This window comes from Callospermophilus lateralis, chromosome 11 (assembly GCF_048772815.1).
Source record: "Callospermophilus lateralis isolate mCalLat2 chromosome 11, mCalLat2.hap1, whole genome shotgun sequence".
In the NCBI taxonomy this organism is placed as follows: Eukaryota; Metazoa; Chordata; class Mammalia; order Rodentia; family Sciuridae; genus Callospermophilus; species Callospermophilus lateralis.
The window spans coordinates 48,789,617-48,911,512 of record NC_135315.1 but is presented as its reverse complement, the minus strand read 5'-3'; the positions used below and the strand labels follow the sequence as shown (position 1 = coordinate 48,911,512).

The 121,896-nt window shown below is 51.0% G+C and overlaps 4 protein-coding genes across 6 annotated transcripts; 2 read left to right on the top strand and 2 right to left on the bottom strand.

The window, feature by feature from the left end:
- Positions 1–344: 344 nt before the first annotated feature.
- Spns3 (SPNS lysolipid transporter 3, sphingosine-1-phosphate (putative)) lies at positions 345–43,005 on the top strand. The gene is made up of 10 exons (XM_076871391.1): positions 345–365; positions 7,127–7,278; positions 7,957–8,023; positions 9,383–9,531; positions 10,309–10,461; positions 14,476–14,665; positions 34,270–34,335; positions 41,650–41,748; positions 41,833–42,022; positions 42,932–43,005. Exons 1-10 carry the CDS (start codon positions 345–347, stop codon positions 43,003–43,005), a joined length of 1,161 nt encoding a protein of 386 aa, XP_076727506.1.
- A 7,675-nt stretch (positions 43,006–50,680) lies between these two features.
- Positions 50,681–87,406, top strand: Spns2 (SPNS lysolipid transporter 2, sphingosine-1-phosphate). 3 transcript variants are annotated; one of them, XM_076871738.1, is made up of 13 exons: positions 50,681–51,227; positions 65,406–65,471; positions 75,375–75,511; positions 79,293–79,444; positions 79,679–79,745; positions 81,051–81,193; positions 81,535–81,687; positions 81,817–82,006; positions 82,335–82,400; positions 84,525–84,623; positions 84,718–84,881; positions 85,358–85,404; positions 85,833–85,919. In XM_076871738.1, the coding sequence occupies exons 1-12, from the start codon at positions 50,858–50,860 to the stop codon at positions 85,398–85,400; spliced, it is 1,650 nt and encodes a 549-aa protein (XP_076727853.1). In that variant the 5' UTR covers positions 50,681–50,857; the 3' UTR covers positions 85,401–85,404; positions 85,833–85,919. The 3 variants fall into 3 exon arrangements, 2 of the variants coding, with proteins under 2 accessions (XP_076727853.1, XP_076727852.1); XR_013092736.1 differs by having other exon boundaries at positions 50,816–51,227; positions 85,244–85,404; positions 85,833–85,881; XM_076871737.1 differs by lacking the exon at positions 84,718–84,881 and having other exon boundaries at positions 85,833–87,406.
- Positions 87,407–87,598: 192 nt separating this feature from the next.
- On the bottom strand, positions 87,599–100,578 carry Mybbp1a (MYB binding protein 1a). The gene is made up of 26 exons (XM_076871736.1): positions 100,353–100,578; positions 100,089–100,184; positions 99,260–99,343; positions 99,076–99,150; positions 98,873–98,980; positions 98,070–98,245; positions 97,807–97,974; positions 97,588–97,705; positions 96,657–96,952; positions 96,284–96,394; positions 95,529–95,654; positions 95,169–95,336; positions 94,984–95,083; positions 93,335–93,434; positions 93,052–93,203; positions 92,674–92,760; positions 92,435–92,587; positions 92,170–92,343; positions 91,918–92,078; positions 90,587–90,839; positions 90,275–90,400; positions 90,124–90,192; positions 89,455–89,568; positions 89,170–89,265; positions 88,333–88,481; positions 87,599–88,146 (listed from the first exon to the last, which is right to left on the bottom strand). The coding sequence occupies exons 1-26, from the start codon at positions 100,542–100,544 to the stop codon at positions 87,642–87,644; spliced, it is 3,957 nt and encodes a 1,318-aa protein (XP_076727851.1). The 5' UTR covers positions 100,545–100,578; the 3' UTR covers positions 87,599–87,641.
- Positions 100,579–103,240: 2,662 nt separating this feature from the next.
- Ggt6 (gamma-glutamyltransferase 6) lies at positions 103,241–106,991 on the bottom strand. The gene is made up of 4 exons (XM_076870005.1): positions 106,659–106,991; positions 105,837–106,042; positions 105,648–105,761; positions 103,241–104,759 (listed from the first exon to the last, which is right to left on the bottom strand). Exons 1-4 carry the CDS (start codon positions 106,802–106,804, stop codon positions 103,720–103,722), a joined length of 1,506 nt encoding a protein of 501 aa, XP_076726120.1. The 5' UTR covers positions 106,805–106,991; the 3' UTR covers positions 103,241–103,719.
- Positions 106,992–121,896: the final 14,905 nt, after the last annotated feature.

Here is a 121,896-nt window from a genome sequence, read left to right as displayed (position 1 = left end):
GGTGTGTTTCTCTGGGAATGCTTGTTTTAGGTATATACGTGCATCTACATGTCTGCAAGGACATGCTTGTGTCCAAATGTGTACGTACATATGTCTGCGGGGCTTGTTTCTGTGTGTGTTTGAAGTGCATGGGTTTCTCTGGGTGTCTGCTGAATATGTGGGAAAGAGGGGAACAGAACAGTGACCATGCCCTGTGCTGTGCTGGTCAGAAGTGGTCCTGTCCCAAATGCAGAGGAAGCTGAGCTTTACAGATCTGGAGGGCGATTTCTATTTCCTGAACACCGTTCCCCTGTCCACAGGAGTGCTGTTGGATGTGCAGAAGTTCTTTCAGATCAGCGACAGCAATGCTGGTTTGCTTCAGACAGGTAAGGACCCAGTGGCCGGTCCTGGAACTGGGAACCTGGGCTCGCCCTGGGGTGGGGTCTTTTGGTGGGGGTGGGTCCTGTGCTCAGCTTTGGCCCTACAGAGTCCCCTGCACAGAGAAGGGGTAGGACCTGAGTTTGAGGGACTGTTGTGGTAGAGGAGGAGAGGATAGGGATGAAGGCCTGGGGCTAGCACAGCCCCTGTAGGTTGGAGTGTTAGTGCTGAAGGATGAGCAGAGGAGGGTGGAGCAGGGGAAGCCTGCTGAGCAGCACATCCCTACTGTGGAGTTGTCACTCATTCCCTCCCTGCTTGTTAGTTCATCTGTGTACCAGAGACTCACGGAGGTCTGAGAAATTCTGATGTGTGCTTTATCTTGCAGAGCTGAAAAATCTTTTCTTTCTTTCTTTCTTTTTTTTTTGGGGGGGTGTGGGGTGGGGTGGTGGTTACCAGGGATTGAACTCAGGGGCACTTGGGCACTGAGCCACATCCCCAGCCCTATTTTGTATTTTATTTAGAGACAGAGTCTCACTGAGTTGCTTAGCACTTCGCCATTGCTGAGGCTGGCTTTGAACTCGTGATCCTCTTGTCCCAACCTCCTGAGCTGCTGGGATTACAGGTGTGCACATGGCACCTGGCCAGAGCTGAAAAATCTGACTACCAGGACACAGACAGATAGACAGATAACAATGCATACTCCCATGAGAGCTCAGAAGGGCACTGGGCCACAGAGCCAGAAATCTAGCAGGTGAAAGCACCCACATGTCCCATTCCAAGGTGGGGGCATTTGGGGTCATGAGGCTTGAACTAACCTTTGCCCTGTGAGTACCTGGATGGTGACACCCACTCCCATTTATGCATGCATGCACAGCTGATTACAACACATGACACCTAGATGTTCACACTCCACCCAGCAACTAGCACACATTGTGGCTTCTCTCTGTAGTCTCCTCCCTCTCCTAACAGTCCACTATCTCAGTGCTTTAGAACATAGCAGGTACTCCTAGGGATACAGGTACAGGTACCCTAGGGATTCAGAAGTACTTCCCAGGAGCTACATGAACATACAGAGTTTTGAGAGATCTGCTTCTAGTTCAACATGGATCTGCCTGATAGCAAGCCTGTGCCCTACCTCTGGGTCTCCTTTCTCATCTCCCCCTTTAAGATCCCCTGTCTTCCATCTGAAGCAGAAAGAGATGCCCCCAGCCTAGATGCACTGCTTTGGGCATCAAAACTCCAAGGCGCCAAGCAGAGGAACCACTGTGGCTTCTGCAGAGAGGCCCAGAGCACTAAACAGAGTGAGCATCAATAGAAACACATTGGGGATCTTTCCACCAGGCCACACGCCCATGGCAGCGAGCCAAGCCTCTTACCTAGCCAGCCCGCTGTGCGTGACTGTCTGCTATTTATCTACAAATTAGAATTCCGAAGTGAGAAAGTGGTTTCAGGGATGGGTGTCAACACATTTATTTCGATTGAAAGAATGAAGCCAGCATTTTTTCTCACAATCAGTGAGATTTGTGGGATTGCTTTGGCAGGGAGGGCTGGCTTTACCACTTGGGCTTTATGGGGAACAAATGCTGTCAACTGAATGAACTCTATCCGCAGCTGTGAGGGTTTGAATGAAAATAAAGTTTAAAAAACACAGTTGTTCTTCGGTATCTGCAAGGAATTGGTTCCAGGACCCCCCCGTGGATATCCAAATCCATAACTGCTCAAGTCCCTTATATAAAATGGTGTAGTATTTGCAGAGAACCTAGGTGCATCCTCCCGTATGCTTTAAATCATCTCTAGATTACTTATAATACCGAACACAATGTAAATGCCAAGTAAATAATTGTTATATTTCATTATTTAGGGAATACCGAGGAGAAAAAGTCTGTATGTGTTTAGTGCAGATGCAATTACTTTTTTAAAAAATTTTTGACTCCTGGTTTTTTTTTTTTTTTTGAATCTAAGAATATGGGACTTGTGGATACAAAGGGTCAACTATACACAGGAATTCTAGAAATCACATCCTCTGCAACTAATGATAAAACTTACGATGAAAATTTTGAAATGGGGGCTGGTGTTGTAGCTTAGTGGTAGAGTGCTTACCTAGCATGTGTGAGGTACTGGGTTCAATTCTCAGCACTGCATATAAGTAAATAAATAAAATAAAGGTACATCGACAACTAAAGAAATATTTTAAAAAATGTTCGAAATGACAACTGAAAATGTGTGAGAATACATTGTTCTATAAACTTCTTTCAGAGTCATGCGAGGCCTTACTGTAGGCCAGAGATGTCTTCCAATTGCCCCTAACTCTCGGGGCTGAGAGGTTGACAGTAGGTGCTGACCCTCCAGTCATATCTTAGCAAAGTGAGACCTTCTTGGCTTGACACCCACAAACTTTTTTTTTTTTTTTTTTTCTGGTGGTGCTGGGAATTAAATGCAGGGCCTTGTGCATGTGAGGCAAGCACTCTACCAACTGAGCTATATCCCCAGCCCCAACCCACAACCTTTTTGATTCAACAGATAATGGCTGTTGAATCAATATTTCCCTTCTCTGATTCTTTTTTTTTTAACCTTTATTTTATTTATTTATTTTTATGTGGTGCTGAGGATCGAACCCAGGGCCTTGCAAGTGAGAGGTGAGCGCTCTACCGCTGAGCCACAATCCCAGCCCCCTTCTCTGATTCTTACTGTGGGGATCAGGATTATTACTACAAGGTCTCTGGTAGGGGAGGTGCCGTGGAGGGAGGTGTGTGTATGTGTGTGAATCGTTGGAGGAAAAGACCCTCTTTGCAGAAGCAGCCCAAATAGGTGTGTGGAAAGGGCAGTGGGCTTGGAGTTCTGACGTTCAGGCTGGTTTTTGGTGGTCTCAGGTAAGTCTCTTTACCTCTCTAGGTCACCAGCAATGTCTCTAAAACCTGCCTTGCTGTCTGTCTCCAACTGCAGAGAAGTACAGACAGATGGCTAAGAGAGAGCTTGATGGAGCTATGAGTGAGTGGGGAGGGAGGTGGGGGAGGCAGTGGTCAGGTCCCCTCCACCTCCCACGGGTCACAGAAGCTCCTGGATATAGTTCATTCATAATATTTAAAACTAACCCTGAGCTGGGTGCCGTGGCACACGACTACAATCCCAGCAACTCAGGAGGCTGAGGCAGGAGGATTGCAGGTTTGAGGTCAGCCTCAGCAATTTAGCAAGGCCCTAAGCAACTTAGTGAGATCTTGTCTCAAAAAACAAAAAGGACTGGGGAGGTAGCTCAGTGGTAAAGTACCCCTGGGTTCAATCCAGACAAATAAAACAAAACAAACAAATAAACAACCCAACTAACAGGAATTTGGCCCCTTACCACAGGCCAGGCACTGTTACAAATGTTTGTATTCTTTTAGTGCTAGGTATTAATCCCAGAGCCTTGTGCGTGCTAAATAAGCTTTCTCTACTGAGTTATAGCCCAGCTCCACCAAGTCTTTTAAATACAAACTCATTTAACCTTCACAACAATACCACGGGACGGTATTGTTTTTATTATGCCTGTTAAACAGATGATGAAACTGAGGCTTAGAGAGGCTATGGGTCTTGCCAAAGCTGGGATTCAATCCAGGGAATATGATTCTAGACTCCATCATTAATTCCTCCCACCTTAGAACAGGAATGATTTGAATTTGGAGATGCCAGGAATGAGGACCAGTCTTGTCCTTGGGAAGAGTACTTGCAGACATTCAGAGTTCCTGCAGATTGAAGACATTTACATCCTGCAAATGATCCCTGCCCCAAACCCCACGAAAGCACTAAAAGATTTGGTGAGATGTTTCGATCAACTTCTGGTAAAGAAGAGATGCATAAACGAGACAAGGAACAACCTTCCCCCACCAGAGGAAGTCTGATAGATTTGTCTCCATCCTAGCTAATGACTTCCATGTGACAGCAAATGAAACTATGCAATTAGCAATAATTATAGGTAACACTTATTGGGCATTTACATAAAGCCATTCAGGTATTTTTTTATGTGCTCTATTTATTTAATCCTTTCAATAACCTTATAGAGGAAGTACTACTACTGTAGAGCGGTTGATGAAAGGGGAACAGGGAAAGATAAGGGATCTGACCAAGATTTGAATAGCTAGACAGTGGTGGGCCAGTATTTGGACCCAACTGATCTAGTTCTAGAATTTGTTTTTATTTACTTATCATTTATTTGTTTATTCTGGTACAGTTGATTGAATCCAGGGTGCTGAACCACTAAACCACATCCCTAGTTTTGAGATAGGGCCTGCCTGGCTAAGTTTCAGAAGGCCTTGCTTACTTGTAGAGGCTAGCCTCAAACTTGAGATCCTTCTGCCTCAGCCTCCTGATTAGCTGGGATTATAGACATGTGCTACCATGCCTGGCTAATTTTTTTTTTTGAGATGAGGTCTTGGGGTAACATTATTTTGCCTAGGCTGGTATCGAACTGGTGGGCTCAAGTGATTCTCCCACCTCAGCCTCTTGAGTAGCTGGGACTACAGGTAATGGTCACCATCCCAGCCTAGAGCTTGTATTTTCAATCCTTAAAACCTAATATAAACGACTGGGGAAAATTATTTCCAAATTATGTTAAATACAAACAACAGCTCAATAGGAAAATGGCAGAGGATGTAAACATAGGAACCATTCATTGCTTGACCTCACCAGGAGGTAAGGACAATGCAGATTAGAAAATCAGGGAGATACCATTTGTTTTACATTAGATGTACAAATATAAAATGATCCCTCATATCAAGTGTCAGCAAGGATGCTGGCTATACTTCTTTGTTAGTGTAAATTGATATAGACTTTTCAGAGCCCTAGTTTGGCAGTAGTATTAAAATATTAAATGCCTTTGACACCAAAGATCACTCTCTGCGGAGTATTAGGTTGAACCATATTAAATTGCCAGTTTTGTAGGTCAAAACTGGCCTAAATTCCACAATTGCATGCGGCTTAACCCATTACTAGAGCGGGTCAGGGGAGAGTGGGAGGGGCTGAAACATGAGCTGGGAAGAATCTGAATATTCATTGGGCAAAGGAAAGGTCAATCATCTGTGTTCAGGGAATAGAGACCTAAGTGCTGGGCACTGCCCTCCAAAGCCTAAGGCTTTTGAATGTTGAGACTGAGTGAAGGAGAGTGTCCAAACCTCCTTTTGTCTACCTGCCAGCTCTTCCAGCTTGGAGGCAGGGATTCACCATCTTCCAAAGGTGGAGGCGATTTTATTTAAGATACAGAAGCATGTATTCACTTAGCCATGTGGTACACAGCCAAGCAAAATCAGGGCAGTTTCCTTGTTCTCCTAGAAGAGCAAACACATTAATTAATGATACAGGTGGCACACACCTGTAATTCAGAGGACTGAGGAAGGAGGATCACAAGTTCAAAGTCAACTTCCGTGACTTAGTGACACTCTGTCTCAAAATAAAACAATTTAAAAAAGCCTGGGTTCAATCTCAGAACGGTGGGGGTAGGGTGGTCTCTCTCTCTCTCTCTCTCTCTCTCTCACACACACACACACACACACACACAAAGACACAATTGTCAGTGTCTGGGGAATATTGTACCTACTTAGGAAAGCACACTCTTTCTTTCTCAGCCCCTGGGAATCGTCACTGGTTTATAGTCAGTGTGCTCATTCAAAGCCGTCCTTATCTGCTGATTGAAACAGGGCCCAGGCTGACCTCACTTTCCTCCTGCTAGCAGCAGGTGTACAAGTGACAAATCAGATCAGTCCCAATACTGATAGAGGTTACATGTTCTTGTAAATACGGGAAACTAGCATCCATTCCACGTTGGGCGGAGGGGGGGCGTTCCACATTCACTTCTCCTCTCCCCTTACAGAGCCTGGGAGGGCTGTGTCTGCTTCTGCAAGGTTGTGGTAATGCCCAGAGAGGCCTCAAGGCCAGCAAGTGGCAGAACTGAGATTTGGCTCAAGCCTGGTGCCACACGCTCTGGATGATGGGTTGCCTGTTAGGGATTGTAAGATTCATCTCATCTTTTTCTTTTCATGCCCCGGGCCCCCTGCCAAGATGCCAGCTTGTGGGCTGACTGCCCACCCGCTGTCGTGGGGCAGGGATCCAAGCTGTCCCTTGTATGTCTCCTCCAGTCTTCATTGGCTGCCTGCTGCTTTCTGCACCCGTGTTTGGCTACCTGGGTGACCGCCACAGCCGCAAGGCCACGCTGAGCTTCGGGATTCTGCTGTGGTCAGGGGCTGGCCTCTCCAGCTCCTTCATCTCTCCTAAGGTAGGTGCCCACACCCCTGCCCAGGCTCTTGAGGACCTTCCTTCCCCCTCTGCTTCCTGATACAGCCCCATCAGAGGAAGGGGGAGGGTGGGACAAGTCATTCTGTCCCTGGCCCCGTCTGACTCAGGGACTGTAGTGGCAGGGCTGGGAGAGGAGGTGGGGCACAGCTGGGTAGACTTTCCTAACAGGAGGCTTCCTGGTTTGCACCTTCCTCTGTCACCCTCTGCTTCACTTCCGCCCAGCTCTGCTGGAGGTGGGGGTGGGGATAACAGCTACTGCCTTGGGGAAATGACCTGGTTAGCAAAGAGACCCAGGAGAAGGGCTCCCCTGGGTGTGGGGCAGGTGGTGGCTGTAGGTACCAGCAGGGGCACATGTGTCATTTTGGGAACTTGAGGGTGCAGGGCAGGGCTGTGGAAAGTGAGGTTTCTGTCGCCCTGGTACCCTTCCCCTTGGGACCTATGTCATGAGGTCCCTTACCCCGTGGACGGTTTCTGGAACTCACCTTGGTCCTGTGCCTGACTCGCCCAGTATTCCTGGCTCTTCTTCCTGTCCCGAGGAGTCGTGGGCACAGGCACAGCCAGCTACTCCACCATCGCACCCACAGTCTTGGGTGACCTCTTCGTGAAGGACCAGAGGACCCGCGTGCTGGCCATCTTCTACATCTTCATCCCTGTGGGGAGGTTGGTATCACCCCTGTATCCCCAGGAGGTAACCTGAGGCCCGAGGGAGTCAGAACAGGGGCTGGGCTGGAGATAGGAGAGGCCAAACCAGGGGGACTGGGATTGGAATCCCAGGGCTGCCCATTCCTCACTATGTCACTTCACTTCTCTGAGTCTCAGTTTTCTCATCTCTAAGGGGGCAGTAACACCAATTGATGGGGCTGTGGGAAGGATTGGAGATGATAAGGACATACCCTGTGGGTTAGCAGGATTAGGAAAAGCCCTATGGCTGCTCAGAGAGGGGCTGGCCTTGGACAGAGAGGTGAGGAAGTGTGTTTGGGCCACACCCTGTCCCCATCGTCGGGTGGGGGGGAAGAGTGGAATTTGCTGTCAGGCCCCTGAGCTGTGACCCAGGTTTCCTGAACTTGCCTGACTCAAGCAGAGCTGAGCCTTGGACATGAGGGTTGGGGGTGGGAGATGTGTGTCCTCATATGGGGAGAGAGTGGCACTGGGGGGTGGGCCTGGAGCCAGAGGTCACTGGTGACCTGAGCAAGGGCAGTGGACATCTGGGCCTCACGTGGCTCACGTTTTTCGGGGAAAGGGCTTAGAACCTGCCAGTGGGGGTCACCCTGGTTCAGGCTGGCCTTGGAGCCTGCCCCCCTACCTCACTTCCCATCTCCCCTGCCCCCTCCGTTGCAGTGGTCTGGGCTACGTGCTGGGGTCGGCTGTGGCGGAGCTAACAGGCAACTGGCGCTGGGCCCTTCGAGTGAGTCCGGTTTCCTTTCCTTCCCTCTACTTTCCCCCTGGGTGGGCAGGGACTTTCCAGCCTTCCATGACCTTAGCCACTTGGCACAGTACCCGGCGCCATGGGGGGGTGTCAGACGTCGGCAGCTTTGGATGCTTGGGGCCTCATGTGGAACGTGGACTGTGGAAGTCATAACCTTGGGTTCAAGTCCCAGCTGCTTAGTTTACTTGCTGTGTGACCTCAGGCAAGTTGCCACTCTCTTTGGAGCCCCCGTTTGCCTATCTGAAAAGTAGCAGGGGAGGGAATACTACCTGGAGAATCTTGAGGATTATTTTGGGACAAGGATTGGAAAGTTCCTTGGCGAGTCCAGGGCCAGGCACATAGTAGGCCCTCAATGACTGGCAGCTGGGGTTGCTCAGGTCGTGGAGGCACAGTATTTGAGAACATGCTTGATAGGCCCTGTTGGGTTGCAGCCAAGCTCCGTTTTGGACAAGGATGTGGACCTGTCCGAAGGGGCAGGAACTCAGTGGTGGGAGGAGGTGGGGGCTTGGTCCTGCATGAAGGGCTCTGCTGAGTTGGCATGTGACGCCATGGAAGGCAGTCGGGATGGGTGGGCTTCAAGGAAGCTGGTCTGATTTGGCTTGAATAAGAATCTCCTCATGGTCTGAGGCAGGTAGTGAGATACCTGTGTGGGCAGGAAGGTATTCAGGAGAGGAAGCTAGGGTAGGACCGGCATGGCACATGGAGGCCTGGGCCAGGAAAGAGGCCAGTCCTTGGGGAAGCAAGTACTCAGTGGTCAGGGCTCCCATTTCTTTCCTTCCTCCCTCCTTTCTCCCTTCCTTCTTCCCTCCTTCCCTTTCTTCTTTCTTTCCTCCCTTTCTTCTTTTTTTTTGCAGTGCTAGGGTTTAAACCCAGGACCTTGCACATGCTAGACAAGTTTCCTACCACTGAGCTGCATCCCCAGCCCTTTTAAAAACTTTTTTTGAGACAGTCTCACTAAATTACTGAGGCTGACCTCCAACTTGCGATCCTCCTGCCTCGGCCTCCTAAGGAGCTGGGATTACAGGCGTGTGCCACTGTGCCCAGCCTCAGAGCTCCCATTGTCAACCATCTCAGACCCACTGACCCCAAGTAAAGTAGCATCTGCCCTGAACAGATAGATATTAATCAGGTCCTAAGGATACCTTATTCCCCAGAGAAGCTACATCCTTGGAGGTAAGGGGTAAGGAGCAGTGTGGTATGTCCAGCTTTGTGTATAACCAGGACCTAGGACCCAGGATCTGGTCCCCAGAGTTCAGGCACTGTAGCTGACCCTCCCCAGGCCTCCTGGGCCATGGTAGTATGTAGCTCTGAGCTTCCTGGACCTGCCTCTGTCCCCAGATCATGCCCTGCCTGGAGGCTGTCGCCTTGATCCTGCTTATCCTGCTGGTTCCAGACCCTCCTCGAGGAGCAGCTGAGAAGCAGGGGGAGAAGGCTGTGGGGACCCTGAGAAGCAGCTGGTGTGAGGACGTCAGATACCTGGGAAGAAAGCAAGTGTCCATGTTGCCTGCTGCAAGCCACAAAAACCCTGTCTGTCTGCCCCAGCCTCCCTCCCTCCCTTTGGCCCTCCTGGTTGTCTCGATGTCCAAAGCCTCCTCCTCCTCTGAGCTCTGCTTACTTTACTGAGATACCCCCTTTATCACTTGGGACTCAGCCCTCACGGCCTCCCCACGCTAAAATGGGGCTGGACGGTGGACAGGTGGCACCAGGTCCAGCCTGGCCTCTGTTGCTACTCCTAGTGGACCTGAGCCTTGGAGCCTCACTTTCCTAGTTGATTCAATGGATCTCTTTCTCCAGGCCTGCCCGCTCCTCGGGGCTGCTGGGAGCTCATTGCTCATCTCTCCCAGCTGCACGGGGACGCATCTTCCTCTCTCCCAGGCACCTTGGGGGAGGCAAAGGAGAGCCCACTGCAGTGGCAGGCCTCACGATCCACTGTCACGTCAACTCTCTTCATTCTAGAGCCATGAGTCCCATTGAGGGGACTCCAAGGAGAAAGGGGGCAGGCGGGGGCAGCTGTCCTAGAGAATGCGATGTTGGGCTGGGGCCTCTGTGATCTGCAGAGGAGGGGAAGAAACGGCATGAGCCAAGGGTGTGGGGGGGCTGAGCAGGGAGGCTCAGGAATGTTGGGGAGGCGAGAGCACAGAGTGCTTCTGGGAAGAATCTGGAAGCCAGGGCCTGCATACCTGGGCTCGGGAGGGGGGTGGAGTGGAGAGGCAGCTTTTGGCCCCAGCCCTCTCCCCACTTCAGTCAGGTTACTTCTCTTGCAGCTGGAGTTTTGTGTGGTCGACCCTCGGAGTGACATCCATGGCTTTTGTGACTGGAGCCCTGGGCTTCTGGGCCCCCAAGTTTCTGTTTGAGGCCCGTGTGATCCACGGGTGGCAGGTTCCTGACTTTCAGGAACCAGGAAGCAGCCAGGACAGGTGAGGGGCCTCTTGGGGGGGCTGGGACACACACGGCCCAACTCAGGACAATCTTGCTGGGGAGGTTCTCAGGAGGGTGTGAGCCCCCAGACTCGGTCTTTCTGGGCACCAGGTGAAGAGGGGAGGGCTTGGGGACTCACTCTGTGGGATCAGCTCTGCCACCCTGTGTGTCCTAGGCAGCTCCCTTGTCCTTTCTGGGCTGAAATCTCTGTCTTCCTCCTCTAGGGGCTGCTGTGGGACTCCTGAAGGCACCTGCAGGGAGGGGAATGAGGCTTTTGTGGGGAGTCTTGGGCAACCACCCTCCCGAGGGGCCTCAAGGATTTTCTCTGAGGTCACCCCATGATATGGATTGCAAATTGAGGCAGTAGAAGGCCCCATTACAACTCTGACTTAGGGATTTCACCTGTGCCTTTGTTCATTCTCTGGATCATTTGTGACACCCAAACCCCTGGGAAAGCTGATGGGAGAGTGGGAGGGGCCATACTCTGTCCTCAGGGGGTACCCTCTCACCTTCCTGCCTGGCCATCCCTCCTACTCTGCTGGGCTCCTCTCCTGTCCCCACCACCTCTGAGCCCATTCTCCAAGGATTCCTCCTCCTTGACACCCTCAGTCTTACCTCCTCCTCCTCTCCTCTGGCTGATGCTTTTCTGTCTCCTTGTGGTCCTGTTTTCTCCTGGATCCCGCCCCGCTCCTTGCTTAGAATTCCTCATGGCTCTGTGCCCTTCCTTGGAGCTCCAGCCTCTGCCAAATGTACTTTTCCATAGAATGTTCTGGAAATTAGAACGTTTTGGGAGGCCATCATTCAGACTACTAGAGCGGGCAGAAGGTCCTTGTGCTGGGGGCTATACAGACCTCAGATGTTAATGCACCTTCTTTGGTGCAGGAAGCTTCAGGATGCAAGATTCTGGCTTGCCACAGGGAGAACTTCCAACATTCAGAGCAGAAGTGGTCCAATGGCAGGGGCTGCAGGGGGAGGCAGTGAGTTTCCAATCCCTGGGGGCGGTGTGTAAGTGGAACTTGGACAGCTGCTTGCCAGGGCTGCGTAGAACTTGGCTCTGAGAATCTATGATCCTGGGAAGGTCTTGTGTGTGTGGCAGGGCTTGGTGGCTGGGGCATGTGCTTTGGTTGCTTCTCTTGCTCAAGGGCTAATGGAGGGCCCTGGCCACACTGCCTGTTTGAATAATCAGTCCCAAGTTTCTCAGAGGTATTGGGAACCCACAGAGGCTGGCTCAGAGCAGGACTCAAGACGTGGGTGACATTCATCCGGGATTTGGGGGTCACTTGACTTGGCTGAGCCAGAGCTCTGCTAAGCTTCCGAGCCTGGGAAGTTTTGGCGAGGATCTTTAAGCTGTTCCAGGAACACACATGCTTCTATCCGGCAGGCAGAAGGTTGGGGGACACTGGCTCTGCCTTGAGAGGCTGTGTGACCTCAGGCAAGTTCCTGCCCTCTATGAGCGCCATACTGTCTCCCATACCCAGAGGGGATGGGGATAATCCTCAGCCTGTGGAAGGGAGATTTCACAGAATATGTGTAGGGGGGAGGTACTTTCGTGGTCCTCATACACAGATCACATTCTTGCATCCTGGTGGCAGATCTGGAGTAATAACAGGGCCCTTGGCCATCCCACACAATTCTGGAATTGTTTGGATGTGGGAAGGAGATGTGGCCAGGCAGAGAAAGGGAGGTAGGGACAACGGAGCTCTAGGCCAAGGGAACAGTGTGGGCCAGGCAGGGAAGCCAGGAAGAATAGAGTGAGTTTAGAGAATTCTCAGTCATTTGTGCAATGTGAGGGAGCGAGATGAGAAGGGAAGCTACACAGGTCAGCAGGGGCCAGTCCCCTAGGGCCATTGGTGCTGGCCAGAGACTTGCATAAGAGGACAGCAGAGAACCCCAAGGGGCTAGAAAGATCCTGGCTAGATTTGGGTTTCCAAGAGTTCATGCTGCTCACAGTCTCAGCTGTGCCTTTTTTGGGTGTTGGAGGCATACTGGGGATTGAACCTAGGGGTGCTCTACCACTGAGCTACACCCCCGATCTTTTTTATTTTGGAGCGGGATCTTGCACATTTGCTGAGACTGGTCTTGAACTTGCAATCCTCCTGCCTCAGTCGCCCAAGTAGCAGGGAATGATAGGTGTGTAACCCCATGTCTTGCTTAGCTATGACTTTGAGCTCCTTTAAAAAGTGTCTTGACGGGCATGGTGGTGGTATGCCTATAATCCCAGCAGCTCAGGAGACTGAGGCAGGAGAATCGCAAGTTCAAAGCCAGCCACAGCAACTTAGCGAGGACCTAAGCAACTCAGTGAGACCCTGTCTCTAAGTAAAATACAAAAAAGGGCTGGAGGGACAGGGGATATAGCTCAGTTGGTAGAGTGCTTGCCTTGCATGCACAAGGCCCTGGGTTTGATCCCCAGCACCAAAAACAAAACAAAATTAAAAGGACTGAAGATGTGGCTCTCTAGCATCCCTGGGTTTAATTTTCTTTCTTTTCTTCTTTATTTTTTTTTTTTAGAGAGAAAGAGAGAGAGAGAGAGAGAGAGAGAGAGAGAGAGAGAGAGAATTTTAATATTTATTTTTTAGTTTTTGGCAGACACAACATCTTTGTCTGTATGTGGTGCTGAGGATCGAACCCGGGCCGCATGCATGCCAGGCGAGCGCTCTACCACTTGAGCCACATCCCCAGCCCCGGGTTTAATTTTCTGGTACAAAAAAAAAAAAAAAAAAAAGAAAAGAAAAGAAAAAGGTGATTGGAAGCAGGAGGGTGAAGATGGATACTCAACTCCCAGCTCTGCTGTTTATTAGCTGGGTAATCTTGGCCTTGACCTTTCTCAGCCCTGCCTTCTTCATTGTTCTCCTTAGAATTCTGGCAGGAAATCAGTGAGTTCCTTTGCTCAATGGATGTTTCTTGTCTTCTAGTCTTTGTGCTTCCAGCATGGAGTCAAGGAAGTAAACTAAACCTTGTCACTCTTCTCCGGGAATTCACAGGCGAGGAATTCCTGGAAAAGATCTTGGTAACAGAGATACAGAAAGTGAAACTTTGGCGGGAACTGATGGTGAAGAAATCAGCACGGGAACGGGGAAAGGCATCCCCAAAGAGGGGGCATTTGTGATGGGTCTTGAAGGCTGAATAGGAGTTCACTCTAGTGAAGGGTGTTCTAGATGAAGGAATGAAAGTACCAGGTGCAGAGTGGGGTGCAGATGGCAACCAGTTTGGAGGAAGAGGAAAACAGAATTGCACCTTTGGTCCAAGTGGGCTGGAGTCAGACCTTGAAGGAGAGCATATGCCACATGGAATTGGGACCGAATCTTGTAGGTGGGGAATTTCTAGCCGGAGGTAGGCAGAGTACAGTCAATCTGTGTTTTAGGAAGCACCCTCTGGGGGGTCTGTATGGGCATTACTGTGAAGGGGCAGGTCTCCGTAGTTGGGATGTACGGGGGTGGGGGTGGGGCAACTGGAGTGGACGTGGGTCCAGGAGTAGGAGGGAAAGACAATGTGGTCAGAAGGGGCTGCTTGATGGGTGTTCAGATGGTGAGTGGGAGGGTGGCGTCAAGGAGGGAATGTGTGTATGTCCACAAGAGCTGGGTGTGCCATAGGAGCTCGGTATAGAACATACATTTATCGCCATTCCTCTAACACTGGGGCCAGAGAAAGGTTTGGGCTACAGAATTAAGATTTCTGAGTGGGGCCTTTTTTGGGTGGTAAGAGGGTAGAGAAGCTCGCTGGACATGAAGCACCCTGGGATCTAAGGTGCTGGAGTGTTGGGCAGATCATCCAAATGGCCAGTGGCATCCCCACGGGGAGACAGGACAGCAGGTAGGGGAGCACCTGGATCTTTGATCAGGGTCCTGAGGCCCTAGGAGCATCATTTAGGAAAGAGGGTAAGGGGGATGTCTGGTCAAGGACCCATAGCCCCCATTCCCTGTTGGTGCCGGGTCATGCATCTGGGCCAGGCAGCTAGGCTGGGGCTTAAGGCAGGATGAAGTGCTAACTAAGCCCTTTCTGCTCTTTCCTGTCAGCCTGATCTTTGGAACACTGACCGTTGTGACTGGTATTGTTGGTGTCATCCTGGGGGCAGAGGCTGCAAGAAGGTACAAGAAAGTCAATCCAAGGGCCGAACCCCTCATCTGTGCCTCCAGCCTGCTTGCCACAGCCCCTTGCCTCTACCTGGCTCTTGTCCTGGCCCCAACCACCCTCCTGGCCTCCTATGTAAGTGAGGGTCCCTGGGAGGTGGGTGGGGAGCTCCTATGGGCGTGGGGGCACGCTGCCAAATCTTTCTCTTTCCAGGTAGGTCTTCTTATCCCCATTTTACAGATGAGTAAATGGAGGCTTACCATGAGTTGCCCAGCTAGGAAGGGGCAGAACTGGCATTTGAACTGAAGGCTAGTGGGCTCTGGGGTTGTGAGTTTCTGTTGGATGATTTGATTTGAGATAGTGGGACACATCTGTTCCCGGGGCATGTTGTGAGCCCAAGGAGATAGAGGGTGATTCTCTTCAGGTTACAGATGAGGAAGGGGAGGTGGGGGTTGGTCACCACCATTGTGGACCTACTTGAAGGGTGAGGATCACGATGACTGCAGGTTTTCCAAGTCCCTAATCATCTTGGGTCTATTCCTTTCACTAAAGACACTATTCCCTCTTCAGCGTATCCCCAAATCCTTTTTTCTGCAGGAGCCAACTTAAAGGTCACTTTCTCCAAAAGCCTCCTCCGTCTGTCCTACCCTCACATGGGAATTCATGGTTCTTGCTTGGGCTTAGCCTGGGTTTGCATTCCATCTGGACTCAGTTGTGTGGGGCTGTATCCACAGACAGGGAGCCCAAAGGGCAGGGACCAGATCCCTGGGATCTCTGTGTGTATCAGAGTCCCTGGCTCCCTGCAGCCCTAGCCTTGCCTGTTCCCCCAAATGGGAAGGGACCACTGATTGTGGGAAGATGGCACCAGTTCAGCTGCAACCAGGTTTTCTTCCTCTCCCCCAGTTCCAAGCCCTGGGCTCTGTCTATGGACCCAGGGGTCCCCAGCCCAGACAGGGAGCTCATTATGTGTATCACAGGAGCTCACTATGGAAATGTTCATTTATTTCTGTTCCTTTTAGTACAGGGGGTCCAGAGTGGGATCCTAAAATTAAGATCTCTGAGTGGGGCTGTTCTGGTGGTGAGAGGGTGGAAAAGATCACAGGAGATGAGGCAGGCTGGCCCCCCGAGGTGCTGGGCAGTGACATCCCTAAGGTGAGGCAGGACAGCAGGTTGGGGAGGGCAGGGGAGCACAGGGATCTTTGATCAGAGTTCTGAGGCCCTAGGAGCATCACTTAAGAGGGAGGGGCCGGGGGAAGTCTGGTCAAGGACCCATAGTCACATTCCCTGTAGATGTCGGATCACGCACCTGGGGCAGGCAGCTAGACACTGAGCCCTTGCACTGCACCAAGTTCATTGAATACGCTGGACTCGGATAGTGAGTTAACAATGAATGGCGTTAGCGATTTCTCACCAGCTTGAGTGAATCTCTCATCTGCGACAAGGTCTCCTCGTGTTTCTAGTCAGTCATGGACTGGTTCCATTTAAATCACAACTTGGGCTCTACTTCCAAATACAATGCTGTCCAGCCCCCGAAAATTACACCGGGTAGAGGGGGAGCTGCAGTCTTCTGTCTTGTTCCTTGTTCCATCTTCTGTCCCTCATCCCCATGATTCAGCCCCTCCAGGGCTGAGTAGGCAAGGAAAGAGGAGCAGAAATGGCCAAGGATTACTGATCATTTGCTGTCAGTGCCCTCTGTGTGGCATATGCTCAGACAATGGGCTTGGGGACACATTTTTATTTCTTGTTTGTGTGTGGAGGGCCTTTGGCATTGACTTTGGCATCGCCCAATTCCTTGGTGCAAGTGTGGCCTTTCCAGCTATACCCTGTGGCCAGGAGCAGCCGTGGAGAGTCAGGGAAAGAAACTGAGCCCTGTACAGTGGGCACTAATAAATGCCTTCATGCTTATTGACTGGGGTGGGGAGGGAAAGAGCCCCTGGCACCATCAGTTTTGACTGGTGGGAGCTGAAGGGGTCTGACCTCACAGACTGAGGCCCAGGCAGATGGAGGGCCCGTCAAAGGCCTGTCCCTGATCAGCCAGCTGGAGCTACGGACCCCCTGCCAGCTCTGCTTCTGCCACTGTCTTGGTTGGCTCTGAGAATTTGCTCCTTGGCTGTGTATTGGGGACACAGCTGTCCCCCACCCTGTAGCCTGGCACATCTCCAGAGCTGGATGTCTCATCTAGAAATGACATTGAGTCTTGGCCGATGGAGCCAGCAGGACAGACTCTTCTCCAGCCCTGCCCAGGGGTGAGGGGCTGAGGGGCAGAAAGGTGGTAGGGCCAGAAGGTGCCCATCCTCTAGCACCAGGAAGCTGCTCGATCTGCAGGATACCCAGTGCCACTGAGGCCCTGTGGCCAGGACTCCAGCCTCCACAGCCCTGTGGCTCTGTCTGTGTCTTTGCTGTCCAGCTAGATCTTCTGATTTGAGATTCAGGCTTTGGCTCCTCCCCGGACCAGCCATCATTCATAAAGCCCTTAACATCTGCCAGTTCCACTGTCTCCTGCCTACCCCCTGCACCCTTCCTGGGTTCATGCCTTGTGATCTTTCTCCAGGTCTGCCCCAGAGCTACCTTGTTGGTTTCTTTCCCTTCCTGCTCACCCACCACAATCTGTTCTTCCCACATGGCCAGGATGAGCTTTCTAACAACCATGGACCTTCCCTGCCCCCAAGCCTTGTATGGCTCCCTAGTGCCTCTGAAATTAGGCCCAGCTCCTTCAAAGTCCCTCATGAACTATCTTGACAACCTTACTGGCCTTCTCCCTCTGTGGGAGTCCTGTCTCCTGATTCCCAGGACATCCCCATGCTTCCTCCTTCCATTGTTCCCCAGTCCAGTCCCCTCTTCATAAGCCCAGATGACTCTGGGCCTTTGAGGGTTTAGCACCATCTCTCATGGAGCCTTCTCTGAGCCCTGCCTGACCCTTCCCCTATCCTTAGCACCATCTTCCTTGCGTCACGGTTCCTTGGCTCTGACCCTCTCCCAACCCCAACCTGGGAGCTTTAGGAGGGTCCAGGTCTGGTTCTGCTCTTTCTTAGCACTCCAGCCCAGAGCATAATGTCAGGCACGTGGAGGTGGGGGCAAATCATGGCTGATTGAATGATATGCTATTTACATGCATTTATTTATCCAATAGACATTTATTGAGGGTTGATTCAGTGGTTTCCTAATTGAAAGGCAGCAGATACAGCAGTGAATACAATAGATCAAAACATCTCTTGTCCTTACAGAACGTACATTCTAGTTGGGAGAAGTAGATGAACAAGATGTATAAGTAAGATTCATGATATTTCAGGTGATAAATGCATAGGAAACAAGTAGAGTGGAGGGATTGGGGCTGTAACTCAGTGTAGAGTGCTTGCCTCACAGGTGTGAGGCCCTGGGTTCGATCCTCAGCACCACGTAAAAATAAATAAATAAATAACATAAAAAAAAAGTAGAGTGGAGAAGCGAATAGGGAGTCCGTGTGAATGTTACGAGGAGAGGGCCAAATTTTTATATAGTGTGGCCAGAGAGGGCTCACTGAGAAGGTGATTTATTTATTTAAAAAAAAATTTTTTTTTTTGGTACCAGGGATTGAACCCAGGGCCTCACACTGTAACCACTGAGTTACATCCCCAGACCCTTTTTAAATTTTATTTAAAGATAGGGTCTTGCTGAGTTGCTTAGGAACTTGCTAAGTTGCTGGGGCTGGCTTTGAACTCACAATCCTCCTGCCTCAGCCTCCCGAGCCACTGGGATTACAGACATGCACCAACATGCTTGGCAGAGAAGGTGATTATTATTGTTATTTTTGCCGTGCTAGAGATCAGACCCAGGTCATTACACATGCTAGGCAAGCACTCTACCACTGTGCTCTGCAAGAAGGAAACTGTGGTTAGTGTGGAAAGAGAGGGAAGAGAGGGAGGTGAGGACTGATGGAGGCCATATCACGTTGGGCCTGTGGACATTGATTGATATATGTTTAACCAACCTTGCATTCCATGTGAGGTATATTCTTCCCTTGGTTAGGGTGTGTACTTTTTTTTTAAATATTTTTTTTAGTTATACATGGACAAAATATCTTTATTTTGCTTATTTATTTTTAATGTTGTGCTGAGGATCGAACCCAGGGTCTCACACGTGAGAGGTGAGTGCTCTACCGCTGAGCCACAATCCCAGAAACAAAAACATAATTGTTTTTATGTGATGCTGTACCTGGATTATTAGTCTTTTATTGAAGATTTTTGCATCTATATTAAACAAGGGCTATGGGGCTATTGGGAGATATATTTACATCTATATTCCTGCCTCTTTGTCTGATTTTTGTATCAGGGTAATGGCCTCAGAATGAGTTGGCAAGTGTCCCTTCCTTCTCTGTTTTTTGGAAGAGTTTATGAAGGATTTGTGTTAATTCATCTTTAAACATTTGGTAGAATTCACCAGTGAAGCCATCTGGTTCTGGGCTTTTGTTTGGGGGAAGTTTTTTGATTATGAACTCAATATTTACTTGTTATAGGTCAATTCAGATTTTCTATTTCTTCTTGAGTCTGTCTCAGTAATTTGCATCTTTCTAAGAATTTGCATATTTAATCTAGATTAATCTGATTTCTTGGCACACAATTGTTCATAATATTTCCTTATAATTCTTTTGATTTCTATAAGGTCGGCAGTTATGTCCCTTCTTTCATTTAAAAAAAATTTTTTTTTTGGTTGTAAATGGACTCAATACCTTTATTTTATTTATTTATTTATTTTTATGCGGTGCTTGAGAATAGAACTCACTGCTTCACACGTGCCAGGCAAGCACTCTTCCACTGAGCTACAACCCCAGCCCCCTCTCTCATTCTTGATTTTTTGTAATATGACTTTTCTCTCTCTCTCACTCTCTCTTTTTTTAATGTGTCAGCTTAACAATAGTTTGTCAACATTTGGTTTCAGGAATTTTCAATTGTTCTTTTTTTTTCTATTATTGGCTTCTGTTTTGTTTGGGATTGAACCCAGGGCCTTGTGCATGCAAGGCAAGCACTCTACCAACTGAGCTCTATCCCCAGCTCCTTGGCTTCTGTTTAATAGAATTACCCTGGCTACTGTGTTGAGAGTAGACTGGGGTCAGGGCTGAAGGCAGAAGCAGAGGGGAGGTCAGGAGGCTATTGATATGCTGCAGGTGAGAGTCAATGGGACTTGGGCCAGAGTGGCAGCCATGGAGAGGGTGAGAGGGGTTGGGTTATGGTGGCATGTTTTGAAGTAGAGCTATCAGAATTTCCTGATAGTTTTTTATTGTTGTTATTAGCCTTGCATATACAAAGCAATTCTTTTTAAAAAATATTTATTTCTTTAGTTTTTAGGTGGACACAGTATCTTTATTTCACATTTATATGGTGCTGAGAACCAAACCCACTGCCTCATGCACGCTAGGCGAGCGCGCTACTACTTGAGCCACATCCCCGGCCCACAAGGCAAGCAATTCTTGATGATTTTTAAAAAATATTGTTTTTTAGTTGTAGATGGACACAATACCTTTATTTTATTTATTTATTTTTTTATGTGGTACTGAGTATCAAACCCAGGGCCTCGCCCAGGCTAGGGGAGCACTCTACCGATGAGCCCCAGCCCCAGCCCCTAATTCTTGATGATTTTGATGTGGGGAACGAGAGAAAGAAGAGTCACAGGTGAGTTCTGGAATATTGCTCTGAGCTGCTGGAAGGAGGGAGAGGCTGTTACCTGAGATAGGAAAGTGAGTTGGAGCAGCAGGTTTTGGGGGAAGATCAACAACTTGGTTTGTATATTCTGAGTTTATGTTGGAGGTTGACTTCCCAGTGGAGGTGTTGGTACAGAGCTACATGTAGCCAGGCACGATGGTGCATGCCTATAATCCCAGTGACTTGGAACAGTGAGAGAGGAGGATCACAAATCTGAGGCCAGCAGGTTAGTGAGACCCTTTCTCACATGGAGACATAGAGTGCCCTTGGGTTTAATCCCCAGTACCTGCCCCAACACATGAGTTAGATGCAGGAGTCTGAGGTCTATAGAACATGGCATCATCCCTAAAATTTCAATGGGGAGAAATTGGTTTCAGGCCATTTTGATGAATGTCATCAGATTTTGGAGGGTTACCGGAGTCAGAATTATAGAGGGTGTACAAAAGGGACTGACGATTTGGCTTTTGTCAGCCTTCAAAATAGGAAGAGTCATACTAGCCTCTTCTATTCATCCATTTATCCACTCATCCATCCATCCATCTATTCTTCCATCCTGTCCATCTCCCTCCCTCCATCCTTCTTTCCTTCTGTCCATCCTTCCAATCCATGCATCCTCTCAGATTGTAGGAACCAAGGTTGTGCACTGTCTCTGCTGCAGAAGCCAATCTGGGGAAATAGTCTCCAAGACCTTCTTGGGAAGGGTGCATGGGAGGGTGGACATGTTTGCCAGTGTGTGCATGCATCTAAGTGTGAATGTATTCAAGTTCGTGGATAGAACTGGGTATCCATGTGCTCTTGTGTATATATATTGCCAAGTATATGTATATTTATATATAGTGTGTGCATGTATTTACTTGATTTGTGCACATGTATGTTCCCAGTGTGTGTGAGTGTGTCTCCATGTGCTGTTTTGTATACATGTCTGGGCATGCGTGTGCCCATATATGTGTATCAGGTTATGCAGATAATGACATGGGATGAATGTTCACTTGTTTGTCTACAACTGAATACAACTTTTCTCTCGCTACTTTTGTGGCTATAACTGCCTTGCATGGGAAGGAGTGGTTTTTGCTGGCACAGTGTCTGCTCCCAAATTTCCTGAAGTAGGGGCTACATTGTGGGGCATGTTTCATGGAAATGAAGTTTTCTGAGCATTATGAAGTCTGGTCTGGGGCCTTCCCTGGGGGAGCCCAGGCCCTGTGGCTCACCTGCAGGTGTGGAGGGTTCCGTCTCTTCTATCCTTCCAGTCCTCTTGGCAAGGGAAATGGACTTCCCGGCTGTTAATTAGGATCCAGACACATGCGCAGCAGGTCTTGGCTCACACCCTTTCTCCCTGGCCTTCTTCCCAGAGCTGTTGCCCTTCAGAGGAGAAGGGGTTTGCACTTAAGCTCAAGGCAGGGGCTCCACACTGTTGCTGGCCTAGTGGCTGGAGGATGTGGCTGAATGTTGGTTGGTAGTCCCCTTTTTGGTGGGCTGTGTGTTTAAGATGGAGTGACCAGAGTTGAAGCACAGGGAGGGAACATTCGTAAGGAGACGAAAGACGCAGATGTCATTTCTGCTTCTTCACTTGCTAACCATGTGACCTAGAGCAAGATCTTGACCTTGCTGAACCTCAATTTTTTTTCTCAGCAATAAAATGAGAGCTACTTGGTTTCATTGAAGAGATAAATGAACTTTCAGACCTGTTCTAATTACTATAGTTACGTAAGAAAACTTGATGGCTCAAATCAACAAAGCATTTGTTTTGATCATAGAATTTTAGTTTAGGCAAGGCTCAACTGGGGGCAGGAGAGGATGTGATCTTTTTTCCACTTGATCTTACTGAGGCACGATGGGGGTCTAGGTTGGATCATCAAAGGCTGGGGATGTCTGGCAGTTGATGCTGGCTACTTGCTGGGAACTTTGCTGGAGCTGTTGGCTGGAACACCTAACCTGGGCCTCTCCATGTGGCCTGGGCTTCCTCACAACATGGTGGCCAGATTCCAAGGATTAGCATCCTGAGATAGAGAGCCAGGTGGATCCATATTGCCTTATATGACCTACCAGGAAAGTCACTCTTTTTTTTTTTTTTTTTTTTTTAGAAAGAGTGAGAGAGAGAGTGAGAAAGAGGGAGAGAGAGAGAGAGAACTCCAATATTCATTTTCTAGTATTCGGCGGGCACAACATCTCTGTCTGTATGTGGTGCTGAGGATCGAACCCGGGCCGCACGCATGCCAGGCGAGCGCGCTACCGCTTGAGCCACATCTCCAGCCCAGGAAAGTCACTCTTGAAAGTGACATTTTTACTGTATTCTATTCTTTGCTTGAATCACAACTTTCTGCTGAGGTTAACAGAGTAAGGAAACGGAAATGGACTCCATCTTTTTTTTTTTTTTTTTTTTTTTTAGTACTGGGGATTGAACCCAGGGGTGCTTTACCACTGAGCTACCTCCCCATCCATCCCCCCCCTTTTTTTTTTGAGACAGGGTCTCATTAAGTTGCTGAGGGTAGCCTTGAACATGTGATCCTTCTGTCTCAGCCTCCAAGTTGCTGGGATTACAAGTGTGCACCATCAAACCTGGCTTGAACTCCATATTTTTATGGGAAGATTGATGATCTGAAAAAGCATGTAGAACTCGAAATATTGTAGTGGCTATCTATGGATAATAAAGTCTGACAAGTGCCACAGGGGCACCTTGTCCCCCTGTGCTCTGGGTCCTGTTGAGGTCTGACTTCACATGGAAGGGTATCCATCATGTGATCAGGAAGCCCACCAGGTATGGGTCTCTAGTTTCATGCCACTCCCCAGGTCAACTGGAGGCTAAGTGCTCACCTTCAAACCCTGGCTCAGCCTCCTGGGCAGAGGAAATAGTCATGTCAGAGACCTCGAGGGGCAGAGCAAGGTAGTAGGAAAGCAGTTCTTTACTAGGAGGAGCAGCAACATTCACTCTTTTTTTTTTTTTTTTTTTTTTGGTGGTGGTAGGGGTACCAGGAGTTGGACTCAGGGGCACTCAACCACTGAGCCACATCCCCAGCCCTAGTTTGTATTTTATTTAGAGTCAGGGTCTCAGTGAGTTTCTTAGTACCTCGCCATTGCGAAGGCTGGCTTTGAACTTGTGATCCTCCTGCCTCAGTCTCTTGAGCCACTGGGATTACAGGTGTGTGCCACCACACCTGGCAACATTCACTCTTCTGTCAAATATGTCTAAACACCTGTTAGGCATGCTTCTAGGCACTGGGGGGACAGCACTGAACATACATGCAAAAATGTGCACAAAATAAAATAAATATGTAAATAGTATGTGGGATGAGGATGGGTTCTGTGGAGAATAACAGAGCAGGGAAAGGGGGCAAGGCGTCAGGGAGCGCTCGCTATGACATTGACATTTCAATGGCAATCAGAAGCATGTTAAGGAAGGAGTCATTAGGATATGGGATTGGTGGAGGGAAGAACCCACTATGGAAAGGGATCAGCAGGTGCAAAGGCCCTGAGGAAAAAAGCCTGACTGGTGGGGCTGAGGAAGTGTGGCCGATGGGCTGAGCCAGGAGGAGGAGACGCAGTGAGGGCAGGGGAGATGGTAGTGGGAGAGAGAGGGCACAGATTGTGAAGGGCCTTGTATGCATAATGACATTGAATGGCTCCAAATGTGAGTGAAGCCAGGTGTGCCAGCACATGCCTGTAATCCCAGAGCTCAGGAGGTTGAAGCAGGAGGATCACAAGTTCAAAGCCAGCCTCAGCAACTTAGTGAGGCCCTAAGCAACTTAGCAAGACCCTGTCTCAAAATAAAAAATAAAAAGGGCTGTGGATGTGGCTCAGTGCTTAATTGCTTCTGGGTTTAATCTCTGGTACCAAAGGAAAAAAAAAAAAAAAAAAACGAGTGACATGGGAGATCATTAGTGGTGCAGAGCACAGAAGTGAAATGATTTGATTTATAACTGTATCAGGGATCTATTGCTATATAACAAATCGCCCCAAGATATGGTGATTTAAAACAAGTATTTATTATTTCCTTTGATTCTGTGGTTGGCAGGACAGTTCCTCTGCTGGTTCTGCTCTCATGTGGCCACCTTGGCCTGGGTCGTTTGGGCTGAAGTGTCCAGGCTGATGGCCTCAGGTCACGCTGTTGGCTGAGGCTCCTTGGTTCTTCTCCATGGGGTGTCTCCTCCTCCGCAAGGCTGGACTGGCTGCCTCACATGGCCGTCTCAGAGCAGCATGATAAGAAGGCAAAGTGGGAGCTGCAGTCTCTCAGGCCCAAACCAGGAGTGGAACAGCATCACTTCCACCTTTTATATATGGGCCAAGGCAAGGTGTAGGCAAGCCAGCCCAGGTTCACCGTGGGAGGGGACAAGCCAAGGTGTGACTGTGAAGTGGTCTGATTAACTGGGACCATTTTGTAACTAGAGGCCGAGTGGTTGAACGGGATCTCTCTGGCTGCTGTGTTGAGAATAGAAGGAAAAGTGATAAATGTAGAAGCAGGAAAACCCGTTAGGAGGTTTGCTAATAATATAGGCCAGAAACGGCTGTGGTTTGGACCAGGGTCCTTGTGGAGAAAGTATAGAGAAGTGGTCAGAATCTTGATATATTTTGGAAGTGAAATGGACAAGATTTCCTGACAGATCAGGTGTGCAGTCAGGGGAGGGTGGAGGGTGACTCCATGGTTTTTGATCTGAGCAAGTAGAAACATGGAGTTGCCATTTACTGAAATGGGGAGACTACGGGAGGGGCGGAGTGGTTATTTAAAAGCTTTTTTTTTTTTTTTTTTTGGAAGGGGTGGATTTAGAGTTCCATTTTTAGACACATTAAATTTGGGATGCTTCCTAGGACATCCGACTAGAGACGTTAAGAAAAAACTGTATGTGTAGGAGAGAGGTCTACATGGACTATTTAAAACCAGGAGACTGAATGAAGCCACCCAGAAAGTAAGAAAAGAGAAGGAGGCCTGAGGATTAAACTCTGGGCATTCACAAGTGGAGGATGTGAATGTAGAGTGTCATCATAGTCAAGTCGAGGGTTGGAACAACAACTCAGGCTATCACACTGTATCAAATGATCTTTCTCTCTCTAAATATATATATATATCTCATATTTTTATTTGGGGGAAATTAAAAAATTAAAAAAGGAAAAGAAAAAAAATTATCCATATTTCTGTCTCCTAGACCTAACTATGTTTAATATCTTGGCCTATTTGCTTCTATTTTCTTCATTAGGAGACCATCATTCTGTATGTGTCTTTCTATATAAAACACAGGTTTGTGGTTCGTTAGAAATACCTTTACTAAAATTGGATCATATGGTAGTGTCATTTTAAAGAACAGATTTTTTGAGGCCAAGCATCTAATCCCAGCAAGTCAGGAGGCTGAAGTAGGAGGATCACAAGTATGAGGCCAGCCTGGGCAATTTAGTGAGACCCTGTTTCAAAATTTAAAAAAGGGCTGTGGGTGTGGCTCAGTGGTAGAGCACTTGCTTAGCATGTATCAGGCCCTGGATTCAATCCTTCAATATTGAAAACAAAAAATAAACAGATTTACCAAGATAAAATTCATATACCACACAATTCATCCTTTTAAAGTATACAGTTCAATGGCTGTTAGTATATTCACAGAGTTGTGTAACCATTACCACATCAATTTTATTTCATTTTGAGACAGGGTTTTCTTTTCTTTTTAAGTTGTAGATGGACACAATACCTTTATTTTACTTGTTTTTATTTTTATGTGGTGCCAAACCCAGTGCCTCATGCATGCTAGGCAAGTGCTATACCACTGAGCCACAACCCAGGCCCCTATTTTTTTTGGGGGGGGGTATTGAGGATTGAACTCAGGGGCCCTCGACCACTGAGCCACATCTCTAGCCTTATTTTGTATTTCATTTACAGACAGGGTCTCACTGAGTTGCTTAGCACCCTGCTTTTACTGAGGCAGGCTTTGAACTCGTGATCCTCCTGCCTCAGCCTCCCGAGTCATTGGGATTACAGGTGTGCACCACCGTACCCGACTGTGACATGGCTGAGTAGCTGGGACTACAGGTGTGTGCATGCCACTGCACCAACTACATCAGTTTTTTCATCGCCCCAGAGAGAAACTTGATCCCCATTAGTAGTCACTTCCCATCTCTACCCAATCTATCCTCCCCACCCCAGCCCTAGGCAACCACTAATCTACTTCTGTCTTTATAGATTTGCCTATTAGAGACAGTTCTTATAAATAGGATCATATAATATGTTTAATTAATTTTCATGAGTCTACTGAAAGAAATTGCAGTGAGATCAAAAGAAATGCAAATGAATTGTATAGCTTTGGACTTAGGAATCCCAGATATGAAAGAGAATGCCATACCTCCGTCCTTCCTTCTTCTCCCCACAACCTCCTGATTTTTGTTCGTTATGTTTTATTTTTGAATTTTCTACAGTTTTAACATTCACAATCTGTTCTCTCTATATAATCCTTGGAGTTGTTTGACAGTGGTCCCATATTTAGATTCAATGCTCATTACCAGTCTGTTACACAGATTCTCCATTCCTGAGTTTATTTTGCTTCAACCCTTAACTGGGTAGACTTTGTAGCTAAATGGTTTAAGACAGTTTTTGGCTCCTTACTTGAATGTCTAACTGGGTGTAATATTCTCATATCACCCTTTTCTTTCCCTCTTTAATTTGTAAATATTTGCTTTGCTGTTTTCTGGTATGGACAATAAAGTTAGCCTGATTTTTAAAAATCCTTTACGTTGATTCGGTTTTTCCATCTGCAGTACTGGAAGATTTCATTATTTATTCTTGAAGCTCAATAGCTTAGCTAGTGTATTAGTCATCTATTGCTGTATAACAAATAACCCTAAACCCCAGCAGTATAAAACACCACTCATCGGATGGGATTGTGGCTCAGCGGCAAAGCCCTTGCCTCACAAGTATGAGGCACCGGGTTCCATCTTCAGCACCACATCAAAATAAATTAATTAATTAAGTAAAGATCTTGTGTCCCTCTACAACAACAACAACAACAAAAAAGGAAACAAACAAACAAAACCCAACACCATTCATTCATTATCTTACAATTTCTGTGGGTCAACAATCCAGGGTGGAGGATACAGCTTATTTGAGTCTTCTGCTTCATGATCTTCCTCAAGGCCACAATTGAGGTGTTGGTTCAGAGTCTGTGGTTTCATCTGAAAGTTCATCTGGGGAAGGATTTTCTTCTACCCTCACTCTGCTTTTATTGGCAGCATTTGGACCTTTGGGTGGAGCCTCAGTTCCCTGTTGTTTTTTTGGCTGGATTCTGCTCTCAGTTCTTTGTCACATGAGTCTCTTTATTTGGGGGTGGGGGAGGACTGTTGGGGATTGAACCCAGGGCCTCTGCATGCTAGGCAATACTCTACCACTGAGCTACACCCCCTCCTGGGCCTTTTTCACATGGCATGCAGGCTGAGAAGACTATAAAGGGGTCTATTAAGAAGGAAGTCATAGTCTTTTTTATAACTTAACCACTGAAGTGATTTCCCCTCACCTTTGCTAGATTCTACTTATTCAAAGCAAGTCACTAGATTCTGCTGACTCTCAAGGGAATTGAGGTCCGAAGCTACTCACCACTGCCAGGAGATGTCTCCAAGTTAAATATTCCATATCATGTCAAAATTTCCTCATTACGGGGTTCTTCCTATCTGTGAATCAAAATCGAGAACCCCTGCTCCCATTTTATCTCTTTGAATATTTCATAGGTTTATGGGTCATGTTTTTTACTTATGTTGGATTGTGACCAGGGTGGGACTAGGGTGAGACATCTAGGGAGCAAAATTTAAGGAGGCACTGACTCCCAGATGCCGATCTGGTCCTGCATGCCCCTGTGAGTGGGTGCCTCCTCAATTTTGTGCCCGAATGCCTGGCGTGTCTGACCTGAATCCCAGTCCTGGTCATCTTTGTCTGTCTTCTATATGACTTCTTTCTTTGTCTTTTTAAAAACTGCCAGTCAATGAGATTATTTCCAGCCTTTTATCTCTGTCAGTTGTTCTACTTTCATTAGTATCTATTCCATTTCTAGCTATTTTAATTGATTCATTTTGTAATGATGTTGTTCACTGTTTTGCTCCTCCATTTATTTCCTTAGGCCTGCAGTCTCCCTTTATGACTCATCCTATCGAATGATTGTTTTATCTTGGAGTGCTTTCTTCATTGGGTTAATATTCCTATTATAGTGTTCTATAGTTTGAAGCAATTATAGGGAATGTCCTCTGCTCCTTCTCCCGTCCTCTCTCTTCTAGGCTGAATTCTGTCCGCTTCCCTCCCTCTTCCTCTCTCTTTCCCTCCCCTCCCTCCCCTCCTTCTCTACTCTTTCTACCTCACATGCCCGGTGCTTTCCCCTGACCTGGGTGTGGGCAACTGTGCTCAGACCCTGCTTTGGCTTTGCTGTAGTGTGAGCCATTCATTGTCCCTGACTGTCATCCAGCTTCTCCAGGACCATTCTCTTCTGCGAAGGGCTATATTTTAAGAGTTGAACATTAGGATCTGTGGACTTTTCTGTCGCCTGGGGGAATTGTAGGGCTTGGGGCAGGCAGCAATGAGTCTTTGTTAGAACACCTGGGCTCTGCTCTCTCTTCTGGGATTTAGGTAAATGCTGTGTATAACAGGGTTCTTGCTGCTTAATTGCTGGGTGCATCCCCTTCTGGGATGGTGGCTGCCCTCAGGCCTGGAATGGAGGCAGTGTCATTGTTCCCGTTCTCCATTTTCCATTTTGCCCTTTTCTCCCCAGCAGCTTTTCCTGCTGGTTTTCTATTAAGGGCACCTACTCAGTTTGTTTCCCTCCAGGTAGGAGAGTTGTTGAGAGGCTTTGGGAGGGGAATCTAAGAAGGGCTAAGCTGCAGAGTCATCTCTCTTTTTGCTTGCATGCCAATATTTAATGTTTATTTCATTAGATTTAGTTCTTTCCTTTGGTTAAAAAAAAAACCAAAACTTCTTTTTCCCCTAACTTACTTTTTTTTTTTTTTGCTTCTGGAGAGAAGGAAAATTCCTGATGCGATTTCCATCTTTTGTCTTTATCCTCGAGTTGCCCCAGATGACCTTTGAGACCCCTTCAAGCCCAAACTTGATCATGACTCTGAGTTCCCTCCTTGCCCAAGGTGGTGTGGCCCCCCACCACTCAGCAGAGCTGGTGTGGCTGTCAGTGGGGTCTCTACATTTGGGAGGGGTGCTGTTCTTCTCAGCCCTGAAGACCCCTGAGCAAGGACTTGGAGCTTGTGAGATGGTTGTCAGGGATCAGCTGGGATATGTGTCTGTCGTAGCTATGGTTGATGGTCAGCAAAGGATTCAGGGGATTTTGCTATGGGTTCTGCTCCTTGGCCCCTGAGGTGAGACTCACAGCAGGATTGTGTGAGAGTCCCAGCTCTGGGGAGCTCTCTTATCCCTTCCCAGATGTGGGCCTCACAGAGGGACTTTCTAGATAAGCTCTTTTTCTCTTGCTTTCTGAACTGAAGTAAGCAGCCCTTACCAGGGACTGCCTCAGAGGGTCTGAGAGAGGCCCACCTGCCCTTCTGGGGAAGGCGCCATCTCCCTACCAGAATCTAGTAAGTATGTCTTACATGGGCAACGCAATCCACCAGGAGAGCCCATGATCCTAGCAGAAATCCCCAAAGCTATTTTCCCTTCACGGTGTCACTCCCCACCTGTCTGTCTACCAGATTATTGAGCTGATGCCCCTGGAAACCAGGCAATGCCCTTGTGCCCTGATGCCGGTCCCTGCAATTACAGGTTGGCAGGCCTCAGGCTGAGTGTGCCAGCCCGCGCAACAGCTTGCTGGCGGCCAGTCTATGCCCTGGGGCCTGTGTTCTGACTGGTCCTTAAGAGGGGAGGATCCAGTCTCAGGTCTGTCTCACACACCATGAGTTCATGGGGGACACTGTCCAACTCCCTTTCCATCAGGGCCTAGAATCCATTCTTTGCAGTTCAGAGATCAGTTACTGCCCAGTTGGAAGCCTGAGATGGACCAAGGTTGAAGACACTGGCTCTCCACCTCCCAGGGCTGACTCTTCTCCGGGACAAGTGCTCTATTTTCCCTCCATGCTCTCTCCCCATGCTTGCCTTTGTGTGCAGACATGCATGCTGTGAACTGTGTACGGGTGAAGGTATTGATGTGTGTATGATTGCGTGCGTGAGTGTGCAAGAGTGTGAGGTCATGAGCATGGTTTTACATGCCTTGCTATCTATGCCTCTCATGAAACCACAAGTATTCATGGGAACATGTGAAGGGCTGTTATTCTGCAAAGGCACCCAGCAAGCCCGTAGTGTACTTTAATTTTAGTAATTAATAACGTCACTGCCTGATTTATGCCCTTGTTGTGTACATGGGTATGTGTGTATGTTTGAAACCAGGTCTCCCTATGTTGCCCAGACTGGTAATGAACTCCTGGGCTCAAGTGATGCTTGTGCCTCAGCTTCCTGAAAAGCTGAGAGTATAGCATAGGCCACCATGCCTGACACCATACATTCTGATATTTTATTTTGTGGTACTGGGGGTTGAACCCACGGATGCTCTACCACTGTATTATATCCCCAGTCCTCTTTTATATTTTATTTTAAGGCAGAGTCTCACTAAGTTGCTTAGGGTCTTGCTGAGTTGCTGCGGCTGGCCTTGAACTTGTGATTCTCCTACCTCAGCCCCTCCCAAGTAACTGGGATTACAGGCATGTACCACTGCACCTGGCCTCAGTCCTTTTTTAATTTTTTATTTTGAGACAGAGTCTCACTAAGTTGCCTAGGCTGGCCTTGAACTTGTGATCCTCTTGCCTCAGACTCTTGAGTAGCTGAGGATTACTGGTGTGTGCCACCACACCCAGCCTCTGTTTTGATATTTTAACTGTCATCCCTGCTACCTGCGTACATGCGTACCCGTTGTGGGTGAGTTTTGTGCCTATCTCCCAGGTTATGGGTGTTGGTGTGTGTGCAGATGTAAGTGGGCATGTGTGCTGAAACTTGTGTGCGTATGTCCGAGGCCTTGCATATGCTTGCAAGTGTCAGTGAATGCTTGTGTCCATGCGTATGTGTGAGTCTGTGCACAGCCTCTCTGGTGGGGAATGACTAAGGCCAGAGATATTCGTCATCGCTGACCCAGCTGGAGGGGGAAATCCTCTGAATCTGGACGGGCAAAGGGCAGGGGCTCAGGCTCAGCCTGTTTCTCAGGCCCCAGGCTGTGTTCCCAGGCCCTATTGCCCAGGGGGGACTAAGTCAGGGTACAGGGAAGCCACACAGGCTCTGAGGAGATGAAAGCAGAGTCAGATTTCCCTTTTGGAAGTCCCCTCCAGGGCTGGTGTCTGGAGGGATGGTGGGTCTGGGAAACCACGCCTAGGCCAGGCCAGCAGCAGTGGCTGGAGGAGGGGGCAGGTTCAAGGCACATCTAGGATGCAGAATAGCCAGGAGTCGGTGACTGCAAGGGTGGGAGGGGGAGTGAGGCACATAGGATGGCCCTGGCATCTGGCCTGAGCTCTCCCTGCCCACCCTGCCCCCTGTCCTGCTCCCTTGAGCCAGAGAAGAAGTGCTTTAGAAGTTTGCTGGCATCCAGTCTGTGCGTGTGTCCTGGCTGGCTCAGCCATGCTGGGCAGGGACTGTGATGTGGTGGGTTGCGGGGAGTGGCAGTACAGGGAGAAAAACTTTGGGGTCAGTGTAAAGTGCCCAAGTGTGGGATTGCCCAGGCCCTTTTTGATTGTTTGTTTTGTTTGTTAATTGAGGACCTCAAGCCTGAATCGGTCATGGAAGTCAGTGAACCAGGACCTGATTTGCACCCTGCCTGCAGAGACCACAGTCATGTGCAGCGAGCCCACAGTGTCAGGAACACAGTCTGTTAGTGCCATAGGAGCCCGGCTAGGCCTCTGGGACCCCTGTCATCATTCAGTCAGGGAAACCAGGCCTGAGGGTCTTGTGTCAGTCAGGGTGGGGCTGGGGCACCAGACACAGCAGAGATCACACCCATTGGTTGCAGATCCCCTCCTCCAGCCAAGGTGGCCTGCCTCAGGAGCCTCTGTAATTATGGGATTAGAGAAGGCTGCCTCTCCCTGGCCGGCCCTTTGCCCCTCAAAGCCGCAGAGTGGAGCCGAGGATTTGGTGGCTTCGTGCCGGTTTCCAGGTGTGTCTGAAGAAACCTGGCATCCTTGTGCGGCTTGTTCAGCCTGAAAGGCCCCATTGTGGCTGCAGCCTCCCTCTGATCGGCTCTATTTTGGGGTCAGGATCCACCCTGCTCCAGCTGGAGGAAGGAAAAGGTGTATTTCAGTATGTCCTGTGGGTGTGGAGGGGACAGGGGAGGGACAGCCACCCAGCATGGGGAGGCTGGTGTCTGGCCTGTGTGGAGGGAGAGGTCACAGAGGTTGCCTGAGGCATGAGGAGAGGAGAGCTTTGGTGGCCCAGGTGGAGGTGGCCCCGATGACATTGCAGGGAGGGTGGGTGTGAGGTGGGCCAGGCTTTCATGTGGCCCCAGGAGGCAGGGTTGGCAGACCCCGTCAAGCTGGAATGCTGGCTGGAGGCCTGCCTGGGCCTCACCTGAGACCCACCCTCCAGCCACTTCCTGATTCCCACCACTGTGGGTGCCCAGCCCATGTCCTAGGCCCAGAGGGAGACCCATTCTGCCCTCAAGGGCCTCCTGTTTTGAGTGCCAAGGGCCAGAGGCTGCAACCACAGACTCAGGTTAGACAGAAAGAACAGACAGACGGCTTGGCCTCCTCAGCCTGTCTTCCCTCCCTGTGTCAGAACTCCGGCCCCACCCAGAGTGGTGGGCCCATTCCAGCCTCTTGCCTCTGCTCAGGCGGTTTCCCTGCCTGGCAGGGTCTTGTAGCTCTTCTCAGCCCATCCTGATCCTGTCTGCCTCCTGGGACTCTGTTCAGGATCAATCTCCATCCAAGGGCTCCCTTCCTGCCTGATTTCCCGGTGCCAGGTTTGCCAAACACTGTGGCTACTGGAAGCCCCTCTGAGCAATTTTGTGCCACGTGCCTCCTCATCCTACCTTACATGGACCCGACACAGGGGTGAGGGGGTCTTGAGGAAATGGCTTGACTCATGCTCTCAGGCTTGGGGTTTGGGTTCCTTGGTCTGTGACGTGGGTGTGATCACTTTGGCCTTATTAGGTTACCTGACCTGAGAGGTTAGATGGGTATCAAGGGTGGTGCATAGTAGGTGTGCAGGCAGCGGTCTTTTATCCCTCTGCCCTTGTGCTCAGAGGCCTCAGAACGTCAGGTATTTTGAGTGTCTGAGCCTGGGCTGCCTGGGGCTCAGACCCGTGACTCCAGGAATGACTAATACCTCCCCAGCAATGAGCTCTTGGGAACTATTAGAAATGAGATGGTTTCCCCCTCCCTTTTTCTTCTTGCTGCTTCATTAAACTCTTCTTGAGTGAGGGGAATGAGGATTGTCCTAATCTCTTGGCACAAGGTGGGGGCAGGGTTCAGGGAGCTGCAGTGGCCTGTAGTCACCAGAAAACACTGGGAGCTGGACAGGGGGTGGATGCTGGACAGAGACTAGAAGCCTCATGCTGAAGGCTGCCTTTGCCCTGGGCCAGCCAGTGACCTCACCTAGGCCTTGACCTTGACTGGATTCAGTTCCACTGTCTGCACAATGGGTATGCTAGAACTTCCCTGAGCTGGGAAATGGATATCCTGGGAGCCACTGATGGGGTGCTGGGGGCCAGGCCAGCTGGCCAGTTCACAGCTGGTGCCTTATCAGTGTATGCAGGCCTTAGGAGGACACAGAAGGTCTGAGCAGACCTTTGACTTTCCTCTTCTTGGAGTCTTGTTTCCTCACTTTTGAAAGTGGCCTGGGAGTCCTGGATGCTTCCTCCTGGGGTCCCATGGGTGGCCCCAAGGGTTGGGTCCCAGAGGCCATCCATTAGGGAGGGTTTGATTCTCAGACCTAGGGCCTGACACTCACCTGTGGGTCATGGTCCACCTGGGTTGGTCTTCTCACCCTTGAGGGTACCAGAACTGGAAAGATGGTTCCAGGCCTCACCCACCCCAGTCAGTGGAGCCTCAGTTTCTTTTCTTCACAGATGGGAAGAGACACTGTAGGGATGCATCGGTGACTGAGGCTGGGGGAACTTCAACCAGGCCACCCTCTGTCCACAGGTGTTCCTGGCCCTGGGGGAGCTGCTTCTGTCTTGCAACTGGGCTGTGGTAGCTGACATCCTGCTGGTAGGTGACATTCCCTCTTGAGCTGGGGGAGCTGGTTCTATCTGGCTCAGGGTTGGCCCTTTGTTGTTGAGCAGCCTAGGAGATGGTAGGGGTTTCGAGACCATGAGAGCTGGGGTGTGGGGGACCAAAATCACTATTCGGTTACCTCAGACCCCAGGTCCCTGAACACTCTCACACATTTTGAAGGTGAAGTGAAATTGTCCTCTGATTGTTACCCTCACTTTGCAGATGAGCAAATGGAAGCAGGTATAATTACATCGAGGGCTGCCAGGACTGGAGCCCAGGAGATAGATATATATATATATATATTTTTTTTTGGTAACAGGGATTAAACCCCCAGTGGTACTTAACCACTGAGCCATGTCCCCAGCCCCTCCCCACATTTTTTTTTAGTTGTAGATGGACAGAATGCCTTCATTTGTTTATTTTTATGTGGTGCTGAGGATGAAACCCAGTGCCTCACACATGCGAGGCAAGCGCTCTACCACTGAGCTACAGCCCCAGCGCCCCCAGCCCTTTAAAAATATTTTATTTAGAGACAGGGTCTCACTGAGTTCCTTTAGGACCTTGCTAAGTTGCTGAGGCTGGCTTTGAACTCGCGATCCTCAGCCTCAGCCTCCAGAGCCTCTGGGATTACAGGCGAGCCCAGGTTTTTCAACCAGCTTCCACCTACCCTTTCTTTACAAGCCACTCTCAGCAAGCTGCACTCAGGGATATGCAGATGGAGAGCCTAGACCCCAGGGCAGTAGTCACTGAGCCCAGTCATGTTCAGCCCACCCCCACTGGTGTATTATGGGCTGTCACTCATGGAGACAGCTCAAGCTATAATGAGGTCTAACACGGTCCTGATCACATGACTCTGTAATGTCCAGAGTCCAGCTCAGCCCCTCCCCAGGCCTCACACTGTCTATCCAGGCTCTCTGCTTCTGGGACACAGACAGGGAAGGACTTTGAACACCTCAAAGGGCTGCACCCTTGTTGATAACAGTGTCCCAGGCCTTGGGGGCACCCTGAGAACCTTCTTGCTGCCTCCTGGCAGGCTGGGCACAAGGAGCCAGGGCAGCCTGGCAACTGGCAGAGGGCTATCCCTAGGCCTGCCTAGTGCAGGGCATGGGCCTGGACTCAGGAAACAGACGTGGGTTCTAACCCTGCTTCTGCCACTGGCTATGTGACTAGGCACGTCACTTTGTGTCTCTGAGCCTCAGTTTCTCTACATGTAAAATGAGAATGATAGTAGTACCTGCCTCATGGGTTGTTTTGAAGGTGAAGTGAAATTGTTCATGGGAACCCTTTTGCTGGTGCCTGGTACAGAGAACGCAAGCCAAAATTCTCACAGTGATTCTGAGGTTTCCACTGGCTCATCTTTTATTCTTCAAAGGAATCCTGGCATCCTAGATTCTGAGTTTGAAAGGGTTATGGGAATATGTAGTCCTTTACTTAGCCAGCAAAGCCTGCTTGAATACTAGTGTTGACAGGGTTCTCACTCCCTGCTGAGATGTTTTGCCCACTCCTCAGCAGCTCCTGTCAACAGTCCTGTGGACAGGGCTGCCCTGTCTTTGGCTCCCAGGAAGTGTAGCAGCTGTCCGGCTGGTGGCTCTTCTCTGTCCCTCCCTCCAGATAGGAAACTTGGGCTCCAGCCACAGACCTGCTGAATGGCCCTGGGTCTCGGTTTCCAGGTCTATGAACTGAGGCAGTCATAACCCACAGCCTGCTGCAGGGAAGTGCTCAGGACACTGGGGAGGTGAACACCCCGCCCCCAGCCTTGCTTGTAATCTCTTGGGTGGTTCAAAGGGAGCTAAACAAGCCCCCCTGCGGCTTCCTCTGCTTGCCCCCCACTGCGTGGCTCCCTTTTCCACATGACAGCCCCACAGTTATGTGAAGACTGCACCTTGTCACCCGCCCGCCTGGTGTCTGTGTTTGCAGGAATGATTAACCTGGCACAGCCAGGCTCTGTAGAGAGCTAAGGGGCAGCGAGTGAGCATGAGTGGGAGTCCAGAGCCAGCTGTAGTTTGGCTGAACGTGGTCTAACTCCCAGGATCCCTGACCCCTACCACCCCAGGGCATGGATCTTGCTCTCTTTCCCTCTCCTTGGGACCCCTTGGCCAAGGACCACCTTCCTGCACTTTGATGCTGGGAGCTAGACCAATTCTTGCAGCCCCCAGAGTTGACTCCCCCACATTGCTGATCCCCCCGGTAGAGAAATAGGAGGCTCAGGAGGGTCTGTGCAGGCAGCGGGCAGCTCTGGGAACCTCATGTGTGCAGTGGAAGGGCACAGGTTGACCAGGAAGGAGAGGGAGGACAATGCCTGGACATGGCAGAAGGTCCCAGGAAGTTAGTCTTTCACAGGCAGCCAGAGCAGCCTCCAGGAGACAGGGGGAGAATACCTGGAGAGGGGAAACCTTGTGTGTGGGGGTGGAGGGTGAGAAAGGTGTGAGGTCCAGGACAGGGGCAGGAGGTGTGTGGGGAAAGGTGCATGGCAGGAGGTAAAGGAAGGCCTTGTCAGTACTCCTCCCTAAGATGGAAAGTGAGTTTCTCTTTGGACAGAGCCCCAGGGAGCCTGGAGGCCCCAGGGTGTGTGTGTATGTGCATGGGATGCAGAAGGAGAAGGCAGGGTGCTAAGGAGAGGGAGTGATTCAGATGGATAGCTCTGGGTTGGAGAGGGAGCCCCAAGGGCTAAGGGGGAAACAGGGGTACAGAGACTGTGGGTTTCTGGAGGGTGGGTGCCTATGGGAAGGTCAGAGGAGAGAGTACAGCAGAGCCCTGGCTTGGGGACTCTGAAGCATTTCATTTGCTTCTACTTCCAGCCTTGCCACCAGCCGGGTGACCTTGGCCAAGTGGCTTAACTTTTCTGGGCCTTGTTTTGCTCAATTGTACAATAGGCAGAGTGGTGCTCCTTGCTAATTACACTCAGGCTATAAGGAGGAAATGAGCTGAGGCCTGCATCACACATACCTACTTCTGAGGGCTGGTATGGGCCCCCCGCTGCTCTTTTTGATCCCTAATCCACAAGGGGGAGAATCTTATTTCTACTTGGACAAGGGGCCTCTGGAACTTTCTGGTCTAGTGGCTCTCAAACTTCATTAAGCCTAATAATCAGGTTTGGGGGAGTCTGTTACTAACTCCAGGCCCTCTATTCTAGGAGTCTGATTCAGTGACTCTATAGCGGGTCCAGGGACCAGCATTTCTAATGAACTTCCTGAGTGACCCCCATCCTGTGTTCCTCAGAGTACACCTGCAGGGTGCTGATCTAGCGCACACACAGTTCTCCAGTCAAATTTTGCAAAATTTGCAAAATTCCCACCAGCCCCCTGTTCACAGGCCCCTCAAAGGGGAGCTTACTTTCTGCACCCTGAGCAGCCCCTCCCCACCCCTGCCTCCTCTGGGCCTTTGCATTTATGAAAACTGATGCAGTTCAGTCGTGGCCAAAGTCCACCTCTGGCAACTCCCGCTGGCCCAGCTGGATCTCCGAGGGTCTTGCTCCCAAGAAGGCTGAGCTAGTGTCAAGTGTCTTTTGAGCCTGTGTCTCCCCAGGCTGAGCTCTCTGTCTCCCCAAGCCTGCTCATGGAGTCTCCAGCCCCCTCCAGTCTTGCATTTTATCTGGGGCCCCCCCCCGTCAGGATGGCTTACAGCCAGCTCACTCTGCCTCCCAGGGTGGGGAGCAGGGCAGAGGGGAGCTCACTGCCTCCTTCCCGGGTGGGATTCTGGAATCCAAGAGCCAGGCTCCCCTTTGACCTCCTGAGCAGATTTCCTCTCAGAGGTGACCGCCCTCCCTCCTGCCCTTCTGCCCCCCATTTCAAGGCTTCCCTGCTTGCCTCTGTCCTTTAGGTAGCTCTCTGCTCACAGATCTGTCTCACTCTCCCAGGGATGTCTGGGCCTGAGGGCCTAGCCAGGAGCACAGGAGGCAGGCTGCACCTGGTGGTTGTGCATCCAACTTTCCTTGAGCCCCTGGCTGGAGCTGATTTTGCCCTGGGCTATAAAGGGAACAGCTTTTCTGAGAAGGGCCAGACGACAACAGAGGTGTTTTTGTCTCAGAATAGAGTGAGCCTAGATTTTTGGGAACTGAAAAGCCTCTCATTTAAAAAATTACCTCTTGGGCTCTCCAGATGCTGCTGGGCCCAGCCCTGGGCCAAGGCTGTATGGGAACAATAGGGACCCAAAATAGGTGGGGTGGAGACCTGCCTCTCCCACTGCAGGCAAAGGTAGCTGGTCTGGGCCCTGCAGGTTGGGGTTCCTGGGAGGGAAGAAAGGGGCCAGGCTGCCTGAGCCTTATTCTGAGGGTCCAAGCAGCCTCAGCTCCAACATGGATCTTTCTGGACACTCAAGGCCCTTCCTCTAGGAAGCCCTGCCTCCCTCCTTAGAACCACTGGGTGAGTAATCACATAATTATGGGGTGAGAGGGAAGTTCTGTGGAAGGTACAAAGCTGTGGTCAGTTCCTTCTCAAGCCTGCTGGCAGGTCCCAGAGATGGCAAGGGGCCCAGCTTGTCTCACCACCTGAATGGAGTGGCTCAGTGCCAGTGACCCCAGGACTGGCTCATCACCCACAGGGACACCTGTCACTCCACCCTGCCCACCCACTAGGCCTCTGTCCACTAGACCCCCTGGGTCTGTCCTCTGGGGTTCTGGAATCCAGAGACTGGGCCTCTGGGCTCCGAGCTCCATGCTTTACCTGCCACTGTCCCTGCCTGCGGGGGGGCTTTGCCTATCTCTCTTCCAGGTATTGATTCCCTTCCTGCTGATTTGCAGGGCTACTGATGGACTTGTCCTCTTTATCTTTCTTTTTACTTTCTAAACATTCCACACATAAATATTGCTCAACATGCAGATTCCTCCTTGCCCCTAATGGCAGAGTTGTCAAAAGACCAGGCCCTGGAGGGAGAAGGCCTGGGATCTAATCTCAGCCTTCTTATACCTGGTTGGGTGACCCTGGGCACCTGGGGAGGTTTTCTCATCTATAAAATGCAGGTAATAATCATATCACCCTCAGGGGTTATTCAGGTTGCTATATAAAATACATACAGGAAGTATTCAATAAATGTTAGCAATTATTATCATTATTATATATTTTTGTGGTATGGGTGTGTGTATATGTTTAACCCAGGGGCGCTCTATCACTGAGCTGCACCCCTCGCCCTTTTTATTTTTGAATTTTTATTGAGGGTACCAGTAATTCCAGGGGCACTCAACAACTGAGCCACATCCCCAGTTCTATTTTGTATTTTATTTAGAGACGGGGTCTCACTGAGTTGCTTAGCGCCTCGCCATTGCTGAGGCTGACTTTGAATTTGTGATCCTCCTGCCTCAGCCTCCCAAGCTTCTGCGATTAAAGGCATGCACCACCACGCCTGGCTCTTATTTTTTATTTTTTTGAGACAGAGTCTCACAAAGTTGCTGAAGCTGGCCTCAAACTTGCCATCCTTCTGCCTCAGCCAATTCACTGGGGTTCCAGGCATGAGTCACCGCATGAGGCTATCCTTGTTGCTATTCTCTGAAGGGCTCAGATTAGGGACACTAAAGTCCTGGGGACAAGGCTCCAGGGTAGGAACTTTCCCTGTGGCTGCCCTAGTGGGCTGATGCCTTAGGTCTGATAGGGTTTCTTCTGGGACCAGTCTTCCAGAAGGTTCTAAACTTATTTGTTTGACAAACTTTCACTGGTCTACTCTGTGCCTCATGTCTTACTGTATTGACCCCAGGAGAAATTAGAGGCTTTGCTGCCTACAGTGTAAGGGATAAGGGGAGGTGAATAAAGAAAGGACCCCTCCCAGCCCTGGGTGGCATGCATTCACTTAGGGGTGTGATGGTGGCGGTGGTTGATCTGAGAAGGCACCTGAACTCTGAGAAGGCTTCACAGAGGTGATGCAAAGGTAAGTCCTCAATGATGAAGAGAGATGCTCCAACTGGACCAGAGACGGGGAGGCACGCCAGGGAGAAGGCACAGCATTTACCAAAGCATTCTGCTTACAGGGCAGGTGTCCACATGACAACTCTGGGTGCCAGCTGAGTAATGATAATGAATGCAACCCTTGAGGTAGCTTCTAATATTATTCCATCTGGGGAGCAAGGCACAGAAAGATGAAGTGACTTGCGCCAAGTCACACAGCTAGTGGATGAGAGATACAGGACTGAAACCCAGACAGGTTGATTCCAGAACTGATATTCTTAACTTCCTTGCCCTCTTCCCCCAGAGTTGTGTGGGCCTCCCCAACATGGCTTCTGTTGGTTTCTGCACAGTGGGGCTTGAGTACCACCCTTGCCCTAACTGCCTGCACATGCAGACCCCTGGCTGTGCACCCTGCCAGCCTGCACTAGTGCCTCATGGTCCCTGACCTGTCACACCCCAGTGTCCTTACTGTTGTCACAACCAGGCCTTGTCCCTGTGTACTTCTGCTCAGCTTGAATCAGGACCCCCAAAAGACCACCAGAGACCAAGATCCATGTAAGCAGCAAAGAGGTATTCATTGCGAGCTAGCTCGGCCCTCCACGCACACACAGCAACTGGTGATGCTGAGAGGTCCCAAGCCCAGGGTTTGCAGCAGTTTAATACATTCTTTGGGGAAGGCAGGGACTTCACATACATCATAGCATCTCTTAGCAAATCATCACACACTGTGGGAAAATCATAAAACAACTCTAAAACATGATTAGCACATTCACTGGCGGGAACAAGTTGGGTAGGGGTCTATTGGTTAGTACCAGAGAAGGATTCGTTTGAACTGATTGGCTTAAGCCACGAGGGGAGTAGTGCTGAACTACATGGTTTCCCAACAGGTTATCAACCACCATAAACTACTGGGGGGGTCATCTGGCATCCCACGTATTTTCCCTGTCTCATGCTGATTGGTGACTGCTAGGGGGTTGCTATGGGTCCCCACCTAACCTGACCGAGTCAGGGACACCTGGCTCCACAGATCTCTCCTGTTATTTGTAGACAAACAACTCAGCAGGGTGGGTATGTGCCTAGGAGTGCTCTGTGGGTCTTTCCAAGGACAAGGGTCACGCCCCCTTCCTTGGACAGGCTTTGCTCTGAGGTAGGGGCTGGTTTTTCACTTCAAGAGTAAACACTCTCAAGAGGGGTGACCCTAATCAGGGGCCTCAGTACCCATATCCCTGGGCACTGGGGAAGCCTCCAGAGCCTCAGAAGGGTCTGCTGGGCCAGGGAGGTGATGTAGCCTTGGGATCATTGATTCCCTCCCATCCCACTCACCTGGCTAACTCCCCAGGCCCTTGGCAGGGGGGAACAGGAAGTGGGTGTGAGGGGACCCCCCTATTCTGAGTCTTTGCTGGGGGAGCTCCCCTGATATTCCCATGTCTTGCAGTCTGTGGTGGTGCCCAGGTGCCGGGGGACAGCAGAGGCGCTTCAGATCACAGTGGGCCACATCCTGGGAGACGCAGGCAGCCCCTATCTCACTGGACTTGTAAGGCGTGTCTGGGTTGGGGGGGTGGGGAGGGTCTGGGGGAGGCTCCACACTTCCCTGGCAACAGCACTCTGTCCTCGGCAGATCTCTAGTGCCCTGCGGGCCAGGCGCCTGGACTCCTATCTGCAGCGCTTCCTCAGCCTGCAGCAGAGCTTCCTATGCTGTGCCTTTGTCATCGTCCTGGGTGGTGGCTGCTTCCTGCTAACGGCGCTGCACCTGGAGAGAGACCAGGCCCAGGCCCAGGCCCAGGCCCAGTCCCAGCAGCCTGACACAGGTACTCCTGCCCTTGTACCCATGCTGGGCTCAGGGCTGAACACCTAGAGGCAGGGAGCAATGGCCCATCCTCAGCCCCTGGCTGGCTTGTTTGCTTGTTTGTTTGTTTTCATTCAATTACACTCCTGCTATATGCCAGGCAAGCTTGCAGATGCTGCGGAGTGACCAAATTAGGCCAAATCTAAGTAAGCCCTCAGGGAGCTGACACTCTATAAGGTATGGAGACAGATCAGAAACAAACAAACAAAAAAGTGAGCGATGTAATATATTTGAGGTGATGAGTGCTATAACTAGACATAAAGTGGAGGTAGAGAGGGATGGATGGGGGCAGGGAGCTCCTCTCTGCACAGGTGACATTGGAGCAAAGATTTAGAGGAAGTGATGGAGTAAGCAGCTCTCTGGTGGAAGGGGCTCCAGGCAGTGAGAACCTGAGGTAGAAATGTACCCAATGTGTTGAGGGTCAACAAGGAGGTCAATGTGGCTGGAGCAGGAATAAGAGGCACAGTGATAAGTATGAGGACAGCAGTTACAAGACCAGGGCAGGCAGAGCCGGGGGAATCCTTGCCAGGATTGTGCCCTTAATTCTGAATATGATGGAGTCACTGTGGGGTTTCCACAGAAGGAGCCATAGGGGATCTGATTTCCATTGTGAAAGCATCACGTTGCTGTTACTTGAGAACAGACTGTAGGGCTCAGAGTTGGGACAGAGGGACCCCAGGAAGTTCTGAAAGCAGCCAGTGGAGAAGTGGTACTAAGACCACAGTGGCACTGATGGCAATGCCATGGGGTTGGATCTGCAATTTACTTTGCAAATTAGAGCTAGAGGATTTCCTGACATGTTGTTTCCAGACCTGGTCCCAGAATCCCTTCTGCTTCCTTTTGGGTTGGCTGAGCTTCTCTCCTCCTGCAGGGACCCTGGACAGCAAGGACATGGAGAGCAAAGGCCTGCTTTCTGGCATCAGCGCCTCCACAGAGGACCCCTGAGGCTCCTGCCCTGCAGCAAGGAGCCCCCCTGCCATGTCCACGCTCCTCCCACTGGTCCCACAGTGGCAGTGCCTCTGCCCACTTTTGGCTGTGACTCAGGGACTCTGGCTGAGCTGCACCTGCTGCTTGTTCGCTCCCAGTAAGAGAGTTGGCAGGGCCTGTGGCTGGGCTGGAAATTGAGCTGTCAACACCCTCTGAGGGAGGACTGTACCTGCACCCAGCACAAGGCCCTTCCAGCTGAGGGTCCTCAGCCTGGTTGTGGATGGACCCAATTAAAGTGTGACCGGTTCAAAGCCATGGATATCAGGTCTTTAAACAATCCTGTTATTTATAGCCTTATGTTGCATGCCTCTGAAGGAAGGAGGAGGGAGAGAGGAAGGGGTGGGCAGTCCCTAGGCAAAGGGTACAGGGTGGTCCCTGAAGTGAGAACCACCTGGAGGGGTGCCCAAGCCTGCACAGAAACAGAAGCAGCTGCCCCAGAGCCACTTAGAGGGGCTTGCATGGCGGTGCACCAGTATTCTTGGCCGTGCCCTGTTTCCTGTGCCACCCTCAGCCCACGCTCTGACCCCAGCACCACCTGGTGGGAGGGTCAGCTCTGTGGGACCCACACTTGCCACTGGGTTCAGAGCAGCTGGGCTCAGCGGGCCCTGCAAGAGATCAACAGCTTCCAGGCGGGCAGCAGTAGGGAGGCATGTTCTTTCTGCCCAGGAACCTGAGGTTCTGTCCCCTCCTCTGGTGCCCAGCCAGGCGATCACTTATTCACTTGCTGATTGACACCTCCACTGTGCCTATCTCCCAGCAGCTGTGGGCAGAACAGTGGCCCAACTCCCTCACAGCTCCTGCCCCTTGTCTGCTCCATCCCTGCCTCCTGGGAACCCTCCCCACCCTCATTGGCTGTGACAGGTCCCAGGAACTGGACTCTCCAGTTAGCCTGCACCTGACCCCCAGGGTCAGTCCTCCTTCCAGAGTGGGCATCACCAGACTGCCCAGCTCCTGGTTCTATGCCTTCACATGGGTGCTCAGGAAATAGGCTTCCCTGGAATTCCAAGGAAATGCACTTGTGAGGAAAACTGGTTTCTCCTGAGAAGGAGGCAGCCAGTCTGGGCTGGAGCTGGGACACCATGGGTCATCTCAGCTTTTACTGGCTGTGTGACTGGGCTACCTCCTGTTTTTCTTGGAGCTATGGATTTCCCAGTGTATGCAAGAGGTGAATGAAATGTGGTTTTGCTAGAGCAGGCCTCATGTGATTCTCAGGCTGGGTCTAGACCATGGAAGCCCTGCTCCTGGTCTGAATCTTCCACCTGCCGGACCCCAGCTTCACTCAGCTCCCACCTCCTGCCTCCTTGGGACCAGTCATAGTGGGCTGAAGTCTCAGGTCTGGGTCTGTGAGAGGCTGGGAGAGCCTGGCTAGAGTAGAAGAGTCTGGTAAACAGGAACATCTTCTAGGCCTAAAGAGTACTTGTTGGGTAATCCCAGTTGCTGATACTCTGGACTTGTTTACTGGGAATGTCAACAGGAGGGAAAATGCTACTCAGCAGGACAAGTCCTTAAGCCTGACCCTGCTTACTTCATGTGTTAATGACTGCCAGGTGAGATCCTGGCTGCCCCTCTGCCTGTTTGCCTGCTAATCTCTATACTGGGCTGCAAGCACAAGGGATGTTTATAAAGTACTGATAAAAGTTCTTCTTCCACTCTGACCTAAGGCTTGGGGATTGAGCATGTGGGTCTAGATTCCTGCACCCTAACTCTGGCTTGTTCCCCTGCAACACCAGCCCTCAGTCGGTCTGGCTCATTCTCTGAAGTGTGTGACATTTGCCTATGCCTGGGTGGACTTGAGAGGTTATTGAGCTATAGAAGTCTCTGTAGAAGAGCAGGCAGGAACCCAGTGCTGTGGCACATGCCTGTAATCTCAGCAGCTCTGGAGGCAGGAGGATTGCAAGTTCAAAGCCAGCTTCAGCAATTTAGCAAGGCCCTAAGCAACTTAGCAAAACCCTGTCTCCAAATAAAATATATCTATATGAAAGGGCTGAGAATGTGGCTCAGTATTGAATGCCCCTGGGATCAATCCCTAGTAACCCCCCAAAAAAGCAGGCAGGAGGCAGCAGAGATGGCTGGAGCCATCCTTTCTCCCAACACAGGGAGGTACATGGTACCTGGGTGATCACATCAGTTTGGGATGTGGGGTTATATGCAACAGAAACAGGCTGACTTAAGTAGGGAAGGCATTCATTGGAAGCATATCAGGAGTTTACGGAATTGATGGGACATGTTAGTGTTTCAGGAGTGGGGGTTCCTGGGCCGTTTTATTCTTTAAAAAAATACTTGTTATTTTCCCTCCTTTTTATTGGTGCATTATAATTATACATAACAGTGGGATCTACTGCTGGGCCATCTTATTTGGGGGTCTTCTCCGGAGCTCCAGACATTTTTTCTTTTCTTTTTTTCTTTTTTCTTTTTTTTTTTTTTTTTTTTGCCATCTATTCAAGATTTAAAGCCCTGGGCCTAAGAGTCTAGTTGGACTAGCTAGGATGCTATGCCCACACCTTGATTTATCACTCCATTAAGACCAGGAGACCAGAGTGCTGTTAAGAAGAGGAATGAATGAATTCTAATCATCAAAACAAGACAGCAAGATTGGGGCTGGAGCTCTGTGGTAGCATGTGTGAGGTCCCGGTTTCCATACGAAGCCCCAGGAAAACAAAAAACAATGTAAGAAAAAAGTGTCAAAAGTCCAAAACAAAGATAGTGTCCACTGCAATGATCTTGGCCAGGCCTCGGACCCTCCCTAGGATGTAGCTTCTCATGGGATGGTGAAGAGACTGGGCTCAATGTCCCTCAAGGGGGTTCTTCATTTCTGATTGTCTGGGTCCATGATCAAAGGGGATTGAAATTTCTATAATTTAGAAAGTGTTAAAAATATTCAGATGACAGAACAGGAACTTCTGTGTTAGTGGGGACTCAGCACCATCTGTTCTGAGCAGCCGAGAGAGAGGCAGCGATGAGGCATTCTGAACAAGACTTATGAGGCAAGCTCGGGCTGGGGGATGGGGTGCTTCAGTGAGTCCTCTGCTTGGTAACAGCAGGACCAGAGAAGAGGTGCCTTCTCCCCACCCGTGGGTGGTGACCTGTAGGGAAGGCTAATCTAAGGGTGGAGGTAAATGTCATGTGGCGACTAATGGAGGGTGGAGTCAAACAGGGAGAAAATGCCTTTTCTAGAGGGGTCAGGAAAGGAATCTGGCTGGTTTCTGAGTCACTCAGAGCAACAGATACATGATATAAATCAACACACATTTCCTGCACCTGCTAAATGTCATTTACTCCTTCAATCAACAAACATTCTCCAAGCACCTCCTCTGTGCTTGGATCTTGAAGATGAATCAGACAAGGTATGGGCCCTCAAGGCTTATGGTTTGTCAGGGGGTGGTGATACCGGTGGCCTCTTATACAAACATAATCAGATGCACAAAACATAATCAGATGCACAGGTTACTCAAGAGCCCAGAGGAAATGACTGGTTGTTCAGGTGGGTCAGGAAAGGCTTCCTGGAGGAAGCCATGTCTGTGTTGGGTTTCTGAAGGACCAGCGGGAGGAGGGAGCTAGGTAGACAGCTAGCCAGAGTCCTACTAAAGGGTCGGGGAGGGGGGTTGCATGTGTGACGCTCTCCATGGTCCTGAACCATCATTAGGTTAACAGGACCAGGGCTTTTCTTTTAAGGGGAGGGCAAGGACTGTGACCCAATTCTTGCCACTCACCCAGACTTCAGAAAGTATAATGGCTGTAATTGAGTTCAGGGGGCTCCATGTTCAGTGTGGTGGAGAATAATTTTGAGAGGTGGGGAAGTGAAAGCTGGGCTAGGGGGTCGTGGGTTGTAAAGAGTCATGCAGATGGCATTAAGGAACTCAGATACTTATAATTCTATATGCAGTTGGGATCCATGGAAAGGTTTTGTACCAGGTAGTGATGGGGTCACATATGTGATTGAGAAAGTCACCAGCAGGCACTATGGAGAAAAGCCTAGAGGGAGATACTGGAAATGGTGATGTTGAACTTTACAAGGGTCCAGGGAGATGCAGAGAGGTCTGAGATGTTAGTGGGCTGTGGGGGCATTGAGAAAAAAAAATTGTGTCTCTAGATGAGTCCCAAAAGATGATGTGACAGTGAGAGACCCAAATGGCCCCCAAATCTCCTTCTTGTTGACACTATGGGTGATGTGCCACTTTTCAAGAGATAAATGATACCAAGGTGGGAGCAGGTTTGGGGGAAGGATGAGGCATTTAGTTTTGGATGTACTGAGCTTAAGGTGTCTGCAGAGTCCCTAGGGAGGGGGTGTGTGCAGGAGACTGCATATGGATCTAGGGCTTGGAGATGAGGCACATAGAGAGGCATGGAGGATGGGGTGTCACGAGCACATGGATGATTAATGAGAGCCTGGGCGGCGTGGGTGAGAGGCTTCCAAAAGAGCATGTGCCATGTGAGAAGGGAAGAAACTGAGGCCTGAACCTTGGAGACACTCCCAGGTGGGGGAATGGGCAGAAGGAAGGTGGACTGAACTTCCAGTTATCAGCCTTGGGGGAGCTGGTACATTATAGGCCAGCGTTTCTGAATGTTTTTGGGGAATTGTAGTCATGTGAACACATGGCAATTTCTACCTCCCTCTGAGAGACCCAGAATATATACTCTCATAGTAAAGGCTCTGAAAAGTCCCTTGGGAAACTTGCTCCTCTGTTTCACCCTACAACTTCCCAAGTACACTTGTGCTTGAAATAATGGCCATGAATGTCCTGTGCCCCATTTGTTTTGTACCCAATCAGAAGCCCCTTTAGCCCATTTCCTGTTGTACCCATAGGAAAACTCATTGCTGCAGCAGCTCAGCGCAGCACTGTGGGCATTTGGGTACGTGCTGGGTTAAGAGGCAGACACACATGGATTTAGTCCATCACTTGCTCTGTATGAGACCTTGGGCAAATTACTTCTTTTCCTGGGCGTCAGTCTCCATCAGTGAGACAGAGATAAGAACCCTTCTGTGACCAATGGTCCTATGATACTGCCAGAGGTTCTAAGAAAACCACTGTGATTTGCCCAGGGCCACATGGCCAGAAAAGGCTTACTGTCCTCTGTATCACCCTGCCTTTGGTGGTCCTTTATCCCACACAGGACCAACTCTAAAACTGCCTTTGGGTTAAAATTCCAGAGAAATTCACACAGAAGGAATGACTGACTTGCTTGATAGCAGTTCAGAATTCCCCCAAATTCAAAAGACTCAAAACTTATTTTTTTTTTTTCTATCCAGTAGTGGAAAGGGAAAAAGAATGCTCTTCTTTTGGGTCCAGAGGAAAGTCCTGTTCCCCTGGACAGGGCTGTGGGGAAAGGATGGGCAGTTAGAGGGAATGGGAATGGGAGTGTGAGGTGCGGCTCAGTGCCAGGGCTGTGGCTTCTTCACCGCTCTTCAGCTGGGTAGGTCCCACAGCCAGACACTCCTGAAGCTGGCACCATCACAGCATTCTGAGGATCACTGGCTGGGCCCAGTTCTCTCCCCATGGAGCTCCTAGGTCTGTCCTTGCCTGTTAATCACTTGTCATCACAGGCCACCCAGTGGAACTTCCCTCATCTGACTTTTGCAGGCCTGAGTTCAGCAAGCTGGCAAGAGGCAGCGGACAACATTCAGAATGAAATCTGTTTTCCTAACCCTCCTGTCACAGTCATTCATACCCAACACACTGAAGCATATTTTTAGTCACTTCGCAGAATTTAAAATACACCTCGAAGGTGCCAAGAAACACCAGCTTGGGGATTAACTCTGCTCACCAGAGACAGTGTATGTGTGGGGTGCCTCATGCTGCATTACCCTTTGGCTATGCCATGACTCACTGTGGCTGACACTTCAATAAACTGCACCTGCTTGTGGCCATGGGGTCCAGAGAAGCCTGCAGTAGGATATAAGCTCTCAATTCTACAGGATAGCAGAGCCCTGGGTTAGCTCCAACCCTGCGACTGACTAGCTGCATGTTCATGCAGAGGTCATTTCCATGCCCTGGGACCTGCCTGTAAAATGGGGAAAAAAATCTGGTTTCTGAGGGTCTGTCCAGTTCTAACATTGTGTCTTCGGTACTTTGTACAGGATTCTAATTTCAATCAAAATCCCAAAGAGATAATGGGGGAGAAAAAGGAAATCACAGAACCTCTAAAATGTGTCAGGGCAGTGATGGTGGCTCTGAACACAGGGGTTACTTGGCCACTATCCAGAGGAGACAGGACCATCCCTCCCTGGGAGAGAGCAGTGACCCCTCACTTTCAGACCCTCTGACTCCCCTCCTCTTACCTACCCCCCGACAGAGAAATTGAGACCCAGAGAGAGGTAGGGGCCCTGTCCAGGATCATGCCACACATCTCTGGGCTAGGACCCAGTTTCCTGATTTCCCTTAATTGTTTTGTACCATCCCGGTGCAAAGTTGGAAGTCTGAAGCCTGGGGAGGTGATACCTTCAGGAGAACAGGCCCCTATTCTGTGTGTGTGTATGTGTGTGTGTGTGTGTGTGTGTGTGTGTGTGTGTGTGTGCAGTACTGGGCATTGAACCCAGGGGTGCCTTATCACTGAACTACATTCCCATTTTTTTTTTTAAAGGGTCTCACTAGGCCAGGCAGGGTGGTACACACCAGTAATCTGAGCAGATTGGGAGGCTGAGGCCGGAGGATTGTGAGTTCAAAGCCAGCCTCAGCAAAAGTGAGGTGCTAAGCAACTCAGTGAAACCTTGTCTCTAAGTAAAATATAAAATAGGGCTGGGGATGTGGCTCAGTGGTCGTGTGCCCCTGAGTTCCATCCTGCGTAGCCCCCCCCCCCAAAAAAAAGAGAGAAAGAAAGAAAGAAAGAAAGAAAGAAAGAAAGAAAGAAAGGGTCTCGCTAAATTGCCCTAACTGGCCTTGAACTTGCAATCTTCCTGCCTCATCAGTATCTGAGATTATAAGCTTGTCTCACATTGTCTGGAAAGGAGGCTCTTCCTCAGTGTCCTGGTTTCTGTTGGACCCTAATGGGAACCCTGGGTCCCCCTACCTGGGAATGCCACTCTGTGAGACATGGGTAGGATCTGGGTGCACACACACGAGTGGGCTCCGGGTAGTTTTGGGGCTGGAGATGTATTTCCCTGGGGAGGCAGGCAGCACAGCTTTTCTGATGGAGGTCTGGGTCCTGAGCTGTGCCCCGACCAATCACTTAGCCCTCCCTGAGCTGGCTGAATCATGGAGCTTGAGCAGCCATTAGAGCCACAGGCTTTCCAACAGGTGTCTCTGTTTTGACCATCTGAGATCCTTCTCTCCAGGTTGTCCAGATATCCTAGGCTTACGCCCTCGGTCCTCTCCCAGTCTCTGCCAGGAATTCACTCTCATGGTAGAGATTGGGTGGAGATTACTGAGTAGGTGCTAGGGATTCCTGCTTCCAGCACCCCAATCCCAGCTGGGTAGCTCCCCGCAAAACCCGTCCAGCTCTTAGCCGGCTTCCGCGGCCGCACGGTTCCAGCGTGACAGCGCCCCCGTCAGGTGGGTGGGGCTCTGCGGCCAGGCCCCCCCGCTGCCCCTCGGGGCAGCACGTGCGGGGCGGGGTTGTGGACCGAGCAATGAGCTGATTGGGCGCGGAACTGGTGGGCGGGTCCGGACTGCAGCTGTCAGAGCCGCCGCGGCGACGGCGGCGCGTCGGGCTGAACACTGGCAGCGCCGCAGCCGGGGCCCGAGCCCGAGCTCAGAAGCCGACGGGGCCCAGCCGGGATGGTGCAGCGGCGGCTCCGCAGCGCACGCACGCACTGAGAGGGCCCAAGCTGGGCCCCGCGGCCCCCGCGCCCCCCGCCGCCCCGATCCCGGCCGGCATGATGTGCCTGGAATGCGCCTCGGCGGCGGCGGGCGGCGCGGAGGAGGAGGAGGCGGACGCGGAGCGGCGGCGCCGGCGCCGGGGGGCGCAGCGAGGGGCCGGCGGTAGCGGTTGTTGCGGGGCGCGGGGCGCCGGGAGCGCTGGAGTCGTGGCCCCCGACGATGAGGTGCAGACGCTGTCCGGCAGTGTAAGGCGGGCCCCGTCCGGACCCCCCAGCATCGCCGGCACCCCCGGCTGCGCAGCCGCTGCCAAGGGCCCCGGCGCACAGCAGCCCAAACCAGCCACCTTGGGCCGCGGGCGGGGGGCAGCTGCCGCCATCCTCAGCTTGGGCAACGTGCTTAACTACCTGGACAGGTACACCGTGGCAGGTGAGCAAGTGCCCCACCCAACCCGAGGACCAGGAATCCCCCCCCACCCCCCGCCCCAACGGAGTACCCTAGGGAGCTTTTTGGTCCCAGGCTCCCTATATCCAAGCCCTACGTGGAGTAAGGACTGTATGCTCAGGCACAACTGAGCAAGTGATGCCCCGGTGCTCCACGGGTTTAATCTGAAACCCCCCCACACAACCAGGGGACAGGGATTGGACGAGTCTCCATCCCTAAATCAGCCGGCGCGTCCTCGCCAGCCCTTGACGGCCCTTCCGTTTTCCTCTTCTGCGAGTCTCCTCTGCGTCTCTGCGTTCTTTCCTCTGAGTCCCCTCCCGCCACAGCCGCAGGTTCCCGGGCCTCTCTCCGTCTTCCCCTAGCCCAGACCGTCTGTGTATCCAGGGCCCGTCAGTTCTTTCCTTCCTCGGCCGCTTCCACCACCCAGAGTGCGTGCGGCGAGTGTGTGCGCCCCTTGCGGGTGTGCGCCAGGGAGACTAAGTGTGTGCGCTCGTGGCGGCGCGGATGTGTGTGTGAGCTTGTGAGCGCGTGGCTGACAAAGGCTCCGGCCTGCGGGGAGCCGAGGGAGGGGCGGGGCGGGTCCGCGGCGCCCGGGGACCCTGGATGCGGTTTGCAGCTGGCCCTGGCTACAGGCCTGAAGACGCCTCCCCCTGCTCTATGGCGCTTGGGGCCTGGGGCACAGCACCGGCCTCTGGGGCGAAAGAGGGGAGGCCTCATCCTCTGTGAACACCCCTGGGAATCAGCGATAAAGATGGGATTGAGATGGATAGAACAACAGGATTCTAATCCCAGATTTGTCCCAAATGTGCTTTGTGTGTGACCTTGGGCCAGTCTCAGCTTATGTTTAGGTCTGTCTCCCTATTTGTGAGTTGATTGACCCCTCTTGGGATGGAGACGGTTCTGGGATTCCCTTCTGCTGGCTCTTCTCCCTGACTTCTCAGGGGTCAAGAAGTCGGGACTTGCCCTAGATGGATCAGCCTCCAACTGGGAATGATATAGTGCTGAGAGGAAAGGAATCTGGCCAGGGTGGCATAGGTGGAGGCTCCCTGCAGTAGGAGAACAGTTCTGGATATTTGGCATGCTAGCCCAGAACCTGCCACCATAGAACAAAAGGGAGGTTTAGGATAGACTCTAAAGAAATTTTAGGGATGATTGGCAAGTGGATTATTAAACACATGCCACCTGGGTGTCCCTCTCTGGGCCTTAGTTTCCCGTCTGTTGAATGGAGTTGTATCAGGTGGAAGAGAAAAACTCTAATGGGAGAGCAGAAGCTTCCTCTTCTCCCAATTCATGCTTGCAAAACCCTTTGGGCTCTCTGTTCCTCCACTGGGGAGAGTTGAAAGTAGGTACTAGTGGTGTCAGTACTCCAATGGGTTGAACCAACTCCAAGAGACTCTTACCTTGATCTGGTGAACAGGAGCAGTATTGAGCACTCCCCAAATTCTGGGTGTGGTGACGCATGCCTGTAATTCATTCCAGGGACTCGGGAGGCTGAGGCAGGAGAGGAGGATTGCAAGTTTAAGGCCAACCTCAGCAACCTAGTGAGAACCTCAGTAACTTAGCAAGACCCTGCCTCAAAATAAAAAATTAAAAAGTGCTCCTGGGTTCAATCCCTAGTACCAAAACAAACAAAAACACCCCAGTGTACAGACCCTGTCGTACTTGTGCCATTCTGCCTAGGAGCTTAGGTGCCACCCTGTGGGGAGAAGTCAGAGAATATCAGGGACTTGTAATTGGTGCAAAATAGGCTTTTGTATACCTTCTGTACACCTTGATGGGGGAATCAAGGCCCCTGGACAGGCCCTCATCCAAGATGGCCCCGAAGGTGGACAAAAAAGGTGGTGTTAGCTCTAATAGTAAGTCTGTCTGGAGGTCTCCCCACTCTCTCCCAGCTGAGGAACGAGTGGTGCTGATCTGGACTGTAACACTTTCCGACTCATTTTTTTTTCTGGCTCTAGACCACCCCCTCTGACATTCTTGAGGGAACTGACTCTGCCAGGGGGAGAGGGTGGGATCAGGAGGTCTGGTGCTTATCTGCTCCTACCTCTACATGGGTTAGACTGTCAGAATGGGGGAACAAGATAGCTAATTTCTGGTGAATTGGTCAGGGGGATGGGAATAGGTGACTAAGAGGGGTGTGGGGCAGGGGGGAGGAAGGCCCGGAAAGCCCTGGGCAAACACCCAGCTTGGGCTGTGCATCCTGCTCTGTGGAGGCCCAGGGCTGGGGCTCATGCACCACCCCGCCCCCAGCACATAACATGTGCTGATTTCCTCTCCGGATAAGCCTGGCTACCTCTCTCTTTATGGGACACTTCCCTCCCACTGCCCCCAAGTTCAGTTTTTTAAGAACATTAACCGTCTCTATGGTAATTACTATGGCTTTATGTTCCTTGTGCCAGGGCCTGTGTCTACCTGTTGGCTCCTGGGACAGAGGCAGGATGCAGGTACTCTGCTGTTCAGTCACCTTTGATATTTGCCCTCTTGGACTCTGAGAGCCTCACAACTGGGCCCCATCAAAGAAGGAAGGAATTCCCACTCTCCTTTATATTTATCCTGTGCATTTCTTTATTTTATGGTATAGACCAGCTCTGTCCAAGAGGAATATAATGCAAGCCACATTAGTTTCAAATTTTCTGGTAGCCAAATTAAAAAAGAAATAAGATACAATTAAACAATAATATATTTTACTTAATGTATCCAACATATTTCAATGTGTAATTAATATCAAATTTATTACTGGGATATTTTGCATTTTTTCATACTGTCTTTGAAACCCAGTGCATAATTTACCTTCTCAGCACATGTCAGTGTTACAGTGGACAGTCACCAGCTGGCTGGGGGTCATCAGTGTGGACAGTACCGGTCTAGAGTCCACGCTCTTCAGCTTGGCCAGCTGCGTGACCTTGCAGCCATCACCTGAGCCTTCTGTGGGATCATCTCAACCTCCTGGGCTATGTGGAATGAATGAGAATGTATCCAAAGCACCTGGGACTAGGCCAGAAAGCTCTGAAGGCTTTACAAATGTCAGCTGCCTTCTCTTTCATGCAGAGGCTCAAGCTGTGTCCCCAGCTAGAACGTCCTTCCCATTTCTCTGTCTGTGATAGTCCCTTCCAGACACCTTTGCTAGCTCCTCCCTTTGCACCAGGGCTGGGCTCTATCCTGGGAACCGAGTGGCTTCTGCCTCTGCCCTAGCATTCCCAGCGCCACCCAGCGATCCTGTTAATTATGGTCTTTCCACCTCCCCATGAGAACCCCCTGAGGGCAGCCGCCCTCAGACCCAGGTGGGGAGGCCCAGGCACCCATTCCCTTTTCTTCTTGAGCATTGCTTTGGTTGGATGAAATTGAGGTAGTCTAGAAATTTCATCTAAATCCTTCCCTCTACCTCCTTGTGCAGATGGGGATGATGCCTAGAACAAAGGAACTTGCCCAGGGTCACATGGCACGCCCCAATGCAGCAGGCCCTCTAGCTCCAGGAACCTTGGATGGCGGTAGGGCATGTCCCCTGCTTCTGATCTGGAAGCTCATAGATTCTGCTGGCCAGGGCAAGAGCCCTCCTGGACAGGTGAATTTGGGTTCTATTTAGTTCAGGCAGTTTGAGTTCCCTTAGGGCACATGGCTCCCTCGGCTCAGCCAACCCAGCAGCCACCCACTGTGTATTCTGAGTCCCCTATGGCTGCCAGGTCAGAGGAAGGAGGAAGCCCCTCAGGAGAGGGTCTTAAGCACCCGCTCCCTTCCCAGCTCTGCTTCCTGATGCCAGAGCGGCCTCTGCCCCCGGGATCCCATTCTGCCATCTGTAAAATGGAAGCAGAACTGAGGGTGTAGGTGGTAGCATTTTGCTCCTGGAACCAGGCCCAGCAAGAGGGAGCTGGTCCAGGCCCTAATTATGGTTGGTGAATGACTATTGGAGAATTGAGATTCTTTCCCAACTTTTCTGAGGCACCTGTTCCCTTCCCAAGACCTATTTTCTTTCCCTTTGATCCAGCCCACCACACACTGGGCATTGGAGTTGGGCGGAGTGGGGGCTGGTGATAAGAGGCAGAGCCCTGCCCTGGGGGAGTCCTTTTCTGCCAAAGAAGCTGAGACCAGTCTCCATGGCAACCACTCACTAACACAAACCCAGAAGGAGAGATGAGCCCAGGGGCCCAGCCAGGAGCTGGGACTCAGGGGGCTTCCCCTGAGTGGCCTCGCTGAATACAGACGGGGAGGAGCTGTCAGGTTGGGGCTCATTCTCCCCGCGGCTTTCTTCCCTATGTCCAGTAGAGTCTAACAGGAGCTGATGAACGGGGAAACTGAGGCCTAGGGGGTACCAAGCCAGTCCTAGAGCCTAGTGACTCTGTGGTTATCCACGAGATAGGTAGTCACCTTAAGGATAAACACAGTCCCTGCCCTGCCCCTTTGAGTGGCCCTGTCCTGGTCATTGCCATGTCTGTACAGTGGGGAAGTCCCAGCTGAGGGCTAAGGGGCGGAGCATCTTGATCACCTTTCTGGCAGAGGATGTGCTCAGGTGAGGCCACAGTGACTGATCACCAGCTGCCCTTTCCCTCAAGCCTGCTTCTCTCTCCAGGCACTTCCTGCTGCTTCTGCCAGCACCTCTACTGTGCTGCTGACTTGTCGGAGGAAGTGCCATGAGACTCACCTAGCCTGGGACCCCGCGCCAGACACATCCCTGGCGTAAGCCTCAGTTTCCCATTTTGTGACTGGGGCAGGAAGGCTACCGACTGCATGCAGTTCATAGCCTGTCCTGGGAGTGAGGCTGCCCTAGACAGAGCTGCCCAGGGACAGAGCTCCTCATCCCTTCCCTAGACCCTTCCATAAAAAGAAGTGGCTTTTGTTTCTGCTTGGGTGTGGGGGACTGAAATCTTGAGGAGAGACAGAGATAAGAATGAGGGAGGCAAACCGCGTGGTGGCTTGCGCCTATGATCCCAGCAACTCAGGAGGCTGAGGCAGGAGGATTACAAGTTTAAGGCCAGCTCTAGGCAACTTGGCAAGACTCTGTCTCAAAATAAAAATTATAAAGGACTGGGGTGGGTGCAGTTCAGTGGTAGAGCGTTCCTGGGTTCAATTCCCAGTAACACACACACAAAAAAAAAAGAAAAGAAAAAAGAGAGGCAAATAACACTGCCTTAGCCCCAGGATTTTGGGGTTGGGCTCCCTCTTGGACCCTGAGTGTCTCTGGGGCTGAGCTTCTTGCTGCTGGTTTTGCTGTGTGACTCAAGGGAGATCCTGACCCTCCCTCTGATCCCTGAATAGAGATTTTTTTTATATATTTGTTTTTCAGCTTTAGGTGGACACAATATCTTTATTTTATCTTTATGTGGTGCTGAGGATTGAACCCAGTGCCTCACGCATGCCAGGCGAGTGCGCTACCACTTGAGCCATATCCCCAGCCCCTGAATAGAGATTTTGTCCCTCTCTTGCTGTGGTCAGGTCCTCATAGGGTATTTGGTCTCCAGAACTCTTGTCTGCTTTGCTGGCTGTGCTTGCATCTCTCTCCCCCAGGATAATCAGGTCTGTTCTCCAGGAGCTGCCAGCCTCCATTTGCCCTGGTGGGTCCTGGTAGTGTTCTGTGCTCCTTCCAGGAGGGCTTCTCCAATTCTCTGGACTGAACCAGGCACTTAACACTGTTTTTTTTTTTTTTTTTTTTTTTTTTTTTTTTTTTTTTGTGTGTGTGTGTGTGGTGCTGGGAATGGAACCCAGGGTCTCTCACATGCTAGGCAAGTGCTCTACCTCTGAGCCACACCCCCAGCCTCTAACTCTTGGTTTTTGGCTGCTCCCTGTTCTGCTTCCATCACAGCACCTGTCCCCATGTAAGGTCATCATCTCCCTCCAGCCTTGAGGGGCCATCTATCTATGACCCCAGCATCCATGTGAGGCTGGCCCAGGCTTGGGTGGTAGACTTGGGTTGACCCAGTCCTGTCTGACCCTAGAGTGGGTAGAAAGGGCGTTTGTTGGCTTGGATAGGTTAAGGGCCAGGCCACTGCTGCTGAGGCCAGGGCTTCTCTGCCAGTAACTGGTGCTGCCCTTTTGTCCAGCCCAGGGCACACAATGAGCCTCGGGCCTCATGTCTCCAGGAAGGAAACGAGAGGAAGTAGTCCAAGGCAGTCCTTGTCTGCCCTGTCCTCAGTCTTGACAATGGGTCAACCCCACCCCCATGTTGGGCAGAGTGACTTCCAGACATCCAGGAGGGCACAGTGGCGTCTTTGCCCTGTCTCCTCTGCAGATAAGGCATTGAGGGCACAGGGCTGGGCCTGGGTCACCCAGCGAGGCCTTGTGAAGGACAGCACTGGTCTGCTCTGGGCCTGGTCCTCTCCAGGTGTCTGAGAGGTGGGTGAATGGAATCCTGGAGAACAGGTGTCTGAGGGCAGAAGAATGGAAATTAGATCAAGAAATATGTAGAGTTAATCCATGAGCCAGAGTTTGGAGCTGGAGGACAGGGCCCTGACCTGCTTCCTCCTCAGTCTTCTCCCTACCTGGAGACCTTGCTAGGGTCTCCCTGCACCTAGTTCTGTCAGGTCTCTGTGGCCATTCGCTGTTGAGCATGGCGTGCTGGCTGGGGTCCCTGGGGCCAGGAGCGTGCTTAGGCTTTGAAAACTGTGGAGGGCTGTGCCTGGACAGTGGTGGTTACTTGGGCACAAAACCATTACTAGCCCTCATATGAGGGCAACTGGCATGGGTGTTGAGTGCGGGGGCCAGGTGCTGCCTTTTTTCTAGAAGTTTCTAGCTGAGGGTGGCAACACAGCCAGGTCTAGGAGCTTGGAGGACAGCTCGTGCCTGATCCTTCAGGCTCTGTCCATTCACCTGAATCTCAGTTTTCTACCCAAGAAGTGGGAGCTGGGGGTCTCTGCTCTCCTCGGCCACTGAAGCCACACACCAGAACAGGCTAAGGGTGTGAGGGCCTGACATGCGCCACTCTGAGGGGCCTTTATCTTCCCCCTACCCTTTCTGTCCCTGTGTCCTGGCTTTATCCTGTGTCAGCGAATGCACCAGTTACATCCCCTGAGGGTCATAATAAGGCTATGACCACCTCGTTCCTGACTCCTGGTGGTCTGGGGAGTCCCTGGGCCAGGACAGGGCTGGGAGGCTGAGCTGGGAAGGAGTGGCTATGCAGAGCCCCCAAATTGCTAAGGCAGAGTCTGGTTCCAGGAAAGCTGGCCCCAAATGATAGGCTAGAACCACAGACCAGAGGCCGGGCTGTGGGCCCCGCCCACTCTGGGCATAGAGAAGTGGCTGGGAGGAGGGGGGCTCTTGGGTTCCGGGGATGGTGCCTCTCTGGGGCTGGTGGGGTCTGCAGGCAGGGCTCTTGGGTGGGGATGGGGTGTTCTTCCAAGGGGCCAAAGCTCTGGGGGGCCTCATCTTCATGGTGCCTACAGAGATACCCTCTAGGCTGTCCTGACATGAATGACAGGTTTGTAGAGTGGCTTGGGGGAGGGAGGGTTGGCCCATTTAAAGCAAACTCAGTTGAGTGCAGGAATGGACACAGCAGGGCAACCAGAAGCTCAGAGAAGGGGTCACTCGGCTTGTCGCTGGAGACGGGAGGCAGATCACAGGGCAGGTGGGAGTGTGTGTGCTTGGGAGCTGGGGTCCCTGGCTCAGGGACTGCCTGGCGGGCCCCTGGCTGTGAGGGTGCCAGAGGGGCCAGGCTGTGGTTTCCCAGCCTTCGCCATCCCTAGCAAGGTCAGCAGAGCCCGGCTCTTAGGCCCCTGTAATTACCAGGGGTGGGAGCTGTGGCTGAGCGCTGGAGTAGGGGCAAAACTGAGCCAGCGCTGAGGCCTCCACAGGAGGACAGGGTCCCTCTGAGAGGGATTGACCAATGGCAGCAGTCCATCCCTTCAGGTCCCTAGGGTTCATCTTTCTAAGTGCCTGCTCCCATTTTGGAGAAAAGAAAACCGAGGGGAGGGTTCCACATCATTCTTGACTGGGGCTGTTCCTGTGCCATTGGTTAATGATCACTGTTAACGTTTGTGACGTTTATCGAGTACCTACTATGTGCCGGCCACTGTTGTAAACACTTTAGGTGGATTAAATGACGGAGACCTCAAAACAACCATGTGAAAAACTGTCTTGAAACCAAGTCATATTACAGAGGAGCAAACTGGGTCAGGGAGGTTAAGTAGTTTAACTGACTAAGGTCACACAGCAGGGAAAGTGGAAAAATTGGGGTGTAAAACCCAGATGGTCTTGTTCTGAAGCCTATGCTCTTGACAGTTTGGCTAAGCTGCCTGCTGCTCTGAGAGATGTTCAGGAAGAGGGACTGTGTGGTGATAAAGACAGTGCTTGGGGAATGTGGGGGAACAAGGTTGAGCACCCAGGGACCTGTTCCTGCTGAGTGGACAGGAAGAGACCTCAGGATCTTGCTTTCTGCACCTTATATCCAAGGTTGTCTAAGCTAGTGCTCCCAAGGTCAGTGCTCTCTTACCCCTTGGCCTTTCAAGGACTCCATCATGTCAGCAGGTTGGACCTGGCTGGAGGAAGCCAGGAGTCCCGAGACCTGGACTCGACTCTTTTGGGGGCCACCCAGCTGTGATGGGTGCTCACCATGAGCATCTGGGACTAGCCCTCTGGGTGAATCAGGGCCAGAGGCCATCTAGCTCTGGGGGCCCCTTTAGGGCCCACTTTACCAGGAGCCTCAGAGGAGGGAGGGGGCACCCTGGTAGGCATGACCTTGGATCTGGGCCCTGGAGGATGTGGCAGAGGTGGATGAGGCAGGAAGAGGACACAGGTCATTGGAGCTGCAGACTGTGATGGGCAAGGCACAGGGGCCTCCCTTCTGGGCGATTCTGCAGACCTAGGTGGGGCCCAGGAGGCTATATTCTAGCAAGCACTCTCTCTAAGGGGGATTGGGATTTTTGGGCAGGCCTGGGCACTGCTGAAGTTCCTAACCTCTTTATTTACCCGGGAAGAAATGGAGGCCCAACTAGTGGCAGCTCTGGCTGGGTTAGGGCCAGATCCTGGGGGCCTCCAGGGCTCTATTGCCCTGGACTTTATTCAGACAGCGATGGGGAGCCACTGTGCATTACTGGGCAGTCACACTTAATGAGCTAACGCTCTTCAGACTGTGTCTGCCACACAGGAAGCACTCAGTTCACATAAATATGTGCCCTGTTAGCATTACTGAACCAGGGGCCTGGCAGTAGATCTTGAGAAAGTCCTGGGTGACTTGAGGCGTGGCAAGAGATGACACCCACAAGGCCACAGCATTAGCTCCTTGAGTTCAGAGATGGACTTGAGGGCTCCAGAGCCCCAGCTCAGGACCTAGAACTTAGTGATTGCTTGGTGCTGGTGAGATCTAGCTGCAAGAGGGATGTAGCTGGGTCAGCAGAGGCTGGAGGCGAGGAGACGGGGGAGGAGGCTGGCTGGTGAAGAAGAGACGGCTTGCTGGGGCCTATTCCTGGGGCTCAGGGAGGCAGGGAGAAGGTAACAGCTGACTGCCAGGTTCTCGGCTTGGGTGCTGCACTGGTGCCGCTCAGAGAAGGGGACCAGCTGGAGAGTCGGGGAATGAGAGTCCAGGAAGCTGAGAAATGGAGGCAAGAGAGTCTGTGGAGATGAGCACAGAGACGGCTGACCTTAGGGCAGTAATGCAGGTGAGGACACGGAATTGGGGGAGAGAACTTTTTCAAGAGCTTCCATCGAGCCGGACATGGTGGCACACGTGGTGTGGGAGGCTGAGGCAGGAGGATCACAAGTTCAAAGCCAGCCTCAGCAACTTAGCGAGGCCCTAAGCAACGCACTGAGACCTTGTCTCTAAATATAAATATTTTAAAAAGGGCTGGGGATGTGGGCTCAGTGGGTAAGCACCCCTGGGTTCACTCCCTGGTTCAACGACAACAACTTCCACTCTGCAGGAAGAGGGAGGAGGAGTATTGGCCCAAGGAGACAGATCAAGGATGTCCTCATAGGTGGGGTGAGCGACATGTGAGCAGGTGTCTGGGCTGCTGTGTGGGAGACAAAAACCAAGGGGAGGCTGAAAACCCAGGCCCAAGTCAGGGGCTGATGGGGTGGGATCTCTGCAGGGCTGGAGAGAGTGGGCCTCAGATAGCAGAGACCCCCGCCCGGGGGTGGGGAGAGAGCTGGGATGGGCCAGCTGGTGTGAATGGAGGAGAAAACTCAGGGGCTCCTGTGGTTCCAGAATGTGTCCTGGAGGGATGGGGACCCTGGGGCCAGAGAGCCTTTCAGGATGTGGATTTGGGGTGGCTGCCTGGAGAGGCTGGCCTTGTGGGCCGGGCTGGCTGGGGGCTGTCTCTGGGGTGGGAGCCCCACCTTGCATGTCCTGAAGATGGTGGGGCTGGGGTCTTGGCTTGGCCTGAGCTGTGGGAAGCTGTTCCTGGGCGTGAGGCCCGTCCTGTGACCCACCAAACCTCAGCCTCCAGGAAAGAGGCTAAAAATAAGGCTGTGGTCAAGAAGGGCGGGGGTGTGCGGGCCCAGCCAGGCTGGGGCCCTGGAGGAAAATGTGAGACGACGGCCGAGCTGCTGTGACACACGCTTCCCGTGCCAGCAGCAGCCAGCAGGATCCTGCCCTCCTATGGCCATGGCCTCATCCAGACAGAGCCTGGCCATGGGCCTCACAGCCTGTAAAGGTCCTGTTCTCTGGCCCTCTTCTTGGAGTTCAAGTGGAGTTCAAGGCTGTGCTCCCTCCTGATGGTGAAATGGGTGGTGGTAGGGATCCAGGGTTTCCTATGTCCAGGGTTCTAGACTGCCCAGGAGCTCCCTGGGATGCCTACCTGGATGTGGAGAAATATTTCTTCCCCTTACTAAGAACTCTGTGTGGGAGAAGAAGTCAGGGAAGGCTTCCTGGAGGCAGAGGTAAATGTTGGGCCTTGAAATCAATGGATGGGGAAGGGTCCAGTTGCTGTGCTGCAGGGAGGAAGCAAGAATGCTTTGGCTGTGGACCTGTGAGCTCTGGTTGCCGCCAACCCACGTCCTTCCTTTGAGCTGTGGATAGAGACCCACAGTCCTGGGCCTTGGGGATGTTTTTGCTCTCCTGCCATCTCCCAACTCCACCCATCCTTTCATCTACCAAAACTGTGACAGTCCCTGTTCTGTGTTCTGGAGCTGACTCACCATGTCCCGTGCCCAGTTCATGGCCACCCGTCCATCTGTGCATCTGCCCCACAGAGAGTCCCTGAGGTCCAGCTATGTGCTGGGCTGTGGGCTGGGGACAAGAGCAAAACATGAAGAGGTAGTGTGGCAGAAGAACAAACTTTGGTTTTCAGGAGCAGACCCCGGGTGGATATTGAGAAAAATGTGTTTGGTCTTCTTCCTGCCTCCGGGCATAGGGCTCTTTCTAGATCCTGGAAATCTTCAAAATGATCAGTCTCTTTATGCTAATGAATGACTGATGCCCTCTGGTCCCTGGATAGCTTTAGGATAGGGGCAGGTCCCAGGGAAGGCCAAGATGGGATTAAGGGTTGGGTCTTTCAGTATTGCCTTCAACCTCCAGGGAGGTGAGAGGTGCTGAAGGTTGAGCTGATCACACCTAGCCAAGATATAATCAGCTGTGTCTATGTGACTATACAATGAAACCTTCATAAAACCCCAAAGCCCCAGATTTGGAGAGCGTGGGGAGAGTGGAAGTGCTGAGGTTACTGCAGGCAGGTGAGCCTGGAGAGGACGTGGAAGCTCCATGTCCTCCAGCATCCCTTCATCCGTGTGCTTTGTGATGTCCTTTATAATAAATCAGGTGAGGGGCTGGGGTTGTGGCTCAGAGGTAGAGTGCTTGCCTAGCACAGGTGAGGCACTGGGTTTGATCCTCAGCACCATATAAAAATAAATATGTCCCATCTCTACTAAAAATATTTAAAAAATAATAATAAACCAAGCAAATGTAAGGGTTCCTTTGAGTTCTGTTAGTTGCTATAGCAAATTGATCAAACCCAAGGAGAGGATCGTGGGAACCCCAATTTATACAGGTAAATCAGCCTGGGGCTGTGATGGGCATCTAAAGTGGGCGGGGGGGGGATAGTCTTGGGACTGAGTCCTCCGCTTTGGGGATCTGATGCTCTCTTGGGTAGATAGTGTCAGAAACGAGTGGAATTAAAAAACACCCAGCTGGTGTCTGCTGCAGAGTTAATTGCCTATTTGATGTGTGGGGACCCCCCACCCCCCACAGTTTGGTCAGAGAAGCAGTTTGTTATGAGTGTGTAGTGGGAGAAATGGAGTTTGTTTGTTTGTTTTTTTTTCTCTATATTTTCAGACCTCCAAAAACTAATGTGCTGCATGACAAAGAGTTTTGGGTCTTTGAGCCTTGATTTCTTCATATGCAGAATGGAAATGATAATTATAAATACCAGCGTGCCTGGCAAGGATAGAAATGCCATCCTTAGAGCCTCACCGTGCCCAGAAGTTAGCAAAAAGCAATAAATATTGTCTCTTAGCTTTTGGCCACACTGGGTCCCAGTAGTTCATATCCCCGTCCCTGTGAGTCTTCTCTATAGAATCCTAACTTGTCCTAAAGAGCAGTACCAAAGCTAGGATGGACATAGATGGGGCTGGGGACATAGATGGGGCACTGTAACTCATTTAGGATGAGGGAAGGGGAGAAATCAGGGAAGACTACTTAGAAGAGGAGGCAACTGAAATAACCTTAAAGGAATGGCAGTGGGCCTATGGATGGCAGGGCCACCAGCTGGGATGCTGAAGTGCCCTGACCCAGGCCCAGAGGCCCATTGGGACCTACCGGACCAGGACTGGCCCCTGGCCTCCGCCTCCACCTTGGAGGCAAGGCCGTCGCCCCATTAGGCTTTGGTTATTAAGTCATTAACTGAGCCTCACACAGACTCTTCATTAGGGTAATTGTGGTGAATTCACTCAGGGCATTAACAAGGAGGAGGCCAGTTTCTCTGGGCTGTCAGACTGCCAGGACACCAGCTGGGTCTGACCCTGCAGCCGGAAAATTGCTCAGCTTCCCAGCCTGGGTCTTGAGAGGAACCTAGTATTCAAGCCTCTTGGTGTCTTTTGCATCCCAAGCCCTAGCTTCCAGACTGGACCCTGATCAGTGCTCGGGGGTTCTGCTTTACCTGGCTTCCCTGATGTGTGACTTTGAACCCATAAGTGGACTTCCTCTCCTCAGTTTCCTCATCTGGCAAGTGAGATAATAGCACCTGCCTGATTAGGCTAAACAAATGAATAACTTAATGCTCAGCAATGTAAACTACCATCACGTATAAGGCCGTCATTGTTATCCTCACCAAGAGCTCTGGGAGTCCCCCAGAGGCCTCTGTCCACTGCAGGGCCCTGTCTCTTCCTCTTTTCTCCCCCACCCCTTCTCAGGAAGGGGGCTGAGACCTGTGGCCCCCCCCAGATCCTGCTGTCCTCAGAGATAAGCTGAGGTGGGGCCCCTGGGGCTGGTGGGGCCAGGGGCTGATTCAGGAGCCCTGGCTAAGAGCTAGCGGGGCGGGGCGGGGCGGGGCGGGGCCCAGGATTCTGCTGGGCCTCCGGTAGCCTGGGTCTGTCTGTCTGCCTGTCTGTGGGCAACTGTGGGTGGCTTCAAGGCTTCCAGGTTCCCCTTTGACGGGCAGAGCTCTAAGAGGACAGGGGAAGTAGCTGGGACTTGGGAGCAGGCATGGTCTCAAGAACTCCCTTTCCCCAAAAAAGCAGGCCTAGAGCCCCACGTGCTTCAGACTGCATCCTACCTCCTACGGTTGAACAAACAGGGAGTCCTGGTTTTAATCTGGAGGGCAGCTGGAGTGAGCGTGTGTGCGCCCGCGTCTGTCCATACTCTGGAGTCACCCCTGCCCTCTGGGCTCTGGGCTTTGTGGTTTCCCTGAGGGCAGGGCCCATACCTGTTGCTTAGGTCCCTATGTCTGAGCCAGGGTTTGGCCACAGGTGGGCAAAAGGCTTAGGCTGGCAGATAAGAGGTGTGGCTGCTCCCAGGGTGGAGTGACCATAGGGCAGCCTCACCCATCTCTGCACTGTGGGCCCCTTCACTGGTGGAGGGGTGGGGACCCGTCTCCAGGCTGCACATGGGAGGCCCAGTGGGGCTAAGAGGGCGGTCTGGGCAGTGGGGAGGTCATAGTAGGGTGGTTCTGGGGTGGGATCTAGCTGGGCTCTGAAGGTGGGAAAGAGGGCTGAGCTGGGCTGGGCTGAGGGGTCTCCTAGGTGGGGTGGGGTGATGGGGTACCCAGGTATTACACGTTGCTGATAAACATCCTCTTTCTCCCTCTCTAGGTGTCCTTCTGGACATCCAGCAGCACTTTGGGGTCAAGGACCGGGGCGCTGGCTTGCTGCAGTCAGGTGAGGCCACCTCCCGCTTTTGCGGCCTGCCCAGGTACTGGCATCTCCTCCTGTTGGCCAGGGGTTCTTCTTCCCCGAGTCCTGACTCCTAGAGGCAGCACGGGCTTTTCATCAGATCTCACCCTTGCCACCCACAAATGGCACTTGTCCAAGCCTCTGCTGCATTTCTTGTAACTCATACCACTTGCCCCAGGGGCTTGGGAGATGGACACACCGAGGCCAAGGGCCCAAACCCTGTGTGACCTTTTTGTGTCCTAGGATCTCACTGAGACCTAGTGATCGGGGTCCCTTCCCAAGGCTGATGAAGGGAACTCCTTAGATGAGTGGGTTGGGCAATACCAGTGAACCATTGTGACCATTTCCATCTCCTGCCCCCAATTCCCAGTTCCTTCCATTCCAATTAACCCTGGGAACCACCTCTTAGATGGCAAAGTGAAAGAGTCCACCTGGTCAACCCCTGAAGGTTCCCAAACCCAGGCAAGAGACGGAGAACCTGGGGCCTGGGTGAGACTCAGGCCTGAGAGTCCCTGCCTCATTTTCCCCTGGGGTCTCAACCTTCTGATGGATTGCTAGAGGTAGGGCAGAGCCCCACTAGGCCCTTATAAGCTGAGCAAGGGCTATGTGGGAGGCCATTGAGCAGTTATCCCAGCCTGTTGGCCCCTCCCTCTGTGAAGAGACCATGTCTCCCTTGTCCCCCCAGGTCCTTGCCCCACCACGACCCCAAGGGACTGAGGCCCTGGCTCCCTGGCTTATCCACTGGTTGTTACCATTGCTGGTCATGCTCAGCAGGTCCTGGCTGCCTGGGGTGGAGATTCAATCTAGTGCTTTATCCCAGAGCTAGGGGAGGAGGTCTAGTCCTGATGTGGCTCCAGCCTTGCTGTGTGACCCTAGCCTAATGCCTATCTCTGGGCCCTTGATTCTGGACTCCATTTAGCTGTGAGGCCTAGCCAGATGTGTGGGAGAAGATCCCTGATGTGCATTTGAGTCTGTGAACCCCTTCCCCAGCTTGGGGTTCCTAGGAGGGAGGGGATGGAATGTGCCGGCTCTGTCCAGGAACCTGCCTGACCTGTCTAGGTAGCATTCCAGTATGTACAATGCCTCCTTGAGCTCGCAGAGTTCTCCAGCCACTCAGTCAGTCCACCTGTCCTTACATCCCAGATGGGGTCTTGGGGCTGAAAGAGAGGGGATATAATGGCCCCTGGGCTCAGTCTTAATAAATGAGACTTACTAAGCGAGGTTGGAGCAAGGTAATGTGGTTCAGCGTCCCCCACAAGTGGTTAGGTCCCTGCCCTGGCAGACACTGCCTCTATCCAGGCCAGGAGCCCAACCCCCTCCCCTGCTCCTTCCTGGGCCTCCCTGTCTGTGCCAGAATAAGTCAGCCTGCCACACAGCCTGGGACAGCTCCCTCCAGCCTCCTGGGCCCTGCACACAGTGACCAGCACTGACCAAGAAGATGGGTTCAAGCTGGTGGGATCTGGGGAGGAAGTAGGATGCCAAGCTGGTGAGGAAGGGGCAGGGGAGAGCCTCATCACTCTAGTCATCCAGCTTGCAGCCCCTGAGTCTCATTGTTCTGGCCTTGCTGACTGATCTGGAAGGAGGCTCTACCCTGATCCTCTTCCATTTAACACCCCTGCATAAACATGTTCAAGGCCACAGAGCCTTCCAGGGAGAGGGTGGGGGGCATTGGCCCCAAGACAGCTGTGCAGGTCAGTACTCTGGTTCCTTCTGCACTTAAGTTTTTTTTTTTTTTTTCCTTTTTGGTGGTGCTGAGGATTGAACCCAGGGCCTTGTGCATACGAGGCAAGCACTCTACCAACTGAGCTATATCCCCAGCCCATGTAGACACATCACCCACAAGCATCATCTCTTTTGAGTCTTCCAATGGCCACACAGCTTTTGCCGGCTTCACTTGCCCAACAAAGAGACAGGTCAAGAGAGCAAACCAACTTGCTTAAGGTCTCATGGTGAGAGAGTAGCAGGCCTGGAATAGGGACCCAGGAGGCCTCTGTAGATGCAGCCCACTTGGCTTTGGGGGGAGTCCACATGTCTGGCATCTCAGTGGGGTGGGTGAGATTTCTGGGCTTGGTGAGAATTTCCAGCATTCGCAGACTCTCTTGTGTGAGTCCTTACCCTGTGGCCTTTAGCTTGCCACCCACAACCGGCACCCCTGGGATGGTTCCCCGAGTGTCCTTACCCCTTTGGCCATTGAAGCCAGTCGTGCTAGACCAGGATGTGACTCAGTGGGTAACTCAACAAGTCACCTAATTGGCCTGTGCCCCAGGCACCTGTCTCTTCCCCAAGCCTGATAAGGTTGGAGCCGGTGTGGAGGGCGCCAGCTGGGTGTTGGTGCTTGCCTGGATCAAAGGGCCAGGGCTGGGAGTGGCAGCCTGCTTATTTGTGGGCATAAGGGACTGCTGGGCTGGGAGGCAGGGTGGGGGGTAACTGAGGGTTAGGCCTGGGCCTGCCCTTGCTGTTTCCCCTTGGGACCAGAACATCACTGGTTTGGGAAGGGCCCACTTTCAGCATTCCCCTTGCACTTGGCTGCTTGCTCAGACCAGGCTCCTGGGTCACCTGAAAGAACCATAGCTTAGCCTCTGTGACAGCCCACCGCAGAACTATGGCTTTTGCAATTTTCTTGGGTCTTGCAATTTTGGAATCCCCCATAACCCACATCTAAAGGGGCAGCTGCTTCTCAACCTACCGTTTGGCAGGCTCCATGCTGGGTTCTGCCCAGACTCAGTCCTTGCCCTCAGGTAGGTTCCCTCTGTTGATGGCTCATCAGATCACCGCTCAGGCATAGGGGGGACTGTGGGACCCTGGTGGATGGTAGAGAGTTTGTACCTAGCCACCTAGGTGGCATGTGAAGAAGACTTCTGAGGAGGGGACATTTGAATGGGGGATTTGAAGGATGAGTTAGGGTTTGTTCAGGGGAAAGGACTTTTATGTAGCCGGTTTGTCAGATTCAGTAGATACGAGGAAACCTTCCTCTCCCCTCCAAGCTAGATAAAATATGCCAAGAAAACACGTTTAAATTACATGGCTGAGCTTGAAAGCTAAAGCTAATGGGGAAATTCCCAGGTGTCAGAAGCAGGGAGCTGAAGTCAAAAACTGGAGTGGGAGCTGGAATCAAAGCCAACTAATTCAGAATATTTAGAGATCAGATTCATGCCTTCGACACTTGTTATAGTATTTTTAATATAAACATTTTTTTTCATGGAATATTTTAAACGTATGTGAAAGTAGAGAGTCGAATACAACAAATTTTCACATGTTCATCACCAAGATTCATCAAAGCATCACAGTCTGTCCCAGTTTCCTGGCTCAGGGCTTCTTCATTCTGATGACTGGGCAGTGCAGGCTTGGGCTCCAGGGTCAGGGGGGTGATTCAGTGTCCTTCCCAGAGCTCAGGCAAGTTCCCCGATTCCAAACTGTGCTCCAAGCTGGCAGGCACTTGTGCTGGTAGAGCCTCTATACACAGATGGACACTTTCTTCCTGGCTCTGGCTTTATGTAGAGAGGCTGGTTCCTGTTCCTATTCCTTACAGCACTGGGACCTTCTCTATGGAGGCTCTGTGTTTTTAGGGGATCCAAAAGAAGCAAATCCCAAACTGTTCATATCTCAGAGCCTGCATGGGGCCCAGATGAAAATTCCCAGCAAACTCAAATTCAAAATTAACAAACCACACAGGAAACTCATCTCTCTTTTTTTGGGGGGGTACTGAAGATTGAACCTAGGGGTACTTAACCACTGAGCCACATTCCTAGCCCTTTTTTATATTTTAGTTTGAGTCAGGGTCTTACTAAGTTGCTATGTGGCTTGCTAAGACGCTGAGGCTGGCTTTGAACTCATGATCCTCCTATCTCAGCCTCCTGAGCTCCTGGGGATTACAGGGGTGCACCACCACACCCAGCAGGAAACTCGTCTTCACGAGAGGGCCCTAAAGCTGCCTGAAAAACTACAGAGAATAGACTCATTTTAAAAGGACTTTAAAATTAGGTGAGCTTAATTTTCAAAGTTCAAAAGAAAGATTAGGATTGATAAGACAAGAATAGCACATTATGAGAAAAGAACGGGGAGATGTTTAAAAGCCCGAAGTTCTAGAAGGGAAAAATGTAGGTATTGAAATAAAAAATGTGTTAATCTGATGGGTTAACAAGCAGAATAGATGTAGTTGAAAAGAAAAATTAGCAAATGAGAATTATTAGCAAATGAGAATTATTAGCAAATGAGAATTATTAGCTGTAATTCTGACTGTGGGCTGAAGGATTGGCATAAATGTAGCACAGGGAAGAGAGTAAAAGTGACGTTTGTGACAGTGCCTGGCTTTAGTGAGCTGTGGTTTGTCAGCTGTTTGCTGGAGTAGGGAGAATGGAGGGACAGGAGGCAGGGCAGTGGGTGGGTCTGACTGTGAAAGGCTTGCAGATTGGGATAAGATCTCCAGTTTTGTCTTGGGGCAATGGAGAGCCAGAGAAGGTTTTGGAGCAGAGTAGACAGAAGATGCACGTACCACGGTGTTCTGGTGGAGCCCAGAGCAGGAGTGGATGGCAGAGGAGGTTAAAACACACTCAGGGTTGGGGTTTGTGGGGTCAGGAGGAAGCGCAAGGGTTGGGGAGGTGGGGATGGAAGAAGAGCCAGCTCAGACTGAAACCAGACAGTGCCTGTGCTTTGGGGCCAAGTCTCTTGGCTTTACTCCTCTCCCCTAGGGCTTGGCCAGTTTAGTGACATCCTCCATTCCAGCAGGCCTGGGTTCTGCAGGCAAGGCTGGGCAGCCCTTCTGACCATCCTCCCAGGGCTCCCCTTCAGAAGGTGGCCTAAGAGCCTTGCTTGCTGAGGCCACAAGTTTCTATCCCAAGCAGGACATGAAAAGGGAGGTGGTTCCTGTCCTTCCTGTGGGACATTTGAGCATGATGGGCTTCCATAGTGGGCTGCCATCTGTTTGGGGGCCTCCCCATTAGCTGGGATGGGCTGGGATGTCCTTGAATGACACAGCCTGACCCCCACCCAATCCATCCTGCTGGAGCACCGTCCCTACCCACAGGATGTGGACGATGGCAAATCTCTCAAAATAACGGGTCAGTTGGAGCTTGGGCTTTGTAAAAATAGCCCTGGTTCAGCCCAGGCCCAGGCAGGAACTAAATGCAGGCTCTTAAGTAGAAGGCCAGGGATCTCCTAGCTCAGATCTTGCCCTCTCTTGCTCCAGGACCAGGACCACATTGTTTTTTTTTTTTTTTTTTTTTTTTTTTTTTTGTGTGTGTGTGTGTGTGTGTTTGTTTTTTTAGTACTGAGGTTGGACCTAGGGCCTTGCACTTGTTAGCAAGCATTCAGTCACTGAGCTCCATCCCAACCCTAGGACCATTTTCTGAGTTCAAACAGGCCACATGTGAGGTATGTGGTGAGGGTGGCTTCCCTCACCATGGACTGGGTCTTGGGTGCCTGCCTACAAGGACACTGAGTCCCCTGTGCGTGTGCTTTGAGCTTCTGGCTGCCTGCCGTTGGCAACCTGGACTTTGGGACTACTGGGGGAGGTGGACAGCACCCTGTCCGGCCCCCTGTGTTTCTGATGGCCTTGGGCCAGCCCATGAGGAAGAGAGAGTGAGTGAGGCTTTGAGCCCAAGTTCCCGCTGCTGGATCAGGCTCTCCCCTCCCACCCTGCTGCCTGTGGCCCTGCCCCCCTGGCCTGGCGTCCTGCCCTGCTGCTCCATTGTCCCAGACCTGTGGGCTCAGCACACGTGAGCTGAGCAGGGCTTCCCCACACCCCGGCCACAGGATGTCCTCCTGCGGGAACTGCTGGGAAAGCCACCCCTACCCAAATCAGGTGGTGGGGCAGCCAGTCTGGCCAGAAAGCTCCCCGCAACAAACAAAGACCACGGGCTGGGGGGTGGGCGTGGGGGGGCAGGCTGGGGAAGCTTCTGGCCTGGGCCAGTGTATTTCCTGCAGAGCTGCCTATTGGCTGAATGAGCCTCTGCGTCCCCATTAGGTACAATTCCTTTGCCAGGAAAATTCCTCCTCTTGTCTCTACCCCTACAGTACCAGGTCCCCCTGAGGACTGGCAGGGGTCCTCCCTCCTGTGTGGGACTGGGTGGGGTAGGGTAGTGGTGGGTGAGGCTACAAAGATGGACTCAATCTCCCTCCTGACTCTGGATTTCTTTGTCTCCAAGGGAAAGACACAGAGGGGCAGGCAGTCTATGTCGTCTGGGGCAAAATTTTGTACCCTTTGGGGTCTCAGTGGCCCTATCTGTAAAATGGGGACAGAATGATGGGGTTCAGGTGAGTTAAAAGTATGCAGATACTTGGTGACCTTGGTCAGGCTGGGGCTGGTAGGTGGGGGCAGGGCATGCTGCTTCTGAAAGGAGTCCATCCATGGTTCCGGCTGCTCCTATCCATGCCCACATGAGCAGGCAGAAGGTCAGGGATCAGAAGGGGTAAGTTCTCTTCTGCTGCCCTGTGGGCCTGAGAGCGGGATGGAGCAGGGCACCCAGAGTCTGGCCAAGGCCTGGGTTACCTGCTTCAGCCTCCTCTGCTCACCCCATGTGTGCTTTTCTAAGTGACCCCTTCTTGGGGAAGAACAGAGCACACCATGGTTCTAGAACCCAGACCTGGTCCTGGTCTTCAGGGCCCAGTCTCCCTCCAGGGCCTCATCTCCCCCTGCTTCCTCCACGGCCTTACCCATGCCACAGCCCAACCCATCTCCTTGCTCTCCCCAGTGTGTCCTGACCTTTCTCTGACCTTGGGCACATCAGCTGGGACCTTACCCCTTCCCAGTCTGGCAAGCCTGTGGTGTGATTTAGAGGAAGGACTCTGGCGTCAGCCAAATTGGGGTTTAAATTCTGTCTCGGCCACACTCACTGTGTGACATCACTTCTCTCAGCCTCTATTGTCTCCTTGGTAAGATGAAGATAATAGTGAGAATCCACTGAGAAAATTGTGAATAGGTGGAGGGTGTGTCCCAGGCCTCGCCTACAGTGTTTCAGAAATGATAAGTGTAGGTCTTAGCAATAGGCATTACGCCCCGCCAACCCTTATACGTACTGCTCAGAGGATTTGGAATTTACATTTTAGTACATACTGTTGACTTGAGGTCTATCATCACAGTAAGCTCCTATGCACACTTCAGTGCCCAGCGTGGACATCACTGCCTTCATGAAACCTCTGTTCACTATCCAGGCAGGATATGGTGCTCCTTGCTGGTTCTCCAGCCATTTAGCCCTTTCAGTGGGGCAACCTATAGATGGGATCAGACAGGGGGCATCCCCTACTCTGATCTTTCCATCCACCCCCCCCACCTGGCACAGACAGGCACAGAGAAAGCCCTAACGTGTGTAAGTCCTGATGCCCCTGAAATCTCCTTCCTGCCCACATCCTGATCTGATCTCAGGCAGTTCCTGGGAGGCAGGTTCAGCAGGAAAACATTCTTTTTCTAGATTTGAGGAAATAATATCGGCTGTGACTGTTCTACACAAGGGCCCAGTGTTGACCGGGCTGGCCAGCTCTGGGCAGGGTGTGGCGTGAAGCACCTTACCCGTGTTATCTCATCTAGGACTGGAGCAGGAGCCCAGGGGAGCTGCTATTTTTATCTTCATTTTACAGATGAGGAAGTTGGCGTGCCGGAGCTGGCTCCTACTGGCTCCTACTGGCTCATGAGAGTCGATTGTTAGATTTTCAGGAATCCGTGCGAGTGGTTGTTAGATGCAACCATTGTTAAAAACTAAGTTATATAAACTTACAATTAAATAATTTATATTAAAACAAGACAATACGTTTTTCAAACGTCATCACTTCCTACTTATTTTACTACTTTATTATCTATGCTCTGATGGTTAATTATGTTATATTTTCTGAGGGGAAGGAACCGCACAATGGTGGGTCACGGCACATCTCTTCCCAGCTCTGATAGGTGATGTGACATCAGCCACAGCAGGAGTTTACACCATGGAGATTGGCAGAGGCTGCCTAGCAGATTCCCCCTTCCGGGCTCCCTTTTTACAGAGCCAGTTGTTACACGCTTACCAGCACACCACGGAAGGGGAGACCCAGAAAATTTGTTGCCTGGCCAGGGTTACCCAGGTAGGAAGGAACAGAGCCGGACTTGACTCCAAGCAGTGTCTCTGGCGCCCAGCTTTGTGCACCTCTATGCTGATCCTGCCCAAGGCCCGAATCACTCAGAACTGGATTAACAGGTCCCCCAACCCACCCATACACACCTGCTGTCCTGCTCTGGGCTGGAATAAGACAGGGACAGCCACACCTTTCCAGCCTAGTCAGGAGACCTCTGCCCTCTGCCTTCTCTCCCCTTGTTCACCCCCACCACAGCCCCACCCCTTCCTTCCCTTGCCTCTTTTAGTCCCTGTCTCCCTGGGGACTTGGGTCCATGGAGGGAACAGCTGAGCCCATGTACACATTCAGCCTGGTGGTCAGCGACAGCCCACTGGGCCTTTGTCTGGCCATCTGCCTGTCAGCTGTGGGACCGCCTTCCGTGGGGAGGGAGGGGACTGCCTTGCTATGTGCCCTAGGGTCTACCCTGCCTCCTCCTAGGTCTCTTCATTCCTGTGACCGTTAAGCCCCTTCCTGTCACTGATGGGGGGCCTCCCTGTGAAGTCCTCTAAGGCTCTACTGCTCCCTTGTTCTGGAAGAACCAAACCAGCTCGGCTTCCTCTAGTATTCCCCTTCTCACCCCTGGAGTCACGCTAGTCTCAGTGGGCCACACTGTTCTACCCTCTCTGGCCTCTCAACGCTGTCTCTGCCCTTTGCCCTCTTGGTCCCTCGCCCCAGCCTCTCGCCTCTTTGCTTTTTCTCAAACATGCTAAGTACACTCTTGTCCCAGGCCCTTTGCACTCGCTGTTCTTACCCCTATGGTAGCATGATTTATTTCCTCACTTCCTCTGTATCTTTGCTGAAATGTCACCTTTTCTGATACTTCTTTTCTTAATTTTATTTTTTTAAAAATACATATATATGTATATATATTTAGTTGGACACAATACTTTATTTATTTATATGTGGTGCTGAGGATCCAACCCAGTGCCTCATGCGTGCTAGGCGAGCTCTCTACCACTGAGACACAACCCCAGCTCAGTCTTTCTATTTTAAATGGAAACCTCTGCTTTCTCTTTCTCTATTTTGTGCATGTTTTTTTTAGTTTCCTGTTTCTGCCCTTTTACCTTCCTTAGCACATATCACCATCTGATATACTATTATTTATTTATGTCTATTCTCCTCACTAGAAAGAAAGCTCCGAGAGGGCAGGAACTTTGTTTATTCATTGCTGTATCCCAAACACCTAGAACATTGCCAGGTACATTATAGGAACAAGAACATTTCGGTTGAATGAATAGATGAATGAATGCATGACAGGGTTACAAACCGTCAGGAAGCCTCTGCAGCCTGGGAGTGAAGGTAGCTGGGTGATCTGGCAGGTACTGAGAGCTGCCGTGCCAGGCCCAGTCCTGCCCTGATTGGCTGTGCGACCTTAGGTAGATCCCTTCCTCTCTCTGAACCTCTCTCCCAAGTACAATAAAGAGAGCTATGTGGCAAAGTGTAAGGAACATGGGCTCTGGAGGTCAAGATTCCCACAGGACATTTATTGCCTGTGGGGCTTTGACAAGTCAACTTCCATCTCTGAACCTGTCTCCTCACTGGGGCGGTGGGTGGTGAGCTGAAATATGGTGGTGCGCCCTGACCACAGCACTTCGTGAAAAGAAAATGGCAAAATGGACGTGCATTAAAGAGGATGTGGTCTCTGTATCAGCCTAACCCAGTCAGGCTTCTCTCCCTCCCTGGGGCAGGGGCTCAGCTTCCTTGGTCGGGGTCCAGGCTGAGCTTTGTATCGTGGGCACTTGGCCTTGGGGAGCTGGGCCCAGCCTAGGGACCCTGTGCCGCCCCTCCAGCTTTCCTCTCCCCGCACAGTGTTCATCTGCAGCTTCATGGTGGCTGCCCCCATCTTCGGCTACCTGGGTGACCGCTTCAACAGAAAGGTGATCCTCAGCTGCGGCATTTTCTTCTGGTCGGCAGTCACCTTCTCCAGCTCCTTCATCCCCCAGCAGGTGAGGCCCACCCTCCTGGCCCCTCCATTGGGTGACAAAGCTTTGTTCGCCTTGATTGGGAGTTTCAGCTCCTTAACTTGAACCCCGGACAGTGCCTTAACAGCGCAGAAGGCAGGGGTGGGGGGTCTTTACAGCTTTTGTAAATCAACTGTGCAGATAGGCCTTCCCTAGGTGGCTATAAGAGAGGGACAGCCACACCTAGTGGCTGTAACTGAGGGCCGTGCAGCCTGGGTGACATCCTGACTCTTTCTGAGCCTCCCTCTGACTCAGGAAAGGTACAAGGAATGTGGACACAAATCTGGCCTAGGGGTGAAGACCTTGGCTTCTAGCCCTGGCCCTGCTATGTGACCCTGGGTGAGTCCCTTCCCCTTTCTGGTTCTTGTTCAATTTGCTCTTTGTCAGATGGCCAGCCACGTGCTTGAGTCCAAGTTCCAGGGAAGGAAGCATCAATTCAAATAAAGATGCTTCTCGCTTGGCTCTCTCAGTCCTGGGCTGGAGTATCCCAACTCTTGTTGCCCACTCAGCTTTGGGACCTGGAACAACTCTGAGCCTCAATTTCCTCATTATTAAAATGGGGATAATACTTGAAAGTTTCTTGTGGGGAAACAAGTAAGTTAATGAATGTCCAGATCCTGGAACATGGAAAATGTTCAACACAGCTCTATTTCTGTTCTTTCTTCCAAAGAGGAGATATGTTGCCCTGGGAGGTAGTGAGTTTCCCCATCATTAGGAGTATTCAAGCAGAGGGTGGGCAATCATGGACAGCTACTGTAGAGAGAGGTGGAGGAAGAAGGGGAAAGTCAGGATCTGTGTTCAAGAACTTTCAGTTTGGCCCTGACCTTGGGAGCCTGGGTTGGGCAGATGTGACAGGAGCCCCTGGCTTGGAGCCTTAAGACCTGCAATGTGCTGAGTTCTCATGAAAGACAGCACAGCTTCTTGCAATCTGTGGGGTCAGGGAAACCTTCCTAGAGGAGGTAGCACTTGAGCCAGGCAGTTGGGACTGGGAGGCTAGGTCTGTTGGTGACGATGTCCTGGACAGAGGAGTACACCCACAGGTGCAGAATGGCAGAGGTGTCGAGAGAACCAGGAGGTGAGTGTTTTGGCTGGAAAGAAGGCAGGGACTGATTCATGGTGGGACTGGTGTGCCTGTTGAGCCCTGGAAAAGTTTCAACAAGGACAAGGTCAGGGTCAGATTCACACTGATGAAGGGGAGAGTGAAGGTGAGGGCAAAGAACCTGCAGATTTGTGGGGAACAACTTTGCTTCATGGAGGAGGGTCAGGCTTAGGGGAGTTCCAGGCCCAGTGCCAGGTGCAGCCTGGCAGCCACAGTAGGACATAGAGACTGGACCAGAAGCCTCTCGGGCCTCCCTGGGCCTTGTCCTGCCCCAAGGAGACCCCTGGGGCTGCTTCTGGGACTGACCAGTGAATACTGGACCACAATACCAAGATTTGGTTTCCTTCTGAGTTGGGGAGAGAAGATGAACAAAGGCAGAGGAACAGATCACTTCCAATTAATCTGTAAATTCATTGCGATCACAGCCCGAGTCCCATGGGGGTTTTTGGTGGACCTTGGCAATGTGATTCTGGAGTTAATTTGGCAGAGAAAATGCCCAGGAACAGCCAAGAACAATGTGAAAAATAACAATGAGAGGGGAATTTGCCCTATCAGTTATCAAATTAATGGCTATTCTAACTACAGTAGCGAGGGATAGACTTAGAGGTCAATGAAACCGAGTCCTCGTGTCTACGGGGATTTAATGTAAGATAAAAGTTGCATCTCAGATCAGTGGCTTGGGGAGAACTATCTATATCTGGATCAAAAATAAAGTTTGATCTGGTTTTCAAACCATACTGCAAAATGAATTCCAGATAGGCGAAAAGTTAAGCCAAAACACGAGTTAAAAATCTGGAACTATAAATCAACAAGGAAAAGACAAATAACCCAGTAGAAAAACAAGCCCAGGATCGTTATAGGCCTTTCCAGGAGAAAACACACAAGCGGCCAATAAATGTAGGAAGGGATGGCTCAGCCTCTCGAGTAATCAGGGAAATGCAAATTAAAACAACAATGAGATACCATTTCACACCCATCAGATTGGCGACAATTAAAAAGGCTGACAATACCAAGTGTTATTACAGCTGTGGGGAATCCGGGACTCAGGCGCTGTTGGTGGGGAGTGTAAATTGGTAGGAGTCTCTTTGGAGATCAGAATGGCAAGAAATTGTAAAATTCTCCCTGTGCACCCTGCTTGGCCCAACCTTATTCAGACAAGAGAGCAACTCTTAACTTGTAGGCTCGCGTGTGCATGGGTGCTCGCTATAATACTGTCCTAGAAAATAAAAGAGGAAGCTGTCTAGGGGACTGCACAGATAAATGGGGTGTATTAATACTGTGAGACTCTGGGCAATGGAAGGATGAACTAGATCTGTGCTAACCAGTGCAAATGGGTTTCAAAAAGATAAGAATGAGCGGGAAAGCAAGTGGCAGGATTTGGAATGGTCCCTTTTACGTGCATGTTTTCCAAGCACACAGAGGACACTGAGTGCTGTTTATTGGTACCTACATGTGCAATGCAGGCACAGACGGATTCATAGCAAGTACACGGTCCCATGGGCTTCCGTGGGTGGAGTGGCTGGCTACTGTGCTGAGGATGATTGACGCACCTCCCCACTTCTCGTTCTCTCTCTCAAACATAACACACATAAAATAGAAGAGAAATGTTTTTGTGTTTTTGGGGATGGAGTAGGCCTTCCTGAACAAGGCTTTCAGGAAAAATCAACAGATTTGACGGCATCAAATCAAAGAGAATATCCGGAAGCCTGCAAAAGGGTGTAAACTCTCCATAAACAAAGTGGAGAGAAAAATGACAGAAGCTGGCGGGGACACAGATGATAAAGGATCAAGCTCTGTGGAGAAAAAGCTAATATAAATCAATACAGAAAAAAAAAAAAAAAAAACCCAGACAGCCCAGAGGCAAAGGCTATGGGCAGATGAGTCCCAGGAAGAGAATCAGGCAAAAGAGCTAAGGGAAGACCAGGAGTCTGGGGGGAGTGGGTGACATGGCTACAGAAACAAGGAGGTCAAGGTGAAGGGCCAACACTATAGCAGAGGACCTGCCAGGAGCCAGAGGAGAGACTAGAGAGAGGGAATCGGGGAGCCCGGGGGAGGCTGGATGTGGGCGATGCTGGCCGGATGGGTGGTCAGGGTGGGGCTGGGGAAAGATGACCAGGCTGGGTTCTCAGGCCCTGGGCAGCTGGGGGGACCGAGGGGGCAGGTTCACATCAAAGGGGTAGGACCACCAGCAGCTGGCATGGCCCCACCCTTCCCTGCTCAGCTGGCTTTGCCCTTTGATGTGTGTGTGGGGGAGGGACTCTGAGCCCTCTGGGCTGCTCTGCGTGTTCCCTGCTCACACTGGGCTCTCAGTGCTGCCAGGATTGGCCCACCTGCCGTACTTGGGGGATGAGCACAGAGTTGAGGGGTGACCTGCGGCTCCTAAGTTGGGGCCATGATCGGGGAAGAAGTCTCCCAGGTAGAGACACAGGCTTATATCCCTAGTGCTTATGGGGACCAAGAGCCATACTGCTCTCAACCTGGGTGTCGGGGTACCCTGAAGCCTGGGTGGCCTGGGGTTGGAGTCACCACTAAGGCAAAGATTGTGTTCCATCTCCTCTCATGGCTCCTGGACCCTGAAGGGCATGGGGTGCACAGAGGAGGCAAGGATGTGCAGGCCGAGGAGCAGGGCAGGGCCGTCCCCAGCATTCTCTGTCCTTCCCCCTATAGTATTTCTGGCTGCTGGTCCTGTCCCGGGGTCTGGTGGGCATTGGCGAGGCCAGCTACTCCACCATCGCGCCCACCATCATTGGCGACCTCTTCACCAAGAACACGCGCACACTCATGCTGTCTGTCTTCTATTTTGCCATCCCACTGGGCAGGTGAGAGGGGAGGTGTCTTGGTTTGGGTGAGGATCCAGGAGGGGTCTTCCCACCACCCCTTCAGTGAACCAGACACTTGGGTAGTCAGCCTTGGAGAATTCCCTGACCCGATGCCTGGCTGGCTGGCTGGCTGAGTGGTGAGGGCAGGTGGCCTGCCCTGTAGACCAGGGAACGCACCCCCCCACCCCAGTCCCTGTCTCTGCATACGCTGACATGTGTCTGTCTCCTCTGCAGCGGCCTGGGCTACATCACTGGCTCCAGTGTGAAGCAGGCGGCTGGAGACTGGCACTGGGCCCTGCGGGTAAGGCCTAGGCACCCTCCCATGAGGTCACCCCCCCGAGTCCAGCCCTTGCCCCTGCTGGTCCAGAGATGCCAGCTTTGCCCGGGCTAGGGCACAGGCCTCGAGCAGACTCTCCAGTGGCAACCTGGCCTCTGTGGTCTTGTCCTTCTAGATTAGTCCAGATTGAGGTCTTGTGGGAGTTGGACAGCCTCACTGCTCTCGGGGCCTCAGTCTCAGGGTTGGAAACATCCCTAACCCCCACCCCCACCCCTGCCCAGCCCCAGGTTGACAGGACGAAGGATTCTCTCACCTTGTCAGGAAATTCCAGATCCATGGCGGAGCTTCCTGCTTCCAGTCCTGGCTCTGTGCTAGGGTGAGGCTGGGACAAGACCTCTATGTGGAGGCCCTTGGGGTCTGGAGCCACTTCCTGTCCCGCCAGAGGGTTGGGGGCAAGTTACCAAGGCCCCAGGACAGTGCAATCGGAGGAAACAGAGATCCCCCGTCTCTCGGAGGAGCGGAAGCCTAAGACAAAGTGTTTTTTCCTCAAAAGCAGGAAGGGAGCAGCCTCCGTGGAATTTCTTGGTGGGGGGCGAGAGGGGCTGGCATGGATAGGAACTCCCCAGCCCAAGGGCTCCCAGGCCTGCGGGGGTGGGGACAAATTTCTCTTTTCTCATGGGCTAGTGGATTCAGGGACTGTTGTGTAGGAATCTGGGCTGCTGTGGGGCCTCTCTCCTGTAGGGGACAGAGGCCTGGAGCATTGGAGTCAGTTCTTGATACTAGGCTGGACACAGGGAAGACCCAAAGTGACCCACAAGGGCATCTCTCAAGGATAGCCTACCTGATCTATTAGCTGGAGGCTTCATGCACAGCCAGTCACTTCCCAGTGCCCCAAGGGGTGAGGCACAGGTCTAGGAACACTCCCAGCCCCAGGGGATTGGGCAGGGCTGGTCTTTGGCTCTCCACCCTCAGGAACTTTCTCTTTCTTCCCTCAAGATTGTCCTTCCATCTCTCTCTCCATCTACACATCTTTGTCTTTCCCTTGTTCATTCAATCACCCATGTATCCCTCCCTCCTTCCTTTCAGCCTATCAGTCTTTCTTGCCTCCTCCCCTCTGGATGGGACAGTTCACTTTGAAGCCCCGAACCCTTCTCTGACCTCATCCCCAGTCACTTTCCTCAGTGGTCCTGACAGGAAGGCTGGACGGGTCTTAGCCCAGAGGAAGGGTCTGGAACCTAGGGAAGGTGTGGCTTGCCTGAGCCCCTCAAGGGGCACAAACAAAGCTCACAGGACCCTAGTGTCCTGACTTCACGCTTCCCACTCTGCCAGGTGTCCCCTGTCCTGGGCATGATCACAGGAACACTCATCCTTGTCCTAGTCCCAGCCACTAAGAGAGGTCATGCCGACCAGCTCGGGGGACAGCTCAAGGCACGGACATCGTGGCTCCGGGACATGAAGGCTCTGATCCGAAAGTGAGTACTGCTGGGAGGAGTCTTGTAGGGAGAAGGAGGGGTGCGGCCACGTGAGGGCCCTGCTCCTGGAGTGGCCCGCCCAGCACCCTCACCCGGACACCTGCTATCTGGGAGTCTGCAGTGCTGGCAGTGACATTTTGGCCCCTAGACTTGGTTATTCCTGCAGCTTGAAGCCTCACCCTGGAGCCTGTGTGGGGTGAGGCCTGTTTGGGGGAGGCAGACTTTTACCTGGGTGTGGGGGAGAAGAGGCAGCCTCCTGGGCCACCATGCATGGGGCTGCTTACTCCAGCTGCTGGGACTTCTGGCCTCAGCTCAGTGTCATTGTCCTGGCCTTTCCCCAGCCGCAGCTATGTCTTCTCCTCCCTGGCCACGTCCGCCGTGTCCTTCGCCACAGGGGCCCTGGGCATGTGGATCCCGCTCTATCTGCACCGTGCCCAAGTTGTGCAGAAGACAGCAGAGCCTTGTAGCAGCCCGCCCTGTGGGGCCAAGGACAGGTAGGCCTTGCTCAGCCGGGCCCTGGGTGGTGAGGAACACTGGATGAGAGGGCACCTCTGCCCCAGCCATGTCCCCCTTCACTCATGCCCCACTCCACTCATGCCCCACACTGTCTTGTGTCCTCATAGCCTCATCTTCGGGGCCATCACCTGCTTTACGGGCTTCCTGGGCGTGGTCACGGGTGCAGGAGCTACACGTTGGTGCCGCCTGAGGACCCAGCGGGCCGACCCACTGGTGTGTGCTGTGGGAATGCTGGGCTCCGCCATCTTCATCTGCCTGATCTTCGTGGCTGCCAAGAGCAGCATTGTGGGCGCCTATGTGAGTGTAGGGGGGCAGGAGGCTCGGGGGCTTGGAAGTGCAGTTTGACTCATTGAACCCTCTGTCCCCACGGGGAGGCTCTTGTCCTCTGGCCGCCTGCCTGCCTTTGCTCAGTTCAGGGCCTCTGGGTGTCCTTCAGCGCTGTGGGCATGGCTTGACCCATTCCTCAAGAGCCTGACCATCAGGAGGCGGGGGATGGAGGCTTTGGGGCCCCATGATAGGAGCCAGTGTGAAGGGGCTGCCAGGGGGTGGAGGGCTCACCTGATGATTGTTCTCTCTCTCTCTCTCTCTCTCTCCCTCTCTCTCTCTCTCTCTCTCTCCTGGCTAGATCTGTATCTTCGTTGGGGAGACACTGCTATTTTCTAACTGGGCCATCACTGCGGACATCCTCATGGTGAGCCGGGCAGGCTGAGGTCACCATGTGCTGACCCAGGCCTTAACCTCACAGGGGCAGCTGGGGAAGCATGTGAGGAGGTGGGAGAGCTGGCAGGGCTCGGCAGGGAGGCCTGCTGGGAGGGTGAACCCAGAGGCAGGGAGTGGATTAGAGATTTGGAGGTCTACACCAGGGCAGGCCCTGAAAACAGGGTTGAGCCGGCAGCCAGGATAAAATGTGGGAGTGGGAAAAGGGAGTTGTCTGGAGGCTCAGGTTTGTGGCTGGGAGGCTGGTGGTGCCAGGCTGGCACCGAGGTGGTGCTGCCTGCCAGCACTCCTCCCCCAGAGTCCACGGACTCTGCCCTCCCGGCTCAGCCTGGGTCCCAGGCACGCCTGCCTGCCTGTGGGCCTGCGGCTGGGCTGGATGGACAGAGGCTGTCTTCACAGGGCCAACAATGGGCTGCAGACCAGCCGGCCAGGGACAAAGGGCTGACTGAGCAGCCGGCAGGGGCTTGTGTCCCTGGGTGGGGACGGGAGCAGCCTGGGAGGAGCCAGGAGTGGGCAGTGGGTCTAGTTACTTGTGGTACTCTGGGGGGGTTGCAGGGTGGATATGACCCTTGTTGCAGTCCTTGGGGACCCTCCTGGTCAGGGTCAGGAGAGGACTAAGAGAAGAAGTACAGAGGACTGGCGTGGGGGAGAATGTCTGGAGGTGTAGGGGAGAAAGATCCTGAGGGTGCTCTGAATCTGGCCTGAAAACATGGGATGGCCCAGGAGGTCACAGTCTGTCTGGCACTGGGCCCCTGCTAGCCCTCTGCTTCAGGAAGTCTGCTCTGCCCCGCCCCAAGCCTCCCTCTTCTTTGCTTCCCCTTGCCATCGCTCTTTGTCTCCATCAGTCCATGGCTGGGTGGAGGTGGTGGGCTTCTGACTCAGTTCTGTGTCTCAGTGCAGAGCTGGGTGGTGGCAGGGGTTGGATGGCCCCAGAGTGAAGCAGGGAGCCAGTCTGTGTACGTCAAGAGCCCTTGGTGCCAGGCAGCACTTCCTCCCTGCCTCATCCCCAGGGGCAGCCCCGGACAGCTGCTGACAAGGTCTGGATCCCAGGGAAATCATGTCCTAGTTTATTAAGTGTCACAGTTAAGTGACTAATTATTGCTGGAAATGGGGCCACGCAATCTAATCTAACCTGGGAGATCCAGGTCTCTCTCCCCCAGTTATGGTGCCCCGTGGATGCTGACTGCTCCCACACTGTCCACAACCTTGAGCTGATGAGGCTGGGGCTCAGGGGCAAAGGGCACTCACTCGCTGCCTGCCTCGCTCCTCTGCCACCCTTTCTGTCTGACTTGGAGGGGAGTCAGAGCCTGCTTGGACTGATGGGGGTGTGTCTGAGGCCCAGCCATTCTTGGCATTTAGTACTTGGGGAGCCCATAGATTCAAGAGGAAGCTTTTCTGGTCAGGCACCTGTTCCACTGTTCCAGCCTTAGTCTTGCTTGGTCTACATGGAGGGGGACACAAGATGTTTGGTGGGAGGTGAGGGCAAGAGGCCAAGAGGCCATAGTTCTAGTTCTAGAGCTGCAGGACTCCGTGTGATCCACAGGAATGGCTGGCTCCTCTCTGGGCATCAGTGTCCACTGACCATAGCACCTGGCTTCCTGCCAAGTGCAGAGCATCCTGAGCAGAGGGAGAGTGGGTTGGGAAGGCGGCAGCTCTTCCTCAGGGTTCAGCTTTTCCCAAAGGCCCAAAGAGCTCTGGCCTGAAGAAGCTGGTGTGGGCTGGTACCGGGGAACCCCCAAACTGTTCTCTCCTTGATTGGATGTGGTAAGGGATGGAGATGAAGGTTTCTGTCTGAGGCGGAGGTCTAGAGTAGGATAGAGTGGGCTGGGCTGGGGACAGTAGTGACCAGAGCTGTTTGTGGGTATGACACAGCTCCAGGCAGGAAGAGCAGAGGAACCACAGGGACAGTCATACCTACAGGATAGGCAGGTAAGGAGAGGGCAGGGGAAGGGGACAGAAGAACCCCCAGGGGCAAGGGGAAGACACCAAGGCAGGAGTCCGAGGCAGTAGGACTTTGGAAGTATCATACTGTAGGAATAGGACTGGGCGTGGGGTAGGCTTGGCCCCTCCGGCCACTGACTGCCTCTGTCTCCTGCAGTATGTGGTCATTCCCACCCGCCGGGCCACCGCGGTGGCCTTGCAGAGCTTCACCTCTCATCTGCTGGGCGATGCCGGAAGCCCCTACCTCATAGGCTTTGTGAGTGGCTCAGAGAGTGGGACTGGCCTGGGGAGGTTGGGGAAATCCAGGAGGTGGCCCTGCCCTCACCCCCATCCCCACCAAATCCTCACAGATCTCGGACCTGATCCGCCAGAGCACCAAGGACTCCCCGCTCTGGGAGTTCCTGAGCCTGGGCTATGCCCTCATGCTCTGCCCCTTCGTCGTGGTCCTGGGTGGCATGTTCTTCCTCGCCACTGCTCTCTTCTTCCTCAGTGACCGTGCCAAGGCTGAGCAGCAGTGAGTGGGGCAGGGGGTGGCCCTGTGAAGCAGGGACAGCGTGGCAGCCCCTCCACGCTGTCCTGGGGTGGGGGTAACCTGCTGCTGTAGTCCAGGGCCCAGCCCCACCACACCTGGGCCACAGGCCTTACCAAGGACCAGCTCCCAGCCTCCATCACACACTGGGCCAGTAGTGGCCCCAGGTAGTCTGCAGTGGTTCTAGATGGGGTTTGGGTTCCTAGGTCCAGGGTTTTCAGAGCTGGGACCCTCTAACCTTCCTTTTCCTCTCATTTTCTGACTTCTTTCTCCTCTTCTCTTTACTCCTCTCTTTCTCTCTCTCTCCTCACCCCTGGGCTCTCCCACCTCCCCCTGGGGTTGACGAGGTCCCTGCCCAGCACCTCCGGTCAGCCGGCCCCTGTGATGCGATGTGCCAGAGCTGTGCCCGGGCCCGGCCCCCGCTGATGCGCCACCCTGACCCCCGCCCGTCTCTCCCCCAGGGTGAACCAGCTGGTGATGCCACCCGCATCCATGAAAGTCTGAGGTGGTGAGTGCAGGCCACAGGCCTGTGGGAGAGGGACAGGGTATTAGGGGAGCAACTTCCCTGACATCCCTGAGAAGCTCATCCCACCAACCCTGGGTTTGGTCTCTTCTTGCAGTGTTGCCCCAAGATTACTGATTTAGGCAAGGCAGACAGGCTTCTGGTAGATTAGCTCCCTCCCTCCCTCCCTCCCTCCCTCAGAAGTGTGGGTCAGGGCTGGGACTGACCAGGAACTCCCCAGCTTTGTGCTTCCAAATCTTCCTAGAGCTGGCAGAGCCCAACTCCTGCTGTGATCTTCCTTAGGGCCTGGCCTCAGGAACTAGAGCTTCCTGGCAGTGCAAGGCCTGTTGGCCCAAACAGTAAAGAAATGAAGGAGGAAAGGCTTGGAATGTGCCCCCAAAGCCTCACCTCTGACCTAACATCTCCCACTTCAGGTGCTGCTGGGACAGTGAAGAACCCTCGCTCCTCCCTAGTCTGGGAGATGTCCTTCAGCATCCCGGACCTACAGGGTTGTCCCAAAGCTTTCTGTGTGACTCACAGCTGGGCACCCATTCTCTATGGCGTAGGACTGCTGAGTGGCCCTGGCTCCAAGAGGAGGCTGCGTCCTCAATTAACCTGGAAGGCTGTGTGTGTTGGAGCCACTCAGTTGGACAGATTCCCAGTCCTGGGTTTGGGTTTCAGGGGCCCTGGGGCCAAGGGAGAAGACAGCCCCAAGTGGGTGTGTTGGGAGAACCTGGCCTGCCACCAGCTTATGTGATCTTGGGCAAGCCCCTGCCCTCCCGAGGTCATGGGGCCAGGGGGCTGGACTTCCCCGCACAGTATGTTGGGCAAGGCACTCTACACAGCTTTGAAGACCCAGTGGTTGCTGGACTATACCGAGAAGAGATGGCTCAGGCCTCAGAGCCACAATTCAAATTCTGAAGCCCCGTGAAGGGCTTGGCACAGAGACTATGCTCTGACCTTGGATTCAAGCTGGCACATGGAACTTAGCACCCTTCACTGGGTGCTTCCTACCCTGGCTGGTCACTCTGAAGGACACTTGTCCCTGCTGCCTTAGGCTGGCTCTTCACCTGGAGGTCTCAGGTGAGGACTGTCCCTTTACAGGGAGCTGGCATCAGCAGGGGTGGAGGCCCTGGCAGCAGCTGCACACCAGGCTTGAAATCTCTGGGAGCTACCTATTAGCCCACCTGTTGGACCCCTAGAGCACCTTCACTGACACCCAGATAGCTAGGGGCCCACTCCCTCCCCCCAGGCTGGCAGAGCTTTTTCCAAGGATGGGGCCCAGAGAGCAATTCCCAGAACCCAGGGGGCGGTAGCCAGAGCTCTGGCTACTGGAGGAAGCAGCTATGTACTCAGCTTCCTGCCCAGGAGATGGTCTGTGGAGGCTGAGGCCTGTCCAATAGCCAACACCACCAGCCACAGGCTGCAGTGGTTCACAGGCACGCGCATACACACACTCCCAGCTAACTTGGGTTGGGGGCGGGGCAGGCCTTCACCCAGTCCCATCTTTGTGCACACACACTTATCCTTGAAACTACACACTAGGGTAAAGCTGCCACCTCACACCAGCCCCTGGGGGAGCTTATCCCCACTGCTCCATACCCCCTTGCACATTTGCTGCAATCAAGGTGGCTCTGGTCCAGGGGGGCTGTCATGGCCCATAGGAGACCCTGAGCTTGGACAATGCTCCCTTTGCCCCTTAGTTACTGGCTGGCTGTGGCTTCAGTGGTGTTAGCTAGTGGAATACCCACCCCACCAAGCTCTGGGGCACCTTGGGGGCTGGACAAGGGAGTGGGGTGGGGATGGTATCCCCCAAAGACCAGTCTGGCCTCCACCCAGCCTCAGCCGGGGCCCCAGCAATGTTTTCTTGTTGTACAAGAACCAGGTCCAGTGTTGCCTCCTCTTCCTTCCGGAAGCCAAACTGCTCCTTTATTTTTTAGAGCTGCTGATTGTGAATCTCAGAGTCTTAAGAGAGAAGCCAAATATATTCCTCTTGTAAATGAAGAAATAAACCTATTTAAATCATATCCTGATGGCTCCTGTTGCAAAATGGTCTAGGGATGGGTGGGGGTTGCACCCAGGGAATGATCACACCTGCACTGGCCTGACTTACCACTCTGGGTTGTACCACCTCGGGACTCCTGGGGAAATACAGCCTGACAGACTAACAACTGACGCACTCCCCAGAGGCAGCAGTTGGTATCTTAGACTGCAGCTTATTTATTAAAATCATTGTGAAAAAACTAGGAGTCTATGGGGCTTCTGGTGGCGGGGGAGGAAGGGCAGGCAGGTGCCTGCGCCGCTCGCCCCTTCTTGCGCATCATTCGCTTTCTCTTGGCCCCACTCTGGAACAAGCTAGGGCTCCTGACCAAAGACAGCCTTGCCTTCTTCCGAGGCAGGGCGGACTGTGGGGATTTGCCTGAGACCTCCTTTTTGGGAAGAGCCTTCTGCTGTTGCTTTTTGCCTGCAGGCTCTGCCGGGGATGTGGGAGTGACTCCATTCATTTGGGACAGCTTCTCACTTCTGTTTTGCAGCTCTGAGGTCTTGGCCTTTATCTTCTTCCTCCTCCTTTTGCTCGTGCTTGGGGGCTGGTCTTCAACGGTGGCTATGGCTGTGACATCCTCTGACTTGCGTTTCTTCCGCTTCTTGGTCTCTGGCAAGAACCCCTTTTTCTTCCGCTTCATGCTAACAGGACTCTGGGTGGCACTGGAAACTTCCTTGGCATCCTTCTTCTCCAACTTGGGGCGCCTGGGAGGTAGTGAGCAAGGCAAGAAAGTATCCAGTGAGGGCAGGGCCACCTCTACCTTGAGTTCCTGTGGGACCCAGGTACCCAAAGCTCCCATGCCCAAGCACACAAACCAAAATAGGTGCAGCATTGGCGGGAGGGTCTTTCCAGCCCCCTCCCAAGGTAAGGGTCCTCCTCCCAGAACGTACTGGACTCCCAGCATCTTCAGGGCCTGCCAGTAGAGGTCGTGGAGGCGGGTGGAGCCAATCAAGTGCTCTCCCTGCTGCAAGCTCTGCTGCAGGATCTGTTGCCGGCCCTGCAGCACGTCTAGGAGTGTGGTCAGGTTCCCAGCCCGCCTCTGTAGAGGAAGGGAAGGCTGGAGCTGCGGTGGTGATGAGGCAGGGCCTCTCCCTGGCTCCTGGGCCCCAGGCCTCCTGCCTTAGTCCAGCTGCTACCCTTATGTTGCTGTTTTGCAAGGTTCTGCCCTGAGCCCTGCCTTCTCCCTTTAGCACTGCTCAGAGCCCAAGCCTGCCTTCCACCCTGGCTGAAACCCTTCCCTCTGGTCAGACTGAGGGGCCCAGAGGCCCATTTCCAGCTGCCTCTCTACCTTGACAGCCTGTGAGCATCTCATACCCCACCAGCTTCAACTCAACTCCTCAGCACCCCTCCATGTCCTCTTGCTCAAGGCCGGGCTTCCTTCCTAATTGCTGTCCACACTCAATCTTCTCCAACTCCACCCACTGCCTCCAGTGCTCCCAGACCCTTCTCAGTTCTCTTATTGAAGCCTGCAAACACCCCATACCCACCTCCACCTTGTCAGTCACAGGTGTGGTACTGTCTTCCCAAGTGTCACCTTCAACCACACATGGCTCTATAGTCACTTAAATCAGGACAGTCTGATTCCTCCCACTGGCACCCAGCCCCCACAGTCCTGCCTGGTGATCTCTGTGCTGCCATGAAGCCCTGACTCTCCCGGGAAGTCTGCTGCCAGAACCCTATGCAATGCAAGTTCCTGACTGGGCCCAGCTGCAAGGCTGCTGCCTCACCTTGTGACTCTTGAGGAGAATGTTGAGCAGCCCCAGGGAAGATAGCTCCTTCTGGTGCTCCGACTTGTTCTGCGCCTCCCCCAGCGTGCGCAGATTCTAGGGAGGAGGTAGTCAGAATCAGGCACTGGGAGAGCTGCCCAAGGCCTTTCTGTCCATTCCCACTCACCACACGAACCCAGAGGGAGGAAATGTCTCTTGGGACACCCTCAAACCACACTCTGGAGGCTCAAGTTCCCAGAGAACCATTCTTGATGCATTGGGAGGAGGGCGCTCCATAGCTGTTACCTCAGTAACCTTCACCAGAATCTGGACAATCAGCTGCTCCCACTCAGGTTCCTCAAAACATGGTCTCAGCTCCCCCCTGGGTAGAGTCTTCTGGAGCAACAGGCAAGCCTGGACCTGCAGCAAGGAGATGGTGGTTACTGGGGGCCTTGGCAAGCTGGGCCAAGGCTCAGGAACCACTGAGAGCTCACGAATCCATTGGACACCTCATAAATAAGGTCACGTGGCTCTAGGTGATGCACAATGAACTCCCTGCTGTTCTGGCTCTGTGATCATCCACCTGTGTCCCTTCTCATATAGGTGGAAGACATTGAGGTCTGGGGACAGGTAAGGGCACAAGTGGCTGGGGGCGGGATCTCAGGTTGGGATAGTTCCTGGCCCTCTTATAAACTTAGTGCCATCTCCCTCCAGCCGGCTCAACAGTCTCAGCACCCAACTAGACACCCAGGCATCTCTTGTGCCTCTCTTGCAGGGAGATGAAGGGCTCAGGCCAGATTGAAAGTGGTTGCTGCAAGAGCAAAGCTGGCCTTGCCCCTCAGATCAGCCATCCTGCTTGTTGAAGAGCATGCACCACAGCCAAGACCAGCAGGGCAGGGCTTCTGGGCTTCACTAATACTCAGGCAGAAGGGAGCTAAGCAAGTAATTCACATAGGCTGGGAGGAAGGCCCTTACCTGATGGCGGGGTCTTGCTGGGCCAGCAACATGCTGAATCAGGATGGGGAGCAGGTTCTTACAGATCACCTGTAGGGGATGACAAGAGCCATAAGGTAGTAATTGGACTGGGTAGGGACCCTCATGGGGCTTGGCTGGCTCTGATACTTACTGGGAACCGGGAGAAGAGGTTGAGGAACATGGTAGCAGTGAGTGGGCTGTTGCGCTTGGTCAGGAAGGAACTCAGTGCTCCTGAATATATCGAGGTCACGAGGTTCAAGTCCAAGCAGCTGGCAGCCTGGGCCAGGTGAGAGGCAGGGTGAGGATGAGAGCAGAGCCCAGATTGCCTTCAGAAGGCCAAGGGTTGGGTCCCAGGGAAATCTTATCTTCAAATCCCCAGGTGTAAAATGCTGGAAGTGGCACCCCGCCTCCTGTGCCGAGCTTAGGGCCCCTCCCAAGCCCTTTCAGGACAGGCCTGGCTTACCTGTGGCTCCTGGGGCTCGGAGCTTGTGTTGGTGCTGGCTCTCTTCTGCTTCTGGCTCTTGTGGATGACCTTCTTGACAGTGTTGCCCTTCAACACACGCAGCAGATAGAGAGAGGCATTGAAGTAGTAAAGGGCAACAGAGGAGTCGGCCTGGCGGCTGGCCTGCTGCACAAGCTGCTCCACCCTTGTGTGCAGAGCCTCAACCCGGTCACCCAAGTCGTGGCAGTAGCGCCGGGCGCGGCATAGGTGTTGCCTTGGGGTGGGAGAGGCAGAGTCAATGAGAACTTCTGTCCACCTTACTTTTTGCCAAGCAAAGCCAAACAACTAAAAGAGGAATGACCCTAAGCCCCACTTCACAGGTGGGATTTGATTCAGGTCCTATGGATTTGCTCTGAGGCCATGAGGCAAAGGGAAGAAAAAGCTCCCAGGCACCCAACACCCCGATTGGTTCCCATCTTCTATCGACATCCTACACAGTCTCTCATAGGAGAGCATGGAATGAGAAGGAGGACAGTTGGCGAACTGGACACTATCCAAGCAGAAGGCAAAACTGTCTGAACAAGCATGACCTGGAGCTGGCACGAGGTTGTCTTGGGGGCCACTACCCTGTCTCTACAATGTTACTCAGTGTCCCAGGTCCCTAGGCCTTCTCTTCTAGCACCTCTGAGTTCTGGAAGGCAGGTCAGAAACTGGCACAGACATTGTCTCTCTCCAGCTGCTGCCCTAGCCCAGTTCTCTGCCTCTAGTACAGCCCTCTCCAAACCCTCTCCAACCCAGGCCTTCCCCTGCCCCCTAGTTCCTGTGGAAAATGGCTCCATGGACCAGCTGGGCCCATATGGGCCCTCCTGCTGCGCTGCCTGCCTTGCCTTCCAGCTGCAGCTGCTGTGACCAGCTCCTCACATTTCCTCCCATCTGTCCTGCCCTAGGCCCCTGATGACCTCCCATTAATTCTGCAGCTCCCACTTCTCCCAGGACTGGGTTAGTGACCCCCACAGTGGACTCCCACTGTCTCTAATCCCCCACCACAGGCCTGTCATCCTGGTAGGACTACGGTGCTGGATGACTGGTGTCTAACTATTGCGAGGACAGGGAAGGGCTGGGGCCCAAAGACTCCCAGTTCTGGGGTCTGGGTGGAATGAAGTCTGAGAATGGGAGGATGCATTAAGGGCTCTGTGAGTTACTGAGTGGCACGTGCCGCAGGTCAGAGCAGGGAGCTCGAATTACTGGACCTGGGTTTCAATCTTGGCTCAATCTTCCTATCTGGGTAACCCTGAAGGAGTGGCTATCCCCAGTCTTGGTTCTGGGCCTGTTCTACACCCCTGCCTGCTCACATGAAGATGCGGGCCGTCTTGTGCAAAAGATCCTGCTCCTGCCGGGCAGTGCTGCTGCTGCGCATGCTGCGCCGGATAATGCTCAGCAGTGGTTCCAGCAGCTCCAGGACCAAGGGGTTCTCAGGCTGCTTGGTCACCAGCACCTCAATAAGGTCCAGCACCTATGGCCAAGGAGGGGCGGAGGGGTCAGCCAGCATGGGAGCTTGTGCAGAGGGAGGGGAGGGGCAGGGTCCTGGCGGCCTACATGCTCACCCGGATCTGGAAGGCCACCCGGAGCGCCTTCTCCTTTTGCTGCTTGTTCTTCTCATCTCTCCGGGCCTGAATGCGCAGCTTCTGTTCAGCAAAGAGGCTGGCGAGGTTCTGGTCCAGGGCCATCATGGCTTCATCCCCCAGCTCCTCTTCATCCTCCTCACCATCCACTCCACCCTGAGAAACAGGGACCCAGCCATCAGCCTGGCCTCAGGAAGGCACAGACACACACAGCCATGCACGAGTCCCTCCCCTGGCTCCTGCTCACCAGCGCCTTCCCAGCATGTAGCACGGCCATTAGCTGTTGGCGGAAGCCGGGGTCCACGTCCTCATCACGCTCCTCCTCCTCGCTCTCCTTTCCATCCTCACTATCTTCTTCACTCTCTGAGTTTTGATTGTCTTCACTGTCCTTGTTCTCATTCTGTGGTGGCATGTGAGTCAGACCTCCCCAATGCCCCGTGCCTGCTGACAGCTGCCCACCCAGCCCTGCCCCTCACCGCCAGGTACCTCCGAATCCATTAGTTGCTTCTCATCGGAATCATCAGTGACTACCACGTTATCATCCTCATCCTGGTTTGTCTCAGGGTTCAGCACCTGGGAAGGATTCCCAGGTCAATTCCTACCTACTGTACCGTACCCCAGCCCACCTCAGGACACTGGTCCTGGTCAAAGGTTCTCCTCTCAGGAAGAAAATGGGTTACCAGTGTCTCCTTGACAAGCCTCAGGTGCCTGGAAGAGGCTGGCAGGGCAACAGCTTGAGCAAAGACCCCATGCCCCCTGACTGCCGATTAGAGCAGGGGACAGAGGGATGATGTGGCACCCCTAGTATAGCACAGTATATGGTGAGCCCCACCCCAGATTCCTCTTCCCAAAGACCCAACTCACATCCAGGACTAGCTGCAGGGCATGTGGGGTCAGGTGGGGGCAGATGTGGCCAAACACATTCCGGGCCACCTGGCGCATCAGGTGGCTGGGCTGGGCCAATAAGGACAGCAGGATCTCCACCATCACCTCCACCCATGGTGGTTCCTGTGAGTCTGTAAGCAGGGAAGAGGGCTGAGTCTGGGCACAGTACTGCTGGCCTGGCTACCCAGGTCAGCCCTGTTCTGGCTCCCTATCACCCCCAAGGACATACCCTTCCCACACTACCCCAGGGGCAATGACCCACCAGTGGCTTTGGCACGGGAACGGCGGCGGGTCTTCTCCCCCATGCTCTTCTTGATGCAGGTCTGGATGTCACCTAGGAGATCACAGCTCTCTGTGGGGGACTGAGGCAGAAGAGAAATCAGGGGTGGGGTCTTGCTCATGCCCTTGCTGAGCCAGGGGAGGGGCTGACCACACAGGACTAGCTCGCACTTTAGAGGCTTTGAACACTCTGGTAACTGTCTGCCCTGTGACAGTCACTGTCATCACCCAGAATGGAAGACTGGGGACAGCCCAAGAACTAATGACCCTTTTACACATCACATATAACCACTGGATCTGAGTGCCCTTGGGGAACATGGAACCTAATTTCCCCTTTGATAACCAGAGAAGAAGAACCTGAGGAAGCCAGTGTGTCACAGATTCCCAATGCACAATTTTATGTTACCACCCCTCACACTTGGCTTGGCATTAAACTTGAAAATAATTAAACTTTAATCCACCATGATGGGGGTGGGGCACCTGTGAAAAGCATTCTCTGATGTGTGGTACCTAGAAGGAAGATGTCCCTTTCATGATGCATTGGGTAGCTTTGATGTCTAGGGCAGGAGAATGGGAGCCTGAGCCCTGGCCACTGGTCTCCAGCTACCTGGTGGTGTGACTGGGCAGGTGCCTGTCCTGTGGGTTGCAAGTCAATCTCAGAGACCCCAGGGTCTGGGATAGGTTACACACGTGTCCAAGAATTACTGGAGTCCTATCGCTATCAAAGGCCCGATGCCAAATACTGGAAATAAAAGCCTCAGCCAAGTGGCGAGAAAAGAACAAAGGCAGGACCTGTCTATTCAGATTTACTAAGACCTAAAGCAGCCTCATTAAGAGCTTTGGCCACCTCAAGAATGCCTCTGAAAAAACCAGGGCTTAGGGTCAAGAAGAAACCCCACAGGTCACAAGTGTTGCTGGCACTGAGCTTTACAATGTGCTCAAAGCTTCTTGTGCAAAAGAACAGAAAGGGAGACACCATAGTTCAGGAGGATCCACAGTGAGGAAAAACAGAAATCTCAGCCACTACCACTGTCTTGCAGGGAGGGGAAACATAAAAACTAGGTACCATTTTTAACTGACTATCAAAATGACACACCCGGGCTGGGATTGTGGCTCAGCGGTAGAGCGTTTGCCTGGCATGTGTGAGGCCCTGGGTTCAATCCCCAGCACCGCATATAAGTAAATAAATTTAAAAAGACACACCCAATGGATGCTGGGATTGCCTCCCCAAGGCCCATTTTCTCATTCTAATCCATCACCTCTGGTCAGTGAGGAACATCTGGGAAGTCCTGGGGGACAATTGTAACCCATCCACTTATTATGAGGTACAGGACAAGTTACTTGTTTTTGATTCCCTATAATTCAGATGCGGGGAAGTGCCTACTTCAAAGCTGTGGGGATTACAAGAGGCCCTGCATGGAAAGCTTGGGATGCTGACTGGTGTCTGGCAAGTGGACAGAGATTTCCCCTGGGTTGCAAAATCTGCATAGGACTAGGATATCTTGGGAAACCTAACTTCTGCCCCCACAGAACCTTCCCTGGCCATCAGAGAGCCCTTGAGCCTCTCAATATGGGACCCATTGTGCCCTAGAACACCAAGTTCCTATGTCCCTCCCTTCCAGACCACCATACCTTGAAGAGATGGATGCCCACCAGGAGCAAGAGGTGCTGGAAGGCAGTGGCCTTTGCCTCTGAGGAGCGGGCCTCTAGTTCCTTCAGGGTCTCTAGCATCCTGTGGCAAGATAGGGATGTTTGCAGACGACTGCTGCCAGCCAGACCTAAGTGTCCCACCCACCTTTGAAGTCCCATGCTCTCACTGGTCCCAGGCCTGGCGCTGCTCCGTTGTGAAGGGTGTCATGGCGTCCACATTGCCGCTGTGGTTCAACAGCGTGTCTGCCAACTGCACCAGGTGGTACGTCCAGGACTTCCCACCCTGGGTCTGGTCTGGTGCTTGCTTGAACTTTATGCTGAGTGTCTGTAGCAGGCTGGGCAAGAGTGGAGATAGGGGTCACAGGTCTCTACTAGTGAACATGACAGCATTCCTCCACCCACCCCAGGATTCAGTCCCCAGGCCCTGGACCTAGAAGAACACACTGGAACTTTGCTGTTGCTCCCAGCTTGTAATAGGAAGAAGCAAGTGTTTTCAAGGCCATTGTCACCCACCAGACTTCTCCCACCTGAAGAAAGCGGTGATGATGAAATCTCTGGTGCGGACATCCAGAGGGATGGAAAGCTGCTGCTTAGTCTCTGGAATCTGATCCACGGGATTCTTTGTCTTAAAGAACGAGTGGAACAAACAAAACCTGGGGAAAGCAATGAGTGCTGCCTGTCAGTGCCATTTGTTTTGACAGGTTCCCCTCTTGAGGTGGCACCATAGATGGTGTGGTACCAGGAAGAAGGAGCTATAACTGGTTTTGGGCACAGACTCTGGGGCCTACGGGGCAAGGCCAGAAGCAGCCAGGCAATGACAGGAAGGGGTTATTTCTCTGGCCTGAATCCTCAGCTGAGCATGGAGCTAAAAGGAGAGCCCCTCCCTTGGACCAAGGCAGATGTGAGGTTGTGCAGCCAATGGCCAAGGCCCATGCAGGGCTGGTGAGGCTGCTTCCTGTGGGATTGTGTGCATGGAACAAACACCCCCCCACACCCTGGCTCTGTGTCTGGCAGATGGGAGATGTGGAGCTTCCCATACAACATCCGTGTGCAAAGGCTGCCTGTAGGACATGCAGGGCAAGCCTGAGCCTGGCAGGCCTCGGTAGCCCCATACTTCCTAGGTTTCTGGAGAATTCCTCTAAATCCCTCTGCTTGCTGCTCCCTAGTATGGCTCAACCTGAAGGCATCTGGCTCAATGAAGACCCAAACTAGGACTAGGCAAAGGACCCAATTATTTGGCCATGCCACCCACAGGGATTTGGGAAGCAGACACATTTCGTACCTGGCCACCTGATCAATCAAGGCCTCTTCCTTCTCCTGGTGCAACTGGTCCACAATGTTCACCATTCGGTGGATGATCCATTTCCGCAGACGGTACACAGCTCGCTCAGGCCTGGAGAGACAGTAGCTAAGGTCATGGAAGCCATTCAGAGATGTCAAAAGCAGGATACTGTTTTGCCCCATCTTGACAGGAAACCAAGATCTTCCTGCCCTGAACACCAGGGTGGCAAGGCCAAGGCCATCCTTAAAAGCTAAGGTTCTTCCCTGCACCCTTTTGTAGTTTGAAGCCACAACACTGGGAGAGTCTGGGTTCAGTAATTCAGGAAGAAAACTCCAGAAGCCTGGGTACGCCCCCTGCCCCCAGGCCCACTCACATGTTGAGTGAAGCATCCTGGGATTTCTTCTGGTTGGTGGTGCTAAACTCAATCAAGGAGTCCAGGTTGGGCTTAAGAAACATGTCCTGTAGCCAGGCCACATAGTCCTGCAGGGCCTGGGGATTCAGGAACTGCGTGACCCGCCAGAAGGTAGGCATGACGGGGACGCCCTGTTCGGTAATGGATGAGAAGGCCACCAGCACAGCCAACTGCCGCTCAGGGTCATCCTGGCTCCCCTCCAGGAAAGTGCCAATGTACTCGCTCATTTCTGGGACAAACTTGAACTGGTTCGGGAGCTGCAAGAATTAGGCATGAGTTGGCACCACTAGCCTCTTCCACTACAGGCTAAACCCAGGTCCAGAACCCCTCCTCTGTACCCAGCTGGGTTGAACTTAAAACTTGTAATGGCTCCCTGTTCCCCCATCACTTCTGTTTGGTGTCAAGGCCTCCCTATATCTGACATCTCCTGTTTCTGCACCTCCAGCCTCAGAAGGTCCCCATTTCACTTCAACTGATGGGGATGGGCTGTTCTCCCAGCTTGATGCAGTGTGGAGGGGTGGTTAAGAATCCAGGCTGACCTGGGTTTGAATCCTGCTATGCCAGTTCCTAGCTGCACTATCCTAGAATTAAAAAACCACCAGTTCTCACATGCTTACTATGTGTCAATGCCATGCTACATTTTCTTGCAACTTGTTTAATCTTCACATCCTTTGCAATCTGGGAAGTCTAAACAGATAACTGGCTATACTCACTTATAAGTGGACTTGACGACAGAAGGGCCTGAGCCTGTCCAAACTCCCTTCAGGCTGGGGTCAGGCAGCTCACTCTACCCAGAGGCCAGGGACCCCCCAGACCCTCCTCCTTGGCAGGAAGAGGTTGCTGTCTGGCCCCTCCTTTTTGGCAATGCTGAACAGCACAGCATAAAGCCCACCTTAGTAGTGACCGTGTGTTCTCCGAAAAGGCGGATCAAGTCTCCCTGCATCACCAACTGTAGCTGCTCTGTGGATAGCAGGGGCAGGGCTGCACCCAGCAGACGGAAACACAGGTAGCTAAGGAATGGGACAAAGCCTGGTCAGAGCTCCCAGTGCCCCATACTGGACTGCAGGGCAGGTCCCACCCATGGGGTTGGGGGGGATGATGCCACACTCACCAGGCTGGCCAGGACTGCTTCTTTAGCAGCCCTTGCTCTACCACTTCCTTCCAGAACCGTGAGAACCTGTCCTCCTTCAGTGCCAGACGGAGCAGGTTCAAAGCCAGGCTGGGCAGCTTGTGTTCCTTCTTCACAGAGGTGGCCACCATCTTTAGTACATTCACCAGACTGGGGAGGATGGCAGAGGGGACTCAATAAACACCCACTAGCAGACAAGGGTGCAGTGTTCCCAGGGCGAGCTCATCGACCCAATTCCCTCACACCTGGGAATATTCTCATCTGACAGCAGGTCGACTGATCCCATCAGCTTCTTGAGCTTTGTGGGCACCTTCTGCTGAGCCAATAGGAAGAGCTCCAGGTGGTGAGGGGAACTGAGAACTACATTCAGGTCACCTGTGATGACCTCTGGCAAGATCTCCTGGAAGGTGGCCTCTGGGACCTGGTAATGGGGAGACAGGTTAAGACAAAGTAGCTCCCTCTGGGACCTGTTCTATCTATGGGGCTTCATGGCATTATGTTAGTCTGGGACATGTCAGGCCCCTTCCTTTTTCTTCAGTAGTAAATGGTTCTAGTATGAACCTACTTCAGTCTCAGGAAGGGCAATGGAGGCCCATGAAAGGTCAGCCTTGACCACAATAACAAGAAATGTTTAACATACTCGCTGTGTGTCAGGCATTATCTAAAACCTGTGCCGCCCAGCAGGAAAACCACTAGCCAGCCACGCATGGCTACCAATGTATCTTACCTGAAAGGAAATGTGTTCCATGTGTGAAATACATGCTTGATTTCAGAGATTTAATACAAAAGGAATGAATCTGTCCTTACATGGATTGCATGTTTAAATGAGCATCTTAGATTTACTACTAGATTAACTAAAATATTATTAAACTACAGCTTTAGTTTTACCTTTTCAACACAAGTACTGAAAACTTTCCAGTTACACACCTTTATAATTCTATAGGACAGTGCTACTCTAGAGTGTTCTCATGTGGTAACTGGAGTCTTCTCAATGTTTCCATAGCAGGTAATGTGACCCGTGATAGATCCCACAATGGTAACCCCATACCTCAGAGAGGATGTCCATAAGGGCCTTCAGGGGCTGACTGTGTAAGTGGTTGTAGTGCTGGGCCAAGGTTTGCAGCAGCTTTACCGACTTCAGCAGGGCCTCCTGGTCCTGGTATATAGAGGGCAGAGGACGTGTGCAATGTTACTATGCCCACCCAACTTCCAAGTTAGTCCATGTGCCCCCTGTATCCCCAAAGCTTTTACCTTTACCAGCCGGCCAGACTGAAAGAGGGCTAGCACCCCAAACAGGTTCGCAAAGAGAGCAGATCTCATCATTGCCTAGAAAAGGATTCCAGACCTAGGTGAGAAGAGCCCAAATGCTTTCCATCCCCCCATCCCTTTACCCGGGGTGAGGGTGAGATTGTTGACTTCCCTAGGGATGGCTCACCTTTTTCACCTTCTCCAGATCATATTTTTCTTGTATCTGCTGCAGGATGCTGCACAAAGGGATGTTTTCAAAAGACTGTAACAGCTGCCAGGAGTAGGGACGGGAGGAAGAAAGGGGCTCAGCAAGGAGGCCCAGCTATGTGCCACCAGACACCAACCTCCATTCTTCCTTCAACTTTTCTCAGGAAACCCTGGCTCCAGAGTCTCACCCCAAGGATGCCCGAGGATGGACTACCAGGGCTCAAATGAAATTGAATCTTGCTTCCCTGCCTCAGCCCCACCAGGGATTCAGAAGGTAGGTCCTATAGTGGCTATGCCCCTTAGGTTGCTTGCCTGTGATTCGTAGAAAACCCACCCCATTCTCACAACCTGCTCTGAGCCTCTTTAGGCTGATCCTAAAGAAGTAAGTTTTTTACTCTTTGTTGTACAAGTTTCTCAGAGAATGGCCCATGATCAGCTGAAATCCCGAATGTGGCCAGGGCGCTAGGCTTTGCTGGAGCCCACTCCAAAGTTTCCTGATCCCAGCAGCCATATCTAAGAGGTATGCTGCTAATTTAAGTATCAAAGGTACTCAGTATGCTGGGGATGGGGGCAGATAGGGAGTTCGAGGACAGCCTGGGCAACACAGCCAGGCCCGGGTCTCAAAAACATTAAAGAAAACTTATTCAAATTTTCATTCCACCTGCCCGAATTTCTTCGTAGCCAGGCCTTGCTCACACTAGCTCCATGTGAGGATGCCCTTGGCTTCTCACTCAGACGGCCCCCTTTCCTGCAGCGGAGACACCCGTTCTCATTGCACCCCACCACTCTGCCCAGGAGCCCCGCCTCACCTGTGCCAGAGCCAGACTGAAGCACGGCCGAGCGGTTTCTCTCCCCGTCCCCAGTCCAGTGATTAGGCGCTTCAGGGCATACTTCATCTCGGATCCCTAAGGAACCAACAGCGTTCCCCGTGTGGAACAGTGACAAAAGGGCCCGCCCTCACCCTCCTTAGCACCAGGGTCGCTACCACAGGTCCCTGTCCCAAATCTCGGGGCCCGAGGCAGCTTCCTAGCCGGGACTTCCGCGGCGTGCTGCGCCAGGCCCCGCCACCATACCGTCGGCCTTGTGCGCAGGTAATCCAGCAGTTTCTCGGTGGCCTCAAGCCGCGTCTCCTGTTGCGGCTTTGCAATGTCCCAGAAGAAGTCCAAGAACTCGCGGCTATGCTCCAGCAGGCCATGGCGCTCGGCCTGCGTCGCATCTTGGTTAGAAACAGGCTCCGCCACATCGCCACTCTTGATCTCCGCCATGCTCCACGGAACACGTGGGCTCGGAAGACAGCAGCTTCCAGGTCAGGCCTCGGCGCAGGCGTACTGGGTCGGCCTGCCTACGGGCCGGGGCGGGGCCTGCCGGGGCGGGGCGGGGCCAGAGAGGGCCCGCCTTTCCGCTCCCTAGGTGGAAAACCCTCAGTTCGTTCCTCTCTTTTTCAGAATACGGCGTGGGTTCCTGCATATCCCACTCGGAAAATAGGTCCAAGTGAGGGCGATCGATCCATCTCGTCCTAGAGCGGCCCCTGCGAGCATTGAGCCATTCAACAATTATTGAGCTCTACTGGGTGCTGTGCACCGTGCTGAGCCGGGCCGCGGGCTGGAACAAAGCCACCAATTAGATGTACTTTCTTTCTAATGGAAGGAGGCGGCTGAGAACAAGTAGTCAAATACACTTACAAAGATAACTATGGAAAAAAGAAAAGAAGAAGAAGGAATGTAGGGGGTCAGAGGCAGCTTTTTAAATTTTGAAACGTGTGAATACAATGTCCGTTAAAAAATCTTGCTAATTGAAAAGAATTCAGTAGGTTCTAAAATACTGATTTGAGGGAGTGGTCAGTCACCGGGAGGTGACTTGTGGGCTGACGTGAATGACAAGAAGAACCCATTCTCCCCTAGGGCAAAGATCTAGGAGGGGCAAAAGACATTGCTGCTACAGAAACCCTAGAGATGAAGGGGAGGAGGCTGGTAGAGGGTGGGGGTGGGGTTCAGAGAAGCAAGCTCCTATAGCACCCCAGGCCAGGATCTGGAGTTTGGATTTCATTCTGAGTGTGCTGGGAGGTCCCTGGAGGGTTTCACATCACATTTACATTTTTAAAAGATTATCTGGCTGCTGTGTGTGGGATGCATTGCAGGCAAAGGTAGAAGAAGCAGGAAGATGGAAGATGCGTGGATTAAACCATTGTGATATGAAAACAGATCAGATTTGGGCTAATTAGAAGTTGATTGGAGTGGGGATTGGAGGAGGTGATGGGTTGGGTGTCAGGGAAAAGGAATAGACAGGGATGCCAGGTTTGGGGCTAAAATAACTAGATAGATTTTGGTACATTACTAAGTTGGGAGATAAAGATTTTTTTTTTTTTTCCTGAGGGGGAGATAGAGATGGTGGGATGGAGAGTTATATTAAATCAGAGATGCTTTTTACAATGGCAGAGAAGGGGGTGTCTTCTGGCCACCCCTGCTTCTTGACTTGGAAAGGGTTGTATCTGAAGCCAGACTTAAAGATAGGTTGTCAGTCAGAATGGAGACCAATTTGGATCTGGGAAGTTGGAGAGGGATTGAAATGCTAATGCCTTCAGAGTCCTTCCTCTACCCTATCAAGATAAACAGCCCTGGGGTTGGGGATATAGTTGATGGAGCGCTTGCCTTGGTGTGTACCAGGCCCTGGGTTCAATCCCAGCACCACACACATGCCCACAAAAAATCTGCCCCTGCTCCAACCTATTACGAAGGTAACCTTCTCCCTCCCAGGAGAACTCTATGTTACCCCTCTTTAAATAAACCCTACTTCAAATGCTTGTCTTGGCGTGCTTCTCTAATGTTATACTTCAACACGGGAGGGAGCAGAACTCAGCACCGATAACCCTGGTATCATATTCAGAGAGACCCCAGTCCTAGAGGGGAGGTCTGGGCCAACCTTGACCTTTGAATACCATACACCCAGCTTCAGTCCCCTGGTAACCAGTTCCCTGGGACACCTCCTACTTATTCTTGTGAAGCCAGATTTAAAGACAGGTAGTTAGTGTAGCTAGATAAGTTAGGTCTTCTGGAGTCCCATTTGAGTTGGGAAACTGCCCCTGAGAGATTGAAATGTTAAGGTCTCCAAAGCCCTGCCTCTAGTGCCCATCCTAAAGAATTGTTAATGAGCTGGGCACAGGGGTGCATGCCTGTAATCCCAGAGGTTTGGGAGGCTGAGGCAGGAGGATCACGAGTTCAAAGCCAGCTTCAGCAAAAGCGGGGAGCTAAGCAACTCAGTGAGACCCTATCTCTAAATAAAATATAAAATAGGGCTGGGGATGTGGCTCAGTGGTGGAATGCCCCTCAGTTCAATCCCTGGTATATTAAAAAAAGAAAAAAATTGTTAATGAAGCAACTCCTGAGGGGAATTGCTAATTAATTCCCCTGGGCCCCCTTTCCTGCCTAGATCACTTCTCCCTGGCCCCTCCAGCCCACCTGTTTCCCAGCTTTTGGCCTTCCCACTGGCAACCCCCTCCTCCCATTACATACACAGGATGAGGGGAAATGAACAAGATAAAGGAGAGGAATGTAAAAGGACAAAGAAAATTTTAGATGTATAAAAGGGTTGGGACTTCTTCAATCAACAGATTCTACCTTTTGGGGGTCCCCTTCTTCCACCTGGGAGAAATCTGTTCTACTACCCTTTAAATGAAGCTTCTTACTTTCTACTCCACGCTTGCCTTGCTGTGCTTCTGCAGGACTCAAGGTAACCATTAACCCTGCAAACCCTGCCCCACTCTTGTCGGTTCTAGCAAGCAAACTTAAAAAGATTTGCCTTGCATGTCTGGTGCCCCAGGAAGCACGAGGTAAGCAGAGCAAGGAAAGCTTTCAGACATCCTCCCTGGATGTTGGTCACCTGTGCTGTCATGGGGGAAATGCTGAAATCAGGTGCCTCCGAGGCAGATGGAAAATTAATCAAAAAGCAGGAATGGCACTTGGTACCCAGGAGACTTGATGTTTATTTATTTCCTGTCCAGTTGAGGAAGATCAGCAGAGGATGGCTATGGAGGGGAAGCCAGAGATACCAGCAGGATCCTGAGTACCACCTGCTCTATCCCATGAAGCCCAGAGCTTACTTAGGGGCTTGGTATTCTTCCATTTGTCTTTCCCAGAGGTGATATACACTCAGAACTAGGCCCAGGCCCTGATGCTCTTTCCTCATTATCATCAGGCTCTAGATCTGATTTTTTAAAAAGCCAGAAATTCCATCCAGTGAGCATGCTATGAAGAGTGATCCAGCTTGTTTTGGATGCCCGGAGCTTGAGCTCAGGTAACAGACCAGGCCAGAGTTTGGGAGCTGAGCCAACAATGGCACATAGTAGGTGCACAGTCTCTATGTACCCCATTATTGCTGAATCTGCTCTGCTCCTGCTCTCAGGCTTGAGACAACTCTGTCTCCCATCAGACTCCTGCCCCTCCATTAGAACCCCTCGAAGGGGCAGCAGCCATTAGGGACACTGGAGACATGGGAGTGTTCTGCATGGGTGGCCACCTGGAGTAGGGTCCCTTGGCCACAAGTGCTGGAACTCTCTGTTGGTCCTTGTTGGGGCTGGTGCTGGTGTTGGGTATGGGTTTGTGGCCTTGTGAGATGGCTGAGCAAGGCACGAGTCATGGCTCTGGCCATCTTGGGGTTTCCTGAGGCCACCAGTCCCATCACATCAGCTTCTGTGTCATTCGGACTGACTCGGAGAATGAGGGGGCAGGCCCAGGCACTAGTTGCAGACCCGTCCACCAGATCGCTAAGCAGAACCCCACTGCTTGGAGACACATGTCCAGACCCAAAGGAGCTGTTGAGAGAGGAGGTGAGAAGGAGCATAGTGCCGCTGCTGTCCACAGTGGCCAGGATGCTACTCACAGGGGTCACAGCAGTTTGCAGGAGGGGTGGGCAGGGGTCAGGGTGGGGTTCTCCAGAGTGCAGGGCTGCCTTCAGTAGTGCCAACAGTTCTGGGCCAGCTGAGGGACCAGGGGTGGTGAATAGAGTGCCTTGGGCCATAGAAAACTGCAGTGCTGGCACCAAGGTGGGCATGGGCCTAGCTGAGGGTTTCTCCAGCCCCAGATCTCTGGCCAGCAGACTCAGTAGTTCATCTCCAGCATGGGCTGGAGTAGGGGTGAGTGCTGCCCTGCGTAGCACAGCTGCCAGCTTTGGGTTGGTGGCTCGGTCCCCAAGGCCCAGGGGAGTCCCATCAGTATGGCAGAAAAGTGGACACAGGCCCTTTGTGCCCTGAGTTGCTAGAGCCCTGGCCAGGGGTTCGTCCACCAGGAAGCCTTCTTGAGCCAGCATGGTTGGACCCATCAGCAGGTGTGACCAAGGCAGGTGGCCGAAGTGTGCATGAAACAAATGCAGGGCAGGCAGAGCAGTGGGCAGCCCCAGGCCAGGGGCCAGGGTCTGGGCTGGGCCTGACATCAGAGCTGTTGTGTTTGCTGAGGAGCTATTGTGGAAGAGGCCCCAGAACATGGCACCTGGCAGGAGACAAAGGGGTAACAAAGGGGTCAGGGGCGCTGGTGAGGACTGGGCTCAGAGCCACTCAGCAGCCTCAGGTGAAAGGTTACTGACTGATCCATGAGCCTGGGAATGTATTACCCTTAAAAGGAGGACAAAAAGACACCACATCCCTATAACATTCCTTTAATTTCCAGGAACCCCACCAGGTCAAGGCAACTAGAAGAGTGGGTTCTGGTCAGGAATGCCCAGATAAACTAGAAGGACATAAACTTTCTGTCATGTATGCTGGGAACTAGGGTAAGTTAGTATGATCTGAAAAAAGCTGGGTTTTGTTTTGTACATGTGCCAGAACAGCTGCTCCCAGGGACGCTGGTCATACAAACAGCAAAGCAACTACTACGTCTGCAACCCAACCTATAAAATTGCCCTTTTGGAAACTGGGACACATCAGGGCATTGTGGAGAGGGATGTACTTGTTCATGGAGGCCACCTCAGGATAAAGCATCACAAGAAGAAAGAGACGGTACATTCAGGTGAGGTGTCAAAGGCACGGTGTGGAGCAGAGGAACACCTGCCCGACCCACGCCAATGGACCTTCCTAGAAGCATTTCTCAATGAACCCCATATCTCCTATCCCCATATTGTCTTTCTTGGGCTCTTGACCTAGCCCACTGCCCTAGCACAACTGGGTAGGTAGACAGTACACCTGGGGTCAAGGTTATAAAGACCTGGGCTCAAGGGTCACAGCCTAGGGTTGAAGCCAGTCACTTTACTTTCAAACTACAGAAAACAGAACAGTGCTGTTGGCTAGCTAGCCTTGAGGTCAAGGCCACTGACTGCCTGAATGTCAGGTCACAGCCCAGGGCCCTGATTGAGTGTTGCTGTCAGGGTCATGGGTCACTGACCTAGCCCTGTGGCATGAGGGTGCACCACTGCCAGGCACAGAGAGGCTCCAACTCCAGCATCCACGACATTGCCCCCAGCAGCAAGTAGCTCTTGGCCCAGGTGGGAGCACGTGGCTGCAGTAAGGAAGGGGTTGTTATGGGGGAGTGGCGGGACAAGTGACCCCTGACCCCTCCCCTCCCAGCACAGACCTGCAGGGCTGATGATGGCACCGTGATGGTATACTCCAGTGGGATGGGAGTGTACGCTGGCTGGAGGGGCTGCCACCGAGCCAAACCTTCCCGTCAAGCTGCCCCTCCGTTGGAGCTGCCTCACAGCCAGGGAGCAGCTAACAGCCAGCAGCAGCAAAGCTGCCACCAGCCGGGCCCAGGCTCCGGGAAGCCCATCAACCTTGTTCCTGCAGAGACGGGTGTTCTGAGCTGGGGCTGAGGCAGGGGGATACCAAAGAATCTCAAGAGAACACAGGGAAGGTTTCCCCAAAGGGTTTGATTTTGCAAGAGTACAAGTTTGCCAAGAAGAGCAGGGCTTCCAGGCAGAGGGCTCAGCATGGGCAAAGACCTGGAGAGGGAAAGAGCTGGGGAAACTGGCCTGCTCTGGAGGGATTATCGTAGTGGGATTGGAGAGGCAGGGACCAGCCAGTTTGGAGAGAAGCCTGAAGGGGCTTGGCAGGCAGGAGAGGAGGCTGAAGAGCAGGGGCCAGCCAGATGTAGCCCAGCCCTAATCTGTCCAGCAGGTGTGTATGTTGGGGGTGCTAGGGGCTGGGAACCTAAGACAACCACGGATAGGGCAGGGACTGGCTTGGTACAGATGTCCCTTTGGACTCATAGACTTCTGACTGGTTCAGTGGGGTCTGGGGCTGCAGCCTGGGACCCCCCTCCCCCACTCATCCAGAAAGTCCCTGAAGCTGAGCCAAACTTGAGCTGGCCCTATTTGCCCTGCTTCAGGGTCCCAGAGAGAGGAACTTGACAGCCTCCAGCCTGAGGATCAGGGATCCACACCCCTCCCCAACTCACCCAGGGGCATCCAGGGGCCTCCTGAGGTACAGAACCAGGGACTCTGATGTCTCCTCCTCTTCCTCCTCCTCCTCCTCCTCTGACTCCATGTTTGGCTCCCAGATTTGCAGCTTTTGATAGAGCACAGGCTCTGCCGAGGCTTCCATGGCCCCTGAGACAACCCAACCGTCGTCCTGCCAGCCTTCCGGGTTGAGACTAGGAGGCACTGCTCAGCGAGGCGGGCAGAGGTGCAGTGGCCTTGGGGAAGGGTGGTGGAGGAATCTAGAACAGGTCTGGGCAGGGTGGGGCCAGGGAAACTGCCGGTGAGCTTGTCCCATTAGGGCATAGGGACTCTCATGACAGGTTCCCAGTGAGACTGCCTGTCAGGACCTCAGCTCAGCAAGGTCAAGGAGCCCAGCCCCAAAGCCACGGACTTTGGTAGGGACATTGGAAGGCCTCTTCCCCTTGGGGGAGCAGCCCCGAGATTCCTGGCTTGCTCCAGACTCTAGGGACTGAGGACTAAGTAACTAAGGTTACTTGGCGGCCTGGGTGGTGGCTCAGCCTAGGACCGGGTCACGTGTGTGGGGGGTGTTGTCTTCAGGTGGGGGTGTGGTCTCCAGGTGGGAACAAGGCTCTGAGGTCTGGGAAAAAACTTGGGCGGTGAAGGCAAAACCCGGGGCATGTCATGTGACTCTTGTCCAGCAGGCGGCGCCACAGCCCTCTGTGGGAAGCTGCAGCCTGGAAACCACGTTTCCAAGCTCCTTCCCTCCAGGATTCACATCAAGGACTCGTTCCAAGGTAAACAGCGGTATTTGTAACAGCCCCACATTGGACATTGTCCAAACACCCTTTGTCAACAGAACGAATGGTGTAAGTCATGTCAGTGGGATGCTCCGCAACAGTGAGAAAGAGCGATCTACAATTATGTGCAATAAAACATATATATAGAGAGAGAATTTTTAATATTTATTTTTTGTTATTGACGGACATAACATCTTTGTATGTGGTGCTGAGGATCGAACCTGGGCCGCACGCATGCCAGGTGAGCGCGCTACCGCTTGAGCCACATCCCCAGCCCCCAATATATGGATCTTAAGAAACATGATGATGAGTGACAGAAGCTAGCCAAGAAAAGGCGCGCAGTATGTGCTTTCGTTTATTTAAAGTACAAAACCAGGAAAACTCATCTGCCGTTGGAAGTCACAGAGTGACTGGAGGAGGGAAGCTGGTGATGTCTATTTCTATTTTATTTATTTATTTTTTTTTTTGGAAAAGTTACATGTGTTTATTTAATAAAAAGTTTAATATGAAAATGTACATGGCCCAATTTATATGTCATAGTAAAACAGGACCTTTGGAAAAGGGACATGGATTCCTCCGCCATTCTTTATCCTCATTCCAAGGCGTCTAACGGTGAAACTCTTCCTTCCTGTTACCACTATTTCGGTGTTGTTCTGTTGAGCATTAGTTGCCATCTCTGCACATTCATCTGTCACAAAATTCATAAAGGAATAAAATCCCCCAAATATTTCTTGGACATGTCTGCCACTATTAAACGTCAATGAGAACTTCTTGTCCATCAAGTTTTTACCTCGGACAGGTGGCTTGGTGGGCTCAGAGTAAATGTCTGATCCTTAATCCTGGGGTTGGTGACATGGATGTGCTGATTTTGAAGATACATCACGATGTACATTTATGAACCTGCAATTTTCTGTATACTGTACTTTAATTAAAAAGTAAACAACAAAGCTCATGTATATTCTACATTAAAACAATAGCCATATCTCATAGAGGTTGAGTGGAATGGTGGTTACCTGGGGCTGGGGAGAGCAGGGTGGGAGGGAGGGGAAGGACTGATGGGTGGGCACTAAGCTACAGTTAGAAAAGGAGAAAGAAGCTCTGGGGTGCTACTATACAGTGTGGGGATTATAGACAATAATTGTACACTGTACATTTCAAAAAGCTAGAATAAGTGATTTTGTATGTTTTCATCATAAAGAGATGATAAATGGGCTAGGCATAGTGGCTGAGGGGCACTTTACCACTGAGTTCCCCTCCCAGGCCTTTTTATTTGCAAGAAGATTGCAAGTTCAAAGCCAGCCTCAGCAATTTAGGGAGATCCTAAGATACCTAGCAAGACCTGTTTCAGAACAATTTTTAAAAAAAGAAAAGAAAAAGGCTGGGGATGATGTGGCTCAGTGGTTAAGCACCGCTGGATTCAATCCCCATAACCAAACCCAAACAAAACAAACAAATAAAAACATTTAAAGCACACAGGGTAAGGCTTGGTAAAGAACAGACCTTCCAAAAATGAGTTCTTTCCTTATTTCCTCTCTGCTCTTCAGGCCTCAGACTCCCTCATGCTAAATGGTATGGATAATCTTCACTCCTAAAACTAACTTTTTCTCTCTCTCTGTCACACACACAAGAGACTGAGTCTGAAGTGTAAGGCTATAGATTGGTTCATTTTTCTTATTATTTAAAAAAAATCCTAATGGACATAACTGCACATTAGGGCCACCTGGCAAACTTAAAAAAAAATCCTAATACCTAGGCAGATCAATTAAATAATCAAATCAGACTCTTTGGTTTGGAGATTCATCAGCATCTTTAAAAATCTTCCTGGGCATTTTCAGTGTACAGGTGTGGCTGAGAATCACTGCCTTATCTCACCCCCTAGCCTAGTGATGTTTTAATCTGGAATCACCTGTAGAGTTTAAAAAAATCACCAATATCCAGGTTCCTCTCTGTCTCCCAGTCCCACACCAACTGAATTTGAATCAATATCTCTGGAAACAAAAGCCGGTCATTATGATAGTTCTAAAGCTCCCCTGGTGGTTGTTATTGGTATTTGGGAGATACCAATAATAACAGGCTATAATATCCTCACAGATGGATATGGCAGATACTCTCCGAGTACCTAATCTAAGACACCTGTGCTGGGGAAGACCATCAGGAGCCTGGGAAACAGCTGAAGGATGGATGTCCCTCAGTCCACGGAACATGTCCTCTAGCCCTGGTAGCTCCTGCCAACCAGAAAGGAATCCCAGAGACAGGAAAGATAAGGACCCAGCTGTCAGCATTTCTACAATTCCCTGGAGCTCCAGAAGGGAATTTCCTGCTCATCTCTCTAGGTCATATCTCAGATCTGCCAAGTGTGAGAGTATTTGTGTAGAAGCTTTTCCCTAGGTTGACTTTATAATTGGCCCCCATGGAGCATGCTAGGACTTGACTCTAATGGTAGCCATGGAGACAAGGTAGAATTTGGCCTTTCATTTCTCTGATTTGACCAGAATTTTTAGAAAAATCATTTCAGGGGATTCCAGTTGTAGAAACCATGGCATGGGTTTTTAAACAAGTCAGGACTACAGCTGACAGGGGAGGTGGAATTAGAATAAGTAGATGCCATTTGCTAGGATAAGTGCCCACTTGGGAAATGAAAATACCTACATCTTTCAGGAATTTTGGATGGTGGCTCTGAACTAGTGATTTCTGAAGGCCATTGTGGCTCGTTAGTTAGAATGAGAACTCTGATCATTGATAAAGGGGCATCTGACCTATATGTACTTCATGATAGGTTTGGTGAAATTCTGAACCCATCCTGTGGCTATTTCCACACTATGAGAATGTGGTTGGAAAAAATATTCCTTGCATTAATTATAGTCTTCGCTTCATTTCTCCAACTCATAGAATAACAGATTTTAACATAGTAAGAGCCAAGTGGAAACCTCAGGAGGGCTCCCTCTATAAGGGCAATAGAAAACCAAAATCAATACTGCTTTTTTGGAGGAATTGCAAAGATGCATGCTGCCATTAAAGATTTGATTTGAAAGAGTACTGATTGCTATCATATTTCAACTTAATGTAGTGGTCTGTATAATGCAGAAGATAGGTATTGGAAAAGAACTGTAGATACAGTAAAAACAGAAAACTCAAATTGCAGCTGCTATCCCAGGTATTTCTTTGTTGGGAAAAACCAACACAGCCCCCGATGAATATTTTGTTCTTGATCCTGATAATCAGAGAATCCAGAAGTTATTTGTTTTTACCTAGTAGGGTCAGCAGTACACTTTGCTGGTATTCCCTCAGAGTTATGGCACCACAGTTCTACAGTTCAATGTCAGGGATACAAACTGTGTCAGCTGATTCTCAAATGAGGTGGAGACTGTGGTGCCCTCACCAGACATTTCTACAGTGTGATTCTGACTACTGGTCCTAGCTGCATAACTTCTGAGCCAGTTCTCCAATAGCCCACTCCCCCACCATCCATTTTCTGTGCCCACAGAAATTTCATAAATTTATTTTCTATTTAAGTCCTGCAGAAGTGTCTTTTGCTTACAATTAATAACGCCAATGAATGCACGTACTTCTAGGAGTCCCTGGAGGACAGCAAATGTCATCTGCAACTTGAAGTGGGAGCACAATGTAGTGCAGACACTGGCTCTTGGTCTCTAAAAACTTCAAGAGGGCAAGAAAGACATTTGTGTGGTCCTGACCCTGCTGTCACCCAGGAATTATTCTCAGACCCAGACTTAGAATGGAGGAAGCTCAATTCCAGTAAGAGGTCATTTATCACTTTGTAAATTTCCTCCCTTCCTTCCTTCCTTCCTTCCTTCCTTCCTTCCTTCCTTCCTTCCTTCCTTCCAATCCTCCTGCCTCAGCCTCCTGAATAGCTGGGATTACAGGCATCTGCTACCATACCCAGTTTCCCCCCCCACCGCTAATATTTCTAAAGCAGAAGGGACAAACTCTAAAGTGCCTGTGATGTTGTTTTCATGGTAGCATTTAGTTCTTTATTCATTTCTTTTATCAAAAGCATTCCAATTGGCTTCAGGTACCAGCCCTTTTCCTTTGTGCTGAGAAACTTTGCAAAGGGTCTAACTCTATTTTGGCTCAGTCATTCCTAAAGTGTGAATATGATGTCAATTCTAATTCTGAATGTTCTCTGAGCTTTTCTGAGAAATTAAATTCACACATCTGCAAGCAATGACAATTAGGTTACTTCTTTTTTTGTAGTGCTGGGGACAGAACCCATGGCCACACACATGATAGAAGAGCATTCTACCACTGAGCTTATATCCCCAGCCTCTGAGAGTCTTATTTCATGTAGGCATTACCTACTGTCGTGAACATTCATCAGGTTTTTAGCTCCTTTCTTTCTATTCTCCTAACTGAATCTAGATTTTCTAATGGGGTGTTATTCCTCCTCTGTCATATGGAGTCCTGGTGAGAGGTGGTACTGAGTTCTAGGATTTGGGGGCTGAGCAAGGGAGAAGATGACCACCAGGTGGCAGTAGCACACAATGAACTTTTGGGTTGGGCTTGGCTACTAGGGTGCTCATTAGGGGAAATCCCTCATAGCAAGAGACTTTCTATGGATAGTGCTGTGGGGCCTCCACCCAGAAAGGGAAGAAAGCAAGGGAATTCCCAGAGAGAGAGGGATCAGAAAGGGGATTTACATGTCTGCATGACAAGGGTGTCTCTGGGTCAAAGAAGTTCCAAAGGGTAGCAGTGGCTCAGCCTTTTATAGTTGCAGGGCTTGGCCTTTTTATGGCCAGCAGGTGTTGGTAGAATCTGCAAAACAGGCAGGCTGTAAGTGGCTGAACATGTGCTTGCTTGGACTGTCCTGGAGGCAATTAGATGTGTAAACATTTGAGTTTGGCTTCACGGGTCTCTAACAGTCCTGTTGTGAAGAAGTAAAAATCATAGGGACCAATATGCAGGGCCCATGTTAGCCTATTTGTATGACAGAGGCTAATAATGTTCACAGTGCCTCCCACCACAGGAGCTAAGGGAACACATCTGTCCTAATGCTGCCCTACCATACAGCCACCGGGGCAATGTGTGGCCAAGCTCTGTCAAGTAGCTCGTTGCCCCTCTCCCTCTCTGAATTTGAACATGTGACTTCCATATGGAAATAGGAATTGTGAATCAGCCTGGTCCTACCAGGACACTGCCATTGTCCTTGCTTCCTTGGACCTTTGGAACAGGTTTTGTTAACTGGGTCATCCCTCTTCTGATCCACACAGCACAGGAAATGTTCTGGGTGGTATTTCCTCACTTCTCCCCAAAGCATTTTTTCTGTTCCTTTCTTCCTGCCTGGAACTCAGAACCTGGACCCAGAGGATGGTACAGTGCAGCAAGAAGCTAAGGGAGCGTGGGCTCTGATGACTCTGCAACCAACTATATCAGCCCTGAACTCCCTACGTTCACACTTTGGGTCCCATGGGGAAAGGAAACTTATTTGTGTAGCTGTGAGGTTGAAGAAATAGAATTCACGGGATATTGATATAAGGCAACTTTTTTTTTTTTTTTGTATGAGGGATTGAGCCCAGGGGTGCTTAACCACTGAGCCACATCTCCAGCCCTTTTTATATTTTATTTTGAAACAGGGTCTCACTAAGTTACTCAGACCTTGCTAAATTGCTGAAGTTGGCTTTGAATTTGTGATCTTCCTCCCTCAGCCTCCCGAGTTGATGGGATTACAGGCATGTGCCACTGCACCTGGCAAAGGAAACTTTAAAAAACTCTTAAAAAAATTTGTTCTTTTTAGTTATACATGACAGTAGAATGTATTTTGACATATTATAGATACATGGAGTATAACTTCCCATTTCTGTGGTTGTACATGATGTGGAATTACACTGGTTGTGTATTCATATATGAACATAGGAAAGTTATGTCTGATTCATTCTATTGTCTTTCCTATTCCCAACCTCCCTCCCTTCCCTTAATTCCCCTTTGTCTAATCCAATGAACTGCTATTCTTCCTTTCTCAACCCCTAATTGTATGTTAGCAGCTGGTTTTTTTGGGATTGGCTTATTTCACTTAGCATGATAGTCTCTAGTTCCATCCATTTACCAGCAAATTCCATAATTTCATTTTTTCTTTATGGTTAAGTAATATTTTATATATATATATATATATATATATATATATATATATATATATACACACACACACACACACACACATACATATACACACACACATGCACACCACATTCTCTTTATCCATTCATCTGTTGAAGGGAACCTAGGTTGATTCCATAGCTAAGCTATTGTGAATGGAGCTGCTCTAAACATTCATGTGGCTGCGTCACTATAGTATGCTGATTTTTTTTTTAGAGAGAGAGAGAGAGAGAGGGAGAATTTTTTAATATTTATTTTTCAGTTTTCGGTGGACACAACATCTTTTATTTTATGTGGTGCTGAGGATCGAACCCAGTGCCCTGCACATGCCAGGCAAGCACATTACCACTTGAGCCACATTCCCAGCCCTAGTATGCTGATTTTAAGCCCTTTAGGTATATGGGCTGAGGAGTGGGATAACTGGGTCAAATAGTGATTTCATTTCAAGTTTTCTGAGGAACCTCCATACTGCTTTCCAGAGTGGTTGTGCCAATTTGCAGTCCCACCAGCAATGTATGAGTGTACTTTCCCCCCATATCATTGTCAACATTTATTGTTAACTTGTTTTCTTGATTGTATTGTATTCTTGTATTCTGGAGTGAAATGAAATTTCGTCTACATTTAATTTGCATTTCTCTAATTACTAGAGATGTTAAATATTTTTTCATATATTTGTTGACCAATTGTATTTCTTCTTCTGTGAAGTGTCTGTTCAGTTCCTTTGCCCATTTATTGATTGGGTTATTTATTGTTTCAGTGTTACGTTTTTTGAGTTCTTTATACATCCTGCAGATTGATGCTCTATCCGAGGTGCAGGTGGCAAAGATTTTCTCCCATTTTGTAGTCTCTTTCTTCACGTTCTTGATTGTTTGATACTACCCCATTTATTGATTCTTGATTTTACTTCTTGAGCTTTAGGAGTCTTGTTGGGGACTTCAGTTCCTAAGCCAACATGATGAGAGTTGGGCCTACTTTTTCTTCTATTAGGCCCAGGATCTCTGGTCTAATTCCTAGGTCCTTGATTCAATTTGGGTTGAGTTTTGGGCAGAGTGAGAGATAGGGGTCTAATTTCATTTTGCTACATATGGATTTCCAGTTTCCCCAGCACCATTTGTTGAAGAAGCCATCTTTTCTCCAATGTATGTTTATGGAATAAAGTCACTTTTTAACAATCTCCCAATCTTCATTCAAATGTGTTCTGTGGGGATGATCCATCATCCCCTCCCCCTTTTTCTTTGCAGCACTGGGGAATCCCAACCTAGGGCCTTGCAAATGCTAGTGCTCTACCACTACAGCCCCCAGCCACATCACTACCCTTTTGAATTAAACATAGAGTAGGCTCATGTCTTCTCTGGAACATTCTGTTGATAAAACATTTCCTGGGTCACTTCAAGTTTCAAAGTCTCCTTTCAGTCACTGCAATTTAAACACCATATAATATGGTTAAATCTATGGAGGTGGAAATTAAAACAGTGGTTTCCAGGAGGTGGTCGTGAGGAACGAAAGTTATTGTTTCGTGGGTGCAGGAGTTCAGTTTGGGATGATGAAACAGTTCTGGAGATGGATGCACAACAATGTGAACATATTTGCTGCCACTGAATTGTATGCTTAAAATGGTTAACAGGGTAAATTCTATGTTATGTATAAGTATTTGTATGTTATATATTTTACCTCAATAAAAATGCAAAGAAGTACAAGCAAAACAAAAATAAAATCAAAACAGAACAACAACAACAAAAAACCCAAAACAAAACAAAATCCCCAAGAATCCTCCCCAAAACTTAAAAGACTCTTTGAAGTTAGAGATTTCTTCTTTAATTTTTTTCCTTGCTCTTTCTTGGTCTCTTTGGACAGGCAGCAAGCAATGGGAAAGAGAGAGAGAGAAAAGAGAGAATAGTGGAGAAACAGAGGAATTGCAATTAACAAATTGCAAAGTCTCCTCCTTCCAATTGGTAATATGCTCTGGATTCTGCTCCTCACTCCTGTACTTGGCCACTTTTGGCTCCTCCAGGACTGAAACTGGGGAGGAGGAGGAAGAGGCCAAGGTCTTTGACTAGGACTGTGTGAGCTTCTTGGGCTTTGTGTTTGTATATACGGCTGATTCTTCATCCAGGTGAGTACTTTCCTAAGTTCTTCCAAGGCGCTCCAGTCCTCACCATTATTGGGTCTCTCACCCAAGCTGCCTTTGGTGTGGCTGACTACTCTGGTTCTCAAGCAGCTCAGCCTTCCGTTCCTGGCTGCCGAGACCGGATTTTGTCTCCAGGTGGCGCTCCTGGGTAGATTTTACTATCGCTCTGTTCTTGTTCTGTAGCTCATATTTGGTGCCCAGAAAACAATCACATCTTTTCCTCCAGTAGATTTTAGGGGTGCCAATTTCCAATCAGCCAACTTTCTTCACCTTACTATCAAAGCCAGTATTATCCAACAAGTCTCCCACGCACTTTTTTTTTAAAAATCAAATTTACTGAGATATTCTGGACCCAGTGATGCCCGCCTGTAATCCCAGCTGCTCAGGAAGCTGACACAGGAGGATCATGAGTTCAAAGGCAGCCTTAGCAAAAGCGAGGTGCTAGGCAACTCAGTGAGACCCTGTCTCTAAATAAAATACAAAATAGAGCTGGGGGATGTGGCTCAGTGGTCGAGTGCCCCTGAGTTCAATCTCTGCTACTCATCCCCCGCCCCCCAATTTACTGAGGTATAATTTACATAAAGTAAAAGTCATCAGTTTTCTTATGTATGGCCAGCCATAAACTCCATAATCAAGACAATGTTTCCAACATCTAGAGAGTTTCCCGTGACCCTTTGCCTCACCTGTTAACTCCAGCCCGTGGTATTATTTCTATCTCTATGTCTGCCTTTACTAAAGGAGTCATGTTTTGAGGATATACATATTATAAATGCAAGTTTCAGTATGTGCTTGTTCTTATCTGATTCTTAGCATAAAGTCTTAGAGAAGCAACTGCGTTGTTGCATGTATCAGAATCTTTTTTCTTTTTATTGCTGAGTCATGTCCATTATATCTATGTACCACAATTTATTCTCCCATTGACAGAGATAGAATTGTTTCCAATATTTTGGACTATTATGAATATCGAAGTTTATAAACATTTGTGTACCAGTCTTTGTTGACATATATTTTCATTCTTCTTGCATAAATATCTAAGAGTAAGACTGCAAGATCATATGGTAAATGTATGGTTAATTCAACAAGAAACTATCAAACTATTTTCCAAAATAGCTGCAACATTTTGCATTCCCACTAGCAATTTGTGAATGTTGCAGTTGTATTGAATTCTTGGAATTTTTTTTTTTATAATAATCCCCCTCTTTCCTACAACTCCTGCTGGATTTTTTTTTTTAAAGATAGAGGAGAGAGAGAGAGAGAGAGAGAGAGAGAGAGAGAGAGAGAGAGAATATTTTTAATATTTATTTTTTAGTTTTCAGCAGACACAACATCTTTGTTTGTATGTGGTGCTGAGGATCGAACCCAGGCCGTACGCATGCCAGGCGAGCTCGCTACCGCTTGAGCCACATCCCCAGCCCCCCTTGAAAGTATTTTAATATTGTCAATTTTTAGGGTTTTAGCCTGTCTGTGTATATACTGGTATTTCATTTTTTTGTTTGTATCCCTTCCAGTACTAAGGATTGAATCCAGGGGTGCTCTATGCCTGACACACATCTCCAGCCCTTTTTATTTTTTATTTTCAGACTGGGTCTTGCTATGTTTCCCAGGATGGCTTCAAATTTGTGATCCTCTTCCTGCTTCAGGTTCATGAGTAGCTGGAATGTCAGATGGGTACCACCATGCCCAGCAACACACCCACACATTTAGCTTCTTATGATAAAATATAATATTAGCTGTATCTTTATCCTGGATGTGCTATGTTTGGTAGAGAAAATTCATTTCTGTTCCAAGTTTTTATAAGAGTTTTTCTAAAATCATGCATGGATATTACATTTTGTCAAAAGCTTTTACATCTATTGAGATAATCCTACAGTTCTTATTTGCATGTTAATTTGGATTATATTGATTAATTTTCAAATGTTAAAATAATGTTGCATTCCTGGGATAAACTTCTTATGGTCATGATGTATTATTTTGTTATTTATTATTGGATTTGATTTGCTAAAATTCTATTAAAGGATTTTGTATTTATGTACATAAAGAATATTGTTCTGTACTGTTATCGTAATGTTCTTATCTGGTTCTGAAATTAGGATCACAGAGCAACTAAGAACAGAATAGGGAGGAAGAGCATGAGAAGAAGATCACCATTAAATAGGGATGAGGGGGGGAGGGAAAGAGAGAGAGAAGGGAAATCGCATGGTAAAGGAAGGAGACCCTCATTGTTATACAAAATTACATATAAGAGGAAGTGAGGGGAAAGGGGGAAAAAAACAAGAGAGAGAAATGAATTACAGTAGATGGGGTAGAGAGAGAAGATGGGAGGGGAGGGGAGGGGAGGGGAGGGGAGGGGAGGGGGGATAGTAGAGGATAGGAAAGGCAGCAGAATACAACAGACACTAGTATGGCAGTATGTAAAAAAGTGGATGTGTAACCAATGTGAATCTACAATATGTATATGGGGTAAAAATGGGAGTTCATAATCTGCTTGAATCAAATGTATGAAATATGATATGTCAAGAGCTTTGTAATGTTTTGCACAACTAATAATAAAAAAATAAAATAAAAATGAAATTAGGATCACGCTGAACTCATAGAATGAGTTGGGAAGTATTTCTTCTTCTGTAAGTCTCTGGGAGAGTTTGTGTATGATTTTTATTATTTTTTCCTTAAATGTTTAGTAGAATTTATCAGTGAAATCATTTGTCTTGGAGTCTTGAGAACTGTTACCTATTCTTTTTGAATGAACTTTGGTGGTTTGTGTTGCTTGTGAAATGTGTGTATTTTATGTAAGTTAAGTTTATTGGCATAAAGTTATACATAATATTTCCTTATTATCATTTTGATGTATGTATTATCTGTAGAAATACCCTGCTAAGTTGTGTCTTCTCTCTCTTTTTGTCCTGATCTATTTGCTATAGGTTTGTTTTGTTTTATTTGGTACTGGGGACTGAACCCATGGGTACTTTACATCCCCAACCTTTTTATTTTTTATTTTGAGACAGGATCTGGCTGTATTGCCAAGGGCCCCTCTTACCTGCTGAAGCTGAACTAGAATTTGAGATCCTTCTGCCTCTGACTTCTGAGTCAATGGAATTATAGGCCTGTGCCACCACACCCAGCTTATAGTTTTTTCTTTTTATAGAACATTTCATTACTAATTTTACCATCTCTGTCATTTTTGGGATCTGTTTCTAATAATTGTTTTTCTCCTAGTAAATGGATAAAAAATTTCTCCTTCTTTGCATATCTGGTAATTTTTTAATGGACGCTGGACATTGTAAATTTTATGTTGTCGAGTGCTGTGTTTTGTTGTATTCCCTTAAAGAGTGTTGGATTTTGTTCCGGCATGCCATTAAGTACTTGTAAATCACTTTGATCCTTTCAGGGCTTCCTTTGGAGCTTTGTTATGGTAAGAAGACTTTATTCTGGGACTAATTAGCCCTACTAGTAATGTATGACCCCTCTGAGGATTCTACCTAATGATTGATGTATTACAATATCTTTCCATTTTGGTCTTTCCATTTAGTCCTGTGTGATCTTCAGATATTATCTGACCTACTACTTTCTGCTGTCCCCCCCCACCCCCACCAGCTTTGGGTGTTTTCTTCTCACACATGAGAATATCAGTTTTTAGCCCAGGATAGTCCAGAATACTCCTCTGAAGACATGATGTGAATTTTTTTTTTGAGATTCGTTTTTTTTTTTTTTTCCTCAGTACTTTGTCTTGCAAATTTCTTTAGACTTCCAACTCTGCTCTTTGCCCCTTCGACTTGGTAAGACTGTTGGTCTCTGTTTAGGATCCTCCTCCTTGAACTGTGACCCCCAAAACTTACCCCAGGCTGTGAACTAGGGCATTCACATTATTTATTTCTCTTCCCTCAGGGATCCAAGTTCTGTGCTACCTTTTGTTTAGTGTCTAAAAATATGTTTTATGTATTTGTCCAGGCTTCTAATTGCTTACTGTAAGAAGGGGCAATTCCTGAGACAGTTAATCCTTCATAGGCAGAAGGACAAGTCACCCTTATTAAATGTTTGAAGCATGAGTCAGAGACCATTCTAACATGTTCTCTAAATTACTGAGGCAACCTATTCCATCTTCAGTCTTGGAACAATCAGTAACTTTCCGACTGCATACTGAGCTTCCTGGGTGGTCCTATGAAAGCCACTTTCCGGTGACCTGAGGTAAGGGACAGTCACTCCCCTACTTCTTCCCCATTACTGATGGGAGTTGGTGGTGGAAATCACTATATTGGTTTCTACAAAGAAATCCTACCTCTACTAAAAACAAACAAACAAATAATCAAACAAAAACAAAAAACTCTTTTAGTCTCTACACCCTCTCTTGTGATCTAGAAAGGGGTGGTCAGCTAAGAGTCAACAAACAGGTTCTCAGTTGCTTTGATGGTCTTCCTTCCCTCTGGAATGGGGAGTCATTCATACCTATTGTCTTGGGATTTTAGTCAACACCAAGAAAATTTCCATTCTCATATTGTATTACACTTGTTTAAACCACTGCAGGCAAATTTCTGCTGCATCTCTTGTCTCCTAAATCAAATCCATTGAGGAAAAATAGGTAGTTTTGATGAAAATAAGATAATGGATTGGAACTGGGGTAGGGCAGTGGCAGAGTCATTGGGATGGGGTGGAGGTGGATATGGTAGGGATAGGGGTGGGTAGAGTGCACTTGGAGGGGCTGTTGGGGATCAAGGGAAAATGATGGGGATTTGGAAATGATTAGGACAGGTAGGGGAACTTGGAGGCAGTGGAGGTCATGGAAGGAATGGGGTGAATAAGAGGATGAGTGAGCTCAGGAGGATGGGAGAACCAGGACAACGGAGGTGACTTGGGGCAGAGAAAACATAAGGAGAGATGGCAAAAAAAGAGCAACTAAGGGGAATTGAAGAACACTAGAGAAGACGGGGTGGGATTGAAAGCAATGGGTAGATGTGTCTTGGATGGAGAGGAATTTAAAACTTGTATTTATTTATTTTTAATATTCATTTATTTATTTTTTTAGTTATTGGCAGACACAACATCTTTGTTTGTATGTGGTGCTGAGGATCGAACCCAGGCCGCACGCATGCCAGGCGAGCGCGTACTGCTTGAGCCACATCCCCAGCCCTATTTATTTATTTAATGAGCACTATACATAGTGGTTGGGTTCATCCCAACAAAATCATACATGCATGCATGGAATCCGACCTGCGATATTTCAGTCCCTGTTCCCCCCACACTCCTCCCTCTTCCGACACCTGCCTCCACTCCACTGATCCTCCCTTTGCTTGTCCGTTTTTCCACCCTTGATGGGTGCTTTCCACAGACTCACATGAAGGTGAAATTCACTGTGTGATATTTGCTCGTGAACGTAATGCAATTTTGTTCAATTCTTTCCACATTTCCTCCCCCTTTCCTGTCCCTCCTCCCTGTGTCTCTATCTCCTTCTACTGCTCTGATTCCCCCCATCTTTATAACATCTGAACCCCCACCCCACATTCTTGCCCTTATTTGGCTATAGCTTCCACAGATGAGAGAAAGCATTCAACCCTTGATTTTCTGAGTCTGATTTATTTCACTTAACATGATCTTCTCCAGTTCCATCCATTTTCCAAAAATTCCATTATTTCATTCTCTTTTATGACAGAGTAAAACTCTGTTGTGTATTATCGCCATCTATCCTAGATGGAGACCTAATGCTGGGCTCACCAAATCTGATTATTCCAGCAACTCAAGAAAATGACAAAGAAAGCACGCAACCGCGCAGAAATACCTTTTCAGTAATCTGGAGATGGCTCTGCGACCTTAAGCGACCTTGGAAAGAGAGAGAGCCCACAGAATTCTTTATTCTTATATAGGGAACACACAAGGGGGAGGTTCCATGGAACATTCTATCCCCAAAATCGCAAAGGGGTTGGATTACAAAGGAACAGGTGAGTGTAGCTCAACCTAGAGCCGTCCCTTGCTATCCGATCTGGGACAATGCCCAAGTCCTTAGGAAATGTAGTAATTGGTCAGAGCCCCAAGGCATCAGGATTTGAAGGCCTCTGCATCCATGGCAGCTCCTGACAGTATATATATGCCACATTTTCTAAATTCATTCATCTATGATGGGCAAATGGGCTGATTCCATAGTTGGCTTTTGTGAATTGTGCCATCATGGGATGGAGTGAGAGAGGAGCGAGGAGGAGAGTGGGTATTATGGAAGGATAATATATTAACAAT

Bases quoted from the DNA above. Each gene is read 5' to 3' on its own strand.
- Spns3 (XM_076871391.1), top strand. From the start codon at position 345: ATGCTGGTTTGCTTCAGACAG. The intron at 8,024-9,382 runs GTGAGTCCGGTT...CTCTGTCCCCAG, and splicing joins ACTGGCGCTGGGCCCTTCGA to ATCATGCCCTGCCTGGAGGC. The intron at 9,532-10,308 runs GCAAGTGTCCAT...CTTCTCTTGCAG, and splicing joins GTCAGATACCTGGGAAGAAA to CTGGAGTTTTGTGTGGTCGA.
- Spns2 (XM_076871737.1), top strand. From the start codon at position 50,858: ATGATGTGCCTGGAATGCGCCTCGGCGGCGGCGGGCGGCGCGGAGGAG. The intron at 75,512-79,292 runs GTGAGGCCCACC...TTCCCCCTATAG, and splicing joins GCTCCTTCATCCCCCAGCAG to TATTTCTGGCTGCTGGTCCT. The intron at 79,746-81,050 runs GTAAGGCCTAGG...CCACTCTGCCAG, and splicing joins ACTGGCACTGGGCCCTGCGG to GTGTCCCCTGTCCTGGGCAT.
- Mybbp1a (XM_076871736.1), bottom strand. From the start codon at position 100,544: ATGGCGGAGATCAAGAGTGGCGATGTGGCGGAGCCTGTTTCTAACCAA. The intron at 100,185-100,352 runs GTATGGTGGCGG...TTGGTTCCTTAG, and splicing joins ACCTGCGCACAAGGCCGACG to GGATCCGAGATGAAGTATGC. The intron at 95,655-96,283 runs GTACGAAATGTG...TGCTTTCCCCAG, and splicing joins TTGATTGATCAGGTGGCCAG to GTTTTGTTTGTTCCACTCGT.
- Ggt6 (XM_076870005.1), bottom strand. From the start codon at position 106,804: ATGGAAGCCTCGGCAGAGCCTGTGCTCTATCAAAAGCTGCAAATCTGG. The intron at 105,762-105,836 runs GTCTGTGCTGGG...TCCTTACTGCAG, and splicing joins TGCCATCATCAGCCCTGCAG to CCACGTGCTCCCACCTGGGC. The intron at 104,760-105,647 runs GTCAGTGACCCA...GTCTCCTGCCAG, and splicing joins CCCTCATGCCACAGGGCTAG to GTGCCATGTTCTGGGGCCTC.